The sequence below is a fragment of the Accipiter gentilis genome, chromosome 22 (assembly GCF_929443795.1).
Source record: "Accipiter gentilis chromosome 22, bAccGen1.1, whole genome shotgun sequence".
NCBI classification, from domain to species: domain Eukaryota; kingdom Metazoa; phylum Chordata; class Aves; order Accipitriformes; family Accipitridae; genus Astur; species Astur gentilis.
In genome coordinates this window covers 26055372-26199550 of record NC_064901.1, presented here as the reverse complement: position 1 = coordinate 26199550, position 144179 = coordinate 26055372, and the positions used below count along the sequence as shown (strand labels likewise).

The following is a 144179-nucleotide window of genomic DNA, read 5'->3' as shown; positions in this document are numbered from 1 at the left end:
TATGAAGCTCTTACCACAGTCAAGTTCCTCTGACAACTGCTAAGCTTGTGGCTGCTACCAGTATTTCCTATTGACAGCCCAATCCTGTCTACAGCGTGTGTCATGCAGCAATGGCAACTGGAAAAACAACGTGTAGGATGAAGAGTGAGATGTCCTGATCCGATCTAACGGTCTGCCGCTACCAAAAGCGGGTATTCCCACATTCTTTTCTGCCACCTTGCACCAGCTCCGTGCTCTGCAGAACCCTTTCTCTTGCTGACTTAGCTCAGCTTACTAATGTCGCATGAAAGTAGCCCGGCAAAAACATGGCAGTTTTGTGCCAGGATAGTGGACTGTGGTCCATGAAGCGTGCAAATGCCATAACTGGCCCACCAAAGGGAATGCCTGTTAAGCGAAAGGTACCTCCTGTTAGCAATGGCAAGCCTTTAGACCTGCTAAACCATCTCATATGCAGTCACTTGATGACTTCCTCCATGCTGGTGAGAGAAGTATGAGTTAGAAGATCCTCCAAGAGCATCTTACAAGCATTAACAGGGCTTAAAGTTGGGTCTGACTGCCATGATGCTGGCTGCAGAACATCTTGCAGCACAGCCAGGTCCTGCTAGCGCCCCTGCAGAATGCAATGTGATATGTTTGGCAGATATTGCCAAAAATCTATGTCTACTCATAGCAACTAGCCTGCAGCACACAGCAGAGATCCCCTGAACAATTGTGTTAAAGATGTATCTGGTGTGAATGTGTTCTTTGTGAACAGTGTCCCTGTCACAACTTTCCCTCGCTTACTCTAGGCACAACTTGAAGTTGGTTCTGCTCTGTCTCCCATGGGAGATGTAGGTAAATAAGTGATGATTTCCAGGGGAGAAAAAATGGAAGAATTTAAGTGCGATTAACCTCTCCACCCCATTATAACCACTCAGCTTTTGGGGGCTAGCTCACATTGCGCTCTGTGTTAAATCATACTGGTGGCTTTTATTTATGGATGTTGTACTGTCTCGTTTCTTTTTTTGGCAGTGTTCAAACAGCAGTGATAAATGTGTTCAAAGGGGGAGGCTTGCAGAACAATGAACTTTACACCCTCAATGAAAATATCAGGTAGGTTGCTGAAATGCATCAAAAGGGATTTTTGTTGCTGCTTGTTTGGTGTTTGCTTGCTTTTGTTCCCCTACAGAACTGCAGTTAGAGGATATTGGTGGGAGGAGCAGGGATTGAAGCAAACTTAAGCACAGCTTTGGGGTTTTGGACTAACTTACTTCTTTTTTGCTGTTGGGTGGAGTGAATGGCAGGTAGCACTTGGGTAGTATTTCTCTGACTTTTGTGGATGTGTAGCTTTGGCAAGGACAGGATGTGTATTGACTTGGATTATAAGGATTTTGTCCTCTCCTAGGGAGTTTGCCTCTTCTGGCTGTTTTTTACATATTTTTATCAGGGCATTTGTGATGGTAATAATATAATATTAATTATAATATATATATAATATATATAATAATATAATATTAATAATAATATCTCTTTTCTAAACCCAAGCTTCTCAGAACCGTGGAGTGTTTAAAATGAAAGCAAAACGTAGCATTTCATTTAAAACCTTAATCTTCACATATATTTGCAGAGCAAGACCTGAAAATACGAACCCTGGAGATAAAAAAAATAAAAGCCTAACAAACATTTTCTAACACTGATGCTAGTGATGATTAAAAGTGTCATTTTTTTTAAGCAGGTTTCATGATTATCTGTGGTTTCATTCTGATTATTTGGAAAGTTTGGTTAGCGATAGGACTGTAGAGTAGATAAAGAACAATTTATTCTTGCCTTGGTTCCAAATGTTGCTAAGAGGAGTATTGTCAGATCTCATGGATGTAGTTCCTCCTCCCTCTCTCTTTCCCACTACATCCATATTCATCATAAATGCTGTCATATAGGTCTCCGCTTCTCCTTTTATACGCCCCCTCCGCCCCCATCCCTATTGCATTTTTCCTAAGCGCCAAGATTCAGATGGCAATTTGGGCTAAGCATGTATTACGCAGCATCTAAACTACCCCTTTCTCTACTTTCAAAATAAATGCTGCTTGCAGGGCACAAGACTCTGTCCTGCTTGGTCTGGTCCCAAAGGTGAAAGTTGAATATAATTCCTTTTGAGAGCTGAGTGAGGGCAGTGTCTCACGCTTTAATGGTATTTTAGTGTGCGCAGGTCAGAAGTCCTCAAGTTAAGTTTAAGTCCTTGGAGCAGTCTTAATTCTCCATGGGATGAGTATTCCAGTGCAAGCCGGTGCTCCTTCCCACCCTTGCAAAAAGGCAGTACTGGGCAGAATAGCTGTTTTGCCTGGGCTTGGTAGTGACTGGACCGTGCTCTCTTCATGGTGGTTCCTGAAGTGGATCTAGGGTGTTGACAGCCAGGTGAAGAGCAGGAAAGTTTGTGAATTGTGTGTGCCTTGTAAGCAGTGCTGGTGGTGGGAGGGGAGACGTCCTCTTCCACGGACAGGCGCTCCCAGGCAGCACTTGGAAGCGCTCACCTTGAAATACATGATTAATGTTCCTGCAGGTGCCCTGAGCATTGGTTACATCTCCAAATGTCATTCTCTAAATAGGCCGCTAACATTCAAGTAGCTCATTAATGCCCATCTAAGGGGCAAAGCGCGTGCATCTGCGTGTATGTCCGTATGCACGCCTGCAGCCTCGCACCTCTGGCTCTCGCTGTAGCTCCCGACGCAACGTTAGCCCTGTGTGCGCGAGGTGAATCTCTAGCTTGACTCTGGGCAAAAAGCCAGGCCTGTCAGATGGCCAGCTATTGTGTGCCATTAGGTTGAGCTGGTGCGTTTTCCTTGTTTGTAGTTCTCCATTCAGCTCCGCGGTGGAAGTTAGCAAATGCACTGATTTAAGAGACTCGCAGATTCTGCACAGCGCATGGTTATTTCACAGTGCGAAACGCAGGAGAATTTTAAAGGAGGGATAGTAATGACAGGACCAGGAGATGAGCAGGTGGTAACATTTTGCTCTGGATTGCTGCCACCAAGTTTTTATCTTGCTGTGATTTGATATCCTCTCACTGGATACTTTTTTTTTTTTTTTACTGCTGTGCAAGTCAGTTGTTGCAGCAAGAGGAAATGTGAGAAATGCCGTTGGGAGATGGGATTTCAGAAGCAGGAGGTGACCTGGCTGTGATTAGGAGGAGACCCTGTCCCTTGGGTTGTCTCTAGGGTGCAAGCCTCTGGTTGCTGGTCTACCTGTGCGAAGTGAAGTCCTGCTGTGGGCTTGTCAATCAGCTGGTGGAGAGCCCCTTGGATTCTGCTGAAGCCAGTGGGAGAGCTTCTGGAAACAGGCCCCCAAGGACTTATCTGGTTTATCCATCTCGTAGAAATAGAAATGTGCTTTGAGATGAGCAGGGTGAATATAACCGCTCTGAGAGAGAAAGAGTAAAAGCATTTGGGCATGTGAATAAATGTAGAAGTGTTACAAAATGGTTAGGAAGGAAGGTTGCTGTCAAAATCGACTTTCAGCAAAAATTAGGAAAAAAGTGGTGTAGTTTGTTAGTAAGAACCCAGCCTGAGAACTGGATGGTCCCTGATTCAAATGCCGTTTTCGAGCACTCTTGATTATACTTCACATTGGTGAAGAGCAAAATTCTTAGAAAAAAAAATGCTATGTTTTGCAGTGGAAAGTGTTGGGTGCCTTTTAAATTTTAGGCAGAATTTACTGCTACAGAATTTATGCTCACAGTCACTGAAAGCTGAAAGTGCAAATGCTCTGAACTTTGAGTTGTTTTTTTTTAATGCTTCTGATGTAAAACAATCCTGATTTTTATATTGGAGTTTTGAAATAGAAATATGTATTAGAATTTAAAACTTTCATCACAGAGTGGCTTCTGCTGGCATGTATTTAAAACACCTCTTGTTAAATTTCTAGAATTTCTTTCTTGAAAAATAAGTTTGTTTGTTTGTTTTTAAATGCAGTAGTCGTGGGGAAGCTGCAGCTTCTGCTTGTGTGTTTACGTCATTGCTCCTCACCTTATCCTCCCCCCTTCTACTTCCAAGAGGAAAAGAAGTACTGCATTAGGGAGATATGCTATTTTCAGTGAAAAGAAAGGCATCTTGGTTTAAACAGAAAGCAGAAAAAATGATGAATTTCAAACTAAGTAACTTTAAATTGTCTCCCCAACTTTCTGTGCATCCAGGGGGACAAATTTTTTTTTTTTGCTTGTTCTAAGTGTATGGCTTATAAATAGAAGACTTCAGGGAAACAGTTTCATTCCTTCATAATTTGAGAATAGCCTTTGTGGGCATTTGTAGAATATACATCTAAATGTAAAAGAAATCTAACTGTGGCCAAAATGACAGAGTCACATATAGTCACGTATCTTTGGTATGACTGGTAGTAAAGTGCGGCTATACCTGTAAAAAATGACCAGCAATGGCTGTTACTTCATGGCTGCATTCCTTCTGTCTACAGACGGCTGCTGAAGAGTGAACTTGGATCCTTCATCACAGATTACTTCCAGGTATTACATGATTTGCTTGCTTTCTTTTGAGGTTTGCTCTCTTCAGCTTTTTAGCCTATGAAAAAATTAGGACCCCTTTTTACATGCACGTAGCCTACTAGTTTCGTTTTTGTTTTGCTACAGAAGATGATGGAGGTCTGGACGTTTTTAATGTGGGCCATATAGCCTTGGGAGTAATCATATTTATGGGTGTATGTGCTAAATTAAGGATAATCTTCCTTTGCGCTTAGGAAAAGCTGCTAGTAGCCTGCCAAGGCCGAGAAGGAATTCATCACTTGAACTTTTTAAAGAAGATGGGTTACCTCTTTGTAGTTTTCTCACCCTTTTTCTCTAGTACAGAGAATTCAGGAGTAGGTTTTCTGCAACAGGGGCCAGCAAAGGGGAAGAGAAAAGATAATGGCTGTCTGTTTTGGGGGGGTGGAGGGGGCAGGGAAGGAAGTCCCTATCAGCAGGAAATCAACCTGGGTACTGTTTGCCTTTTAGTCCCACAAATACAAATGCAACCTGTGAAGAAGCAAAAGATGAAGGATGAGGGAAGACCTGATCAATCATAAACGTGAATAACTGTTATTGCCTTTTACTGATACTGTCCAGATAGACGGAGGTTCCAATGTAACCACATGAAAGTGTGTTGGATGATTTTGAGAGAGCGCTGATGGTTTTCAGTGTTGTAAGTTGTTCCAGTGTAGTGTTGACTAAAAAAAGGAGGAGGCTGCTGAAAACAAGAGGGTTTTCTTCCCTTTGAGTAAGAGAGAGAGAGAGAGAGGGAAAAAAACCAAAACCATTTCAGTACTTTCTGAAGCAGCTGATGCTGCTGTGTACTGTGCTTAACAGCTTAGAAAGGGGAAGAAAAAGACCAGTGTTGTTTCCTATCAGTATTAGATTACATGACTTAAAAAAAAATTCCCCATGCTGTGCTACCAAGTGAGAGGCAAACTCCTGCCCCAGGGGTAGTTCTGTTTCACTTCTTTAGACTCTCTCTGCACAAGTCGTTTACTGGAAAGAGGCGGCTGCTGGCGCTGAATGGCAGGATGGTTCCTAGACCCCAAGTGGGCTTAAGTGGAAATCTGCTACTGCTCCTGCCAATTTAAAACCAGGTAAATGAGAGTGGCGAATTGAAATTTGAAAGGTCTTGATCAGGTACCCATGTCCTACTGTGTTAGGCACGGTGTGCGAGGCTGCGATAAGTAGGAAATGTCCAGAGGCAACTTCATGCACCCGTAAGCCCGAACGGAGCGTGGAGCTGAGCGTGGACCGAGGGACGCGAGGTGCTGACGTACGACCGTTATCTGGTTCTGAAAAGTCAGAGTGTGCTGAAAGAGGCCTGGGTGGGTTCCAGCGCTGAGCAAGACACAGCTGCATCGTGTCGCTGCGCAAGAGGAGCTGACGACTGCTGGGGACCGGATGGTTCCCAGCGCTGGGGTTTGGATGGGTTGCTCTCTTCCTCCAGGTTGTAAACCTCAAGCCTGTCACAGTCGTGCTGGGGCTAGCGGCATTAGCTGAGACTCCTTAGATCTCTTAGTAGTGTTGCTGATGACTGAAGAGACTGCTTAGGCTACAGCCTGCTCGCTGCTGGAGGCTGGAGTTCTGTGTTGCATCCCTCTTAGCAAGCTCAGGGCATCTGGTCTTGTCCTCGGAGAAGGATCTGATCGCCAGCACTGTTTTCTGCAAAAGCAGGAGCAAGAACTGTGCTCTTTCACCCCAATGGCAGGGCTGTACTGTGTCAGCCACAGGCTGCAATGGCAACGTAGGTACTCAGTGCTACACTACTGCCCAGAGAGTGGTGGCCTTTGCCTTGAGAGCGTGCAGTGCTTACTTCTGAGTTTGTTTTTCTGTCAGTCTGTCTGTTCACACTTGTGCAAATACCTCAGCCTATACGTATGAGTTCACCTGCAGCTGTTCTCCCACTAAAGCCACAGGGACTCAAATTTAATTTCTGGGATTTTTTTTTTTTTTTGCTCAATATTAAAAGGAGTAACTTGGCATCTGTCAGACTTAGCCTGAAGTAAAACTCTTGGTGCTGGCAAGCCATGAGACAAACTGTGAGACAAAGGCTATTGTAGGAAGTGAGCTTTTTTCCCTGCTGTGAGGTAAGATGCAGACTTATTTCTGATTCTAGACTTACAGCGTGTGGCAGGGATAAAAGTTACTACTCCCTCCTGAATGTCTTTACTCAAAAATCCTTCGGTGTTGGAGTGGGGCAAGACTATTTATGTGCCAAAGAAGGACTGATGACATTATTTCATTTGTTTGTGGGTTCAGTTTCACTGCTGATGCCAGCTGATTGACGGCAATACTGCTGCCACCAAAATGAGCAGAGTTGAATCAGGCTGCTGATTTGGCTGAAAAATAACCTTGGGGGGAAAAAAATATGTTTTCAAATACTTCCTTTGACTTGTTGTGCTCATCACCTCTGACGTGGGGGAGGTGATGGGAGTGGGTCACCAGGATGGGGAGCGGAGTGGAAGTGCATCTTTTGGCAGCAACTTCCTCCTCCATCTGTTAAAGCCCACTGAAAAGCTATCCCGAGAACCAAGTTTACTGTTCTCTTAGGTTGAAATGGCCCTTGGAAGTATCTGCTTTCATGTGTACCCAGGCAGTTTCAAATAACCTAGCAGCAATTAGAGCAACTAACTGGATCATGTAATATTTAGATGTCATAAATTGACTTAAACGTTTTCCATTTCTTATGCCACAGCACTTGTAACAGGAGCCACTAAGATAATTTTTAAAATCACATTTTCCATGGTTTTAAGAGTTCTGGCTCTTAGACGATGTGTATTTTATACATGCACACAGGCACAATTTTTCTAACCACTGAATATTTAAGACTAAAATGGTGCAGAGCTTTTATAGTGAGACAAATCTACTTTTGTGATATTGACTTGATTAACTCACTATTACTACTGTTTAGGTCCTGAAGTTGCTAAAGGAATGTATAGGAAATGGATGGGGTCTAGGCAGTCTTTCTCTGCTACCGAACCATCATCATACCAGATGAGTTACTGAGTCTGTTTTGTATTTGAAAGAGAAATGTTAATTCCTGTAAGGGTTTCAGTGGGAACTCAGATGTTTCATTCTGAAGTGATTTGTGTTTATAAATCTTCTGGTTTAGCAAGCCTTTTATATATACAAGCCATCTCCTTGGATCAGAGTCTGAGTGTAAATGCCAGAAAGTTGAGACTCGTAATATTTACTGCAGATCTGCCTGAAAGCAATGCTTCCTGCTCCAGGTTTTCCAGTACTGACTTTGCCCACGAACTGATCTGATGGTTTCCTGCTGCTGAAAAGGGACACTTTGTGCCCACCCCTCTGCTCGGTAACCCAGCAGGGCACCATGGTTCTCTGGTGGTCAGCTGAACTGTAACAGGGAGGAATCCTATGATCGTGGAAAGTAAGAGGCTGGGATTTGGAGGAATGGTGTGTATTGGTGATTGGGACTTCACTGGGGCAGCTGTAAGATTTTTCAGATAAGCTCCCTTAATTTTCATGCTGTCTGACCCTCGTGGTTGTGGAGAAAATTTTTGAAATATAAAATCAGTGACTGTTGATAAATTGAAGCATTATCTTCCTGATTCTGCAAACAGCCTGAAACAAAACCTTTGGAAAGGATGAACTGTTTCTTTTCACTCTCTGGAGGCTTGTTAATCTCGAAACTCACAGGGGAAAAATGGAAATGCTAGCTATTTCACAGCTAACCACTTTAGCAGAACTGCCCTGTTTTCGCATATTAACTCCAAACTGTCTCCTCCGGAGGTGGAGAGACCCGATCCCTTCCCAAGCACTGTAACATCTCCCAGTGCCCACGGGTGGCACATGCAGAAATTCAGATGCCCGGCATTGACGTCTCTCCAGCCTGACGTCCTCTGCCCGCGCCGGCAGAGCTGGTACCTGAGGGACGGCGAGTGGACTGCGTTTCCTCACTTAACCCCACGAGAACTTTGATGTTTTAAAACCAGAAGCAAAGCTGGTACATAATTTCCAGCCTGCTGCAGCAAAGAGCCCTGGAGGCAAGGAGTCCTGACTCAGAATCAGGCCCGGCTTGCTGTTCGTATGCAAAACCATAGAAACTGCAACGTGCGAGCGCCCGTGTCGCTGGGGTGCTGAGCAAAATCGAAATAGCAAGATGATAACGGGGAGCTGTGAAAGTAAGCAGCAGCAGCGACCAGGCAAGCTGGGATCCAAGCCGAAACTGCTTTTGTCCTCGCTCTTTGGAGCGGTCAGGAGTAGGACTAGTGAACCTTGCTGTGGTCAGAATCCCTCTCGCTGTAGGTTAGCTGGCTGTGGTAGGGAGAAACATGTGCTCCTCCCTCTGCTGTGGGCACCGTAAAGCTTTTGCTGCATTTCTTTTTGGGACTCCAGCTCATCCAGCATCCCTCGTGACGCCTCCTCTCCTCGGAAAGGCTGCTTTATAAAGCCTCGCTAACAGCTGAAAATGCTGCGTGTCCCTCTCTCCTGCTTAGCCAAAGAGAAAAAAAACCTGGCGCGCATGCCATTTCTTTCCTTGGCACTGGGTTTCTACTTCTACCTGTTTCGTGGCAAGGCAAGAGTTGTGCAGGTTTTTGGAGTGACAATTATCGCTGGATAAAGGCAGCGCTAGCTCTTTGGCCAAGTGCTGTCTCCTGCCTGCAGCAGATCGGCCGCTGCACAAGGGGAGAGAATTCACACTTGTGTGATTTGCAGAGCTCAGCCATATGTCTGCAATACTCTTATTGGGTCAAGCTGGTCTTTATAATTGTATTTCTCTCCTTGCTGGCTGGTAACCCCCGTTCACGCAGGTCTGCTAATTATTTCTGCTTCATCTGGCGCTTTCTAGGACTGAGCTTTCATGGACCAGCTCCAGAGATTCCATAGCAACCGCCCAGCTTCGTTATCACGGACGAGGTCACCCGGCCAAGCGGAGGACCTGGTCCTGGCTGGCAGTGGCACCAGGGACGCCTGTTTTCGGGTCCTCGGCTCCGCAGACATGCGTGATTCACCTGAAACGGTGCCCGGCCGCTAACGCTCAAAGCGTGGCGTGGGACGGTGACCGTGCCCTGGCTGAGCGGGGCTCCCGCCTGGACTGGTGACTTGCCAGTGCGGAACTGGGGGAGCCGGCTGCGGGATTTTCCCATCGCTGCTGTCTCACTGGCGCGTCGTGGTCTAGATCAGTGCTGCCTACTCGGTCTGCCTGGTCTGCTCGCCTTCTTACTCTCCCTGCCTCACTTTCTCTCTTTTAAGTGGGCTTTCTTTTTTACCCGTTTTGAACAAAGCTGCCTCTAGAAGAGTCATTTTAGGATGCTACTTCATATTTATCTTGCAATTTGTTCTCTGTGTAGGAACGAAATGATCTCTATGCTTCTGTCACTATTTCCCTTCTTTCTAGAGAAGGAAAAAAGGATGGGGGTTGCTCCGGGTATGAGATGCTGCAGCTCACACAGATTTGCATTTTGTAAAACACTGCCAAGAAGTAGGTAGGTGTTTGTGTGCAACTGGCAATAGCTTTGTAGAAAATACTTGTTGAGTAGGTTTGGGTGATGCTTTCTTTTCTCAAATTAACGTCAGATTATCCAAGAAACGGTGTCTATGTGCCTGCAGAGCCTGTCAAAGTGTGGTTTAACACTAGAACACAAAGCCTCAGTTGGCTAGAAGAGGGGGCTGCATTTAAGAAATTCTGTAAAGTGTCAAAGAAAACCTGATTTTTTTCACCCAGCAAAATGGGGTCAATTATTTTGATTTTGCTCTGAATCAGCTTATTCCCATTCCAAGCTTATGTTTTTGTTTGAACTAGTATTAATTTCTTAATTTTAATGCGGCTTTTTAAAGGCATACTGGCCATATTTGGCTTGGAGGCATGAAAGGAAAACAGAATTTGGCTGTCATTAAGTGGGTGCTCATGTAAACTTCCCGCCTGCAAGAGCAGTGGCTTATTGGGAAACAGTAATATTTTTGATTAGCAGGAGAATTGCTTTGTGTCTTGCTACACTGCGGAGACACGGCTTTCGGATGAGAAGTGAAGTCTCCTGTGATGGCTTGAGCCTCCTTGATGTCTTCTGTGGAGCTGCTGCCAAAACTACTTAGCTGCTTTTTGCCACCCTTTGGCTTGAATGTACCACCCACAGCCCAGCAAGCCGTGCTAGTGGCAGGGCTATCACCCCAAAATCCTTCCTGTTGGTTCTGCCTGGCAAAATCAGATGGGTACCATTTTGCCCGGATCATCGCGGGTGCCCTTCCAGCAAGGGCCTTCGTGGTCCCCGTTGGGGATGACCAGCTCCTGACAAGGTGGAGGGAGGGAGAAGGTACCCATCACTGCTGGCACTACTGGTTTGGGAGAGGAACCCAACTGCTGTGCCTGGGACAGCGTCCACCTTCAGTCATTGTGCTGGGGGAACCGGAATTGTTCCTCTGGGTACGGATGGAGACACTCGCCTCAATTTCTCTAACAGGGGAGGGGAAAATATCCGTGCTGGGAAAAAGAAGGAATTAACTGGAAAGTGTCTACATTTACAGCATAGTGTGTGACTACCTTCAGCTTTTTTTTTTATTCCCAGTGATTTCAGTGCAGCTTACTTTGCAGGAGTAGCAAGCACATGCATGTTCTGGGAGAGTCTTTGCTGAGGAAAAAATGAAAAGTGATTTTTCTGGAGCTATGAATCCTGTCTTCTAAAATTCAGGGCATTTGAAAACTTACTTAAAGGCTTTTCTGTTAGCCGCACTTCTTGGTGGTATACCTGAAGCAGCTATTGTGGTTTTCTGAGAAAAGTACGGGGGGTTTCAACCTGTGAGACTTCACAAGCTCACTTCTATCTGCTGCAAAACATCTCTCCAAATTTCTTGACAGCATGTTTACATGGGGGGTTAAGCTGGGGCTTTACGTCTCTGCGGTACATGCTTCACCCTAGCCAGAGCCGGGGCAGGTTTGCAGCACCCGCAGGAAGCGCAGAGCAGCCGGCGGTGTCCCAACAGCAGGGTGAGGGCTTCACCCTGGGCAGCCAGGGAAAGCTGGTTTGGGAAGGGAATAACTGCCTCCCCAAGCGCCCAGTTCAGCTGTAATTGCAAAAGACGGAAGGTGGCAGCTAAACTTTTTCAAATAAATGTGCCCTTCAAGCTTACTTGGTGTGAGTCTTTATCTGGTCTTGCTTGCAAAGAAAAGATTTATTTTTCCTCTTAGCTCTGTGCCTCTGTGTTGCCTCTGGCAACCAGGGATAAAGCAGTAAAATGAGACTTGTAATCTAGACAAGGTCTGATACAGACCTCCGCTGCGGCTGCATTTATTAGATTTGTCAGCAAACCCTGTAGGGTTTTTTAATGAAAATTCACCTGTCTAGCTTGATCTGAAGGGGTAATGTTCAGACTGAATCCATTTCTGAGCCTGTGACTTTAGCAGAAAAGACAGATAAATAAAATTTCCAGATATTTTTAAGATGGGGAGAAGGGAAATGAAGTGTGGTGGTGGTTGTTATTTTTTTTTTAAAAAAGTCTCTCTCTTCCACAGGAAAAGGAAAAATTTGAGAGGATAATTGAAACATCTGCAGTAACTACAGGGAGCTAGGCTTTTTTTTTTTTTTTTTTTTTTGGAAACATTAGGAATGAGATGATGCAATCTATTTAGCACGTGGAATTACTGATAATACATTCATAAGAGCATTATAAATTCTTTACTACAGAGTAATGATTAATATATGTATTTTTAATAGATAGAACTGTGCTGCCCATAAAGGTGTACAAATGTGTATTTTGTTTGCTGACATAGCTGTAAAATAAAAAAAAAAAATCTCTGAAAGTAGAAAGCATCAATAGTACTAACTTACAAGCAAAGTAGCTGGAAAATTGTATTCACAGTGCTCAGAAAGCGTATGTTAAGTTGAAACCTAATGTTCTAGTGCAGCTAGAGAAGGAATTAATATTTCTTGAGAGAAACACAAGAAAATAGGCATGACACCCTCATATATATACATATGCGTATATACTTTTTATTATATAGTAGTTTAAAATGACACAGCATTAAAAACCAGCTGTATATTTTCCCTGCAATATATGAGAGGTAATTACCTGTATAGGTATAGAGCTATAGGTTGAAAAATAAAGAATTTAAGTACTTAACTAATAAACTGAAAGCATTTGGAGGGATTAAAGTGCAATATCACTCCAAACGTTATCTTATTGTTCAGGCAGAAAAATATTTACAGTGTAAGTGGGTTTCACTTATTTTTCCCCTCATAATTTTTTCCATTCCAGATTTCTTCCTCCCTCCTTTTTCACTTTTTTTTTTTTCCTGGAAAGTCTTTTTTTGTTGTTGTTGTTGGCCAGACGCTAGTGTGTGTAGTCATTTACTTCTGAACAAATGTAAAACTTGAATGGAGATCCCAACACCTTCGCATTTCCCTCCAAAGCCTGTATTTCTGCTAGAGAAACTTTGCAAAATAGTCACCTTCCATCAGTTGATAACTACGTTTGGAAATGTTGGAGGTTTTTTTCATCGTGTGAACGTATTTATCCAACTTGCTAATTGCTGGTGTCGTTGCCCAGGTGTCTCCCAGGCACGTTCTCTTTGCAGCTCGCCCATCCTTTGGCAGCCCTGTTCCTCCCGCGCTCTGCTGCGAGCTCCGTCTCTCTCTTTCTCTCAACCCTAGCTCTCGCCCGAACTGAGGAGCGAGCCCTAGACAAAGCCCCCCGGCCATTAAAAATTTCTCATTGACAAGTTGCCTCTACTCCCTGCGGCTTCCTTTCACAGCCCTTTGACACGTCGGTGATGATGAATAAATCAGAAAAATAGGTTTCTGCAGGAAGGTGAGGGGAACGCCAGAATCCAAAAAACCCACAGAAAGTGGACTTTTTTCAGAATAAACATATGGGGTTTTGGCTAAAAAAGTAACCTGTTGTAAGCAGGGTGGGATCCCACCGGTCACGGAGGTGGTGTGAGCCACCGGTCCCTCAGGGGTGCGTGTGCTGCTGGAGGTTCTTCCACTCCTGCTGACCTGGGTGGGCACTGGTGTCGTGGAAGGGGTCAGCGAAGACAGAGTTGTACCCTCCTGAACAGACAACCGCCCGCTACACGAGGCCTAGAAGTGTCTGCGGTATTGCCAGAGAGCTCTGCTTTCTACCTGCTGGCTTCCACGGCTTTTCAGCCACGCTTAATGAGTCATTTTGTACGCTACGAGTGGATTCAGAAGGTCACGTGCAAAAGTGCTTTGGGTTCTCCACGTGGTCACCTGTGTGCAGCATGGCAATTTTAGCGTGTTCCTCTGACAAACAGGGCTGTTCAAGTCGGCTCTGATTCCTGGGCTGAAATTCCTAGGATTGGTTAATAGTGTAGTATTGAAATTTTTTTATAGCTTGACTGTACTGCGTGGGTAGGATTGCTTTTGTACTCTGCTAGAGCTAGTAGAGGTCAAAGTCTTCTGACTTGGATGGGCGGTTCAAATAATACAGTTTCATCCCATGTGTTGCTCCTAAAATGCTCTGGTTTTCTTGTGTAACTAATTTGAAAGGAAACTAAATTCTGCATTATTTTGGGAATAAGAGCGTACTGAATATTTTTGGGTTTGAATTCTGAAAAAAAGCCACCTGCTAGCAGGGCCAAATTACCTTAATTACAAGCATGACCATTAATTATTTTTCCCTTGTATGCACTATACAAGATTTAACCATTATTGCTACTAATAGAGCTTATGGTGAACTGGTTGGGCATTCCTCCTTATGTCATGACTGAACTCTGGATACACATTAGGGGTTGCAGGCTTTTTTTTTTTAAAGCAGTGCCTCAAAAGTACTTACATCTGACTCATTTAAGACAAGTAAGCCATTGTAGCAAAATATGAGTTAATGTTTTAATGTGGATGAAGTAGCCATGAGATGGGACAAACAGCCAAGGAAAGGTACCTATTTCCTCTCTGCTGTGTAATACCATGTTTTTTTCACACCACCAAGAAGACAACGTCCATACAGTCTTGTCTTGAGATGAAACTTTTCATCATTTTTTTCATGAAACCTACCTGACAGCTTTCTGAATATAAGTTCTCCACGGGGAACATGCATCCAGAGATCTTTCCTTACTGAGAGGATGTGTGATGGTCTCTTCAGTCCCTCAGCCTCAACCTACTTGGAGAAGACTTCTGGAGCCTGTTTGATTAGATACTGTTTAACAAAGAGTGACGTCTTTTCAGTGATGTCTGATACTAGCAAGTAGGACTCTCGAGCGTACCAGTACAAGCGGAGAATGTCACAGAGCAACTTTTCCTTCTTTTTACTCCCTTCAACAGCACCCCAGCTGAGTATCGCTTCTTGTTGTAGGGAGGATGCAGAGGTGTGCTGCTCTCTTTGGGGTGGCTTTTACAACCTGCTTGTGGGTGCCACGAAGGAGCCAGCCCGGTTTATGGTTGCAGGAGGCAGGTCTACCATCCAGAGCAGCAGCACAAGGGCAGGTGGCTGGTATGGCAGCTCTTCAGGAGGCCCTGGTGGTGTCCGGGCAGTGGTGTGACAGCAGCGTCCACTGGGACTGAAAAAAGCTGTGCCTTGCTCCTCAGCTGATGGAAGGTTGAAAGGTGCGGCTTTGACCTGGTTAGCCATTAAAAAAACAAGCTGGAGGATGAACGTGAGAGAGAGAGGGGTCTCTGAATATTGTGTGCTACCCTGATATCGAATCCTTTCAGGGGGACAGAAGGCTTTATTCTCTGTCAATATGATCTCTGTGGTAAGACTGAACCTCTTAGGATGCAGCAGTAGTGTGTTACATGGTGATAGCAGCTTCTTTCTCTGGGATTCTCAAAGCTTTTCAGAATAACTGATTCTCTAGTGCTGTTGGGAGAACAAAAACGTAGGTGGGTTTTTTTGCACCACTTTTATGTTTGGGGAAATGGGAACAGAAAGCTTGCCAGATATTTAGATGTCCCAAACTGCAGAAAGGCACATTGATATCTTGATCTGTCTGGTCTGTGACAGTTAAGTTTATCTAGAAAGACCAGCTCCTGCTGCTTCTTCTGCAGCTTGAGACTGCATACTGAGATGATCCAACTACTCAATATAGCAAAAAAAATAGCCTTATAGAAAGATAATAAGTTGGAATAGGGAAGTAAGGGTTAGGGAGCTGAACTGGCTTACTGTGCAGTCAGGCAAGCACTGAGCTAGTACAAAGGGAGAAGAGACTGGGACATTTTGGTAGCGTTTGGCCCTTTGATCGCCTCCATCATATGGCTGAAGTATAGCTTATGTGGCTGCACTTTTATGCTAAGAACCATTTTATTTTCTTGACTCCCTCCCTGTGACCCAAGACAGGTCCTTCCTCCCCACTTCTGGCAGGTGTTTTAACTATCTGCGCTGTCTGTTGTGTTCTCATGTATGGCTGAACAAGACAGGGTTGATGAACGTGCAGCACTCACAGTGAGACCAGGTCTGGTGGCAGTGCTGGGAGAAAGTGCTACGATTTGACTAATCTTTAGATGACTGCATGAAAAGTGGATAATGTCTGAAAAAAATTATTCTTCCATGTTCATTTAAAATGTCAGAAAAGGCAAAAATGCATGTCTCTCTCTCTTCTTTCTTGGCAGAACCAGCTCCTTGCGAAAGGCTTGCTGTTTATAGAGGAGAAGGTTAAGCTGTGTGAAGGCAAGTATAGTAAGAAACCCTTTCTGGAAGGGAGTTGTGCTTTGACGTTTGGTCAGACAAGATGATTTGCATATCTGGAAAGCATACAGCCCTTTCTGGTACTGCCACAACCTCTCAGGAGCCAGGTTGCGCTGCAGCCCTTGTGAGGCTTGAGGGATGGTGGGCTGTTTGAATAGCCACGTGGCTGCTACACTCCCACCAGCCATGGCTGCTTCATGAGAGCAGGAACATGAGTCTTGTGGCAGTTGAACCTGAGCTCAAAGCAGTTCTGGGCTTGACATGGATCCTGTTGCAAAACTGCTGAGAGCTGCCTTCTGCCTTTTATTTCTCAATGTGATTTGCAGCTCAATGTGAGCACGATTTTGGTTACTGTGTCATGCTTTTGAGAGCTGAACTAACAGGCTTTGTGTAAATTTAAAGAAAAAACAGTCACTTGGGTGGGAATGAAATCCGTCAGGAAACAATTTGATCACACATGAAGTTCTGTTCAAACCGCTGGGGTACAGATGCTTGCTACCGCAGAGCCCGTGGACGAAGGCCAGCGTGGAGCAGTGACTCTCAGTGTTGGGTGTGGGGGGAGTTACTCACATTTATTAACTGTTTGCTCAAGCAGGCTGAGCTGTCTAGAGCACGTGTCTTTTATTCAAAACTAGGCTGCTGTTTGATTTGACCCAGTTTTGTAGCCTGTAGGGAAGATCCCTTGCTAATCACCAGCCTGCTGTATCTGGGTCATTAAATGCCAATAGACACTTCCAATCTCGCGTTATTGTTGGTGCTGGATTCCTCCACACTGTTCTTCACCAAGTGACTTCACCTGGCCAGCAGGCTGTAGGACTCGGACCCCGAAGGAGCTGTGCAGTTGCCGGCCTCCTACTTGGTGTGTGCTTCTTTGGCACTGGCCTGGTAAAGGAGATAAAAAGGCAGACTCATGCATTTTTCCCCAACATGGGTACCTGCCCTGCCTCTGCCAGCTCTTCAGAACAAATTCTGCGCAGCTTATCATAGGTTTTGTTTTCTGTATTCATATAAAACTATGCCAATATCTGGTTTAGCATTATGAAAATTGAGTTCCAGCTCAATAAGCTGAGAGCTGCCTGGAGTAGTTTGCAGCTGTTGAAGTATTTTGAGTAGGATGAAGTTTCCCAGGCAGACAGCAAAGCCCTCTTCCTATGCCTTGTTTTTTTTGTCCCTAGTTGGAAGTGACACTGGAGCCACGTTGACCGTGCAGGCTGGCGTCTCTGCAGGAGATGACTCACGGACACCTTTCTTTCATAATGTGTCGGGTTGTTGCAGGTCTTGTGGTCACAGCAACAAGAACTTCTTGTACATGCTTCTCGGTTAGCTCTGTCTTCCTGGAAAATTTCTACTATCCCAGTACTCAGAGACAGAATAATGTTCTTGCTGGAGGGCATGGCAATGTTCTGCTGTGTCTGTTTTTCAAATCACAGCCTCTTATTTTAATGTGATTTTTCTTTATACAGTCCGTCAATCTTTTTCAATGCCTATAGGTTTTATGATTTCTTGAAGAAACAAACTATTCCCCCTTCCCCTTCAGAAGGGGAAGTGATCTATGACATTTCATTCTGGCTCCACACACCAAAGCACTGCAGTCCCGGGAAAGGAAGCAGAGGAGGGAAAAATTTAAACATTCAATTAGTCTGTTTCCTGTTGTCTTTTTCACTAACAGTTGGCAGTTTCTGGTAATGGGTAGCTGTTATGGGGGTGTCGGGTAGGTGCTTGTCTGCCTGCAGTTCCAGTTTTGAAGCCGGCGTTGTACCCGACACGGTGAAGCCTCCCTCTGAACCCTCTGGCGGTCGTTGGTGGGCTCTCTGCTCAAAAAGAAATGTCTGCAGGATCTGGTTCTGCTGGCTCTCTGCTTTCTGGCTGTGTCCTAAGCAGCACAAGCCATGGCCAAGCACAGTGAAAGCCCGTGGGGAAGTCTCCAGATGGGGAAAGCACTTCAGTAGACAGTGATAAGGCTCCTTTGAGTTGCAATTTTACATGTGTTCCAGTTCCTCATGTAGAGCCTCTAGTCCCCTGGAGGCTGAGCCTTCAAAGCTGTCTTGAGCAGGCATCTTCCATTACTGCTTCTTGAGCCTTGACTGCTTGCGAGCTCCAGCTGAGGCTCTGTGGAAGGTATTCTGAAAAATCCTTTTGTCAGAAACTTCTGTTATTAAACCTGGGTCTGTATCTGCACCTGAAATTTCCGGGGAATGGATCTAAAACTTGAAAAAACATTGTGAACCTTTGGCCTTTGGGATGGGGAAAAATCTAACAAGCTTAGAGGTTTTGGGCCCAACTGCTGAGGAACACACAGCTCTAAGTCAAGCCTGTGAGCATAATCTAAAATGTCTATTCGAACGATTATGTTCAGTAAAGCATTTTTTGTTAATAATAGCCTTTTGACCACAGTTGTGTTCCTGTTATGGGAATCACGAGTTGCGTAACTTAGTCCGCCTTCATTTTAAATACCCGCTTACATTTGGGGGGATGTTTGTTGGAGTCGGAGCCATGTGAAGGGTGGCCACAAGCGGATTTAATTGGGAAACCTTTGCAAGCACCACGCTTGAGAGGAGCGCAGCAGCTTTGTGGCTTGTCAGGGTCCTGATTGCTGTGTCCGTGCTTGGGAGTGGGGGGGTGCCAGAGGGGGCTTAGCTCTTGTAAATGGTCTCCCTGCCTCAGTTGCTGCAGAACAGTTGATGTTGGCCATGACCTGCTGGTTTTCCAATTCCGCTGCTAACGTGTGGCCGTGCTCCCGCGCCGGTTGAGCACCTTAACTGTGAGCTGTGACACTACACAATCCTTTGCCGTGGAGTTAAAAGCCTCTGGTTGAAGAGGGGCTTCTTGTTGGAATTGGTCCCGTGTTTTGCACAGAGCTGTCTTCTTTGCAGTATGCGACAGAGCAATTCATGGTCACAGCCTTGTGTCTCTGTCAGTTAAGGTGAAGCTTAGAATGATAGAATCATTTAGGTTGGAAAAGACCTTCAAGATCATAGAGTCCAACCATTAACCATGCCCACTAAACCATGTCGTGAAGTACCATGTCGACTAGCTTTCTTAGCTGAATGATGTCCTGTTTGGGGTGGAAACTTGTGAATATGAAGGGTGGGTTTGTATCTCTTTTCTGGGGACTTAGAGAGCAGCGGGAAAATTCAACTTGATTTTAGCATCCCTGTCACTAAAGCTCTTGCTCCCGATGTCTGTTTTCATAGGTGAGGATCGCATTGATGTCCTGTCTGAAATCTGGGATCACTATTTTACGGAGACTCTTCCTACACTCCAGGCAATATTCTACCCAGTCCAGGTAATCTTAATTATAATTCAGTCTTCAGCCAGGTGAGGCAATGTCACTGCAATGTCTGCTAAAAGCACATGGAAACTTCTCTTCTGTTCCAGCAGCACTGTTTGGCCAGTGGCTAAACAGGTCTCAAAATCTTTAAACTAAATCTGGGAGGAGGTAGAGTTTGCCCAAGTCAGCATTAACTGTGTAAGAAGGACTGCTAAAGTCTACTGGGCAGGCACAGTGTTTTGGGCTGAGTTTATTCCCATTTGTCTACCTTCTGTGCTTAGCTAAGCTTGAACACTGAAACTATTGGACTATACCTTGTCTAGACAAGCTCTGGGCCATTTTTATTTACAGTTCTCCCGTTTTTAAACTGTTGGGACTGTTGGTGCAGATGACAACACCAGCAACTTGTCTTTAGAGGGACAAATCTGAGGACTAGATCAGGAGAAAGTCTGTTTAACTAGTCCTAACTACTTTTGGAGGGCTTATGTCCCAGTTGTGCCTTTGGAAAATCCTCTGTTGGGTTTTTTGAAGCTTTAATAAGGGGACAAGTAAATCTATGGGTAGAGGATGAATGAACAACTTTATGTAAGACCTGTTGATATTGGGTGTTTTGGAAGCTGAGTATCCCATCAGAAGTGTCGAGCTGTATCATTTTTTAAGGTAGTTTTAGTCAGGCTTTCCATATGAGCAGTCTAATTACCTCCCCAGCCTATTTTGATCTTCTCTTCCATCAGAGAAAAAAAATAAATGTACCTCATGAGGAGACTGACATTCTTGGAAATGCAAGCCTCCTCCTCTTGACTTTTGCCTCTTCCACAGGACTTGCTTTCTAGAGCCTTTTAAATTTTTTTTCCTTTGTATTGTTTCAAAGGCAGCAGGTAAAGCTCAAAGGTTGCACTCTTCCTCTAATCCTGTTAAAGTTGGCCTTTCCTAAAAGAGAAAGGACTTCTGTAAAGACAGACACTAACCTTTCTACTGTGTTTATTTTTATTCTTTCCTTGCTGCAGATGCTTTAAGGTAGGTGTTTGGCAGGTAAAACTGCGCAATTAATTATAATATCCTCCCTTTCTCTCCTTTTGCAACTAATAGTCAGGAAGTGACCTAGTCTATTTAAGCAGGGGTTTGTCTGCACTGCAGCTGTCTGTGCACTGTGGAAACAGCTGAGCTAACTGTGTGTCATACCCACTGGTCCTAATAATTCTGCCACTTACCAGAAAAATCTGCTCCCCTGCTTTTAAATGTCTCTAATGAGAAACTGAACAAAAGTTACAGCACAGTGGGTGCAGCTTTTGGAAGTAACCTGGTGCTAGTGGTAAAAGTGTGACTATGGGATGTCGAGATTCTTTGAAAGCATAACTTTCTTACTGTATTTGTCTTGTCACAATATCTGAGTCACTCAAAAATATTTCATAGAAGCTGTGACATTAGGGAAGTATTGCCATTTTACAGATGAGGAACTGAAAGGTAACAGACTTGTATTTAAAGCCTTGCAGTCCCCTAAGTCCTACACAAATGTATGGATTTAAACCGCCTAAATGCATCCAAGAATTTGACTCTGAGTAAGCTGCTCTAGGCTACAACAGAGAGAGTTGCTGGTTCAGCAAGAAATAAGAAATTGCTCTTATCCCAGGCCAGTGCCCTAATAACAAGATTGGGCTCTTCCTACAAATAGGAACTGTATATACCTATTTATACAGTGTGTCACCACATGTGAAGACAGCTTACATAGCAAGTCTCTTTCACCAAGCCGCAGTTCCTCATGTGCTACCCTGGTAGATGGGAAAGTCAATTTGTTGGTGGTTCCCCATCCTTTGCTGCAAATGTCAACGTGATTATTTAGTTGGGCTCTTCTGTGATCCCAGCAACTGCCCATTCAGAATGAAAGTAAGTCAGCCAAATGTGTGAGCGTATGTTACCAAAGGTAGTAAGTAGAAATAACTTCCTATCTCGGCTAAGTTTAAACCCGAGGCTTGTAGCTGTTGCAGAAATATGACCTTTAAGCAGCCAAGTTGGTTAAATTGCTGTACAGAGGGAAACCATGTAAACAGGTCACTGGCTTTTGCATAGTTGCAGCTGTTGATGTAACTACTTGGTGTGGAAAAAGAATAGCAAATCTTGTTTTGTTTGGCACAGCAACATGTTTGCATTTTGAAATGGGGTATGAAGTTAATGGGACTAAACTTCATGATATAAATAAAAAGTGTGCAGCTGCTGAAATATAGTTCAGAGATATGTACCAGTCTTTTCTACACCTCCATGTTTCTAAAAACACAGTGATGATTTAAAACAGCAAAGTGCTTTTATTATGGCCAAGCTAACCTCCAGATTATTGGCTTTAATTCATAGTTACATATTGATGATGCTGTTAATTATGACATTAAACCCATTATGAATTAATGATTAACTGCTGGTAATTCCTTCCAACTAAATATTTGCCATGTTGAGTGTGTTATGGAGACCATAAAATAGTTCCCAAACAGACTGTGAGGCAGAGATTAACTTTCTGGGAAGAACAAGGGAAACTTCAGGCTGGAAAGTGCTGGGCAGGGCTGGGAGGAAAATTTCTGCTGTTAAGCTGCAGTGGGGCAAGAGAAAGTCGCGCAGACGTTAAGCATAGCAGAGGGAAAGGCAGTAACACCAGAATGCCAAATGGAGTCCAACTGTGTTTAGATATGCTGAGAAATATTACAACATATTCATCTGTTAAGCCTGCTCACTTGTGTTGTTGATGTAAAAAAGTAACTGGGAGGACACAGAGCGCCTTGTGGTGGAAATCAAAGCTGTTGCTTTTTAAATGGTATTTGGTACAAGCAGTCTCACTAGCTTCGCTCTAGCCTAAATTCTAAAATCCCTAATAAACTGAATTGTGGATTTTTGTCGTATCGGCAAGGTCTAAAGTACAAACATAGAGCAAAAAGAGGATCTAACACAGACCAGAGGTAGGCTTAGTTAAGGAATACTCTGTGCCAACCTCCTTCCCTACCAAACCTTCTCGGGTTTCTCAGCTCCAAGTGACAAAAGCATGAGCTGCGTCCATCCTGGGCTTTGGATGCTTGTAACCAAATTGGATGGCAGTTGGGTTTCATGAATACATAGCCTTTTGGTGAAATACAGGCTCATCTTTGGCTTCACTCCAAACCTAGTGGTGCTTCGGATGAGGTGTTACTCATTTCAGAATTTGTGTTGGACAGAGACTGAGAGGGAAGCAACCAAAGAGTATCATGAATCCTCAACCTGAGCAGCTGGGGGGTGCTTTGCCACAGCAGCAGTGGGCAGGATAGACCCTTTCTGTCCGTGTGCATACATGTGTTGGTGTGACGCTCACATGTCCCTTTACCAACTCTTGGATTTTGCCTTCTGTGTTTTTTAAGGGTCAGGAGTTGACTATCCGTCAGATTGCTCTTCTTGGCTTCAGAGACTTGGTCTTGCTAAAAGTAAAGTTGGAAGAAGTTCTTCCTCTGGTCCAGACAAAGCTCCCAGCTTCCATCGTCCAGATGTTGTTAATTCTTCAGGTGGGGACCCTCTGCTCTTCTTTGTCTGACTCTACTTGGGTATCTCGACCTCACGGAGCAAATATGATCCCTGGAAAGGAGAGTGGGGAGGGTAGAGGGTGTGTTGAAGGGGAGGTAATATCTGCTTATTTGGAAGTGGTAAATGTAGAAATGAGAGCTGAATTTTGAATGCCCTGAGCTTTCCTGGGAACGGGTAAGGATGTTGCTGTGAAAGGGCCGGGTTCTGCTCTTTGGTGTTCGTATTTTTCTTGGTACCTCTCTTCCCCAGCTAAGAACAGCCTCAGGACTCTTTTTTTCACATAAAGTTTCATCTCCCACCTTCTCTGAATGCCTCTTTGTGCCCTAGTTCTCCTGGTTTGTCAGCTTTGCAAGACAGGGCGAGTCTCCATCACAGCTGACTGTGGAATTTGAACGAGCTGTGGTTGCTGACTGCCCGACACGGCCCCTTGGCTGGCTGGGGTGCTGAGCAGTGCCCGTAAGAGAAGGAATACATTTTGGCAGCAGGCAACATGCTATACACCTTCCAAAGGCCTCTCCCAAGAGACCCAGACCTTTTGTGAGGGCTAACCTCTTTAGCAAGACCTCAAGAGAGCATTTTCCAAGTATGCCAAATACAGCCAAGTATACCAGCTGTTTTACCTTTTTATATCACCCAGCCTGACAGTCCTGCAAAATACCATATTACAGGTGGCTGTTGGCGTTCCTCTCACTTTTATTTCTTCTCCAATATACCTTATAATGAGTGCTGGGGTGTGAAACTTTCTGAAGTACAATCAAAATTGTGAAGTGGCTAAGCTGGTATTTCTGTATGAGTTCTCGCTGTTCTGATGTTCACGGTGACCCAGACTCTAATACCAGGAGATACGAAGGTGCTAGCTCAATTTCCCTGAAATATTTTAATAAAAGAATCTTGAGGGCAAAGAGGGTCTCAAAGCGACGTATTTGAGAAAGAAAAGCTTATCGAGGCTTTGCAGGAAGCCAAGTCTGAAAGGTTTCTGAAATTACTGTTAAATTGGTTAGTGTTATCTACCATCTTCACAGCTGTAAGCTGAACTACAGAGAGTACTTTTCTTGCAGTCCTGCCTAGGAAAAGAGCAGTGCTTTGCCCGAGGTGTGTTAAGGTTTTTCTACAAAGAGGCATTTCCTGGTAGAACTGCCCTGCTGTAATTATATTGCTGTAGTTACACTTGCCAATCCTCAGTGGGAGCATACTTTGTACCTTCCTATCCCTTGGTCAGATAAAAGACAGCTAGCTGCTCAATGTCCATAGGGTTATGGCTATGGCTTAAACAAGGAGGTTGAACTGAATGGGACCCAAACCTCCATTCGGGCTTATCAGCTGTGCTCCTCCAAATGGTCTGCCGATATGGTTGGGATATTCCAGTGCGGAGATATTTGACAGACCCCAGGCTTTACTCAAAAACCTTGCTCAGAACTATGTAAGGTTAATGCTGACTTTTTATGTTTGAATTTCAGAGTGTTCATGAGCCTACTGGCCCCAGTGAGGGGTACCTACAGCTGGAAGAACTGGTCAAGCAGGTGGTATCACCGTACTTGGGTTTGTGCGAGGATCACAGCTTCTCTGGTAGCACCTGCTTGCATGGTAAGACATGTGCATTGTACAGAAGCTCTTTTGGGGTACACAGGTCGTTAATGTGAGGCAGTGCAGTTCTGTGCTAGACAAGGAGGCAGTGCATGACTCCATGAGAGACAGAAAACAAGGGCTAAAACACTCTCAAGAAGGTCCTGATTAATATGTTTCTGAATGTCGATTTTTGTGTTGGGCTTTTTATTTTCCATCACCAAGTGAACTATGACTGCCCACCAGCACTGCACATGCACACATGTGCAAAGTCTCCCCTCTCGCTGGAGATTTTAAAACTCTGTGGTCCATGCCTGACGTACTGCACTCACCCTGGTGAGAGACTGTGCCTGGTCCTTTGCTGCCTACTCTCTGTCCCTGCTTCCTCGCTGGCTTTGGCTGGCTACATTCCCATGCTCGCTGCTGCATCAGCCAGCCTTTGCAAACAGCAAAACTGTTAGTGGCTCATTCTGAGGGATTACAGGGGTTTTTGCATGGAGTCTTCCTTCCATCCAAGGACTCTGTTTAAAAAAAAAAATAAAATTAAAAAAAAAAAAATCTGTGTTTAAATGTGGGTAGATGTGTCTAGGTGAGAGAACTGGCACTTCACTTCAGGAAGGGGATGCTTGTAGTGGAAAATTTCTCCACACATGATTCAGGAGCTCTGCTTACACATGTAACCAGCCAGAAGAGATTGGCTAACTAAGAAATGGGCGTAACGATACTGGTTTGATAGTCAAGAAGATTTAACTAGAACAAGTGAAGAAAGCTCCAGTTTCCCTCTGTTTTTATAAGCTTTACCCTTTGCTCTGATGCAAATTGTAGCAAGCTGGAGACACACAACCTGTCTTGTCCTACACCTTAGCAGCACAGGCCAAAAGACAATCTGTGCCTGTAACAAACTCACGGCATCACTTCAGGCAAATTATGGCTCAGGGTTTTTGTTCTTGTGGTTGTTGGGCAATTAAATATCTTTTATGCAAGTGAACATGGTGACATAGTTCAGCATTGATTTGCAGACCTGATCCTGAGGCTAAATCTAGACCATATTCCCTGTAAAAGTTGAGCTTTGGCAAATTTGATTGGTTTTATGTTTATGGACATCTTCATGCTGCTGGGATAGTTTGAAAGGTAGCTGCCTGACCTGTACTGAAGTTCCTAGCCATCCTGGATTGCTGCCAACTGAGCAAGGCATTAGTGTCATTAAAAAAAAAAAAATAATTAACACAAACTGGCCTTGTAAAGTTTATGTGCCTTAAAATCGTTGTATTTACTTTGATTTTAGCTGTCATTTGTTTGTGTGTATTTCCAAGGTGGCCTTTTGCCCCTGCTCCACCCTGTGCTGAGTGGAAAGAAAGAAAGAACTTGTGTTTGCATTGCATGACATTGACAGCCGAGCAGCACTTTTCTGCAAATAACCTTGGTATTTTCAAAGCGCTGCTGTCGTGGTGGTTTTTTTTTCTTTTTTTTTCTGTAACTGCCACTTCTAATCATCCTTCTTTCTCTTCCTCTCTTTCTCTTCCTCTCTCCCTCTTTGTCACCTTTTTTGCCTTCTCAGAACCAGTTTCTTCTCTCACTGGGCAGTCTGTAATGATGATGAAGCCCAGTAGGTTCTCTGTAGTAGGTTTTTGGAAACGCACTGTTGGGCTTTGAGTATGTTTGCATTCTCAATGGATGCTGTGGAGGCCAAACTGCCCTCTGGACTGGAGCCTTCAAGATAAATGAGTGTTGAGAAATGTGACTGAAGGTGTCCGATCACAGCTGTGAATACACATAATGCTTCAGCCTGCAAGGCTGCTGTATGTTAAACTTTAAAGTGAGATTTAAAGTGAGAGGAATGCAGCAGGGATAGGTGTGAGGGGACAGGACAGCTCACAGGGGGGATTTGTAGTGGGCAGCGTCCCTACCTGCTCTTCTCTTACCACCCTTCTTGCTTTGCCCATGTAAATTAGCCGTAACCTGCATTGTAAGGATGGACTATGCTGAAGGGATCCAGTCGTATAAGAAAGAGTTTTTAAATGTGGAATAGGGAAGAAGATAAAACATTCAACCTATTCCGCCCATGTATTAAACCTCACATCACTGCTGATTTGAGTTTGCTTGCAAAAAATCCCTTAAAAACTCCTCCCAGTTTATGTTCCTGGCCATAATGCACCAAAATAGAAATAATGTTTCTAGTTAAACTATGTATGACAAATCCCTTAAGAGACCATCTTTTGTGGCCAAGAAGGTAAAGGGGGAAAAGTAAAGTGATAAATGAATGTTCAGTGTTTAACCTAATTTTTACCTGATTCTCATTATAAAGGATTTTAATTCTGTTGCACAACAATAATCTGTGGATATTTTTCCTCAAAAGAGTGAGGTCCCAATGCCCTCCAACACTACAGCTTGCTGTGGCTTGAGCTGCAGATGACACCTAAAGAGTGTATTTACTCTAACTGGCCTCAAAAATTATTTGCACATACTCTTAAGCACAAAATGAATCATTTTGAATGAATATATTACTGACAGCAGTGAGGTGAAGTGTTGTCATAGCTTGGCTGCTGCCAGTGGTGGAGTTTTGGCTGCTCACCTGTTCCTCCCTGCAAGAATATAGAGTTTGTTTTCTGCTTTTCTTTCTGATGCAAGCTTCCAAAACTCTATTATAACCTTCAGTGACAAGTGCTTTGCTTTGCATTTTGTCACTCTCTCTCTTATGCTCTGCAGTGTTGGTGGAAGCATTTTATAAGGTATAAAGGCTTCTGACTTTATGAAATGAGACCCTGCGCTTCAAGGAAGCTGGTGAGAAACGGGGAGATGGGTAGGGAATAGCTTTATCAGCTGCTTCGGGGACAGATAGCCCACATGAGGTGTTTAATACCACATGGCAATGCTGCATGGCGGTGGAAGACAGCAGGTGAAAATAATACTGTCTGCTTCAACCTCCTGGGGGAGTGAATTACAGCGAGCCAAGGCACAAACTCAGCCCCCTGCTTTTCTTAAAGCTTTCAGTGTCAGAATTGAAATGGTGCTTCATGATACGGGGCTGGGGACTGCGCCTTGGGTTTGAGTTTTAAACCAGGTGTTTTTCCCCCTTAATGTTTTTGCCGGGCAGATGGCAGACCCTTCACCCGTGCTCCCCAAGTACTGTCTTCCTCTTCTGCGCCTTTCCCCCTGGGCTGTTGCGGGCTGTTGCTGTGCTCCGCGAGGTGTTCTCAGTGTCTAGCCCCCAAACCAGATGTGTTTTAAAGTGGATGGAATGTTCTTTTTTCCTTCATAATCTTTAAAAAAATACAGTGGCTTAATTAATGCTGGCAGAACCGCCTTTCCCTAGGCAGCTGGAGAGGTAGCGCAATGTAAGCATCAGGAATTTCATATTGACACCAGCTAAGAGCATCTCCTGAGAGACATTTTCCAGAGGAAGGGATGGCAACTCAGGTCCTCACTGAATGTTTCTTTGGGGACTCGTACCACTTCAGCGTCTCTGACTTCAGTGAACCTGGATGCGAGAGCTCCTACTCAGTCCTCACCTCCCTGGGTAAGAGAGGAGACCACCAAGATGCTGAAGAAAGTCCCTTTGCTGCGCTCCTTACTTTTTGGCTCACTTATCTCGCAGGCAGCAGCACTGTTGCCTTACAGCAGGATGGGAGGCATCTCCTAACTGTTCCTCCATAGGATGAACTAATGAGCACCTGACTGGTCCCCAGTGCTAAAGAGGTGGGATGCTCTGCAGCTGCACACTGAGGCCAGCCTAACAGTTTGGGCGATGCTTTGCCTGTGCCCTACTGACCGTTCCTGCTTCCTTTTTCTCTTCCAGAGAGACGGTACTCCAGATCCCGTCCCAAGACCGGTGGACTGAATTATTCATCTCATGCGGTGACGAGCCGGCAGCCCAGCGAGATGGCCCTGACCCCACTGACAGAGCAGGAGGGTGAGGCTTACCTGGAGAAATGTGGTAGCATCCGTCGGCACACCGTTGCCAACGCTCACTCGGATATCCAGCTCCTGGCGATGGCCTCCATGATGCACACAGGGATGGTGATTGAGGAGTCGGACAGTACTGACAAATGCCTCCTCCTGCAGCCCAGTTTTAGCCACAGGCAGTGCTCCAGTGAGCCCAGTATTGCCGATGGGCCAGAGGGAGTCATGGTGGCAGGTAGGCAGGACCCTGCAGAGCTGAACTGCACATCAGTCAGCTAGAAGTCTCGCCGAGAGGAGAACTGCATGCGCTAAGCTGAACAAAGCGTTGTGTCTTCCACGCCGGGGAAAAAAAGAGAAAAATTCGAGTTTTGCTTGTGTCATTGAAATGGCCTTGAGGGATCTTATGTCACTTTGGGAATGCTCTCTAGATTTGTTTTTCTTGCCTGTCTGCGATCACTGTTGATGGAGGTACCAGGCTGCTCCCAAATGAGCACTGAGGGCTGCAAAGGTTTTGCTGTTGAACAGCGCAGTCTGCCTTCTGTGAGCTTTCTGCCGCTACCAGTCCAAACCCTTTGGCCTCAGGTTTCCTTCTGTTTCTTTGGCGTGATACAAATTAGCCTCTTTCTGCTTTTCTCCCTCTTTCCCAGCTTTGTGCTGCTTGTTTGCTCTTTGTTCCTGCAGCAGAGAGCTTTGAACTAAATGTTCGCTTTGCTTCTGGTGCTAGGGTAGTGATGGCCGAGGACTGCAGTTTTCTCTTTTAAAGTTGAGCTCAGGGATGAAACCATTTGCATCGTGCGGAACGATCTGCTTAGGTGGCTTGTGAGAGAAGGAGATCCTTCACTTTGCCTCCCATGGGCATGGATGAAAAGTCCAAATCTGAACAAATCAGCCCCCTTTTTTCCCCAGACCTGAAGAGAACTGAGCATACGTGGGGAGTCCCAGTTGAGTACTTCATATGTACTTCATTTGGTTCCAGTCATATCATTGGAGGTAGTGGTGTAAACTGGGTACAAAGGAGGGGTGGGTGTGTAAATTGGGGGTAAAATATAATCCTGAGCATCCCGGCCTTTGGCATCAACTTGCTCTCAAAATTTCGGTGGTCGTAGGGCTACAATGAAAGGAGACATCTAAATGGATTCCTTTTGGAAGGAGACACTGGGCAGAGTCTGCACTTGTGCGGGACACATAAAAGTGCTTCTGAGCGCTGGGCCATCATGATTCCAGATCAGAAGGTGACAAACAGGATTTCACCCTTGGGCTGCTCTGGTACTTTTAGCACTTGCAGATTTCATGAGGCCAAAGGTAACCAGCAGGGTGTAGAAAGGAGTCCTGTCTCGGTCGTGTATTCGTGAAGTGCTCCTGACCTCCAGTGGTATCTGACTTAGTGCAGTGTTGCTTTTAAGATAAAGCGAGGGCTCTTTGCAGTCTTTGTTTTTGGTTTTATTTTGAAGATTAGGAGCGGGTCCAGTTTGCAAGCGCCTGTGTCAGGCACTGCAGTCCGCAGTGTCTGCTTTGTAGCATCACTTGGTACTCAAATGCTGCTTCTATGGGAACAGAACCAATCTGTTCGAACAGTCCCCTGGGATACTCTGCTGATGTCTTGCTAAGCAGATTTGCAAGTGTAATTACAGGCTTAGAGGTGAACTGAAATGCTGCCTTAAATGTCAAATCCCATTAAAAATAAGGATGTAACACCACTGCCACTCGAGTCTAGTCCCTATGGTTACTGACTGTAAATAAATGTGTCTTGACAAGGAAACAGAAGGTTAGGATGGCCCTTCAGGATGTTTTTTGCATGCTATGACATTAACTGCAGAATTTGCCCTGCTTCTGTTGGGCATTAAGCATCTTCTGCTCCACTGGCTGCACTGAAAGTACAGCTCTGGCCTGTCAGGATTTGGCCTTAGCCTGTGCAGCAAAAAGAAAGCAGATTATTATTTGGTAACAAAGCGTCAGCAATACCAGTAATGAGCACAAGTCACACTGCCTTTGCAAACGAGGGTGTTGCTTTGTCTCCTGGTGTTTGCAAATGTTGAAAGAGATACTTGAAAGGCCCTGCTTTTTCTTGCAGTCACCTAAGGCACCCTAGCTGTTGGCCTTTGTGGAAATGCCAAGTGCTTTGATCACCAGCTGTGCTTACGTGTTGAAGAACAGAGACTTAGTTGTGCTGGCTGCCTCCTCCTCGGAGCACGCACGGTCCAGTGGAGGCCGGGAAGATGTGGCTTTAAGCAGTCTTCCCTTCAGTTGGATTCTAGGACAAATTGCCCTCCTAGTCATAAATTGGACTGACCAGGCCAACTTATTTGTTGTCGTCTGCCCCAGGGTGGCCATGGGTAGAGCTTCGGGACCTCTGTGGTGGCAGCTAAACCTAGTAGACTGTGCTGGTGTCACCTTGGAATGGTCCCTCCAGCATGGGGCAGGTGATGGCATCCTGCTCAAGAAGAAGTTTTTTGGCCCCTTGCAGTGATTTAAAGGCTTCTCTTAGTCACAGTGGTGTATGTGGGGAAGCCATCACCCTGCAGCATTTCAGTTCGCTCTTATGAATGCTTTTCTTCCTTCTATTTCTTCTCCAACACATTTGTCTTCTGTAAATATCCAAACCATTTGAATTAGTGAGCAGCGCCCTCTTTTATGGTGAAAATTAGAATGATTTATTTATTTCCTGATACATTCTTGGATCATCTCTAGGGCTAATAGGAATCCGGTCCTGGTTTTAACTTGAATTTCTTTTGTTTTACATGTATGTATAATTTGAATTATTTTGATTTTGTGTCTGTTACTTTGCAAAAATTTGCACCAAGCCACTCTGAATCATGCACTTCCCCAGTTGTTTTGGTTCTTAGGGAGAATTAAAGCTGGTGGCTTTACTTTTTAACCTGAAGTAAACAAAACTCGTTCTGTAAACCACACTGAGCCTCTGGGTTGTGAGCGCCACTTTTACAGGCATGTGAGATGCACAAGCCCCTGCAAGCCCATACCTTATACGGGCAGACTGGGGGGAAACTGGAAGTGGTCGGAAAGCCGTGCCTTGCCCTCCGAAGGGCTGTGGAGGCAGACGTGGCGGGCAGCACCAAGGGGCTGCTCTCCACTGAGGGTGAGCTCAGCCTCCACCGGCTCAGTCCCCTGGACGTGAAGAGCAAAGACCCTGTCCATGGGCCAGAGCCACGGCGTGAGAAACGCTTGCATTTTGGATCTGGGGTTCTGGTCTGGGGTCACGCTTCTTCGCCGCTCACTGTGTCACACAGCCACGACAGGGCACGGGGCAGGTCTTTTCTACCCTCACGGTCACCCGCTTGAGAAAACCTCCTGGAAGAGCTGTCAGAATGTGAAGAAGGGATTTATCTCGCCACCTCCCAAAGTCTGTCTGTTACCTTCTAACTGGATAATGGCCTAGATTGAGTCCCTTCTCATCACACCAAATCTGTCTTTTTACTCTGCTCCTCTTCTTAAGGTAAGTGATTTATTCTCCGTGTTCGTACAGTTCCGTCACAAACTTACTGAGGGGACCTTAGCAGAAACCTATTCATAGTACAACTGGCCTTTTTCCTGATATCCCCCGCAGGCAAGCAGCATGTTTTTATTGCCAGCGAGCAGAGCTTCTTCAGTCCCCAGCTGGGTAAGCAGCAACCTGGTTTATTTTTTGGGTTTTTTTCTATCTGAAGAAATGCAGTAGATCTTGGTGCTGGTGGTGGTGGCAGCAAGGGGAGCGCTGCAGGGTTTGGATTGTCACTAAGGTAGACTATTGCCCTTTCTTTTTAGGTCCAAATGGCAATGGGTTCCCCTGGAAGGAACGGTCTTTTGATGCTTACAACCCTGAGTCAACAGACTGAAAAAGCTTGGCTTTTACAGGCAGCCTGGGTGTCCCAGAGAGCAGAAACTGAGTGTCTAATGAGGGACAAATTGTGGTGTTTATGGTGTACGTGCTTCTGTGAACTGCTTCATTCTGCTGTAGACCCAGAGTAGCTGGTTTCCCTAACTGGATTCCCTGTGCCTTCCCAACCTAGCTCCTTCCCCATAACCACAGCAGGGCTCCTGGGCCAGGCACATACCTCGTAATTGCGTGTGGGAGGTTTCCAGCGAAAGAAAGGGGAGTTGAGCCGTGCAGAAACTCGGCCCAAGTCGACGATACTGACTTGCGCTGAGTTGCCGGAGCCAGAATTGCAAGTTCTGTGTTAAGAGCAAAAGATGCTGCCTGGGCAGAGGGCTGCAGGCAGGGCCCTGCCGTGACACTCCCGCTCATACTCGCACCCTCTGTGGGTCTTTCTCACACTTAGGAAAGGCTGAAGAAGGGTGATTTTTAAGTATTGGTGCTGTACAAGTTAAAGTGAGCTCCTTTCCACAGCTCCGCGAAATCTCTCGTGGCGTTTGGTGGGTGGCACATCTTCGGTGGGCTGCGGAGGCAGCTGGGAGAGCATCTTCTCCCGCTAACCTGCCCTTTGCGGTAAACCACCACCTCCTGAAAGAAATGTGTGCCTTCTGTTGAGCCACGAATCGGGTGTGGAAACTCCAGAAAGAGGTGGGGAGCCAGGCTGTCTCCCCAGCTGTCCTCTTCCCTGCGTGGGATGGGTCTTCCCACACAGGGCAGCCTGCTGGCAAAGCTCAGGAAAGCGGGCGAGAAAACAAGGCTGAGCCTGGCATGGATGCCCCACGGTGCCCAGGGAGTTTCCCAGGGGGATGCGAGTCAGAAATTCAGCCCACAGTCGGCTTGTTTCTTGCTCGCAAACACTCCAGCTCTGTGGGAAAGTTGCCACAAATTTTCCTTGTAATTCAACATGGGAAGAGCGTGGCTATTATTTGGTATCAACGTGGGAAGAGTGTGGCTAGTACTTGGTATCAGCCTGAGCAAAGAGGAGATAATTAGTCATCCCCATTCATTCACAACATATTCCAACGTGGAAGGCAGATCTGGCAGCACGACAACAGCTTAAATGGGATTTTGTTACTTAGGTGCCCATTTGGGGAGTGCTTACTGTCCCCCTTGCTATCCCAACAGCTCCCGGTGAGGGCACCAAGCACTTAACTAAATAAACAAAAGCTTCAAAACAGAATGCCAGCTTTTAAAGCAGCTCAGCAGCAATGGAACAGCATGTTCTCGTTAATATGGTGCTCAAAATTTCATGTGGTAAAACAGCTGCCACTTTCACCTGTGAATTGGTTGCCCTTCATCCATTACTTGCACCTGAAGATACCTTGAGTACCCCTGTTAGTTATATCCAACCAGTATTCCCACCTGGGAGAGCAAGTGCTGTATAGTTGTGCCAGTTCACGTCTCCCCCATGTGTGAGTTATCCCTTCCAGGGAACGAATCCTGCCCCAAGCACTTCTACAGGTCGAGTGAGAGCTGCCCTAAGAGAATGTTTAGGAGAGGGCAATGAAGAAGAAATACATGCAGGTAAAGGAAATGGCTGACTGTCTTTTCCCAGATAATTGGTGTAACAGAAGGTGGCGTAGAGGCTTAATTATAGTTTGGTCACCAGATTTTTCAATGAGCAAAAGGAAAGCAAACTCCTTAAAACCCCACCCCAAAATACAATGGCTTGAAGGGTTTCACCTACCCTAAATTCTTACCATAGTACAGAGCAGCTTTGCAGTAACTATAAATTGCAGTGATAGTGAGGGAGTCGCTGTTTGAAGTGTCTGTCATTAGGCTTCAGAGCTAACTCCCACTTATGCCAAGTGCTCATTTGTAATTCGTGTGTCAAAATTATTATCAACTGTGCAGTAACAACCTCTGTTACATTGGAAAGTAGATTGGAGTCACAGAATCGTTTTTTCTGATCTTGAAATTTATGAACACAGCTACATTGACTCATACCCAGGAGTTCTCTGCAGTTGCTATCATCACTGAAAATTATTATTTCTCTTTTTTTTTTTTTATAACCTGAAATCATGAGTTCTGTGAGAATTGCTTGGGCTCCTCAAAGAGCAGACACGCCAGTTAAGAGATGCTCAGGGTTCAAGTCAGTACTGCACCAGGACTACCTGGAAAGTATCAGCATTTATATATATTAAATGTCAGCAAGAAACCACAGAATCTGTGCCATATATCACCTACCCTGTAGGCCTCTTAGCCTGATTTACACCCATAATTGGTAAGCAAGCCCTCTTTTCCACTGGGTTTTTTTACTCCCTGCTAAACGCTTGTCGATTAACATATATCAGTGGTTCTTGGAGCAGAAACAAGAAGTCGTCCCTTGTCTCCTGCGTATCTATCTCTAACGGACAGCTTCACTATTACAAGTACTAAACCTGCTGTCTTTCTTTGGGCTCATCTCAGGCCAATGAATTATCATTTATTTGCTGTGTGGTTGGATGTAAGAGATGAGAGGGTGGGAGGGGACTGACGGTACGTTTGAAAAGTCCCCCTTAAGTGGTATATGCACTATATTTACAAGAAACACCCTGCCCTAATCTTTTTTTTTTTCCTTTGGTGGGGATGGGAGGGGAGCTCCGATTTGGGACTTTGAATCTCAGGGATTCAGAATGACTCTTGTTCTCAAGTTTGAGTGAGTGCTGGAGAAGGGAGAGAGGAGGGGATTTCTTGTGATTTTTCCCCATCCTCAGTGTTGTTTTTTTCTCAGAAGAAAGTGGGCAGCCATTACATGCTGAGCATCACTGCATTTGGTAGTGCAGATGGAGCTCCTCTGAGCTCCTCTGTTCAGCCTGGTGCTGGATATCATCAGTCTTTCTTCTGGCTCTTCAACGTTAGACGCCTTTCTTCCCCGAAAGCCCAGCAGCAGACTGGCGGCATGCTGCCCACCGCAACCACAGTCCTGCTTAAAAGCGGTGGCTCATCCTTAACGGCACTGCGGCAAAAAGCAGCCGCCACCGTCTTGTCATTCCCCTGTCAAAGAGTGTGTCCCCTTGTCCAAAGAGTTCGTCGTCCCTCCGACAAATTCTCATGATGAGCTGATGGACCTGCAGAGGCAGGGATGCCTTCAGAGGGCAGCACCAGGCCCCTGCCCACATCTCCTCTCACTTGGCACTGGTTATGAAGGCTCGGCTCTTTTTATAAAATAAGCGAGGGTGCATTCAGCAGCAGGTCCTCTTATCCGTAGGGGCTGTGGAGAGGCAAGCGGAGCAGGATTAGGCCTTTGAGGGAGTGGATATTCACTTTGCAGATGTGTTCTTCCTGCATTGCTTATTTAGGGTCGCCCTTAGCGGGGGAGTCTCAAATGGGCTTTGGGAAGTCTTGGAGGAAAGCAAACTTGTTCTTTGTCGCTTGCCCTGTCTTTTACCTGTCTGCAAACCAGCCCACCCTTCCTCTCGGGACAGCCAGCATCCCTCACCGGGGGGTGCATTGGCACACTGCGGTGCATCTAGCTCGGGAGCTGCGCCCAGAGATACAGAGTGGCTCTGAAAGTGGGTAAGTTAATTTTGTTAATAATGCTGGAGAGGGTGTACAGGGTATTGCTGCAGAAAACGTGTTTTTGGGAGGAGGAGGGCAGAACCCCTGGGCCAAGCTGGAAAGGGGTCCAGGTGCTCAGCACCCCAAAACCAGCCTCGGGCACTGCTCGTGGTGAAAGCAGGGTGTGCACGCAGGAGATGAAGCTTTTGGGTTCGTGGTAGCCGTGCCCATACTCCGATATCCCTGCAACCCGTCTTCTATCCGCCACCTTCCTGAGACTACTACTAGGTATATAGTACAGGTAATAGTATAGGTAACTTGCTGAAGTTGATAAAGCCACATTTACTTCAATATTGCAGATCTGCTCTATCCAGCAAAGCGTCTGTTAATGTAACCGGTGGAAACCAAAGAACAGAAGTGCATGGCTGCCCCGCAGGGCTCGCTGCCAGCGTGCAAAGTTTCTCCAGCTGCAGGGGTGTGTGAAGTCCAAAGTGGAAAACCTAAGCCGGTCCAGTTCTTTTGGGTGTGCCTTTAAATTGTGAGAAATCATGGGTCTCAAATGCTACCGGCGGGCCCTGCAATCGCCCCTTTGTAAAACATACAATTGCGTCAAAATGCTGGCTGAAATGTGGCTTCTGTAGCATCAAAGCGGGCTTGCATCTAACAAACAGGCAGGGCAGCCTTTAGTGAAGGGGTAAGTCACCTGTGGAAGTGGGACTGATGTCATCCTGCCATTAATGCTGGAATTTTCTTTTGCTTCAGACACAGATAATAGCAAAAACTGCCAGCCGTGTTAGCAAGCCGCCTGTGAGAGAAACACTATTAAAGCCTTGGGTGGTGGACGTCAATCATTTAGGTCACGGGACAACAGGGGACTCTGTTATGTGGAAAAACTATCCGTTGGCCTTTCAGGGGTTCAGCATGCAGCTGGATGCAAGTTTATCTCATCTCGTGACCTCGAAGGGAAGCAAGTAAATAGGACGGTTAAATGAACTGTAACGGATCAGCTTGCATATCTGAAGGACAATCAATAGACTGTAACAACAGGCATAGATAGCTCTAAGGGTTGAAGGTCACACTGCAAAGGGAAAAAAACCTGTTCCTATCTTGCTTTGTACCAGAATTGCTTGTCCAGAGACATTCCTTTCTGTGCTCCTTACCATCACGCAGTAGTGGTGTTGGGGTCCTGGTCTGAGAAACGGTGTCTGGGAAACTGGACAAGCAAATGAATTGGCAAAAAGCCATCAACTGAAAGTCTGGGTGAATAAACATCCCCCCCTGCCTGAGACGCAGATTTGGTGGGTACAGGGAGATCAAAGGATAGGGGGAAGGCTGGATTTTGTACATGTTTATGTTGCCGCGTGCTCTGAGATTAACAACGTAGGTGTGAAGGTGCATCCACGTTGCCCTTCTGATGGATCAAAAGTGATGAGAACAAAGCCTGAGTTCGTGGCTTTTCTTTTCCAGACCAAAACAACACTACTTGTTGAAAGAGGTGGGGAGGAAACGTGTGGCTTTGTCTGTGGAAAGCCTTGACTCAGTAAAGAAATTCTGCCAAGACAAAAAAAAGTCTCTCTGCTGGGTGCCAGCTCAGGGAAGAGGTAGGAAAAGCAGCGCGAGAAGAAAGCCTGGCCCACGGCGTTGAAAATAGAGAGTTGTTATGATGGGACCCAAACAGCAAAAGGCTGAGACCAAATTAAAAAACTCCATGCATCAGACCTTACGTGGAGTTTGAGGCCTAAATGGAAAGGAAAATCATCTTTTTGGGCTATTAAGAGAGGCTATTAAGTGAACTTTCAACAAATTAAGCAAGGATCAAACCCTCTCAATTTTGGAAATGACTTGCAAGAAAAGGATCTCTTAAGACGGCGAAGTTTTAGGTGTTCTTATATTAGGCTTGCGTAAATAGTCCTCCAAAGAGAGAGATGTTCAGTATGAATTACAGTGGTCAAGAAGCACTGAGGGCAGGACATCTTAATGGTAATGTGCTTTGGAAGACTACAGCCATACATTTGTTTGAAAATAATGCTCCCCCCTGCAAAAAAAAAAAAAAAAAAAAAAGAATAGAAGCACTGATGATTCTCTCAGAAGCAGCCATGCTTTCTGCGTGAACAACTGGACGAATGTTTAGTTTGTGCTTATAGTCTTGTGGGTTATGTCCTGTCTAATCCTGGAGAAAACCGTTCGTGAGCTGGGTGTCCTTGCCCTGTTACCAATAACTGTAGGTTGCAAGTGAACCCGAGGAGCTTGCTACACCGATGTGCAGGCCAGTATGCCTTCTTGCTGAAAAGACCTCAATGCTCTGACTTTTTGTTCACATTCATTGACTTTCAGGTGTTTAACTGAATTTTGTGATAGGAATCCTAGACCGCAATGGATGTAAAGGTACTAAGTACCCTGACAAAAGCTTTTCGTTGACTGAGCAAGAGGGTGAGGTCTGGCGTCCCGTGCCTGTGGGTCTCTCGTCCTTCTTCCATCCCCTGTGGTGGCCTCTTCAAAGGGCATCAGCCCCGCTTCGTGGGGTCTGCTGGTGCCCCGTTCAGCTGTATTTTCAAGGAGCAATAGGCCTTGACCACCAATCATGATTAAATTAAGAGAGAGAGTTGAGGTGCAGTACCTTTAACTGCATTTTGATGCTCACCCAGCTCTGTTATTGCAACAAGGTATGTTACCGCAGCTGTTAGAAATGAGTCAAAAGGGCTTACCCTTGCTTTTACCCTTGCTGATTTTGATAAGGACATGTGAAGGTGTTGGATGCACAGCTCTGGCTCAAAAGCAGTTGGACTGGACTGAGACTTTCCTCATTAGAGTTTATGATTTTTATTATTTTTTAGCTTTATATTTTGTATATTTATATATGATTTATTTATATTATACATTATATTTGTATATACTCAATACACTATAGCAATATTATTATATTACATACTTTTACTGTTTTAAATATGTATTTAATTTTTTTTGTTTATATTACGTACTTTTTATTTTTTTATTTAGTCTACTATCTTTATTATTACTTTATTATCCTTATCTGAGACTATTGCAGCTGGACTGAGAATATGTAAGAGTCAGAAATAGGCAGAGGTTAAAATATGGCTCCTTTGCATTCACACGCTGGCTTCCACTGCTGTCTGAAAGCAGTGTGCGAGGAACCAAGGAATCTGCCGTGGGCGTTCATCTCTGTCACGGTGTTCGGTGGTCTGACTTTCCCTTTCCCAACAGTACTGACTCACCTTTCAAGATCATTGTGCTATCTACCCTTATAAAGCCTAAACCCTTTCCATTTCCAGGGGATCCAAACCCACACTCTGTACCTGCCTTTTTTTTTTTTTTAAAGGTCCAGGTGCCATAGCTGAAGCAAAACAAAAAAAGCAGATCACTGGGTTAAATTTTAAATATTCATTCACTTTCTGATTTTTAACTAGAAGGATGAGGACAGGCACCTGCCTATAGAAAAGACTTTGTCATGAAGAAACCCAAGTGTTAGCCCAAGGAGCAAGTAACCAACACTGGTCTGCAGCAGAGGAGTCAGGGCTCTGCAGAAAACAATCTTCTTTGCAGATCAGGTGAGATAAGGTAAGGTTTGTCTTGTTGCTTCCCCCCTGCCACCCCCAGCTTGTTACTCATCAGCTGAATTTCATGGAAATCAGGGTCTGTCTGGGAGGGGTAAGAAACTGAAAACTCACATTTTTGGACAGTTCATTACAGGGTTTTTAGCAAGCTATTGCTTCTGCTTTTAATAAGCTGAGAGAATGTGGGAGGGTTTGTTTGTTTGTTTGTTTGTTTTAACAGAACTGTCACTACCCAGCTCCTAAAACACTGCTCTGTTACATGTTGGCCCCTTCATTGTTGAGTGGGGTAAGTCTCCTGGACAAAAGCCACCAGAAAACAGACATATAGAATCTATCGGCTAGGATCTTCAGGATGGGGAGTAGGCTGCAGCTAATAGGGAAATCATATTTCACAGTCTCCTCACACTATTTCAGAAATTTTCCTATTCTATCTGAGGAAAAAAACCCTCAACCAAACCCAGCCTTTCAGAGCTGTGAAACCCGAATGCTTGTTTCAGTGGAATGAAGGGCTTCAAAGAACGTGATCGCCAAAAGCCTAGACAGTGAAGCAGGGCTCCAGGCTTTGAGCAGAAAGAGTATCTTTATGATGCTATATCTGTCTTTATGTGCTCCTCCTCCATCATAAAATAGCAAGGTAAATTCATTTTTACAATGTCACGTATATTTTTTTGAAATCAGAAAACTGCAGTCTTTTAGGGGGGATGAGAAGTGGCAATAGTAACAGTTCTGCTTGGAAAAAAATACAAGTGAGGGTGAACGCAAGCTGTGACTACTGCTACAGAATCTCTTTCTGCTTCCTTGCAGGCAAGAGGAAATGAAAAAAGAATAGGAGAAACAAGGACAGTTCTGTCTGTGGGTTGTTTGGTTTTTTCAATTGTTTGCAAACTGGAAAAGACTGCCAAAGTAGCACGAACTCTTCACAGGTTCTGAGCCCTAACAAGTTAAAGTAACTGTTAAATGTCTGCCTCTAGGCTCAGACACATGTATTTTTATCAAGAAGGTTAGGTTTAATTGGAAAAAAAATTAAACCAGTAAAGACAGGAAGGCCCTAGATCATGAAATTTTGTATTCCAGGTCACTAAGCCTCTCAGATCCTGTAAGCGTGGTAGTGCCACCAGGGTCCGCTCAGTCCAGCGTGGTTAAGGCAGCCCTTCCAGATGGAGTGGGCAAAGGCTGTGGTGGAAAAATGATGAGGGTGAGACAGTGGTGACAGTGAAGTGTGTTTCCTTTGGTCATTTTTCCTGCTAGCATAACAATTTCCTCTTTGAGTGACATGAGGTTTGGGGTTGTGGTGGTGTGTGTTTTTTTTTTTTTTTTTTTTTTTTTTTTTAGCCAAAATGCACACCAGGCAGAATTCATCAGCCATCTTACTCGCTTAGTCCAGACAGGCCTGGTTTCCCTACTCACCATTTTTGGTCCATTAACCTCCCACTCTATTGCCTTGTAGCTATTGCTCAAGTTAATAGCATACTCAACCCTCATCAAGGGCTAATTTAGGCAGTTTTGTGGATTTCTCCAACCCCTGTCTTGGAAGAGGCTATAGTCACAGCATCTAAATGCAGCACAGAGGAGGTGTGTGTACTCACCCAGGATAGCGTAGTAAGGAATTGCACAAGGAGTTTTCTTTCCAGATGGAACAGCCTTAGTGCTGGGCTAGTGCTTTTTTTGGGATAAGGCAGCAGAGCAACTGCTTTGGCACTAAATAAGGATTTTGGCTAAAACAAACACATTCTTCCTGTGAAGTCGCTGCAATGAACTGGTATTTGTCCAATAAAATATTTAGTCAGACTATCCTGGTCCACATCTAGTTTAGCAGTACAAAGCCAAGTTTCTTCAGAAACGTACAGGTATACGAGACATTTGTATTTACATAGGTGTGAACATACTTTTATATTGCTGGCATCTTCCATTTCAGCATGTTGCCTTTCCATTCATAGGTGCAGCTGCATGGGCCTAATGTTCCTGTTTAGAAAAAGGCCATTATTACTTCATTTCATCGAAAGAAGACTGAATGCACTTAAAAATACAGAGCATTAAAAATGGATTAACACAGTAGATGCTGGTATCTGAGCATGCTTTCCTATCCATTACTCATGGAAGCTATTACGACCAACTTGGATGAAAGTTAAAGTCATAATGAACTTGACATTAACTGCAGTGCATTAGGTATTATGTCTAGTAAATTCCACCACGTTTCCTTAGAAGAATGTGAAGGTCTTGAACATTACACACTCTATAGGGCACGGAGTCAGAGATCAAGATTTCCCTTCCTGCAGATGCTGTTAAAAAAACAGATCCAGAATGCTTCTGTGGTTGAGATAAATTAGCAGATTGCCATGAAGCAAATGCTTACTTCTCTTATTGACAGAGGAACTCCCTTTGGTTTCTGAGTATCTTGCAACTAAGCTTCAACCCTGTTGTTTTTGTGACAAATACGAGCAAGCAGGATGTGGCCAGAGAAGTGATAGTGTGCAGTATTTTTCAGAGCTGCATCTTAAATTACAGGATGATCATGAGAACGTTTAGTTTATCATCAATTACACTAGCTATGTCTTCTAGTAATGAAAAAAGCTATCGCTACCCTTTACAAATGACAGAAGATTTTTTTTTGCCTTCTTGGTGCTATATGACACATAGTGTCCCTCATTAAAAACCAGCCAACTCTGAGACCCACAAGACAGAGAGACTACCCAAAGGTCCTGGACTAGTTAATCTTTCTGAATAGCCCCCCACAGGAATAAAGATGCAACATACAGTGCACAGTTTAATTAGTTTATTTTTTTAAATCCTGTCAGAAATATAGCTGTGCATTAATTACAAAATATATTAAACAATCTATCGATACTTCCAAGGGAACAGGAGTACTTGCATTCTGTTCAAATGCAAACCAATACAAACCTTTCACTGACCCCAGAATAATCTTTTGGATCCATCATCAATATATTTGATGCAAAAGCATCTCTAAATAAGAACAGAAAGGCCACCCTGATTTTATTTCATTAGCAAGTTTAATCCCTTGATAGCAAACATGACCAGGCATATCATGAGACCACTTAAAAAACAAGTCTATACATCTCACATTGTCTGAGCTCCCACATACACATTACATACCAATAATTTTAGTAAAATAATTTTTCCCTGCCCTGCAGGGGAAAACATTCAGAGGCAAAAAGAAAACACATTTGCAATATATTATAATAGGAAAATTTGTGCCATAGCAGCTTTGCAAAATACACACAATAAGAGTGGCTGACTTACTTAAAATGCAGTCAAGACAACAGAAATTTGGAAGATAAAAGCAGCTAAAGCCACTTTCTAAACCACCTTGAGATCCAGTAATGCTGCAAAGCATCAAGAATTACAGAACTAAAGAACCCCATTCCTGAAGAAATTACACAGGAAACTGGTTAAATCCCCGTATTTCTTCATATTTGTTTTTGAGACAACTTTCACCACTGCATAGCATTCTGCTTCCATTTAAGTAGTTCTAGCAATTATACCTCAATCCACCATGGTAAAACAATTTCTCAAAAGAAAAGATCAGATTTGGAGGAAGAGGAAAAGAGAAGAGAGGCTGTTTTAGTGAAAATATATTCTCACATAGAAACTGAATCTCTTCATGCTAACCTTAGAAAAGTTTGAATAAAAGATAAAGGTAATACTCATGAAGGCTATACATCGAGATGGTAACAATGCAGACTCTTAAGTTCTTCCATTAGCTGAAGATGATCTTATTTGTAAGAGAAAGCTCTGGAACTGCAGTTAAGAAGAAGAGTAGCTTGGAAGGTGGGGGAAGAAAGAGGAAAATGGAACAAGTAGATGAATAAACATTTCATTAACATTTATAATTTTTCATGACAGTAAGATTTAACTGATACTTAGCAAATTAGCTCTGAAAGTCTCTCATGTAAAACTCTGGCATTACAGTAATTTGGCATCACTCAGAGTTCTACCTGGTAATATTAAAATACAAAACCAGTAGAATAGCAGCAGTGAATAAAGCATTCATATTACTGTGGCCAATACAGTATTACACATGCAGTAGCATTCTATTCCCTATAGGTTTGTGCTATTGTACAATATTACCCTGAATCATTTAAACTCCTGAACCTGCCACCAAATTGAATTGCCTCCCAAGGCAGAAGTATATCAGATCTAGCAGATAAGGCTCAAAGCAAAAATTCAGTCCATAATGCAAAGCTTCAAAAGGAAAGAAAGTATTAATGCACTTAGTGGGTTTTGGGTATAAACTATTAGAACACAGACTAAGGACATTTTTCTTAGTATCACTAAGGTTGAGGAAGGAACTGTGGCAGGAAGAAGCTGTCAAACTACAATTGTTTTTTCTGCCCCCCCCCCCCCCCCAAGAGAATGGTAGTCTTTGAGCATCCTGGAAAAAAATGGATAATTAACATAGCTTGAAAATTACTGGAGAACTAGTGTACAGTGCCTTCTGTATACAGTGGGTCTGGGCACTGTCACATACATTAAAAGCTCTTGGTTAAGAATGGTTTATCTACTAGGAATGCTCTAACTGAAGACAATCTGAAACAATTCAGCTAACAGAATGAGGCTATTCAGTATAAAGACTACTTAACAGGTTTAAAAAGACAGTTGTAAAGTATGGATCTTTTCCTATTTTGAGTAATATGTGCTCACCTGTCCTCTAAACACACAGAATACACTAAATAAGTCAATGACTTATTTACCATTAGCTGGGAAGTTCATGTTTCAGTAGTGACAATACTCCATTGAACACAACCCCTCTTCAACTAATAGGCTCTATCTGCAAAGTAAATTTTACTTATCTGGATATGAGGAACAAAGTGGTAGGCTGGGTCCTGGAACTTTTAATCTCATGCAGGCAGGCAGAGTAGCCTCCCAAATCAATATACCATAGTAGGCTTTCATTAGTCTTTTATATATCAAGCATATGCACTTTCCCCACTGATGATCCCCATGGGATTGCTTTGATGAGGCCAAATAGTTGGAATCTTCAGCATCTTTTAAGTTGCAGCGTCTCAAGTCTTTGGGTTGTTTCAGTAGCTTGGAGAAATAATATACATATGCTGATGTATGGCTTAGTTCTTTTTTTTGATATCAGACTCTGTACTTAAGTTATGAGCCGAACAAAACTTTTTTCTTCCCTCCTTTTAAAGACAAGATTCAGAACTTTATCAGCACCGTGGTTAAGTTAAAATTTTTAGCACCAGTGAACTCGAACTACTCAGCTTTGACTGGTCAAAATTAACATTTATATGGCATACAAACAATCAGTACAGAAAACAATAATACATGCAACATTAGGAAGCTCACAAATTCTTGACATAGTGAATCTAGTGTTTGGTAAATGAGTAACTATGTAAGCCAGATTTTTTTCCTAAGAGCAAACAGGATTGCAATTTTTTTCCTCACACTAATTTACAGGCTCTTCTTCCCCTCCAAAATGTTGAGGGCAGCCCAGCTCCTATCGTCTTAACAGGACAGCTGGATGTCGATATAGGTAGCTGTCCATTCATAGGAGATGACATAGGTCACTTAGAACACCAAGAGATCACTAGAACAGTTGCAGGTCACAAGTTCAGCTTTGGTACAAATTCAGGTTTCAACAACAATAAAACAAACTCTGCCATCACCCTATCTAGTTAGTACATGCCTTTGCTCATGTATCCACTCACAACCTGAAAAATGCCCAGCACTAGGAGGAGATCCCACAGCACAAAGGTATCTCATTCAAATGCTGCACTTTCAACTCTCTGGTGATGGTGATTGACATTCTGGGCCCAGAGCACAAAAAGATTTATCAAAATAAAGAGAATTAGGGGAGGCCCTTTCAGACCACATCACAAATATTTCTTCAGTGAATTCAGCTCAAGAGTCCTTTAGCCTTCTCCACAACACTACCACGTCTTTCAGAAATACCCCTATCAACTCTACATCGACATGCAACTTCCTGAAGCTAACTCCACAGGAGGGAAGGGCCAAAGCATACCTCAACCCTTGGTGATGCGAGCAAAGTCTTAACCTGACTTGATTTCAAGAGAAGCACAGCCAATTCAAAATTCTAGATAAGTCAATATAGAAACTGTCTCAACATTCCCAAGCTCTGTGAAAAACAAACAAACAAACCAACCTCATCTTTATTAACTTAGCTATTTCCCTGCTACAGTATCTATTCCAAGGCACTGAGGCAAAAAGATTTACAGGTCTTTTCTGATATGACTAAGTTTAACCAAACTGATATGTACAGGTACTTCATTAGGACTTTCCTGTAGGCAGTTAAGTTTTGATTAACGACACTTCATTTAGTTAGCTTGCTACGGAAGTAGCTTATTACTTTAATAGAGAACAATACCAAATATTTGAACACATGACCTCATACAGAAAAAAAGTATACCAGCAACAACAAAAGTTCTATTCGGGTGAAGATCAACTACAGTGGCAACTATGATCTTTTACAAATGCAGCCTATATTGATGATGAAGCACGCTTGTAATCTGTGGTGGAAGAACATGAATAGTGGCTCCATTCCTTGGGTTAAGACTTACAGGCTACATAGCTCCATCAGTACTCCGAGCCTGAAATCCTTCTCTGCGGAGACTGTTTAAATCTAGACGCGTTAGAACTTCACAGCGCACCAGAAGGGTATCATCCTTTACGAAGGTTCTTTGTTTCAAGGTTTGCAGGTGCATGAAAGTCACATAACCAAAACCTTTTGGGTTGCGGTGAATTGTTGGTCTCTGGAAGGCTAGTAACTCTGGCTTGGCTTCCATTACTTCTTCATGATTCTGCCTTTCAGGGCCTTCTGATTGATCCAAAATAGAAAGTCGTATAGTGCCTTGGAAAGGCCAAGGCAGATGGCTGTCATACTCTCCTTGCATAGTGTGGACAAACAGAGATATAAAATTAGCACAACGCTGAGCATTTGGTAATTGGATATGCAGGCGCAAACACAGCTTGTAGCCAGGCTTTCCAGTATAGAAGCCAGGACTGTGCATCACAACAGGTCTCTCTTCCTCCTGGGCTTTCTGAAGTCCACTGAAGTTCTCAATCTTCCAGATATAAATACCATTACATTGTTGTGCCTCCATTTCAGTAATCTTTCCCTCCAAATTTCGGATAGTACGTTTGAGTTCTGCCATGTGAGTGTTCTGAGTCTCCATTTTAGCAATGAGTTCTCTGATTTGGTGATCTTGTCTTACCAGACGACCTTCCAACTGCTGAATAGTTTCTTTGAAGTTTTCAACTTCTGGATTACAATCATATGCGGCATGTGACACGTGTGAGAAGAGCGCAGGCTCAAAGGGTAGGCCATTGATGAAGGGTACAGGATTTGTAGCAGTAACACTGATATTTTGAAAACTCTTAGCCATCATTCTCATGTGAACCTGAGTGAACTCCTGCATATGTCGTGCCAGTTCATTCCTTTGCATCTAGAATTTAAGAGATGTGGCATTAGGAACATATCAAACATCATCTTCAATCACATCTTAAATGTGACTCTGAAGAAAATGAAACAACTAGTTGCTTCTGTTATGTGAGAAAAACTGGAATGTGAATCAAGGCCAGGTGATGTGACAAAGTAGCACTTTACCAATGGAAGGCTCCAAATTTAAGATCACTGTTATGACAAATGAAAAAAGAAGTTCAAAAGCCAGTGGGCAAATACTGTTCAACTCAAAATAGTGACATGTTGAAAAAGCTTTAATGATAAACATATATTTAGTATTTCTTCTCTGTTCTAAATCAGCATTGTATTCCCTTCATTGATTTGCTAAAATGCTCCATAGTACCAAATACAAAGGTGTATGAAAACTGATGCAGAAATGATGAAGGGAGAAGATCCATTTTTACAAAGAGGTATTAAACAACTAAAATAAGAGTAACCAGATTAAATAATTCTAGAATTTAATCAAATTTAAAGCACCGTCAAGTTTTCTTCACTGAACTCGTAAGAGCCATAACTGTGTTTGGTCACAACTTTGGAAGAAATGCTAGAAGCTACTTTACTGACATGAAAGCTGAGAAAACAATCATGGATTAATAAAAGCAAGTTCATCAAGTAAATAATTCACAGAGTTTTTTAAATTTGTAAAGACCTTTGAAAGACAATGTGTGAACATGTAGTGTTTTAGAATTAAGATACCTCAAAACAAAAAAAAAAACCCACAAATCACTGAGGATTTGGGCTGGTGAATGAGACAAGAATAGAACACATTGGAAAAAACAAAATAAAACAACAAAAACATGCAGAAGGTCTGTGATTCATGATTCTGATAAAGGGCTTACCTTTTCAGGGCACCCAAAGGCACTGTAAAAACATGGCACTGGGGCAGTAGGACAATCATTGTCATAATGGTTAGGCATCTAAAACAAACCAGATTTGAAATTAATTTTTCCATCAAGAGTATTCTTTTGTAACATCATAAAGGAGTACAGCTGGATGGACTCTGAATAGGTACCTGAAGTCAGATCAGTTTATACCTATATAATTTCTCAAAGAAATATGGAAGTTTTAAATAAAAATGTTACCTGATGATAAAAATTCTACATCCTCCTTATATGTACTTTAACAATTCATTGCCTTTGTTCTTACATTAGGCATCAGAAAGCAGTCGGGTTTTCTTGCTAGAACAAATGCCTTTTGTTTCTAGCCTATCCTTAAGCTAGATCACAGTCCATTTCCTTGCCTTCTGAAGCACTACTTGCATATACTTGTTGTGTCTCTCTTCATTATCCTCTTCTTCAAAAAGCTCAAGTTACTTCCATTTTTCTTATGGTCTGCATTTTCCAGACCCGATTATCTCGCTGTCCTGGATCCTCCCTATCCATCCCCACCTTGAAAGATGGACAGCTTCAGCTGTGGCCTTATGAGCCCTAAACACAGAGCAAAGAATAATTCTGGTTTTCACAGGCAAAATACCTGTTTATACAATCCAGTATCTTTGCCTTGTTTAAGTATCATAATGAAGTAGAACACAAGCTTAATATAGGTCAGCCATTAATTTTAAACCATTACCTAGTTTAGCATTCTCCGTTCCCTATTTTTGCAGTTCATTATTCTACCCAACAACAGATTTTTGCCTTTGTTGTTACTGAACTCAATCCTGTTTTTCAGAGTATTTCTCCAATTTGACAAGATCATTCTCTATTTTAACCCAGGTCATTAACATAGTTGCCATCCCATTCTAACAGGGATAGGCTGCAAATTAAATAACATTTATCATTTTCCTCTCAATTAACTAAGTTATTATTAAATAGAAGAAATAATAACAGCTATTACAATAGTAATGGACAAGCAGAATTTCAGCCGACATCTACAGTTTGATAGTAAACTATTTATAGCTACTTTCCAACAGTGGCTTTTCAATTACAAATACTCTCCCCCTCTGCCCAAATCAAAGCCTTGTCTTCTAATGTCAGCCATAATCCCTGGCAGCTGCTTGGTATTTTTTAACCTCCATTCAAGATCAAAAACATGCAGCATGGCCTCTGTCAAGAAGCAGTATAGCTAAACAATGTGATCCTACAGAGGTTTACCAGACTGCGATTGCAAGCTGGAGCAGCATTTAAGAGTATTATACCTGCATTGGATGCAACATGTTCAGAGAGACAGACAGGTAGAGATTTATTAGCTAGCAGACAAACCGTTTCTTCAAGTTTAATTTCAGATTACAGAAGCAATGTAAATACAAAACATCTGACCCAGATCAAACACAGAGTAAGGTAGTGTCTTACCTGCTCTCTGATGAGCACTGTGTTGCAATATTCACAAAATACATTGGCAAGTGGGCAGGTTTGGTCATGGAGCTTAGTTATCAAATAGAGAAAGAGAGGAAAGAAAGAATCAGTAAAGTTACACAATTTAAAAGAGTGCTAATCACCTCTAGTAAGGTGTTAGATTTTTATTTACATTTCAAATTTTGCATTTAGCTGTGAGACAAAGACAATCCCCTTACTCTGAATAGTATGTTTTCTACAGTTACTGTTTTTTCCTTGACTGATACAAGAGATTCATAAAGTTGCAGCTATTTTACTTCCTAAAGCTCTTCTGCTCCAAAGGAGTCTGAGTTTATCCAGCTGTTTCTGAAATTCATGTTCAATTGTAGTGGAACTACATTAAAGGTTTCTTTTGTATTGTTGGACTATATGAGGTATTTTTGTTTGACAATTCATAATATGATATCATAAAATTAATAGCCCTTGAGATAAAACACATCCATATACAGATAAAGAAATGGAAGCTCAAAAAGAGAAGGACTATCCTCAGTATCACCCAAGTGAAAAATGCAGAGTCAGGAGAAGAATTCAGAAATGATCTTAGTCTTGTGTATTGGCAGATATCCCCAAAAGATGCATCTCCTGACACATCCTTTCTGCCAGGCTTAAAAACGGTAAATATAAATACTGCTTTGGGTGTTACTTTGGCAGTAGATACCAGCCTCTCTGTTGGTAAGACCAAAAATCAATGGTTCTTACACAGGTCTTTTCACACCACAGGGTTCCCAAGAAGTTTGTATTTAAGCACAATCCTCTCCCCAGCTTTCACCTGTTCTAGACTCATGTCCTGAGTTTGTAGTTTGTCACCTGTGCAGTACAAAGAGCTCTTCTAGACCAAAACTTTTTTTTCTTTTTTTTTTTTTTTTTTTTTTTTTTAAACTGATGTTCCATTTACAAGCAAACCCATATGAATGAAGGTTGAAAAAACAGAGATGCCTGCTAAGTACCTCTTTATCTTCATAGGCCATAGATGTGGCACAGTTTGGACAACAGACTTGACGCCTTGGACACTCCTGTGTCATATGCTCTTTCAGATGGTTCTTCTGGAAGGCTCCTTGGCACTGTGGGCATTCCACAGCGGAAAAATCACACTGCAACTGATGGTCCTGAACAAGGACAAAAGACGTATTTGATACAACAAACAGGTAATATCGTCTCCTCTGTTTTCAAGATAAAGCACAGTACAAGAGGTACAAACTGCAACCTTTCCTTCATGCAAGCAAATCCTTACACACTTAGGCTGACTTCACCAATTGCCTGTTATTGTCCCATTACTAAGTTCAGGACTTCATGTATTCAGAGCTTTAAGAATGCTCTCAGGTAAAAATTCAGCTTTGTGTTTATCCTTTTAACTTCGTGTATTATTTTCCAAAACAATTATTTCAAATAATATATCTAGCTGCTTTGAGGGAATATTTAACTGACTTCAGGGAACTTGTGTGAAGTACAGATACAGCTGATCATAAGACAAACATGAATGATCCTAAAGAGAAGCTGCATTAGTACAATTTTCATGCACTACAATGTTCACTTGAGAATCACCTAATTACAGTTAGAGACTCATCAAAAACCAAATACGTGTAGCTACAGTCTTGAATGAACAATGCATTGAATCAGCATAAACACGTATCGGATATGACCATCTTTGTTAAGTCATTTTGAACTTTTACTGGTCTATGAAAACAAGGTTCCACATTTTAAAAACTAATTCTCACCTCTAAATGCCTCAGCTCCATCTTCATACCGCAGCCCTTGTTGGGACACTTAACCATTAATGAAAGGATCTCCCGTTTAGCGAAGTTGTCAGGAAAAAGTTGATTTTCGAGCAGAATTTCATTGTCTACTGGACATTTGTGACCTGCATCTCTACAACACAGAAAAGCAAGGAAAAAGAGACTCCAAGTTTCCTTTACCCTTCATTTAAAATATTTTTACACTAGCAAGACATTAGTGGCCAATTTATAACATATTAAGAAACTCTTTGAAAAAAATGGCATATACATGGCAATTACCAGAAAGAATGCAATGTACATCAGAGAAACTGACAATACACAAGTTTCACTAGAGGTGGCAGGATTGGGATCGGAGAACTTTCCTAACTGAATAGTTTTTTATTTGGACAAATGCCATGATAGATACTCTGGAAATAAACTTGAGGAGGATGTAAAGAAACTAAGAACTTACGGTCCTTTTTCTGTAAGTACTTCACATAGCTCAAACATCAAAGAATATTTCACATACTATTTCAAAACAAACCTTCAAAGATTCTTGGACCTTCTCTCCTTTCTTTCTCACTTTATAAACAGCCAAGGGGATCACAGCTGAGAGAAAAAGCAAAAAACGTCTTTTTTTTTTTTTTTTTTTCTTCCAGATTCACTTCATCTATTTGGCATTACTTTTCATAGAACTCATTTCGCTGTTTTTGTTGTATGACCATTTGATCAGCTGGTCATCCTTCAATTTGTCCATTTATACAGCTAAGAAGAGTTAAAAAACCTCCAGATGCAAAAATTACTAATAACTATGAAAATTACACTGGATTTGGAATTGGGTGTTTTATCTGAAGCCATTATAACAGCAGACAGACGAAGTCAGTGCTAACTGGCAAAGTCTGGAGTCTGATGGTGGAACACGAGTGCATGCAACTTGCACAAGGTGGGAACTAACAGCCTGTTCCACTTTGTCTCATTCTGTCCACCTACATTTAAACACAAGAATCATTAAAAATGGAGTTAAAAAGGGATCACCTCCACTAAATTTTCCTTTAAAGAAATATCCAGTATCAGCTCATTTCTGAAAGCAGTAGGTCAACATATCTATTCATAATTAAATAATACAGTTAAAGAGGCATGAGGGATCAAAGCTTCTGAGCTGAAGTGCTAATGGAAACAGCAATAAAATGGAAAAATACATGGGGCGGAAAAATGTCAGAGAGCACTTGTGGTGCAAAGATCAAAGGCCAGATCATTGTCACTGCTTGCAAGCATGAGGGGAAGTAGAACCTAGTGGGCTGTAGAGACCAGGAGGGAATTTGTGTTCTTTGCTGGAAAAGGAAATAATTGCTCAGCAAGTCCTTCATCAGCAATGCTGCTAGAGGAAGCAGGGGTAAAGCTGAGACTTCAAGAAGAGACAATGAACTTCCTTTCCTAGGTTTTGCTTGCAAGAGCTAACTCACCACAAGCCTGAGTGTCATAATCCTAAACAAATGGAAAAAATACCTAGCGTGCCATTTTGTTTCAGAGCTCCCTAAGCTATGATCAGCGTGTTGATCTTGTATCACAACCCAGGAACTTTCCCTCGCTTTGCAGGCAACGTACAGGAAATCAGTTTTCACAGGTATAACTTGGTTGCAAATACCCTGTTTAATGAAGTATAATGATAGTTCAGTAGGCCTGCTGGTAACACAGCAACCTTATTTCTACACAGAAAAGCTAATCATATATAATAACAGACAACAACAGATTAATTTTAAATAATGATTACCAGATCCCCAGTTTAAATAACTAGCAGACAAAGACTAAAATAAGAATGAATGGCAATTTTCCAATAATTATAGTAAGGAAAGAGCAATAACTTATTGTAGTATATTAAACAGATGTCAAACACCATTTACAAGTATTGGGATTGCGTTTTAAAGACTGCTTACATCCATCTACAGACCAAGATGCTGGTATACATTTCCTATGACAGAACTGAGTTTATGCATCTCAGTTCTAATTTACATTACAGAAGAGGCTTTCCTATGCTGGAATTATTTATCACATCGGGCTGTGCCACGCACAATAGTACCTGTGAAACAATAACAAAGTACAATGTATATTCCTATAATTTCCATCGAAATTAAAATATAGGTATGAAAAGTAAATCCGGAAGAATTTTGTTTAAAGAAAAAGCCTGCTCCATGATTTGAGCAACAGAGCAGTTTAGCCTGGAAGCTGAAACAGTTACATACACTGTGGCATACACTTTAACTGCAGCCATGCCGGCTGTTTGATGAACTGCTAGCACCCAGATCTTTCCTTGCTGCCCCTTGTCAGCTCATAATTCTGCTTTTCCAATAAACAGAGGGTATGATATTTGGTGAGTTCTACTACAAGCCTTAAGTCACCTTTGATCTAAGATACAGGAGAAGAAAAACTAGAGTGAAATTTAATTAGCTACTGCATCTGAACTTAGTTCTTCTCAAATTTCTAATCAAGCATGTTGTAGACAGTAACATTTGTAAACTATTATTTGTAGTTCTACTTCAGTAGATAAGCTTCTTCACTACCATGACTCATAGCACTTCAAAGCACTTCAGACAGCTATATTTAAAAAGATGCCAAGACTTTCTGGGAGGCAAACATTTACCATGATCAAATCCATCTGGTCTAATCATGTCCCTCACATTGTAAGATCTAAGACTCCAGTCTTTAAAAGCTTTTTAAAAAATCCTTCTAGTGGCAGCCACAACTTCTGCAACATGGACAACTACAATTGTTTTTGTAGACTGACAAGAAGCAATTACTCAAAACCTGCTTGTCCGTCCTTTATCATTTACAATTCTTAATCTCTGTGTTCACTTGAGCTAGACAGTGAGGAAATGAGGAATAAAGAGAAGCATTTTTTTCCTGATCAAATAAAGGCTGTGATAGTGACTTACTGAAAAAAACATTACTCAGAGAATGTAAAAAAAAAAAAATCACTTTCCATTTTCATTTTAGTTCTGTAGAAGCTTCTCAGTGACATCAATCAACACTGTACTGTAGACATTACATACTCCAAATCAATATTGTACTGCAGAGACTACATACTCCAAATCAATAGCTTCATCCATGGATCCCAATTAAGCATGCAATTCAGCCCTTCAGGGATTCAGAGGTCTGGCACTTCCAGTTGTCTGCTCTGCTTTCACAAGCATTCACTCAAACTGTACTCCAAAGACAGAGTTCAGTGGGGAATGAGGGAAAACATTTACTACCAACGAAACACCTGAAATACCAGGGTGATCATCAATAGTCTCCAAGATGAAAAATGCTTTCCACCTGTGTTTAGTATTCACTGGGAACAATCAACATTATCTACAGAACTGAAGTAAAATAGAGAAAAGGTGTAAAAGAAGCAAAAGCTTCTGGTCATTGAAACTGTTTGCAGACTCTAAAACTTTGAGCAGAGCAAGTAAGTGCTCTGTTAATTTAAAAAGGAAGAGAAACCATTTCCCATGCCTGGGGTTTAAGAAGGAAGTTTCTCTACCTGCTAAGAGATGTTGCATTCTGAGCATGGGTTCCCTGCAGTTCCTCACTCAGTCCTGTGGTAAATTCTAACCAGTGACTGTTAACTGTGCAGCTCATCTAACCAGTGACCGTAACTGTGCAGCTCATCAGCAGAAGGATTAGAAAACAAGATCACCTTAGCTGTTAAGGATCTGCAAGACTGGAAATGAGACACCCATTTTTGGTCATTTTAAGTTTAGTCACTTTCCCCTCAGTTTTCAACCTAGGAATTCTGTTTTCTTTGAAATGATTGGTGAGCAGACATTTCTAAAGCTCAGTATACTTAAGTACTGACTAATTTACCTTCAGGATTTATAGACATCATACTCCTGTGAAAAGGTTTAAAGATTTCTTTTCTTCCTTCCAGAAACACCAAAGGTAAAGAAGAGTATAAAAACTTCTACTGCCAAGAAATACAGCAAGCTCAGAGAGAGCAAGTAAGGAATTCGAAAATTTAATGGCCTTTATTAGTACAAACATCTATTTCAAGGCTTACAAGCATGCATGAAATTATGTACATTAACCTCTTGAAAGAATTTAGGTTGAATGTGCAAAGCAAAGGCCAGAAAGTGAAGCCAACTGCTTGTGCCTAGGCAACTGGATTACGGTTAAAGCTGACAGGTTCGGGTTTGGGGTTTTTTTGCCTTCCTCCTTGCACCTGGCTGACATGAGTACCATTGAGTGATGCAGCTGGGTAAGGCCTGATGAACTTTTCTTGCAGAAGTAGGAACATAGTGAACAAGGCAAGGGACTAAGGGAAGAGGGTGATCTCATGGTATGGTTAGTGGACAACTGAATATCTGTCAGCTTCCTCTGCAGAATCCACAGGTGAGTCACTTTTCATGGGTGAAAACTGGTGGTATTCTGCATTTTCTGGATAATGAATTTGCATCCTTTTCTCAGAAATATTGATGAAACTAATGTTAACAAGAACTGTGCTGCAAACACACACAAATTTCTACGCTTGCTAGAAAGGAAAACAGCCTCCTCTTCTGCTATCATAAGTAGGGAACCTATTCATTTAGTGAGCTACAAATGATGGACCATGGAGAAAAAGAAATGGAATAGAAATATGGATAAATGGTATAGAAAAACCAATCAAGAAAGCACTATCCATTTTGCATGCTAAAAATAAATGCTTGGGAAAACCAACATTGTATGGTAACATTGAAGACAGTTTGATGACCTTTACCCAAAGGTGTGCAAAATAAGGTTGGAAATCAACCAGTTCTATATGTGGGTCACACAGATTTAAATATTCAGATCCCTACCGAAGTACTGTGACATTTGAGCTAAGTGAGTAATTGATAAGAAAAAATCTGGCTTATGCTGAGAAGGAAAAACCCTACAGCATAGTAGCTAGCCTTCTATCAGTGTGTTCCAATACTCACTGACACGTGTGGGACACTGTTGACTGTATGCCAGGTTTGAAGGAAGTATGCTCTACCAGTGTACTTTCTGCCCTTCACTTGCTCTTTCAATCATTCATTTTTATGAGCCCAGCCTGTTCTTGCCTTCATATCTCATTCCCATTCCCCTTATGCCACCTAGTTTCCTCTCTCAATGCTTTGTTCGAGACTATTCCCTCATTACATTCTCTCTTCCAAGCTCAACAAGGAAGCAGCTGATTTCAAGTGAAGAACTGAAAGCATTGCTGTATGTGCACCAAGGAACCGTGCTGTCTGTAGTTGCCTGTAGTTATCAAGAGAAACAATCATAGGGAAAAGACAGGTTTTATAATCCTGGGCTGAAAAAGGAATTTATTTGGAGGATTTGGCTACGACTAAAATTATTACTTCATGTTTGTTCAATCAGATTTTTTATATTCATAACCTTGGTAAATTTGTATAAATGTCAAATTATCTAAAGCTTATGGAACTTCCAAACTCATGACATATTGGCCATATGTGGTATTTATTAGAAAGCATCTTTAATGAATTATAAATTCCCAGAGTTCTATTAGCACTCACTGGTAACGCACCTTAAGCATTTCTATTCAGTTTACATTGCTCTTAAACTGCTCTGCCAACTTCCATAAATGTTCCTTTACCTTATTGATTTGACAATGCAGCCTTTGCAGAAACGGTGTCCACACGGTGTCTGCACTGCTTCCCGAAGAGCCATCAAACAGATTGGACATTCATATTTACTTTCCAAGGGCGGATCAAACTCTACATCATATCCTTGTGTTTCCTCTGTGAAAGAGCTTGGAGGGTTTCCAGTCCCACTGCTGACACTTACGCTGTCTTCTTTCGCTCCAACGCTGCAGGCACTGGCCATGGCTGCACAGCAGCCGCTTTCCACGTCTCGAGCTCCACAACTGTTATCACTATATAGCAAGCTCATAGTAGCTAATCAAGTGCTACGCAGAAATGCTCTGCAAGATGACAAAAAGATGCGTTACTTTAAAATAGTCCAAGACCTTCCTTTCCAATCAAGAACAAATTTTATTTCTGACCAGAAACATTGGAACAGTGGCACAGATTTGGTTCTACTCAAAATCACTAGTTTTGTTTTTTCCTGGTTTTTGTTATCTATCTTTTTTACTTATCTTGTAGTATACAGAAAAGAGCACTGCATCCTGTCAGCCTAGTTCAAACACAAATACTCACACCTTTCTGTAATCTCTTTCATCTGACTATCTGATTTCTGTAAAAAGAGGAATACTCTTTCTTCTTGCTATGTTTACTGAAAATGCCTCTCTACCCCGTCAGCATTATTTACTTCTAAAGCATTCAGATATAATGTGCATGAAAAATGCTGTACAAAACCAGGTTTTATTGGATGACAATAGCTCAATTCCGTATTTTCCTTGCAGTTAATAAATGTTATTTAACATTTTCTGTATACAGCAATTTACAGTATAAGTTTCAAATCAGTTTAGGTGCACGTCCACAAATAAAATGCAAGTCCAAGTACCCACAAGCAGACGCTGTGCTGCAAATGAAATTCAAATATACAGCACTGCTGATTAACATTTTAAAACTGCCAATAGGACTTCAAATTGAGTAAGCAGCTAGACATGAGATAAGGCTAATACTTCCACAGCTCAAAAGCTATCTACAAACTACTAGCACTCATTCTTGCTCTCCTTTCCCTCTTCCAGTCTAGCCAGCGGGGAGGCGATGGGACACGACTATAAGAACAGAAGATAAAAGTCACATTTCCCTGAATAGCGGTGAATGGCATGGTAAAGTCTGCTTTTAAAATGCTCACAAAGCAGACTGAACTCATGGATATGAAATTAAAAAAAAATGCTGGTATCCCCAAACAGATTGCCAATATTTCTACATTGAATGAGGGAACTTTAAAGAAAGGTCTAAACAACAAATATAAATTTTTAAAGTCCAAGCAATTTTCCTCTCCTGCAATTTTTTAATGGTTACAGCCATTTTCTTAGAATCCCACTGTGGTTAGTTTTCTATAAATGACATTTCTTTGAAACACAGAGGTTATCACCAGGTGCAAGGCAGTATGAGTAGGCTGAGGGTTAAAGAGCCAGGCATGCACAATGAGCCCACTAAGCCCAGATTTGATCTTCTTTTGCACAGCTGTATAGGCAGAGGTCTCTTCCAATGTTCACATACTGCATTCACTATAATACCATTACACCATTCAAAACATATTAGGGATGGAAATCTAAGGATTAAACAAGAGCTGAACTGTAACGATTGTTGATATGCATCACTACTGCAGACTCTGAGGGCAGCAAGGGGTGCAGAATGAATAGGGTTACCTTGACCACAAGCTCATAAACCTGAACTTTTTCCTGCCCCTCTCAGAATTTAACATCACAAGTCATTTTAACAAAATGTTCATGGGTAGGAGGAGGACATACAGGTAGTTTTATTCGGGTACTTATTTTATGACACCTGAAGATTACATCAACGGAAATACTAATCACACAAAGCCCCAACTAGCTTTTACTGGAAACATATCTTGAACACATGCAACAGTACAGAAATGTGGTTTAGGCCATCTACATGGTAATTAGCAATACTGCCTAAGCTAACAGTGTACAAGCTATTTTTTTTCCAGTTATGCAGACAATAAAAAAGAGGCAGATCTACCAAACAAAACCAAACAGGCAAACTTACCATATTGAGGTCAGTTACAGCTAGAATCAAAACAGAACTTTTACTCTGTTGTATAAATATGTGACTTTCCGTTTTGTTGAGGTACGCAGAGGTATGAGAAGTATCTGAGGAGTAGACTTCCTGACATTTCCAAAATACCATTACGGTAGAGTCTCAAAGCACAGTTTGACAGCTAAGAATTGTACTGAACTGGTCAGCAATGCTCACTTTATGCAGAAATAACTCTATAGCAGAGCTGTCTGGAACCATAACCAAGGAGTGGTGTTTACTTCTGTTACTGTTCTCTGCCCCCATGTATTATCCCTATACATTATCTACCACAACAGGCTTTATAATAAAGGCTCCTAAACGCAACAGCAGTAGACACTAAACATCAAGTAAATTCTCAGTGGTTGCTTCAGGCATAGTCCAGCAACGATCAATTTAACCCCATGGAACTGAGCAGTTCCCCCAATGACTTGGAATGGAAGCAGAAGAATCAATGACTAGAAAGATGGTCTGTGACATAAAGATTTTTTTAGATTGCCATTGGTAGGTCTCTTTCTCTGGAGCAAAAAAACTTGTTTCCATTATTAAACTAACATAACTTCTATTTAACAGCTGCTGCAGAGGATGATTAGTCCACAGGCCACCTTTCACAAAAAATCACAGGAACTAAGTTGGGCCAATGGAGTGGGAATGTTGGTATACAGGATATTAGAATCTACAGACCAGCCTAGGACTGAAAAATTCACATTATTCTAAGCCACAAGGGTATATTTAGTGAGTCTAAGAAAGGGAAGAGGAACATATATCCCTTTAGCAACGTCACAAAGGAATTCAGGAAGTCGCAAAGGAGGAAAATATAATAGCTTTACCCAAATTCAGCTGTCAAGTTAATTGCAAAGAAGCGCGCGACTCTTCCCTTGGGGTGTTGCTAGGAAAAAACATACTATTTGAAATATTGTTCTTATAAGGAAGAAGACAGGATCTGACAGTATAATCTCGATAGTTGAACACTTTGTAGATTTAATTTCTGTGCAAGTGGTGTTCTCTTTGCCCGTTTAAATTGTTTCTACAGACACAGCAGGTATGTACATTCAGTTTACAGAAAGAAAAATCCTGTACCAGTGTCATTTTAATGAGTGAGTCACTGCAACCAGTCAACATCCCAGCCTCACACAAACACCGCCTTATTCAGTGATACACTCCACTCCCACACAGAGCTTTTTGTCTGCATATGACCAAGGGGTTCATTAAAAAAGAAGTGCAAGTATCATTGGCTCCTCTTTTTAAATAGGGAAATTCAGACACAAAGATGCAACTTAAATGAGGTGATTAAGAGCCAGATTTTTAATTTTGTTCATGTTTTATACAAGATAGGATTTCTCCTACAACTCTTATCCATTTCATCTTATCTGTGAGGAAAATCTTGTGTCCTCCACACGTATTTAGAGGTGTGGGACAAGGCACAACTTTCCAAATCAAAAGCCACACTGCTGTTACTCAGACCACTAATTGAGGCGTGATTACTCCACCACAGTTTAAAACAATTCCTCTACAAGTTGTAACTACTATAGTAGGAATTAGTTCTGTTTCTTGTGGCACTTATTTTATCCTCCAGAATAGGAACATAGATTCAATCTTCTTGATCGGAGCAGTGCTAGAGGAAAACCCATAACAGAAGAGCATATTGTGAATGCTGATGACAGGTCTTTCCCTTGATGAAGGTGGAGCAGACAATTTGTGGGCCTACTGTAGTAGGTTTTTTTGCATGTTCCTCCCCTGGGGAATTTAAAAGATTTTGAGGCTAGAAGAGGATGTATTTTAAAACCCAAACCAGTATATATCCCCAAATTCACATCAAATTGCAAACCTTTCTTTTTGACTACAAAATAGATTACCAGTGAAGTAAAACCTAACAAACATCCCCCCAAAACCATATCAGTTTTTCTTTACCCTATTGATAATAGTTGTTATTCTTCCTCTGTGCTGAACAAAACTGAGTCAAATACAACTACAACAATATGCAAATATTAATTTATAATAACTTGTCTACACCACAGCCTTTAGATTTTATCAATTTTTTTTGATGTCGGTAGTTTAATACATTAAACACTTCGGTAGCCTGCTCGATGACCTTTTTTGTTTGGACAACATCCAGCTTTCAGATCGAGGAAAAACAGAAATTAAACTGGATCATTACATGGTAATTCTTGGTTTTGCTAGTGTGAAGTTTCTCAGGCAGAGAAAGTCTTAAAACTCTGTTTGGTAAAGCACCTGAAACGCCCTTTTCTAGAGCTAGGAAGTCCTATCAGACTTGCACAGTAGATAGGTAACGGGTTTTAGCTTGCACACACAAGGTAACCAAAGTCCTTGGGCCAGAAAAGGTTGATTTCTCTCTCCAAGGCAACAGTTATATTGTTTGACAACAGAAAGGAAGGTGCTTTCCAGGCCAAATGGTAATGGACGGAATTTGTTTGATCTTTATTTGTGCTGCAGAAACCTGGAATGCCCTAAGGATCAAACCTTCACGCCCCAGAAGAGACACAGTTAAGACCACAGGGAGTCCCCATAATACCCTTCCCACTTTAAACCCTAACAAAACCTTTCTCCACTAAGTAACCTGTGCTAGGTTGCTATTTACGCTGTTGCATTACAAAGGGATTAGGTTGATCCGAGATAGCACAGTCAGACCAAACGAGCAAATCCTGCAAGAATCATGTACCTTATGATTGACAAAAACAATTTCAAAACAGTTAAAACCCACCCACATTTTAAATTAATGCACACAGCAAAAGTCAGTACTCTGATTCATAGAGTCCCATAATATAATGGGGTTTAGGTAGGACTTCCACAGATTTTCATGCTCCAAAGAGCTGTGGGATTAATCCAGAAACTTCTCTAAATCAAAAAATATTACTGATACCAGAAGATATCTTCAGATTGCCTGGAAAATTACGCCATAATTAGAGTAATAGGGAGGAAATAAAAGTCAGCATTGTATCCTGTATACACTGAAATATGAAATGATACCTTTGAGCATTTGGCAAAGGTGAAGGAACACTGAACAGAGAGGCTTATCAGTTACCATGAAATAGAAAGTTTTGAGTATTAATCAGTAAGTACTGAATATAATTAATTTCCACATGCCCTGTCATAGAAAATTCACACTAAGTAGCTATATAAGAAAGGAAATCAATACAGAATACTATTCCAAATCCCTTTTCTTACTTGAAGTTCACAAACATAATTAATCTGCTTGCAGCCTGGCCAGCACACAGCCAGCAGTGGAAATGCCTTCAACGCCACATGGACAGAAAAACTGGCCAAACTTTTTGCTTTTCTTTTTCTGCCTCATTGAGAACAGTTTTGTACATACAGATTTCTGGGGCATGAGACTGACAGACCAGTGGAGTGACTTTGAATAATTTGTTTGTGAAGCAATACTTGCAACACTTATTCCCAGGCATTTTAATCAATGGTCTACCGACAAGTGATAAGCACTGTGTGTTTACATTATGAGGTTTGTAACTATTATCACTCTGGTCTCATCCAGGCAGAACACATAAAATGATGCAAGTTCCTTTTAATTAATACCTACGAAACACTTTCAGTTCAAAGCTATCAAATGGCTAGACAAGCCAAAGCAATAGGAGATTCGGGCAGAACTCGTAACTGCAAAAAACAGATTCTGGTTTCTTGAAAAAGCCTGCAAGCATGTTGCAAACATTTGTCGAGATATCAACTGTTTTTTTTCTAATAGCAGTAACTGTTAAGACTTCCAAGTCTTTTGGTTAACCACTATACTTATCATTTTAACTTGTGAACCAAAAGACTTAAAATAAGAATTTTTGTTTGAGGCAAATACAATCGAACAACAACATTAAAAGCTCACTAGACACTATCGAGAGCTCCTGCCGCTGGAGCGGAGCAGCCTTTGGGGGTTTCTGAAGCTTTCCAGGTGATTTCTCTTTGCTTGGAGAGAACGTTGTCAGGCTTTAATCACGTATGTATTTTTATGCTTAAGTGTTACTTAAGAGACTAGATGGTGGCATACTCCCAGTTATGTTCATATTTTATCCTACTTAAGTATGGCAAAACGAATTTAATTTTAGTGAGCAGTGGAAGTGCACTATACTGTATTTAACACCAAAATATTCCATGGGTTTTTCCATAATCAAAAAAACCAACCCAAACCAAAATCCCCCAAACCTTTCTTCAGTTTACTAACTTCTAGAGACATTTCACTGGGAATTGTTCAGATTAACAAATACAAGGAAAGCGTCGTTAGTGAAAAGAACAATACTATTTAATTCTTTACTCTGGCAAAGACTCTGCTCTCTTTGGCCTCTGCTCTCCCTTTGCACACTGAGAACACTTTGAGATATGCATTGTGCCTTTCTATATCCCTCAGGAGATCTGCAGAGAATTTAAGATGTTGCCATAATGGAGTCAAAGTAAACATCAGGTCAGAAAGTACTTCGAAAAAAGGCAGCAAGAAGTACGGCTATGAACAAACGTCATTTCCGCAAGGCACAGTCTCCATGCTAGATTTAATTACCATCTACCTCAACAAGCATTAGGCTTGAATCTGGCATTAGTAAAACGATTTGAGACCCTGGGAAAAGAAAGACTGAATTAAGCACACATTCTGAAACAACTAAAACACTTCTCCTCGTCACTCTACCTTACTTTTAATTTTCTTTTTGACATGCTTTATACCCAGAATCTTTTACTGTTAGTTTTCACAGTCTGGATCTAAAACTTTTTAATTTTTGTTTAGCTAATTTGTGCTGCTGAGATACAAAAGTTACTCCTCCTGACATATTAAACTCATGAAAGTTCAACAAGTGAAGAAAAAGCATGTTCACCTCAGACGTTTTTTCATTCTGAAGGTCTATCAGCATATCTATTGCGTGCATCGTCCTTTTAAATACAGTAGGACATTTTTTGAATATAAAGCAGTATTGCAGTGAGGCAATACTACAAAACTTAAAAAGCCATTTATGTCTTGACAACTTCTCATTCAATGGAGCCTGACTGAGCTCCACAAATCTTTAGTTGCTGGGGAAAACTGAAGGTAATGTGGAACACGGTGAAGAATTATGCTCAAAGCGATACCTGCCATGGGAATGATCCAAGTGCTTTTATCAGCATGCTTCTGTGACCTTTTTTGCTTCTGACACTAGCTGGACTAGTTTTATGGCCCTTTCATACTATGGAAAGACAAAGCAGTTGGCTTGCAAGTGTTAATGCAGTTGGTGAACACAGGGTAGAATGCACTGGAGATGTTAAAGAAGCTGTTAGTGCAGCCAGTAACTTTGTTGTGTTCCCACCCCCACCACCCCCCCCCGCCCTGTTCCTTTTCCGACCTCTCCCTCACCAAAAGCTTCAAATCAATACTTTCTTAATCATTCTGTCAGTGGTATATAAACTACAACAAAACCCACACAGCTCACGGGTAGCTCTGCAACACGCAGAACTTTTCAGAGGCAAACATGGAGAAATATTTTTGCCTAGCGTTAACTACTGGGTATGAAGGATATAATTAGAACACTTTCCTCCCACCTACAGCCGAGATTTCCGTTTAAGTATTAAAAGACTTGGTGTGAGCTATCTAAACCAGATGAAATTGATGGAAAGCACTATTGAAGTCGCAGCTTATTACTCGAGTTAGTAAATTTGCCATAAATATTAAGTACCGCCAGTTTCTGCCAGAAAATAGAGCTACCGGGTTTAGAAACAGTAACCTCTCTTGCAAGTGATCCTTACAGGCCTTTAACATGCTCCCGAGAAACTTATCGAGTACCTCCATCTCACAGCTGGAAAACCAGAGCCGAGCCCGCTGTTACAGCGGCGCACTCAAGGCTGCGCCGCAGCGAACGCCCGGGAGCTGCCCTCGGCAGCTGCCCGTCGCCGACGCTCCTTCGGCCGGCCGAGGGCACACCCCGGGCGGCGAAGAGGCAAGAGAAAGCCCTTCCAGCCCGCTTCCCGGCCCACCGGGCCAGCCCGCCCGGCTCCGAGCCCCTCGCCGCCGACAGGCAGGGCACGGCGGGGCTCCCCGCCGCCAGCAGGCCGCCGCACGCTTTCAATTTCGGAACAGGGACCGCCTCGCCCCGCCTCCGCCCGAGCCCGCCGGCCCTCCATCACCGGCACCCCCCCCCCCCCTCCCCGGGGGCCCACACAGCCGGGACGCCCGAGCCCCGCTCCCGGCGAGGAGGCCGTAGGGGCTCGGCGCCGCGCTCCGCCCGGCAGCCGGGGCCGCGCTCCGCTCCCGAAGCGCCAGCCCCGGCAACGCCACACGCCTACGGCCACTCGCGCCGGCGGAGCCCCGGCCGGCCCCTCCGCCTTTGACCAGAGAGCGGAGAACCGGGCCCGCGGCCCGCCCCTACTCACCCGCCGCCGGCCCGCCGACCCCGCCGGGCGCCACTTCCGCCTTCTCCTCGGTGAGGCGGCGGGGCGGCGGTCGCCTCCACCAAGCTGGGCCGCACCGAGGCGCCGCGTCGGCTGCGGCGCCCCCTGCCGCCGCGGAGGAGAAGGGGGGGGAACGGCGGCGGGGCGGGCGGCTTAGGGAGCGCTGCCGGCCCTCTGGGGAAAAACAAACCGACCCGCCGCCGGTTTTTGGTGTCGGCCGTGGGTTTTAGCTGCCCAGGCGGTTTTCGCTCAGCCCTGCCCGTGCTCGTGTGGAATAACCGTCAGGATTCACCCCCGCGGGGAGGGGGGCGGGGGGGGGGGCTGCTAAAACTGAGGTGGCGGCGAGAGCTTTGGGGGCCTTGGGGTGCGGAAGGCTCGGGACTCACCAAAAAAAGTGGTTTCTCAGTGTAAAGCAAATCCCCGATAGAAATAACTTTCTGTTTCCAGCTCAGCTGGTGCCACCGCTGAAGTGGGCGAGCTCCCAGGAGCGCCGCTCCGAACACCGCTTCCCTGCGAAATGTTCTTGGTTTTTTTCATTAGGACCCGCCAGGAAGCTGAGAGTTAGAGGAGAGGGCAAGCTGGGTCACGAGAGAGGGCTCCAAAGTACCACAGTAAAGAAATAGTGATGTTGAGAATAAATAAAAATAATTTAAAACTTTGGGGAGACTTTCCTGGACAACTGGCTGAATTTCAGAGCTATCCCTTTTTCTCCTGCAGAGTGAACAATCCATATGTTACTTTCATTAGCTGTAAGAGAGGAGATTTTATCATTCCCTAGCTTTGTAAAACAGCTATCCTTAGATGGAGAGTGTTCTATGGCTGAAAAATACTATTTTTAGTAATCTGTAAGGTACCCAGAGCACTACTGTTCAGCCTATTTTAATCGAGAATTCAAGGAATTTATCTGGAGCTTTTATTCCAATCGTAAATGAAATGCCTTTACTCACAGCAGTTTCCAAATCTGTGTGGTTTATGGGCAGCTTAGGCCTGTAGTCCTGCATTAATGCCCATGCTGTAACAGAAACCAATGCAAAAATGCTTTTCTCCACTCGGTGGTGCCAGCTGCACAGGGAAAACATTTTCCAGCACTGGACCTGTACAGCTCAAGCTGTTGCGCAATTACGCTTATACGGACATAAACCCCAAAGCTGTAGCAATTCGAAATCGATTAAAACGTTTAGTTGCCTGCAGTATCCCTACAAGACAATATTTTTTCAATGTGATTTCCTGGGTGCTTTGGAATTAAAGCACTTGACTAGGCTTACGTATACTCATGTATCTCCTTTGATAACCAAGCTGCCACCTGTACAGCACCGTTTGCACAGGAACTTGGGGTCCTGGGGGAACGGGGCAGGTAGCCAGCTACCTGGGTGAAGTTTTGAATAAGCACCCCAGAGGGAGAGGTTTGCTAACCTACTTCTCAAAGAGCCCCAAATCCCTCAATACTAACAATGCATATTGTCAGGGAGCTGTGTCTGCCATTTCAAGATAAGGGAGGAAACTAGCGTGTGACTGCAGAGAGTGATTTTGATTGTTATCTGGTATTGCAGCCCGATCCAATATGTTTTTCAAAAGGTCTCTCCAAATGCTAGGGAGCGAACAGTAGAAGGAGGCGGGTTGTTAGAAAGTCCAGGCAAAACCGGGACAGCAGAAGAGCTGGGCTTGGGACCTAGCCATCTAATGTTCTCAGACATCTATAAATGCCTCAGCCGTGGCATCCTTGTCCTACACTGCCTCGGCCTGCAGTAACCTCTGTGGTTTCTGTCCCACCTTATCCTGACACTCCCATTCAGTTGTTTCAGATTGGGATTTATTTCACACCAGGGTTTTGCATGAGTCAGAATCTGAGCAAGGATGTCAGGGTTTGGTCCTGAACTTTGTTTACTTTCTCCATGCATTACATACTCCATACATACTTTGTTTACTTTCTCCATACATTACTTACTTTGGCATGAATCATTACACTTGGTTACTGAGGAACTGTTGGCCTCTCACGTGGTACACAGACTCAGGACTAACCACTTCTCCAAGACATCATCTTACAAGAATGGCATGGGGAAGAGTGGCTGGAAAGCTGCCTGGTGGAAAAGGACCTGGGGGTGCTGGCTGACATCCAGCTGAATATGAGCCAGCAGCGTGCCCAGGTGGCCAAGAAGGACAACGGCATCCTGGCCTGCACCAGAAATGGTGTGGCCAGCAGGAGCAGAGAGGTGGTTGTCTCCCTGTACTGGGCACTGGTGAGGTGACACCTCGAGTACCGTGTTCAGTTTTGGGCCCCTCACTACAGGAAAGACATGGAGGTGCTGGAGCATGTCCAGAGAAGGGCAACCAAGGTGGTGAGGGACCTGGAGCACAAGTCTTGTGAGGAGCGGCTGAGGGAACTGGGGCTGTTTAGTCTGGAGGAGGCTGAGGGGAGACCTGATCGCTCTCTACAACCACCTGAAAGGAGGGTGTAGTGAGGTGGGTGCTGGTCTCTTCTGTCAGGTGGCTGGAGATAGGACGAGAGGAAATGGCCTCAAGTTGCATCAGGGGAGGTTTAGATTAGATAGTAGGAAATATTTCTTTACTGAAAGGGTTCTCAGTCATTGGAACAGGTTGCCCAGGGAAGTGGTTGAGTCACCATCCCTGGAGGTATTTAAAAGACGTGTAGATGTGACGCTTAGGGACATGGCTTAGTGGTGGAGTTGGCAGTGTTAGGTTAATGGTTGGACTTGATGATCTTAAGGGTCTTTTCCAACCTAAATGATTCTATGATTCTAAGAATTGGAAGCAGTGTAAGATCAGAGTCGATAATAGAGAGGAAATCCTCTCACCTCTTTTAGCTATAGCAAATGCCAAATACTACAACTTTTGCTGATTTTCCCTCACTGCCATCAGTGTTGTGTAAGATGCTGTCAGGTAGGAGGCGCATTAACTAGGAGATCCTGAGCCACTGTGGAAGCACAGTGGCCTCCCTCATAGCTGCCTTCTCTGGGAAGACTGTGCAAGTCAGAAATGATTTGAGTCCTGCAGGATGACAAAGTCTCCTGAGAAAGGGAAATGCTTGGGTAGGTGTTTATGTAGTTATGCTGCTATTGCAAATTCCTATTTCTGGAGTGTGAACTTATGTTCACATTTGGAAGGACTTGATGGATCACCAGAATTTTTGCACAATGTTATGTGTGGAGACTGAAAACTTTCAGGGTGCTGTTGTGTGATGGAATTTGGTTTCTTTCCACCCTGAGACAGTTTTTGAGACACTTGCTCTGTAGAAACTGAGCATGGGTGTTTGACTGGGCTTCTCCAGAAAAGAGACTCTGCTGACTGAGTTTCTTTCTATTTTCTCCTCCTCATCCCACTGGGGCCGAGGGGGAGGAGTGAGCGAGCGGCTGTGTGGTGCTTTGTTGCCGGCTGGGCTGAGACCACGACAGCCAGCTGCGGGCTATAGCTGGTGTAGTATCTACTCAATATGTATATAGCTAGATTTTATATTGTTGATTTGTCTTCCCTTGCCAGCGCCTTCAAGAACCTGGACATACATCACCAAAGAAGTAATATCCTTGAAAATTAAATACTGGTATCAGAAGAAAGGACATTTTGTGATCCCCATTGTCAATTCACCCAAATCCCAGAAGCTTGGCTGCTGTTGACCTGAGGAAGCAGGCCACTGGCCTTCAATGAAATAGCTTTGATGTGGGACAGTGGTGTTACCAGACACCAGGTTCTCTTCTCTGAGAGTTAACACTGAAGAAACCAACTCTGAAACTATAAAGAAGAAAGCCAAATGAGAAACTTTGTGTTGAAAAACAGTGCAGGTGCTCCTTCAAGAGAGTCTGCTTACTTAGAGCCCAGGAGTCCCACACAAGAAGACCTTGTTTATATGAATTTTGTGGTTAAGCCTCATAAATTGCCAGGTGCCACCTGGATTTGAGAGTTCTGTATTGTGTTTAGTTGAAGTAACCTGTGGTTAGCACCAGGGTAGTATTGGGAGCTCGGAGGGACAGGGATAAGTGAGATAAACAGCACTGCAGTGTCTTTAAAAAGCAGAGTGAACACAGAAAGAGCAAGAGCACGCAGGAGAGAGAGCAAGCAAGCTTGATATTTGGAGCAAACTGGGCAGACATAGCAGCAGCTCTACAAACTGACAGTGAGCTAAAGGTAGGCTGACAATACTAATGACAGCATCCCAGATGCTTGTAGGACATCCAAATGTTGGTTTCTTTTCCTGGTTTAATGTACAGGTCAATGATTTTATTTTATACGTGCTTCCTCACTTCAGAGGTTGTTCTGTTCATTTTGGTAGACTATCTATAAAGGAAGGTCTCCCCTGATGTATTAAAAAAGGGGGAAAAAAAAATTTAAAGTTTTGCAATCTTGCTTATCTTCAGAAATGTATGAAATATTGTGATCTGGGAAGAAAAGGGATTTCTTTTCCCTTTTCAAGATAAAAAGAGGCGATACTGAACACAGCTGTCAGAGTCGATTAAATAACCACAGCTGGGGGGTCATGCCTGGGGTTCATTCCATAAGAATCTGAGTGGGGTAGACAGGGAGAGGAAAGATTGTTCAGTGTGACCCCCATCTAGAATAACAGAAAAGAGGCATATTTAGCATGAGTAGCAGGAAATATTCTGAGCACTGGGAATATTTCTAGCTCTCCCAAGAGAGCTGCTGAAATCTCCACTGCCTGGGAGCTAGGCAATTCAAAGCATTTGATGTGCTGGCAACAATTATCTACTGCAGAAGGTGAAGGTCAGGTGACCTGAGAGGGCTTCTTTGTTGTTCATTTCTTCCAGGGTATATTCAATGAAAGAGAAAAAAAGAAAAGAATGTTTGAACTTTTCTTTAGAAGGGGTAAACCCTGTCTGATTCATTGGAGTTGGTGATTAATAGCAGGAGTTAGGTCACGGGTTTGGAGATGAGTACGGCACTACGGTGGCACTTAGTCAAAGGGTTAGAAGAGTAGAGAAAGCATTAAATATTTTGCTCTAAAGGTACTTGGTGCTGGCTGTTTCTTTACAACGACGTAGATACCGCCCCGAGGAAGCATTGCTCATGGTTTAAGAGATTCCAAAGGTGCTGCTGGAGATGGTGAAATTACACAAAATTGCATAGGGTGTTATGTACAAGCAAAAGATCTGGACACAGGACTATTCAGGGGCAAACGGGTTATTTCTCAGTGGATAGATTTTACCAAGTCTGCCACAGGATGCAGCCAAGAAAGCAAGACAGTAGTAATGCTCTGAATACATCTGGGCACAGCTGCACATCACAGATCTATGAACAGCAGAATGCAAGCAAGTGTGTTGCCAGGCTGGATCAGTGATAGACAGCAGGGAAACGCAGTGCAGAGAGAGATATTTAGTAGTATAGGCAGCTGGACGGAGCAATGTAGGCAGATGGGGACAGTGGTATGGGCAGCTTGTTCTCAGTGGGATGAAACGAAGAGAAGCTGGGAAGAAAACAAACCTAAATTTTAGTTGCCAAGGCCTAATGAACAATTTTGAAGTTAAACACAGCTCTTAAGGAAAACGTCGAGCAGACTGGTATGTCATTCTGGATATGGAACTTAATCGAAGCATGCAGTCCTTTCCCAACAGACTCTGAAAGCCTGTACTGAAATGATGCTTTATCGAAAGGTTATAAATGAAATCATCTCAGAAACACTCTGGGCATCATCACTTTAGGCCATGACTTGGATGTCTTCTTATGAAGGACACCTTCTGAATAGACACTGAACTGAGATTTCTAGCAAGTTATGTGAATGGCTAAATGGCAATATAATCAGTTAAAGAACCACAGCCATACCCCACATTATTTCTAGTTCTAGTATAGAGCCTTAATATATAGTTTTCCTCATTTTTGATACTCACACCAACCAGATCAGTAAAAACAAAGTAACTCAGAAAATGTAATTGCATCTTCTCTATACTGTTTGTTTACTTTGCGCACTTCTCATAGCCAGGTAATGAAAAATAGGTTAGTCACTTTTGTTGTTGTTTCTACACAATTTTCTTTTCTAAGTCTGATGCAGTAGCAAAAAGTTTCATTGTTTGAGGTGAAAGTCTTGTATTTATTTTTAAACAATACCATATTTCCATGGCAACCACTTTGATATTACTTTTGGCTGCATCTCTATGAAAGCTAAAATTGGGGTCAGATTTGAACAGATATTTTCAGCTTTCCAGTACCAGTAATCCTTACAGAGAGAGTTCTCAGCAGGGTACTTAAACAGATGACTAACTTACGATGTATAAATATTCTCTCTAGAGCAAATCTGCAGCCAGTATAAATTGCCATATCTCCTTTAGATTCCAGGGAACTATAGCACTTTGCATCAGAAGAGGATACACTCCTTCTGCTTTAATGGAGCTACTCACATTAATTAAGCACGTGCTAAAGTACCTTACAAAATTGGGGCCTGAATAAAGTCTACACTGGGATTGAGTAGTATGCCCTGCTCTGCTCATGTAGAATGGCACATATTAGATACTTCAGATCAGACCAAGGACTAACAAGTGGTGTGAGAGCAGTGGTCTTGCTGTTTTAGATAACATAGCATGAGGCAGACAAAATTGTATCTTTCAGACACCATTCGAGTTTAGTTTCATATAAAAAAGTCACCAAACTTTGAAAATGTAATTCTGCTGTCTAATGTAGCTTTACTTATGGTAAGCTTAGTCAGGTGTAAGAAGAAAGGGGCAGATGTGGATATTCATACTGGATGACTAATGGCTTTATGCAAGGTGCATCAGTGATCTAATAGACACGTGGATGCCTCAGGATCAAAGTCAAAACACATTTGGGTACTCCTCCGAGATACTGAGTGGACAGCCACGTCTGGGCCTCTCAGTTCAGTAGGTGTCTCGGACGGGTAACTCACTTTCAAAGCATTTCTCAGTTAAAGTAATTAGAACTGTTCTATTAAAACCCATGGCATTATTATTAATTTTGGAAGATAAGCTAACTTACAGCTTCTTTCTCTTTCTCAGGTGGTCTGGTTTCTGCCAGACTGCAGATGTCAGTAACATCACAAATGGACCTTCCTGAAGAAATTCAGCATCCGTATACAAAATTTTCTGAATGGAAATTCAAGCTGTTTAAAGTGAGATCATTTGAAAAAAGACTTTCTGATGACAGTCAGCACATAAACAAAGACCAGGCGGAAGAGGTTACCTCTTCAAGCAAAGAAATCATACTGCATAAAGATGAAGCAGTGCCAAGAGGAGAAAAGATGGTCTTAATGGGCAATAGGCAAGCACTTGAGAAAGATGCCAATGACATGCAGACAGAAGACAATAAAGCTCATCAGAACAATCTGAAGCAACTTTGCCGCATCTGTGGAGTTTCATTTAAAACTGATTGTTACAAGAGAACTCATCCAGTGCATGGGCCTGTGGATGATGAAACTCTGTGGCTTCTGAGAAAGAAAGAGAAGAAAGCAACCTCTTGGCCAGATCTTATTGCTAAGGTTTTTAAGATTGATGTGCGAGGGGATGTTGATACGATCCATCCCACTCAATTTTGTCACAACTGTTGGACTATTATCCATAGAAAATTCAGTAATACTCCATGTGAAGTATATTTTCCTAGAAACAGCACGATGGAGTGGCAACCCCACTCCCCAAACTGTGCCGTGTGCCACACTACCAGGCGGGGAGTCAAGAGAAAAAGCCAGCCACCCAGTGTACAACATGGCAAACGTGTGAAGACCATTGCAGAACGTGCTCGAATAAACAGAGGTGTAAAGAACCAAGCACAGATAAACAACAAAAATTTAATGAAAGAGATTGTCAATTGCAAGAATATACATCTCAGCACCAAGCTGCTTGCAGTTGATTACCCAGTAGATTTCATTAAATCCATCTCTTGCCAGATCTGTGAGCATATTTTGGCTGATCCAGTGGAAACAACATGCAGACACTTGTTTTGCAGAACTTGCATCCTTAAATGTATCAAGGTTATGGGCAGCTATTGCCCCTCCTGCTGGTATCCTTGCTTCCCTACTGATCTGGTAACCCCAGTGAAATCCTTCCTGAACATCCTTGATAGCCTGGGTATAAGATGCCCTGTAAAGGAATGTGATGAAGAGATCTTGCATGGGAAATATGGCCAACACCTCTCCAGCCACAAGGAAATGAAAGAGAGAGAGCCCTACAGCCACGTAAATAAAGGTGGCCGACCGAGGCAGCATCTCCTGTCTTTGACCAGGAGAGCTCAGAAACATCGTCTGAGAGAACTGAAACGTCAAGTGAAGGCTTTTGCTGAGAAAGAAGAGGGTGGCGACATAAAGGCTGTATGCATGACTTTGTTCCTGCTAGCGTTAAGAGCAAAAAATGAACACAGACAAGCAGATGAACTGGAGGCTATAATGCAAGGGAGAGGATCTGGACTTCACCCTGCTGTCTGCCTGGCCATCCGAGTCAACACATTTCTCAGCTGTAGCCAATATCATAAAATGTATAGAACAGTAAAAGCTGTCACTGGAAGGCAGATCTTCCAGCCTTTGCATGCTCTTCGCACTGCTGAGAAAGCCCTTCTACCAGGTTATCATCCATTTGAGTGGAAACCTCCCTTGAAAAATGTCTCCACTAACACAGAAGTGGGAATTATAGATGGACTATCAGGATTCCCACTCTCAATTGATGACTATCCAGTAGACACAATTGCAAAGAGATTTCGATATGATGCAGCCTTGGTTTGTGCCTTAAAGGACATGGAGGAAGAGATCTTGGAAGGCATGAAAGCAAAAAACCTGGATGACTATTTGAACGGTCCCTTCACTGTGGTAGTAAAAGAGTCCTGTGATGGAATGGGAGATGTCAGTGAGAAGCATGGAAATGGACCTGCTGTCCCAGAGAAGGCTGTTCGCTTTTCTTTCACAGTCATGAACATTGCTATAGCACATGGAAATGAAAGCAAGAGGATCTTTGAAGAAGTAAAGCCCAATTCAGAGTTGTGTTGCAAGCCCTTGTGTCTTATGCTGGCTGATGAATCTGATCATGAAACTCTGACAGCAATCCTGAGCCCCCTCATAGCGGAAAGAGAGGCTATGAAAAACAGTGAACTGCTACTTGAAATGGGAGGCATCCTGAGAACATTCAAATTCATCTTTAGGGGTACAGGATACGATGAGAAACTTGTGCGGGAAGTGGAAGGGCTGGAGGCCTCAGGTTCCACTTACATTTGTACCCTGTGTGACGCAACCCGCCTGGAGGCATCCCAGAATTTGGTCTTCCACTCCATAACCAGGAGCCATGCTGAAAATCTGGAGCGGTATGAAATATGGAGGTCCAACCCATATCACGAATCTGTTGATGAGCTCCGTGACAGAGTGAAGGGTGTTTCGGCCAAACCTTTTATTGAGACCGTTCCGTCCATAGATGCATTGCACTGCGACATTGGCAACGCAACAGAATTCTACAGGATCTTCCAGATGGAGATCGGTGAAGTTTACAAGAATCCTGATGTTTCTAAAGAGGAGAGGAAGAGGTGGCAGTTGATTCTGGACAAACATCTCAGGAAGAAGATGAACTTGAAGCCTATGATGAGGATGAGCGGAAATTTTGCTAGAAAGCTCATGTCCAAAGAGACAGTAGAGGCAGTATGTGAGTTAATAAAATGTGAGGAAAGGCATGAAGCCCTGAAAGAACTAATGGACCTTTATCTGAAGATGAAGCCAGTGTGGCGATCCTCGTGCCCTGCCAAGGAGTGTCCAGAATTGCTGTGCCAGTATAGCTACAATTCACAGCGTTTTGCTGAGCTGCTATCGACAAAGTTCAAGTACAGATACGAAGGCAAGATTACAAACTATTTCCACAAAACCCTTGCTCATGTTCCCGAAATCATTGAAAGAGATGGTTCCATTGGGGCCTGGGCAAGTGAAGGAAATGAGTCTGGAAACAAACTGTTTAGGAGGTTCCGAAAAATGAATGCCAGGCAGTCCAAATGCTATGAGATGGAGGATGTCTTGAAGCATCACTGGCTATATACCTCTAAGTACCTCCAGAAGTTCATGAATGCTCATAAAACATTAAAAAGCCAGGGCTTCACTATTGATCCAGATAGTTTAGGTGACTCCTTGCCACTGGAGGTCTTGGAAAGCAATGATTCATCGGAGCTCTAAATGTAAAGCACATTTGGTGTTGGATTTGTGATGGAGTCTTCCTGCAAGAAGGCAGCTTCTTTTTCAGGCCTGTAGAGGTACAGGCAAGTCTGAAACAATCATTTTTACACTCGCTGTTAAAGGTGCTGAGTGGAGTTTAATAAACACCATGTCTGTTGGGAGTTTCCAAGAGGCAATGCAGTGGTGCATTTACCAGTTGTTATGTGAGATGAAAGCAGAAACAAATTGCCAAGAAGGGTCTTCGGTTTGTTTTGGTCTTAGAGTGTTGTTTACAGGTGAAAAAGCCAAAGTAAACAAGGTTTTATATAAAGTAGCATTTCGGAATGAATATGATTCTGGAGAGTGATGACAGTTGCTGAAAAAGGGAGTGTGGCTATTTGTTCTGCTTGTATTTTTAAAACTATTTTTTATTTACTTCTTAAGGGGATTTGATTGTTTTATTGATGATCCTTTGGCTTTTATAAGCAAGGATTTGTCAGTGTGACACTTGGGCAATTGTTTTGGGATAAAGTTCAGTTATTTTTGTATAAAATACTGACTAAAGATGCAAACTTTGATCTCAGAAACTTTAAAAAATATTATTATCTAACATTTATATTATAGTACTTCTTAGGAGCAGGTGGTGGTATCACAATGCTAATTTACTATATGAAGATACAGGAAAGGTAGCTGGAATTTTTTAAAGATATTTTTATCGTAGTCTGTTTACCCTAAAATGCAATCTTGTACTTGTTCTCCTAAATCAGGATTTACAGTGCCTTGTGGTTATCTCACTATACAATGTACATTCCAGCTCTGCTGTGTAGCTTGTTGCTTCATGGGCATTTTAGATTTCTGTGGTAACTTCGGTATATAGTATAATTTTTATTAGTAGATTTTTATTGGATGAATTTCTGGCCTCACTGAAGCCACCAGTAAATCATCATTAATACCAGCAGGCCCACAGTTTCACCAAGTGACTTTAGTCGCAGCAGACCCATTTCTCAGGCGATGGATATTACCTTGATCAGACACATGCCAGTGTTCTGATCTTCTCTATTAGGATATTTCACTGACTGCTGCTGATGTGCTCCCACTGTATCTGACACCGAGCGTTTTCACACCTGCAATACACCACACTCAGTCTCATTTTCCTAATCTGTAAAAGAGGAAGGAATGATGTTTATTAACCTCAAAGATAGCTGGCATACAAGATTAGTTAAAAAGCAATGAACTGTCTTGAAATTACTGCATACTATCTTTTACATTATTACAGCAATGTTTAGTTGGCATTCCTGTGTACTATATTAGATGAACCACTTTGTTGGTGGTATTTGCCTTTCTGAAGTGGTATTTAGTATATTCATATACTAAAATTATATTAATTTTGTTCAATGACATATTCATGAAATATACTCGAAAATACCTGAGATGCCCTAAAATCATCTAGCCTTTCAGATTTGCACCTGTAGCTAGGGCATTACTGTGTTCAGAGTAGTATTTCTGAAACAAGATTAAATGCAGAAACAATCAAAGCATGGATCTAAAAGAATCCGCTTTTTGTTTTTGTTTTGATGTGGCAGAAGTTGGTTTGTGAGTGTAAGTGAATCACAGACTTACAGAATTAATGGTCTGAGGTTTGTTTAGTAGTATCTTGTTCATGTTATTTACTATATCTTTGAGGGTCTGGTATTTACCATTTATGGACAATGAAAAAATAGAGTTAAGTGTTAGTAATTAGCACAAATATTTGTGTTATTCTGATTATGTCTTTCTTTTGATTTTATTAACTAAAATACTATTTTTTAAAGTATTCTGTAATTTAGGATTTTGTTTTAATATGGTTTCTTTAAACATAGTTTAACATTATGTCAAAATTTACACTTGGAAATAATGCCTTTTACTTAAAACATTTACTTTTCTAAGCAGTCATAAGGACTACAGCATCTTTTTTATGGTGTACCATGTACGGCTGCACCTACTGAGTGTTTCTAGATTTTTTTTTTTTTTTCAATTCTTTGAATAAAACAAGTATTTCCCATAGAGCATAAATACCAGGTTTAGATTAAGGATCATTCTTTACCAATAAATGCAGACAACAAGTAGAGCTCTTTCCCAGGGAGTATAAAAATCAGGAATAAAGAGCATCCTTTAGCAGTAAATGCAGATATAGTCTGCATTTTTGGTTGGCATATATTTCATCATGCAAATAGTTGCACGCTTTTCTTTTTTTCTTTGTATGTATATTTGGGACAACTGTATTACCTTATGTTTTATCCTTGACTCTGCTTGAATAACCTAGGGCCTAGTTTAACAATCTTGACTCAGCTCATGGTGATTTTCCCTCCATTTAAGTGGTATATACAGTTTTTGTTGCCTTTTGCACAGGAGTGAATTTCACTCCCAAGTAATCTGGACCCATTCATTGCAATGCCTATGTGCCACTGGAATGACAGACCAGACTGTGTTCATTTTGCACATCTAATTTCAGTGACTCTGCTAACATTTTCAAATTCCTTAATAAGCTTCTGATGTAACAGCCAGTGATTTGTCTCACTGCCTTCAAAAGGGTTGAGTAAGTTTTATCCATATATGTAAGATTTCTTAAGACAAGGCTTATATCCTGGGGTAACTTGTCAGACTGAACAGAACCTGGACGGGAACAGAGACTACAGTGGCATGTGAAAGTATTCTTTTGTGAAATATTATTATGCCATCAAGACACATTTCACATTCTACCAGCTCTGGGCATGACAGCTGACACAGAGAACTACTACTATTTTTTTTTTTTCCTTTTTCTTTTCTTTTCTTTTCTTTTCTTTTCTTTTCTTTTCTTTTCTTTTCTTTTCTTTTCTTTTCTTTTCTTTTCTTTTCTTTTCTTTTCTTTTCTTTTCTTTTCTTTTCTTTTCTTTTCTTTTCTTTTCTTTTCTTTTCTTTTCTTTTCTTTTCTTTCAACTTGGATCTAGTTTGTTCTTATTCTTCCCCATTGTTGACAACTTCTGTAAATCAAGAGACTCTCTTTGAGAGTTTTGAACTCATTAAAACAAACAGCACTGAAAGGGTAGGTACCTGCAAGCGAAGCTTTTGTAAACAGGGATAAAATAACAATGCTGCATGCACACAGCCATGCATCGGAAGGCAAACAAATTCTGATTGCAGGCAGGTGCATCATTTGGTTACGCAGTCTATTGTTAAGCTTTTTGATTTTGAAAAGGCTTTAGAAAAATGGAGACACTTTTATTCATGGTACTCTTTCAAACCTTCACATTTTCTTTTTTACGTTAATACTTGGTACAAATTCTTCAGCAATTCATGGTAAATAATTTCCTTCTGAACTTGTATTGACTGTAGTTTTTATACAATCACATTATGTATCTTGTTTTGTTTGGATTTATTCAAGGGCTTCGTATGGTGAATTGGCATGTTATGAAATGATGTGAACTATGTCAGAAGCCATGATTCCGGTCTCATGTATTTTTTTTTCCTCACAGGAATAATTCTATTGACTTTAAGCAAATCAGCTTAGACTTTTAGTCAGGTAGTTCAGAAACAAATTCTAGATGTTTACAGCACCCTAATTTCTGACTACACTGAGTTCTGTGCTTCATCTCACCGCACGGCTTCATAATGTTACCTTTTCTTACTGTATTACAGTTTCTTAATTAATGAAACCTGTTTAAAATAAAGGTCTTATCAATATTTAAGTTTCCAGCTTTGTATTTCTTACCAGTTTTTCAGTCATGCACGTAATTTCATGGTAACAGTCTTACTTCTCATTCAAATAGTGGATGCTTTTCACATTTAGGCTGTTCTAATACCCAGAGACAGCTGTGATTCCAGCCTTGTTCTGGAAGTCACTAAATTAACACAAATGCATATTACTCTGTGCAGTAATTTCAGTAGCAGTCCTTTCAGCACCTTTCCTCACAGGCAACTGTTTGACAGAAAACTAAACTAATTTAAAAACAGTTTTATTTAGTCTGTAAATGGCTTTTGCTTCATTTACAAATACCATCCCAGTGTTTGTTTAAAACCAGCCTCACACTGTTATGTCCATGCTAATATGTTAAGCCTCTTTACTGGTTTCCGTGCACACTTTGCATCAAATTTTGGCTCCTCGTCATAGACTGAACTGCAAAGATTAGTTCCAATCTACCTTTCAGTTCATGAATTGTAGCTTCCCTTTATTCCACTTCAGAAAATCTTTCTTTCTTCCCTGCAGTGATATCTCAGGGTCAAACGACTTATGTAAACCAACTGGTTTGGGTGGAATTAATGATGAGCAAATTGAGCTACCTGATTTCCTTGTGCAATCAGGTAATTAGACATCTAATTTCTGGACTTTATATCACCAACTTAGTTCTTTCATCTGACATTGAATAAAAAATGTTGGATGGAAAAAACAGAACCCATATAAAACAAAAAACCAAGCCTTAGAGAGTTTCCAGGTAAATTAGGGTGATTTAACCCCTTTATTCCTAAACCTGTAATAACTGACTGAATTTTACTTTTCATGTATTCCTATTAGATTCGGGATCAGATGAAGAATAATGAGGCCTGTCACCACTCTTCTTCAGAGTTCTGTTTTAGGGGACTGAATATGGCACAATTTTCAAACAGCTGACCAGCTGCAACTCCTAAGTGTGGGAGCTTTTCTACCTTCTGCATCCAGCTTAATATTGTCCATAATACAAAAGGACACATTAGAAGGGATTTAATTAGCACCTTTTCTAGCAGCATTGAGAGAGAGGTCAAGAGGTGTATTTTCAATGCCCAGCTCTTTCTCTGAGGGTGGGTATTCTGATCCAGTGGGTGAGGAAATTCACAGTAACTAGCACCCGAAGGAGGTCCTGCACACCTGTGGTAGTGGCCAGTGCCCTGTTCGTGAGAAATCAGAAGGTTTATAAGGTTACTGTCTTGCTTTTTTTAAAGAAAAAATGGGCTTCGGTGTCACGATTTTCAAAGGTCAAGTAGAGGCACCAAATTAGAGTTTGATTTTCAGGGGCTGTTGCTAAAGCCCTTCCCAGAAGTTAGTCTTGTTTGAAATGGGATAGGGTAGGAAATCAAATACGGAGGGAGCTATGGCCACCAATCATGAAAAAAAAAAGAAGTCAGACAGCCCTTCTGTCTTTAGTACATTGAGTCTAGCAGTAAATAACTTTACAGATTCCTTTTCAATCTGAATTCAATCTTTTCCTTTTGCTTTGGGCTCCCAGTTACATTATTTCCACTCCTTTCAATGGTCTGCTGGTGCAATGAGTCACTCTGAACTATGACGCATGTTTTAGTGCTACCACTAAAGTTTGTGCTGTGCCTTTCCTGTAGATTAATCAGGTACTTCAGGGTCCAAGCACCTTTCAATAGCAGTAAAATCCATATATTATTATTGTAAAAGCTGATAATAACAACGTAGTGTTACTAAAAAGTGTCTGGGAACCATGATGCTGCTTGTTGTGGTTACAAAACACACAGGTCAGTTGGATGCAGATACAATAGAGGTTTATTTCGGCACTCAAATCTACTTCATTTTATCTTCTAATTCTAACCTGCCTGAGGAAGAAACGTCTTGTATTGATTAGCTGGTTTTGAAGACAATCAATGCTCTAACAAGTACATGACTCAAAAGTGTCATCAGAATTATCAAGGAATTAAGTACTTTCTGCAGTCTTGAATGCTATGCCAAGTGTCTTCTTTACAGGCTGACTGATGTTCATATATCTCTTTACGTTCGAGTCCTCTGGAATATTATATTACTTGAGTTATGACTTCCTCTTCCCGCGGTGACCACAGTCACTGAGCTGTGATTTAATGCTGCTTGTACTGCCCTTCACTGTGAGGCTGGGACATGGTTTGACCAAGCAATTTCTCCCTCCTACTCAAATAAACCATAGATTTAAAAAAAGCACAGCTCCAACATACAATACACTAATGTTATGGGCCTGATGAGGAATATCGTAAAGTCTGACTGTGAATTGCTTTTTTCATAGCCACAGTCTTAAAGTAAAGAACAACAGCTCAGGGAAGAATTGGAAGGGGCCTCAGTGTGTGCTTGTGCTCGCCACACGCTGAGCGAACCTGCACTCACCTCCCGGGGGCTCAGGGAGTCACTGCAGGTGCAGGAGTCAGTTCTGGAAATCCAGAGATGCTCCCAACATACTGCAGTCACACCACCAGGCTTTATCTCGGGCTGAACGTCACTTCTGCTACCCCAATGTCGAGATTTCCCTTTGGAAAATGTTTCCATCCTTTTATTTGTCTGCACTAGCGTCATGGTTTAACCCCAGCCAGCAAACTAAGCACCACGCAGCCGCTCACTTGCTTCCCCCCCAATACCCAGTGGGATGGGGGAGAAAATCAGTAAAAGAAGTAAAACTTGTGGGTTGAGATAAGAACGGTTTAACAGAACAGAAAAGAAGAAACTAATAATGATAATGATAACACTAATAAAATGACAACAGTAATAATAAAAGGATTAGAATATACAAATGATGCGCAGTGCAATTGCTCACCACCCGCCAATCGACGCCCAGTTAGTCCCCAAGCGGTGATCTCCCCAACCCCCCTCCCCCCAGTTTATATACTGGGCATGACGTCCCATGGTCTGGAATACCCCTTTGGCCAGTTTGGGTCAGCTGCCCTGGCTGTGTCCCCTCCCAACTTCTTGTGCCCCTCCAGCTTTCTCGCTGGCTGGGCATCAGAAGCTGAAAAATCCTTGACTTTAGACTAAACATTACTCAGCAACAACTGAAAACATCAGTGTTATCAAGATTCTTCTCATACCTAGCTCAAAAACACAGCACTGCACCAGCTACTAGGAAGACAGTTAACCCTATCCCAGCTGAAACCAGGACAGCTAGCAGACAAATTTGTCACACAGTGTGGGGTCTGAGGAACTGGAGATAATGACAGTAACTGGGAGAGGTAACAGCCAAAAACTCGGACTGGACATTGCCAGGGAGTTCAATAATTATGGGGAGTTCAATAATTATGGGGAGTTTTTGTTGTTGTAAAATGGCTAAGGGACGAGAGGTGGGGTTTTGCTGTGTAAGTATATTGTCCCCTTTGCTGGTGTTGTCATGATGTGTCTTTAATTTTGGTGTGGATTTTTTTTTTGTCTGATGTAAATGAAGTCTATGAAGAGTGCATGATGAATGTATATTTGAATGACAATTAGCTGAGTAAGACTTATGACTAACCTACAAAAGGGGATGTTGACTATTGAATGTCACCAGTTTGAAGGGACTTTACATGGGCATGATATTATTTCTTGGAAAAACATATAGCACTATACACTCTGAGCTTACGTAAAGTAGCATGACAAAGGAAACAGGAAGCTGGCATTGAAATCTATGAATTTATACCAATATCAGAGTGGTGAGAGGAGAGTCAGGGTGATAATACTTTCCATTTACAAGCTCTATCCCAGCTATAACCTCCCTCAGCACATGAAAGGGTTGGAAATGGAAACTTTGTATGGTTGCCCTTTACTTTGCTCTGCTCTTGACTTGAGTGGTGAAGGTTTTAAGGGACTACTGAGCATACACATCTGTGTTGATAGGAATACTGTACTACAGATGCTGCTTTGTAAAGGAGTGGCTGTTCAGGGTCTGCACATAGTGATCAAATGGCTGACAGCTGCTCCCGTTTTTCTTTTTTATTCAGGGGTCCAGCATGAGAGCTGGACTGTGAATACTGAGCTATTATTGTTGGCTCACAAATGTTGAGCTGACGGTATTGATTTTTTGAAAAGATGTTTGGAGCAGTAATAAAAATAAAAAATAAAGTCAAGAATGATGAGGCTTTACAAATAGCCAATAAAAGAATCCACAAAAAACTTAGTAAACTCTTGGGCTATTCAACCTTGACAGTGTCCTTTTCAATCTGAATCCAATCTTCTCCCTGTGCTTTGAGCAGCCAGCTGCATTTGTTTCCACCCTCACAATGCTCCACTGGCTCAATTGAGTCACTCTGAGCGACAGCTTGCACTTCTAAGCTTTCACAGTCTACACAGTAACCCTGGGAGAGCAGAGAAAGAAACGCATAGTGGAGGACTTGGAGTAAATGATAAAAGTCCTGTTCATCAGAAGGAACTTCTTCTGAAGGCAATGGGAGCTCACAGCATGGAGTGGCTGTGAAGCTAGACCCCTTATCCGACTTCAGATGGACCTCCCATGCACACATGCCATCCTTTTGTAGACTTTGGGATTTACAGTGTTTGATTTAGCCCATGAGTAGGTGAGAAAAATGCACTCATTTTTATTATAAACTTTATTAGCTCACTGGAGTTTAAAAATACAAATACAAAGCAGTTATTGAGCATGGTGGTTTAAAAAAGCAGTTTGATTTTTACTATGAGATGATATTCCACAACTGCAGCAAAAACTGACATATAATCATGCAATACCTTTCAAAATAAAAAAAAATAATTCTCCAGAATTAAATGCTCTGTATGTAAGCTTTCCATAATGGAAGTCCCTGAAGAAAACTGACCCTCAGTGTCTGAATATTTCATTATTTCTAACACAAGGGACTTAAGCCACCACTTTAGTTTAAAACCAGAGTAATTAGTCTAATTTTATTTCATTACACCAACATAAAATGAGAGTAATGCAGCTATAAATTAGGCCAAATATTTCTAGAACTACTCACTAAGATAAAAAATTAAAATGGGTAATATAAAGTTCTTTATGGACAGATGCTAACAGCACTGAGTACATAGGATAATGTCTTATCCTACCAGCAGTTCCATTAAGCTCACTGGGGATAACTGGGGAGTAAGTTATAGCATAAAATACAGCACACGGTTACCACTATCTGGCTGTGCATTTGCACGGTGCCCTCTATGATGGGGTTCCTATCCAGGCATTACAAAAATACACGTAAGAGACAAAATAAATTCATGAGCTTTGAAAAGTAGCTGAAAGATCGAGATAACTGAAATCAATTAAGTAAAAAGATCTCTTTGAGTTCCAATAACCCATTCTGCTTCAACCATTACTAGCTATCTTTGACCGTGATTTCATTTCCTCCCAGGTGAATACAAATCAGCAGCGTAAATCTATTCAAACAACCTCCGAAGAAAGGACTTTTTCGCTGGCGTTGCTAACTTCATGGTTGTCTTTTTACGCAATGGTTTCATGGGTTGCTTTTTCAGGCGTACCACCTTTTTGGGAGTTTGTAGCCCTTTATTAAGGTCAACGTGCTCGTTGCAGAAGTACTTGACATTTGCTTCTGAGAGGCGTAGGAGCATGCTCTCTGAGAGATCCATACATTGTGCGTGGACCCAGTGGCCAGCCCCACTGGAGCACAGGATCATTGCAGGCTTGTTGAGCTCTGTTGAATAGAAAGGGACCCAGGTGTTAATGTCAAGATTGCAACTGGCAGAGCAGGTGATCCAGTAGCCTGTTTCTGATTCATCTTCTTCATCATCTTCATTGTAAGTGTCCCTATCATCAACATCAAAACTATTGGCTTCAGCACTAAAACAAAACTCTTCCGAATCTTCAAATGGAGTGGAGTCTCCAGGGTCTTCGGTCGAGGTCTGACTGGAAATTTGTGCTGTCAGTTCTTCCTCCTGGTCCTCTTCTGCTCCTTTGCATCTCAAAATGTAGAAGTAGTTTGCATCTGAGATTAACTGTTTGTTGGCTCCTGGAATGCCCAGCAATATAGACCCTTTACCCATATCACAGCCAAACCACATCCTGCAGTGTTTAATATCTGGTGTCCAGTCCGGGCTCGCCCTCTCGACAATCTCTATCTTACTATCTTCCAGAACTATGGTGTTACACGCCAACCGTTTCTGGTTGTCAGACTGGTAGCCCCCGACAAGGACAAATTCGGAATCACCGGTTTGAGTCACTATAGCACTTGACACAGATATCCCCCCTGGCAAAATGGTGCAGGTCACGGCGGGTCTGCCCAGCGGGAGATCAACTTTTAGCTTGTACAAGCTGGGGGACCTCGTGTTATTTTGAAGCGAATGGCCTCCCAAAATGTAGATTGTATCGTTTCTGGCCACTGAAACGTGGAAAGCGAGTCCGTCTTGAAGCTCTGGAAGTACGTATGATGTACAGCATCCAAACTCAAAATCAACGAGAAACACAGATGGCAAACAGTCAGCTACGCTGTTCCATTTTTCAGTGGTTCTTTGTGCAAGAGGAGTATATGCTCTCCCTCCAAATATAACGCTCATGCTTTTTCCCCGGCTATGAACTACGTTAATTGTGTGCCCATATCTAGCTTCAGGGACATCTCCACCCAGGTCTTTCTCAACGCATTGCAACGTGGTTTTCTTGCTATTTTTGCTGACCAGACTCATGACATAAATCTTATCAGAAAGGTCATTGTTAGGTGTTTTCCCACCATGGATGATATACTGGTACTCGTCAGACTCCGCATTGCTTCTGAGCATGCAAAGAGCAGGGTAGCGGAGCGGGGGGAGGTAACAGGAGTCTTTAGAGAAGAAGGCAGGTTTCATTTTGAGCTCGTTCTGCTTTATATCGAGGAGGAAAACACCAGTGGGACAGGATCTCTTCGGCCATCCTTTCTGCCCCAAAAAGAAAACATGCCCGTCAAAATTCAGGAGGGAGAAGCCTGGCTGAAGCAAGGACGGATTACTGACGGCCGATGCCACCTGCAGCGACATTTTGTTTGGTGACCGGGCCATACCGCGGGCAGTATCTGAGGGGAAAAAAACCCACAAAAACACAAAAGGAACACATGAAACACGCTCTAGACCCTGCGAGAGTCGTTCAACAGCACTGGAAGAAATCGTATTAAAGCTGCACTTCGCGCTTGGAGAGCCAAGCAGAGACCCTTCCCCGCACCTCAGGACACGAATCCAGCGAGCGCTGCGCACCCCTTCGGCGGGATGCGGCACGGCCCGCGGCCTGTCGAGCCCCTCACACCCCAGCCTTCGGGCGTGCGGCAACGCTGCCATGGAGACGGCGGCCCCGCGGCCTGCTGGGGCCGGTAGTTCTCGCTCGGAGCCTGGGCCCGGCGCGGCCCGGCCGCCGCTCGCCGAAGTCCCCGGCCGTGAGGGAGCGCGACCGGAGGGGTTTAGCGGGCAGGCGGCGGGTGAGTGGGGCCGCGGGGCCGGCAGCGGGCCCCTCTCCTGCCGGTGGGATTCGGCCGCGGGACGCCCGGGAGCGGAGGGGTGACAGAAATTTGGCCGTTTCCCGCCCGTTTCTCGCCTCGGCGGCGCCGGGCCGCCCTCAGCGGGCGGCAGGGCCTCAGCGGAGCGGGGCCGCGGGGCCCCCGGCCACGGCGAGGGCCTGCCGGCGGGCGGGCCGCCTGCCTGCGCCTCGCTCCGTCCCTGCCGGCCGTGTGCCCGGGGCGGGGGTGAGGGGGCTCGCCGGCTGCCCGAGAGCGGCACCCCGCCGGTGGGACGGCGGGGAGCTCCTGTGGCCGGGCCCGTGCTCCGGTGAGGTGAAGTAAAGTGCGTGCGGGGCCGGCCGCAGGCTTCAGGGGAGGGTTTTGCAGGTTTACAAGGAAAAGATCCAGCTTCGCTGAAGGCGTGCGGGAGCTGTATTTCTGACCAGGCAGGTATCGCTGCAGGGGCAGAAGCCGTTTGGGCCGCGGCGAATCCCCCGCCCTTGTGCTGAACAGCCCGCTCGGGGCGAGGGTCTGTGCGGCTTGGGAGTCTGGGGGCTTTCGTGGTGGGATCAGGTTGTTGATCTTCGCTGTTGGCGCATGCCTTCATGCGTAGGTTTCAAGGGATGCCTTTTACTTTTTTGGCCTGTTCGTTCAAAAATCTAACAGTTTATGTAGTCAGCCTGTATAATAACACCGAACGAGCTTTGGGGAGCGCTGACACCAGAGAGGCAAACAGCTGGCCGGTTCATTGGCACTGCCCTTCGGTGACAGCAGGGTTGTGCCTTGTAGTAAATGCCCGAGGTCTCTGCCCCAGCCTTTGCAAAATCCGCAGAATCTAAAGATGCGAACTAGCTTTCAAATACAGTATTGGAACACCCCCCCCACCAACCCTCTGCGCTTTAAAATAGAATTCCTTGTTCTGAAATCTTTAAGATTCATATTTTCCTTGCCCCTGCTTTTCATTTTGCTGGAACAACAAATCCAAGGCACATAGGGTTTCTTTTTTAAGGAAGGATTGGTATCTTCTAGTTGAGTGACAGCAAAACCTGGAGACTCCAGAACAGCATAGTGTACAGTGACAGTCACTGTAAAATCGTAGGAACTGATGACACTGACTACGTTAAATTGCCATCAGTACATGTTCTCAGGCACAGTAGGAACTGTTGTACCACATTCCTGTACTGCCTGCCCACCAACTGGTACGCAAACTGCTGTGCTAAAATGTGGATCTGCCATTAAATGCTTTCAGAGGGAGGTGAGCCTGGTCAGATGTGCTTAGGCCAGAGTACACAGACAAAGTAGGCATAGCCACTACTGAGTCCATTTAAAAAATAATCCACGGAATAGCTGGCTTATCTTTTTGCATGTTGTGGAATCATCCAAAGATCATGGTCAAGTTCTGGTCACTGCGTAGCCAGTCCTAATGCCTCTGCCCTGAAGGTGGTAGTTTTTTCTACATTTAGATTCCCTTTCAGAAGTACTGCACTGTAGGTGAAGTTCAGTTACGAGTTAATTAAATTAGTGAACTCTGTTCTGAGCATGTCAGTATAGACAGGAGGTTTTCTTCTTACTACTTGCATGAAGAAGGTTATTTACCTTTGGGTGATACGCTAAACAGGAATCTCTGCTGCCTGTTTCTTATAGCCATTCGAAAATGGTGTTGTTAGAAGACCTTGCACTAAGTTGGATTTACTGGGTTAGATTTCCTTTGTCTCTCATATTGTGTGGTTACTTAGCTACTTTGTTTATACAAGATCTTTAGAAAAGTATGTCTTTCATACTGAAGATGCCGTGAGCACATCTGTAAGTTAGTGTTCTATATTTTGTAACACTAGTGTTCTACATTTGACTGCTTGTTTATATTTGAAATCTACAAGAGTATTAAAAATGGCAAAGAATTTAATTGAAATATTGGCATTCATCTTATTCTTACATATACTTCAAGAATCTCCAAATATGACAATTGCTAGTGTCCACAATGTCACAAACTATTTCCCAAATATTGAGCAGTACTCTGTTCTGAAAAGCATACTATCTGAAGAGGCTGTTGCAGATACAGATTGGAGAAAAGACTGATGAAAATGATTAAAAGTGAGATTGATAGACACACAGAACTTCCTGGTCAAATAAGTACACTTAAACACACTTCCTCCTTGTCATCCCTTAATATTTCTTGAACTTTACATAAGCAAGCAGTTCAGTAAGTAATGGAGAGAATATTTATCCTAGATTCTCTGACAGAAGTAGCTCCTTAGGCACTTGCTGGAATTGCTTTGGCTTTCCAGATTGTTTCATGCTAATTATGGTGTGTTAATACAGTGTGGTTGATCTTTGCTGACCTCCACCTCTAACCTCCAACACCACTGATTCCTTTGGGCCAATGCTCATCTGACCCTGAGCAGATTCAGGGAGCCCAAAAGGTAGAAATCTAACCTTATAACTAAAAAAATTAAAGTTTTTTTTATGGCTTTATGCTCAAAACCATGTCACTGTGTAGTCAGATTAGCATTAGTGCCAGTGCGGAGGGAAACAGACAAATGCCTTTGTTGTGGTACAGCACAAGATAGAGGGGAACAGACACTGCAAGAAGTAAAGATGGATAAATAGAGAATGGTGGAGTTACATAAACAATTACCAGTTATGGTGACTTCAGTCATGCTTCATCATATTTGGTATTTTTATAAAAGATGAAGCTCCAAGCATTATACAAATAGGTGAGAATCTCAGCATTACCTTTATAACCCTGTATTTGAGAAGCGAACTGTAGAGCTCTGAGCTAGAAGCTAAGCTAACAGAAAGAAGAAAACAAGTATTCTCCCCTATTTTGTTTTAAAACCAAACATGATTTTGAGCTGGGTTTTTTTCAGTTAATAGTTGTTTGCGTGGCAAGAATAGATTACAAGGAATTCAGATTTAGATAGATTCATTGGGAGATTTATTTACAGAAGGATCAAATGAGGAGAGAAGGTGCTTTTTAAAAGCACTAGCTAATGTAATTTAAAATGTGCTTAGTCTGGAAATAGATGAATGTAGTTACAATTTCATATATGGGGTATTATTTCAGAAACTATATTAAGCATTCACTGAGAAGTATAGGATGAATGTGTTTTAGAAACAAGGGGTAGGATTCAAGTGCCTACACATCAAGTGATGTTTCATAATGCCTTTGGATATTGTTCTTGTCTTCCAGCTTCTGCTATGGAAGGCAACAAGTCTGCCACAGGTCATGCGTCCTAGGTCCTAGTAAATCTAGGGTTTATAAAATATCACTACGTTACTATGTTTAGGCACTGAGTCACTCCTAAGCTGTGTTTACTACTTTTTGTTCTCCTTGACCCTATGTAGTAATTGTTTGTTCACATATGTGCTGTGTCTGTTACCTGATTAGGCAACGAAAACATTTTAAGCAGGAGAACAATGAATAATCAGTACTGTTGTTTAGTGCAACGTTTTGTATTAATCTTTGTCAACATGAAAAAACACCAAATTCATAATAATTTCACAGTAATTTGAATGCTACCAAATAATGAATGATTTGATCTTATGAACTGTAGCAAACCCAAAGCACTGTTCATTTACACAAAGATAAGGTATTTGAACAGCACCGATTGGACACAGAGAATGGATTGCAGGCTAGCATGGAGTCTGTTGGTAAATGCTCATTGCTGATCATTAAATTCTGTCATTAGTTTGCAATTATTTTTAACTTGGCACGAACACAGATATCTACAGCAGAATTAAATTTATTTTGCAATATTGTATTTTTTTTTTTTCCCTCTGACTGATCTGCAGGGTCTTCCTTTGCAAAATGAAAAAGCATACTCCTGAAAAGCAAGTGCTGTTGCCAAATTCTTCACAATCAAAATCATATCCAGACACTCATAGAGCTTTGAAGTCCTCCATAAACAGGCTTAAGGAAGGAAAACTTTATATAGTATTTCTCAAAACATTTGCTAAGTATATCAACCAAGTTTGCTTTGGGCAAAACAATAAGTTAAACGTACCTGGCTGATAGGGGTTTTTTGCGTCCTCCGAAATCTTTCTATGTAACTGGGATTCAAATGTGAACACTTTGAGGAATCTTCTCTGACAGCACAGGGGGCTTGTGGCATGGAGAGACAGCCTGATGGAGGGGAATCTATCTGCTTAATTTGCAGATGTGCTCCTGAGAACTCGGTCTACTGTGGCTAACTGGCTGTGACTGTTTTTTTTCTTTTTTCTTTCCTCTCTTGTCTTCAGATGGCACAACGAGAAACCCACCAGCCTCCAGAAGATTTAACTCTTTGCAGTAGTAGAACCAGACCAGCATGACAGTAGATGTCTGTTAGTTAGATTCTAAATGTGTGCAGCACAAACTCCTTTATAGTTTAATTTTTTACACTGCCATATGTGTCAACCTCATGATCTCTTTTGGAATTTTTCAGTGCTATTATAATATAAAAATGTAATCTAAAGTAGTTTTTGAGTTCAAAGAAAAAATAATTTCAATAGCTAGTAAAAGAAAGCAGCTCCTGCTGATTGGTGTACTGCTGCTTTCCCCAGGAATGCTCTGCTGCAAGCAGGTAGTGACATGGAAACAGCAAAGGAAATGACAAATTCGTGCAACCCAGTGAGTGAGGGCTGACAAAAAGTCCAATTCAAAGTCCACTGAAGTCATCAGGAGTGTCTTTTTTCTACTTCAGTGGCCTTCTGATCAGACCTTAAAAGACTAATAAAACTTTGCACCCTTCTGTGGCATTTTTCATCAGTTTCACAGTGCTTTTCTCCAAGAAAAAATAATTAGACTCTGGGAAGTCCTCTGGGAGCATATCCTTTCAACAGCTAGCAGTGCTGGGCCACAGAGGATAAGCCACTTGCATAGCACAGAAAATAAACAGAGAAACCTGGAAAACAATTCACTCTTCATAGCTCCCTGCTTTTGTTTTCTTAGCCCTGCTTCACCCACTCCTGAGTTACAATATCTGCTGCACAGTGTTTTAGAAATATCTCATCTCCCATTTGAAACTGCTGTGAGAATAGAAATAGAAAGAACTTGAAATGGAATTTGATTAGTACAGCAAAGCAAACATACCGAATGTTTGTGAAAATTGTCCTGAGACGTTGAGTAACTGTAATGCAGATAGGTTGTGGTGACGTTTCTCATACGAAATACAGCAACTCTAAGGCACTGTGCCCTGTAGCATCCGTATGGCCCTATTACTTCTCTACTGAAACAAAGATAAAGGTAGTCTGTACTGCAGAGTTGAATGCTGAAGAACTTAACTTCCCCTAAATTTAGAGGGCATTCAGATCACATTTATTTCTATTTTCAGTAGTGCCTAGATGATATTTCACAGCTTCTTATCCAAGTGCTTGACATAGTCTGACCCTTGTTTGTGTCTGTGATCAAAGATCTACTGGCAAAAGAGATACAAATGTTTAAGTGAAAAATCCAACCCCCTAGTTGTGTCTCATTTAATATTTTACATTCATTTTATTCTCCTTCTGCCAGTTGACATGCCTTATCTTTAGAAATTCTTTTTCCAATTACTGTAGCTGAGAAGATGGAGAAATTACAGTTTGTTGGCAACAGCGTGTCAGTTTTGGATGAGGACATGGTCTGTCCAAGCTGGTCTTCTGTAACTGTCAGTGACAAACTACTTTGCAGGAGCTGCAGCAAGTAGCTTCAGAAGAATGTATCTACAAGGCAGGAAAATCATGTTCAGAACTGTCCAGGTCATAGCAAGAACATCCAGGATTTGCATCCTGAATTTATTTGGCAGAGAACCCATGCGAAAATGAATAAATAGACTTTTCCTTCACAATTTCTATTTTAATAACATTGACATAGGTAGTATGTTTTCAGCAGATTGCTCACTGTTATGGAAATGCTTTGTTTTGCTTGATTTTCTTCTTCTACAATTAATTACTTAAAATAATATGTGGTTTACATCTTCTTCATCCCAAATCATTCCAAATTGCATTGAGATATTTCCAGGCTTTTCAGCATATTTTCTGCCAGTAAAACACAGTCATCTCTGAGCTGGAACGTAGCTGGCTCCCTGTGGGTTGCAGGAATGCACACCAGCTCAGCAGAGAGAGGGAAGGCTGCCTTACTCGTTTCTGTAGGGTTAGCCAGCCAGAATGCAAATATCCTGAATACTTAGCCAGGACCCACAGGCTGAAACTTGTGAAAAAATGGCACAGGGTGTCCAGCATCCTACAGTCTTCAATCTTCTGTCTCATCTAAAACCATCAGTAAACAGTATTTAATATGTGAGGGACAGGGCTTTATTCGGAGGCCTCATCTAAAATAGCTGATTGAATCCAGCTGTGCTTTGACTATCAAATCCAGGACGATCGCATTCCAGGGGACAGTGGCTACTGCATTTTGGAGGAGTGCTTGATGCACAGGAAACATTACCCTTGTCATAGGCCTCCAGGTGGTCTTTAAAGGGAGCAGCATTCTTGAAGACATTGGAAATTCATTAAAAAACCCTTCTGATCATGTATAGGACTGACATAATAGCACTGAAATCAAACAGGATCAATGTGCTTCCTTGCAGTTAAAGCCCTTAGATGTCCCCCTTAAAAGCTCGTACGAGCTGGGCCTGAGAGACACATGTTTTTGACCATCGCAAAGGTCGGCTCTGAGGCTCAGTAATGCACTTACACAAGCAGATGCAGCTCCCATCCACGCAAATTGCTGATACATTAAGTGTGTGCACTTAAGGCCTCCTGCTGAGGGCAGTGGCAAACATTGTTGAATTAAACAGGATTAGCTGTTGCAGATCCCATTGAATTGAGAGATGCTGCAAGCAACCTCATCCAAAAGTTTTTGTCCTTTGCAATTGAAACTTTTTCTTTTAGTTTGTTCCTGTAGTTCAGTTGACCCGCACCTGGTTGTGGCCAGAGCTTGCTGCCGTGGGGTTTGCTGCAGGAGCTCTGCCTCCCCTCAGGTGGTGGGGAGCGGGGAGGAGGAGGGAGAAAAGTAGGGCGAGACGGTAGAGCAGGGAGGGCAATCTTTTGCGGCTATACCTTTGCAGATGTCTAGGCAAGAAGGGGAGAACTGACAGTCTTATGGAAAGTGGGTAGCCTTCCTGTGCCGCCCCACTGAAAACATTTTATGTCTTTCTCGGGGCAGGAATTCCCAGAATCACTCCTTTCACTTGGCCCACTTTCAAAGTGCCATCCTTGGATGTTTGTGAAGGTAGTGATGACAGTCCAAAGCTAACAACAAACATTTATTAAGGACAGGCTCGAGTTCCAGCTTTGCATGCCTCTCTGCACTGTGGGGGCTGGTGATCTGTACTCCAGGCTCCAGCCCTAGCGGTAGTGCGGGTGCGAGTACCCTGGTAACACCTGCTTTTGCTAGTGTGGAGGAAACACAGCTTTCTGGGCTGTTTGTGAGCGGTGTTTCTGAGGAGGCTGTGCTTTCACGATTGCATAAACGGTGATGACAGGCTGCCAAAAGGGGCAATCCTGCATCCTTCCCTTGCTCCTGCTGCATGTTGCCACTGTCCCCTTGTGCAGGCACTCATGATGGTATGGCTGTAAGGCAGATCAGAAAACTTATATTTAAAACAGAACATACATATTTGCTTAGGCTAGTTTCAGGTTTTATATTGGTAGTTTGTCTGGCCAAGAGATGGGCTGGAATGAAAAGCCAAGGGGTGAAGAAGGAGAGAGGGTGGTGGTGGCCTTTTTGAGAGCAGCCAGCACTTAGATAGGCTTAAGTTGATTCTGACTGCAGTTGTCTGACACAGGCTTATTCCTTTTGCAAAGGTGTTACCTCATTCTTTATTGCTGTAATAATATTGTAGCAAATCCATACTCCTCTTGAGTATCCTTGACTCACTGATGTGGTAAACCGGTTGTAAGACAGCAAGGAGTGATAATTAGATACTTTTCCTCCAGAGGTACTAATCCCTGTTCTTCAGATTGAGTTTACTTTAGTTGCTAACAATAAAGCACCTAAGTCACTCATTTTGTGTGTAATTTAACCAGCTACTTTGAGCAAGCTTTACACCAACATATTGGGTACATACACTGTTACATGGGGTGACTTCTACAATAGTGCTGTCTAGAGGGCAGATTGGGATGGAGATAGCATGCTGTTACGTGCCTCCTGGAACAGGTTGGAGAGGAGGCTCTAATGTCCTGAATCACAGTGTCCTTTCTCATTGTCCTTAGGAGGGAGTAACCAGCTCTGGTTCTGTACTTGGTCTGTAGACAACTTATTGCACACTTAAGACTTGGCTATATGCTTGCAGTATTGCCTAACTATGTGAGGGGTCAACCCGCAGACATAATTTCTGCATTGCCTTTACCAGCCCACCCCATCACTAGTGACAGCTTTTGTGTTGCTGAACCAGCCAGGCCAAGAGAGTCTCCAGAATCAAGGTCTATAGTGCAGACTGACATGTAAAACCTTTATGGATGAGAGGTGTTACAGAAATGCTTGCTGCTTAGTTCTGTATTGTGGGTTGTAAGAGAGTAGGATTGCTTTTATGACAGATTAGTTAGATCTGAAGTATTAAATACCTCTTTGAAAAAAGTTAGTTGTGACAGGTGTAGTTACTGTGTTAGCTCTATCAGCTAAAAAGAAAAAAGATCAGGTATTGTCCCGTGGAAACAGAGTTTAAGATGTAAAAATAGTGTATTCGTGTTCAATCTGATTTTTGCAAACATAGGTTATAAAATCTCAAGAACAGGTGTATCTAGCGATGTTTTCCATGAACCTATGAGTGATCTGTAAATAAACAATTCTGAATATTCTTTTTTTACTGAGAATTACTTTTGGGAGAGCAAATTCATGGTGTGGAAACCTGACTTTAACCTATGCTAGAAATACTAGTGATATATTTTTTTTTCAGAAAAATAAAATTATGTAAGGTTTTAGTTTGTAGAGAGGATTAGCTTATTACTCTTTCCATTTAAAAATTCAGAAGCTTGGTTTTTCTTTCATTGCCTATATTATATTTAAAAGAAACATAATAAAGCACTCAAAAATGCAACATAAAACAGGAAGCCTATATTTCACCACATTTTTAATTGTTTAGTAGAACTAATAACTGTGTAATTGAAATCATGCTAATACTCACTTGACCTGCCTCTGTGATTCAATGCAGAGATTTCTGTTTTGGCTTAAACTGCTGGGAAGAAGACTGCATTTGAGAAATAAAATTGATTTTGTACAATCTTCTGATGATCAGCAAGGCTAAATGACTGATCACCTCAAGAAATCTCATTACAGTAATTTGGATGGATGAGCAGGAGTGAAAAGCAAAAAGGAGAAAGTATAGTTGCTGCTTGAATGCATCACTTACTGATATTTGACTCTAAAACTACCCAGAGCCAGCACAGGAAAAGAATCAGATATCCTTGCCTTACTTTTCTTGAAACGTCCAAGTTACTTTGATGTCTTTTGGGAAGAAGATAAGCTCTTGATTTCATTAGTAGTTACTCTCTAGCACAACAATGCAGCCATGTAATTTGTAGAGGTGTGATTGTACCCGGTTCATAAATTGTAGGTGATTCCAATCCATTATTGTACATTTTTTTTCTTTTTTCATGGCAGTTCAAAGAAGTCCTTGCCTTGAGGCTGTGAACTGGATGATTGCTGAAGCCTTTTACCTTTGTAGAACCTACTGGTTAGCTCCTTAGCAAAGGTGAGAGTCTTCTCGTCAGCCTGGTTTCAGCTGTGCACATCACAAAACATTTAGCATCACAAAACTTCTGTGCAGCTGACACAGTATGGTGTTCATTTAAGAGAGACTCATGAATAAAGTAGGTGGGAAGCGGCAGAAAACAGAGAGGAATGAAAATGGAAAATACAAAAACCTTGATAGGTTGAGATTAAGTTTCTGAACATCGCTATTGTACCATCCATCCTAACCATATGTTCACTTTCAGGGATAGTAGGTGTTCTCCAAATACCATCCTCTGTGCTTACTTTCATTTAGGGTGATGCAATAGCACCCTGCAATTCTTCAAAATAATTGAAAACAGGGGGGGAGAGGTAGTTCTAGCTGCCAGTCTGTCCCCTCTATTGTTTGAGTGAATGGCTGTTCTTCCGACAGAACCTAGGTTTTCATTAGGACCTAGCTGGTTTTTCCTCTCCATGAGGAGATGATTCTGTAGGCATAAATAACAGCTGTGCAAGGGAAGATTAGGTCTGTGTTGGACTATCACCTCTGTAGTCCATTTTGCATTTCATTTCTTGCTTTAGATTTTTGAAGCAAAACTGTGAAGTTCATATAAAAAGCAATGGAGGATGTATGCCAAAATAACAAATAGGGTTTTCTCCCCTCTTTTCCAATTTAACATTTATTAAAATATGAATAATTTACTAAACTCACATTCCAAAATATATTCTTAGGTTTTTTTCCTTTTTTCAGAAGAAAACATAAGGAAATGTGGCCTATGAATTACGAGTTATTTATTTTCTTAACCCAAGATGAATACCTTTCACATAGCTGATAGCAGATCTCATATACTAATGCCTGTAATAACTATATTGGCTGTAGGAGAGCTGCTCTGGATATACTGTTTTGACTTGGTTAAAAATTTGGTCCATATTCTGGTAAAAAAAGCTGTTAGTCTTGAGAAAGTAATCTTTTCCCATGCTTGGAATATCCAGGGAATTTTCTCTGCTATTTTTTTTTAAGTAATACTGTTTTGATGATGCTTCTCCCAATGCATGCATATTGAAGTGCATGCTAGATAAAAATATATAGGCTTAGTGAGATATATGTTTAAAACCTTTAGGGATAATTTCCTAATCTCCATACGTCAGGAGATTTCAGGTATTAAATGTTAGATTATATTCTAACAGCATCCAGTGCTTGCTTTTTCATGAGGCTGATGTTCAGGATTTTGCAATCATAGTTCAGCTAAAACTTTCATTCAAGTTGAATTCAGCACTGTGTTTCCTAGCTAAATGTAGTGAGTCAAAACCTGGTGTTTATCCAAAGTCTTGTTGCACTGTTGTTGCTCTTCTACAGCTTAACCAGCAGAGGATATTAAAATCTGAAGTGAACTTTCCCAAGTTCTGTAGGAAGTAGCGGCTGCGCAGCAGAATAAGAATTGAGCTATAGCATTTTGGAAACTCCTGGTCTGTATGCTTAATCTCAGGCTGATGACCAGGTGGCTGTAGAACATGGCATTCACTGAGAAAGCTGCCATTCAGCTTGGTTATGGATACAACTATTCCCCCAAATAGGTTATCAATTTTCTAGGTTCCTAGAGCATTTTAGAGTAAAGTAACCTAAGCTTTACTGCCAGCCCTCCTCTGATTTGTTTATAAGTCATTTAAACTCTTGGTGACTCATTTTTTTCATCTGTTATTGGGAATAATATTTGTTTGCTCTTCCTCATGGGACTGTCGTGAAGTTTATTTCATTAGTGTTTATAAAGGACTTGGAGATCCTAGACGCCAGATGCCAAAGAAAAACAAAAGGTTGTTGTTACCATTTTCATGATTAAATATATGCATATATTTTTTTTTCTTTGACACTAGCCTTACAAATCACTGCAGTCTTTCATATAATGAAATTTACCTCAAATAATGACTGTAATAACAGAACAATGATGAGGAATAGAAGGCATTGCTTCCCTCTGAAGCCACTGTAATTTGCATAAACCATTCCGAGAGTCTGGTAAATTATATTCTGCTTGGTCAGTCCACAGAGAAGTTAATACTGGTTTGTATTTTGTAAAACATTAGAAAACTTAAACTTTAGGTCATGTGGGTGTGCATGTGTTTTTATATCTTCAGAACATTAGTCTTCTTTACAAGCTGGCAATCCAACAAAATTAGAGTTTTACATTAGAAATCATGCTTTATTTTCCTGCTGGGCTCTGAACAATTCTTGTTCAATCTTATTTAACTTTAAAATCAGGTTGGCAGCCTTTCCTTAGTGTAGTTGATTTAAGAAAAATTAAGCTTTCATTCCCAAAGCCACTTCTTAATGCTGTGGTAAATCACAAGAAGAAACACAGGAACACATGAAAATCAAGCATGCACTTTGTGTATAATACATTCTTGCATCTTTATCACATTTATGTATGCAAACTGATCATTTACATTTTTTAGTTAAGTTGCCACCATGTGAAACAATGTGCCAGTTATGCGTGTCCACACCCTCATCTGTGTTTTTCTGCTTCTAGTAGTCTGGTCCTATGTGTATAAAAAATCAGCAATGTTATTAACTATTTAGCATCACACAGCTGTTAAAATGCATTTACACAGCTTTTGTAAGTGAGGGGCAAGATTAACTTCAGCATACTTCACCGAGAGCTGTTTCAGGGCCATTACTTCCCTTAAGAGTCTGGTAAAATGATGAAGATGGGCTGGAAAGCTGTTGCTGTGTGACCGAAGAGTGGAGCTTTAAAGTCCAGAAAAGACTCTGTGGGGTTCCTTCAGCTCTCAGCATTTGTTCCCTTCTCAAGAGTGGTCCTTGCCTTCGTATGTGGCTGCCCAGTTCCATCATACCCTCCCCGTCCTGTGTGCTGTCTGAGCATACACACACGTCATCATGATTAACATGCCCTCCGAAATCTGGGTTTAGTGGCTTTGATGGTACAGTAAACAGTGCACCTGCAGAATGATGGATTCAGTCCAAGTTTTGAATGTACAGGTGTGCCAGTTGTTAACATGCTAGTGGGTGGTGTCACTGGTTCTGCAAAGAAGGCAGGGGTTGTAACACTGAACAACTTAAAATGAGGGGGAATGAACACCACTGAGAGAGGTTGTCACTTCTGTGGCCCATATTACCTGCAGACATAAATTTCCGGCATAGCTGATCACAGTCTCTCCCTTTGTACTTAAAATTACTATGTCCACTTGAATTTTGGGGGAAATGTTGTGTAAGGTCCCACTGACAAGATCAGAACTTCAGAAGGAGAGAAGAAAAATTGGACATTCTAATGCTCGTCTATGTGAATTAGGGACTTTTCAGTTAATTTGTTTTCTGCCTACAGATACATACGGCTCTTTTCTTTCTATTGCAGAAGCAGCCTACTAAAGCAGATATGCCTGTTTGACTGTCAAGGTGTGGATCATGGGACAACAACTGTTAAATGACAGCATCCTTGATCAATTTATTAATAGCCATGAGCAGTCATATGAAGAGTTTCTAAATACATTCACTTATCTTTTGAAAGGTATGTAGCTTCCCAAATGTCCCATTAGAAACTGCAGCCAGAAGGGGAGGTAAAAAGAGAAGCAGTAGTATTGAGTGTTGTTCTGCTACTCACTTGCTTTGTGACTTTAGGCAAATCCTTGTGATGCTTTTGTTTCTCCTCTCAGCAATGGGATCCCTAAGGACAACTTCCCTTAGCTTGGTTCACAGACTGCTAAGGTAGGTCTCTACAGGTGCTTAGCCATGTTTTGCTCGCTTTAGGAAGGTGGGGGAACATGCACTATTTGGAAGGATAGGCTTTTCCTAGGCAGGTCCTGCATTGCTTTGCTAGAGGAGTTTCCATAAAAGAAGAACAGCCTAAGGAAAGTACTTAATAATACGAGATGGCCTAAGATTTGGGGTGTGCAATTTGGATACTTTCACAGATTTACTAACACTAGCTTGGTGCGCTATGCAGCGTGTGTGTTGAGCTAACAGATAACTTGGATGAAGGCACTTCAGGACATCAGGTTAGGATAATTCGTCTGAAGAAGTCTCATGCTCTGCAGATGAAGTAAAAAGTAGGGCTTAACCTTGATCTGAGCTTTGCTGAATTACAGGCAGTTCAGATCTGGATCCAAATTCTGTAGCTCAGGTTCATTTCTTTTGGCCATGTTAAGTCAGGTGCCATAAAAATAAATGCGAGCTACATATTACTCACAATTCTCTTTACCACAGTTTTGCACTAAAAATGATGTCCTCATATTACTGCAGAAGCCGTGTATTTTTCAATTACAGCATGTGGCATGCTCCATTGATTGGCATTCAGAAGTCTGTCCTGTCCTTGTCCTTCAGGCAGAACTAAGTATCAGTCACAGGCACTGAGCAGAAAACCAGTGGGAGAGTTGAAGCTGCCATAGAAATAATCTTGTGGCAACCTTCTGTCTCTTCTCCCAGTAAAAAATAGAAGAGGAAGGAGACACTAGGGGATGAGATAAGAGGATTGAAAATTAGGTTCTGGTCTTCTTTATGTATGATTGATACACTGGGGATAGCTCCTATCTTAGAAGCATGCTGCATATCATGATGCTACTTGCAAAGAGCCTCAGCATGTATTTCAGTCACTTTCATTGTCACTATAGCATCTGCCACTAAAACTGTATAAAAGGTAGAGCTTTAGCTGAATCAAATGCTTAGAAATGCAGTTTCCTATGCTGCTATAAACAAACCAGCTCAGCTTGTTTTCCTCCCACCTTCATTTTCCTTTAAAAATACCCAAAGGTGCTGGTTTGCATTATAAACTAATGACCTGCAAAAATTCCACTTAAAGCACAAGGCATTTTAGTATCAAAACAGTGCAAAATACTTTATAAAATATCACATTCTTAGTTTCTTAATTTTGCATTTGAAAAATAGTCATTTGGCTTTAATTGTTTTTAAAAAATGCAATTGTGATAGGTTAATAAGACTATCTGCTAAAGGCTTCAGAAATTTTCACTTTTATGTATGAGTTCAGATATTTACTGTGGGGATATATTTGTGATTACTGTCAAGCAAAATCTAACCATTTTCAGATTACCTTTCTGAATTTGGCCTGATAATGGTGTTGCTCTACACGTTAATGCTCATTAATGTCAGAATTTGCAATCCTGCTTAATTAGATATGGAGATAGCTAGTTATAAACACAAATAACCAAGCCTATTCAGTTGTGTGTGTAAATATATTGGAGCTCTTTAAAAAAATTCCTTGAAAAACATCACCATCTGATAGATTTTTGACTGTTGTAACATTGGAAACAGAAGACACAGATATAGCTAATTGGATCCCACTGATTTCACAGGGTACCATATTTATATAAGGTGGTTTTCACTTGTTCATGAATTTGTACTAGCTCTATAGTTGGGATTGCAAAGATATTTTCACCAGGAGTTTCCACATTATTCTTGAAAGCATCTCATATGAATCTGATTTCATAACTAATGTTTGGTTTTTCTTCATTAGTTAAATTTACACACAGTGAAACTGAAAAGAATATACCTTGAGTACAAAGACCCAAGCATCCTTGATTGTTCTGGCCTATCTAAAAAGAGCCCTTTGAGGCTATAAATATCAGCATGGAGTAACCCCCTGTGAGCACATTAGGGTCTTCTGCTGACAGCATAGTTCCATTCTTGTAAATATGGGAAACAGTATTAATGATTTTTTGCATTCCTGACTTTCATTGTCTTTTTAAGGGTTGCTAATATCCTAATCAAGAAAATTGCATTTTTAGAATATTGTCTTTTTTGTGTCTGAATGTGTGATACTACCTTTGGCTACTCCTGTTCTTCCTTGTGTTATTTGAAAAAAGATATTCTCTTAGCTGAAGTAGAACAACAGTTGGAGTCAAAATAAGGTCCTTGTAAATTCTGTGTAATTCATTTAGTGATATTTATGGTTTAAATAGCATGCAGATACATTATAACTTAGTTGGACCATACAAGTATATCTTTGATACAGGAATTTAATCTTACTGATTTTAGTATTCCTAAAACCCCAGTAGTTCTGTTTTTCAAAGTGTGCTTGGTGCCGTGACAGAATGAGAATTCATAGACTAATTGACAAGTAAATCCTATAGTAAGGCTTTTACCTCACTTCTACCAGATCTGATGGGACATGGATGAACATACTTAAATGACATTTTAAAACTCTAAGCTCAGCATTTAAAGCATATATACTCCAACAGAACATGACCTATATATCTTAAATGCATAATATTTAAAAAGTATGCGAGCACTCCCTCCATAATTGGAAAATTTTTTAACGGTTTTTATTGATTCTGTAATGGATGGACACTTGAGGGCTGGGTTAAGATTCAAGTAAGTCTCTTAGTTTTTCTACTTACAGCATCCCAAGTGTGTTTTTTGTCAAAAGGATAACGTTAACAAGATGAATAGATAGGTGAAAGGGCTGGTGAACCCATGTGAATATTATTTAGTAATTAGAGCACGGGTCCAGAAGGATGAAATTTTTCATGCTTGCTGTAAAGCTTTGCACAAGTTTTCAGCATCTGGAAAAAAATGACCACCTCTTGTGCAAATCTGGAGTGAAGATACTGGTAAGAGTATTAGCCATTTATTTTAATACTTTTGTTTGTGCTGCTCTTAGAATCACTGAAGCCCCTTATGCTTATGCTAAGTTATGTATTTAGTTTTGTTAGTTTGTTCTTTTAGCTTTGGGTGTAAAACCAATCTGATAATAAAACAGCTAACTGGCATTTACTTTGAGGTTGTACAAATCCACTATGTTTTTTAAGTCCAGAGAAAAATCTTAAGAGTGATTTCTTGACAGTGCAGTTGAAGAAGCCTCAGAAGAGTTGGATTTACAAAGGAATTGATGACACAGATTTCTGTAGTTGTGGTCAATGTGTGGTCTCTTCAGAACTAAACACTTCCTAGAGCAACTTTGGTTAAAATCTCATGGAGATAGACCCAATCCCCACTTTTTACAAAATTGCCACACACGGCAAGAGGCTCTTTCATATCTTAGGAAGAGTGTTTGAAATCTGTTGTAAAGAACTATGATGTCCAGAGTTAGAAGGCAGCATCTGCTCATTTTTCTAAACTGAGAGGAAGATTGGGAAATTCACTGGAGCATAAAATATCTCCTTTGACCTTCTACAAAAAAATACAGAAAAAAAACCCCAAATTGTCCAAGCTTCAAATTTTTCATCTAGATTTTAAATTACTTCTTTCCTCCTTCTAAAAATATGAGATCCTGGATCAGTCAGCTGCACAGAAAAATGCTGCCATGAATAAAATTCATATCCAAACCCAAGTTTAGATTCATATTTTTAACATGGTCCTGGGCATTTGACCACTGGGACTAAATTCAATCCATTCCTACTGTTAATTTTGCCCCATTACATATACCTCACACTGCCTGGCAGTGCATTGAAGTCTGAGGACTTTGATGAGTTCTATCTCTAAGCAAACTGAACCTTAGCTATATACTTCATAGCCTCAGTGTTGTTGTTTTGATGCTTCTGTGCCGAGCAAGCTGTCAAGCGGAGGAAGTTGGAAAGTGGCTGACCACTTCTCTGCTTCCAGGTGGCATGCAAGAGCCATATTCTGTGTTGCGATCAGATTAATTTAATTCCCTAGTGAAAGCTGAGCGATGTATTTAGTTCACAGTCCATTTGACGGTAGCTGTCTGCTTCCTTTTTTCGTTAACCACATTTAGGAAAAACAACAACTTTAAACTTCCTATATAGGTGTCAGTGGAGGCACTTCACAAATGTGAGTCTCAACAGCAGAAAGCATAGCAGAAAACTATATAAGAAATGACAGTAAATTCACTTTAATTTTAAAAATGGACCAGTAGGACAATGCTAACCGGAAGAGAAATTTGCAGCCTTCTTCCTATGAGTGGATTTGCCAATAAAGGCAACTAGATGGTTCAATAAAACTAATTAAATTAATCTGTCATCCCCAGGGAACTTAAACAGGGCATGAAATAGGGAAACAGTGTCAATTCAGAGCTTTTTATTGATGTGTTGTGCTGGGTCATTGGAAAGAATTGGTTGGGAGAAAAAATTTGCAATTTTCTATTGATCATAAATTCAGTAGCTCTCTCTGTGTAACCTTCATTCAATATAGTATAAAATCAAATATCATACAGAGCCCCTGAATGTAGAAAAAAAAGACATAGGGATGCAAACACAACAGATTATTTTTGAAGTAATAATAGCTGATCTGTTTTATGGATATTTGTTGTCCTTAGAACTCAGTGGTATTTGCTATGCAAAGTACTTCATCTCCATTGTATAGACAGAAAAAATTAGGCATAAAGAAGGGAAATGACTCGTGTTTGTTTGCACAGTAGCTCACTGTCAGCACCAGATAAGGACAGAGGCACTCGGACTCCTGGAAACCTTGACAGCTCTTGAACAATAGTGCTTCCCTGATAGCAATTCTTTGTTCTTTGCTGTGATGCCTTTATTACTAAACAATTTCTAGAGATTGTTTCAGATGGAAAAAATATATCTGCATTCTGTTGGATAACTTAGATTTTCTAGAATGTAAAAAAGGGAAATATTTAGTAATTTTGCTGTTGATACTTTGATACTTGCTCTAGCTCATCACCTTGCCTTGAAAGGCATCGAAGTGTGCTAAATGCAGCTGTTAGCTAAGTTTGACGTCGTTGCAGTGAGGTGGGGAAGCCTTCTTTTCCAGATGTGGAGATGACACAAAGCAAATAATGTCAGAGATCAGAGCCATATGGTGGCTCAACAGGACAATCAGAAATCAAGTGACCTCACTTCCAATTTAGTGCTGAACTCTATAGAATTGTGTGCTTTTCTGTGTCCAGTATAAAATCACATAGAAATGCCTAATTTCAAGAAAGTAGGTATTTGCCTTAAAAAAAAAAATCAGGCCTTTTGAAGATACCTTAATGTCTTAACTATAATACCCAAAATTGAACATTTTTGAAACTCTTGGGCTTTCTGACATTTTATTAATTTGTTCTCACCTGCTGTAATCTTTTTATGATATTATTTGTTAAAAAAGGAATACTTTGTATGGAGATGTCAGATGCTTTTAATTATATATAATTCATTTGTTTCTTACAGTCCTTATCTACTTACCTGCTAGTGCCGAATTCTTCTAGAATGCAAGTACACAGAAGATTTTCAAAATCAGTTCTGTCCTGATTTATTAGTATATCACCTGCTCTTTTAAAGTGCTCCCAACATATGTATTTAATGTAGTTTCCCTGTGCTGAGAATGAATTTAAGCACATTTGTGGTTGCTTTGACTTTAAAAATAAAAAAAAAAAACCCAGCTGTGACAAACAAAGTGCTTATTTAAGTAATAAACTCAAATACATTCTGTTTCTTTTAGCTAAGGTTCAACGTATGACTTAGTGTAGCCAAGACTCAGAAAGAAGTGTGGAGTTCCTGAACTAGTATTCTCCTATTACTTACTGTCTAATTTAAAGCTCTTCCTAAACTATCCCTCAAACACAATTTCTGAAATATAACACTATTTGCATTCTGCAAAGGACAGTGTAGATTTTCTGAAGCCTTCAGAAGCAGGCCCACCTTTATCAACTTCTGGAAAACATCTTCCAGCTTTTATATCCTGATACACTTACAAATTATAATTGCAAAATACTATCAATTGTACAGCCTGTGCCTTTATGATGTGCTTTTTTTTCCCCTCACCACATAAACACTTTTTATTTTTAGAACTAGAAATCTTATCTAGTATGTTGGCATTGCTTGGTAGTGGTAGATACCACTTCATCCCTGGTAGATATTAAGAGGTATAGCTCCCTTTGTAGGACTGTGCTGGCTAATATCAGCTGGGGATCTGCTCTAAGATTTCTGTCATGGTTTTCTGATTTTTTTAAAGATTATTTTTCATCATCATCTGTTAGAAGAAGCAGGATTTTTCCCATGTGGGCTGCTGAAATGGTCAAGTGCACATTTGCCTTGTTATTTAACTGACTGCATTATAGTATTCAAATGGAGAAGGTATCCAGCAGCAGCACTGTTGAACCGTGGAAGAATAATACATATTTTTAAATGACCAGCTGGGGTGAATGTGGTATAAACAGGAAATACTGCCCCTTTTCTAACACTGACACTGTCTAAAGCACAACAGAGACATAGGTATTCATACAGATAAACACTACATAAACCCAGAACCTATAGGTTCCATTAAAGAAAAAGGGAGAGATACTGATACAGTAGAAGAACAGTTAAACTTTTGAAAATTAAGAGCTGAGTTAGTTTTGGAGAGGTATTGCTGTACATTAAGCTAACGCAGGTGTGTGAGAGTGGCTGAAATGTACTTGAGAGTAACAGTCATTCGTCTTTCCCCTGAAGGAGCACATACAAAAAAAAGTCCTTTCCTGTCTGGTTTTTAAACCTACTGCAATAAGGGAAGTATCCAAAAATGGCAGTCAAAAGTAATAACTGGGACTTAAGTTTACCCTTTTAAGTCAGAAATAGTCCTGCTGAAGCTACTTGTCTCAGTCCATGGCATATGTAGTTATCCTAGCTGAGGACATTGGGTAGTGAAATTTCCTTAGAAAATTGGCATTACTGAGAAAAGAATCAAGCTGGTATTACTGATTATAGTAAAAATTGACCTTTTCTGAAGGAAAAAAAAAGGTATACAATAGTTTTTGCTGATTATTTGTCATTTAATCAGGGTAATACAGAAGACATTAGGGGAAAAGGCTGCACCAGCTGAATCTCTGTTCTGGTGTAAAGAGCAAAGAATTCCGTAGGCATGAGTGAATTATATTGGTGAAACACCGCAGTGAAGGAAAGGGGATTCAGCAGCAGCAATGCCCTTGTTAATCAGAGGTGAAGTGCAAAAACAGAAGACCACGATGTTTGACATATTGGACTTTCAAGATGTGTTACAAATATTAATTTCCACACTTAGGCAAGTAAGTTGTTATTTTCTCTGCTGTTAATCTGATCGAGTTACTTTGACAGAAGAGTTCTATTTGCTCAGTGCTACTGCGAGATCACTGTCATTGAAATTAGTGAGGGTTTTGGTTGAGTAAGATTGGAATGAGATTTCAGGAATTCACATAGCTAGGGGAGAGACAATTCAGATGCTGAGGGTTGGCAGATATGATATAGTATCTATGGAACATCCACTGCCTTTTTGTGTGGCAGCAGAAGGCTAGGCAGGATGCTCTAAGACTCTTAAAACAGCACTACATAATGAAGTTTAGGTGAGGATGCTCTAAGACTCTTAAAACAGCACTACATAATGAAGTTTAGGTGCCTGAAGTGCAGCTGGTTTGCTTTTACTTATGGACAGGCATATAGGACCTTAATACTGAAATCCTCCAAGTACTTACTGTATGGGGTACTTGGGCTTTTTGTCATGAAAAGTTGGACAACTGCGTTGATTTACAGAGATTTATGCATTTAAATACATGGAAACAGGAAGATAGCTCGAGAATGTAAATCAGAGCAGGTTTTCTAGGCTAAGTAATTTTAAAACACTACATTTTATTCTCATCTGGGCAATATACAAGCAGAAGGAGGCTGCAAGTTTTGACTGGGTTACTGCAGAAAATCTGGGAGCTGGTTTGATTGAATTATCAAAAAGAAATAGGCAGCTTTGAAAATTATCTTCCCAGCAAATTGGATTTTCAGCCTTGAATTTTTTTTTTTTTTCCTCTTACAGCTTGTCATTTAGGGCAAATGAACTCAGCACCATCCAATGGTTTACATAGTTGCAAATAGGTAAATACAGGTACTTCTTCTACAGTATGGTACTGTCTTGTGAACATCTCAAAGTGCTATTTTATGGAAACGTTTCAGTGGCAGTGTTTGTTCTTATTTTAAAATGTGGCTGTTTCCTGATGATGTGTTTGAAGAATGGAGGTGGTGAATGAACATGAAAGTTGTACTCATGACCTCTGTGCAAGACAGTTATCATACTACTATAAGTAAAATTATTTTTTTGTTCAGAAGTCCTGCACAAAGTTACTATAGTATTTGAATCCCAGGTTTTCCATCAAAGTATAACTTGGAAGGGATTTAAGGGATTGACAGGCCTTCTGCTGGCCCTCAGTCCAGCATTTTGGGGATAAAGAAGTAAATTGGAACTTAAAATAGTAGCTTTGCTGTATTTTTTTCTTTCTTACAGTTAAAGGGGCCTGTTTCCCATTCTCACCCAATTTTTGTTTTTGGAATGAATTCACTGATTTGAAAAAAGGCAGGAAGTACCCAGTAGTTTGTATTGTTTTGTCCAGTATATTATCCCAAGCCAGGTTTTCTACGGTATGTTATTGATTGCTGTGTCTGGTCTGGCTTTGAAATGTTTCAGACCACGAGACTTATCATTCTTCGGGGCTACTATTTCATCTAACAGATTTCACTGACAGGAAGTTTTTCCTGATAATCCTGGTAGCTATCTTCTCTGGCTTTGTGATAAGTGACTCCATTATTCTTTGAAATATGTGGGTGTTCAGTGGACATTTTCAAAAGATTCCCTTCCAAATTGGAAGACAAAGAGAATTTTAAGCAATATAGAGGATAGATAGCAGGAGAGAAAAAAATTTATCAAGCTGGATATACTTTCTGATAGAAATATGTTTCTGAAGTCTGCAACATACTTTTCAGTGACACACAATTATGATGGATACTACTCTTGTGAGACTCAGATTTACTTTTCTAGAACCTAAGCTGGCTTGTTATTTCATTGTTAAGGTACTGACAGTGGACTTTTTAGAAAGTAAGACTGAGAAACTGTCTGCAGAGTGAATATGTGAATCTTTCCATCATTTCAACCTCCTTCTTCTGCTACTTTTTGTTGTGTTTGTATCCCTTATTTTTGACTTTTGTCACATGTTGTAAAGGCCAGTGTTGTACATCTGGGATTTTGGCAGGTTGATAACTGTGACTGTGAATAATGAATCAATTATCACTTAGTCAGGGGGAAGGCAGAGTGATCCTCTTGCTGGCTTGAATGTGATCCTTCCTCCTTCCTCTTTTCTTTAAAAAGTAAGGACAGAAATGGTTGAAATTCAGAACACTGTCAAAGGAGTACAGCTGTGATATTTCTCTGCAGACTGTAGTTTCTTTAATTTCTTATTTTTTAGGATCATCAGTGTTACTGCTTCAAGAGAGCCAGTTATGTGATGCATGCATTGAGAAACTATAGGTGTCAGTAGTTACTTTGGACATCTGAAGGTGGATCCTACTGGCCCTGGGGGGCAGTGCTTGGGACTAGCAACGTAATGTTTGATTCACCCCCCCACAACTTATGTGGCATAGCCTCGTTATGTACATGGTTGCATAACTGGTATTCTGTCCACAGCATGCATTTCACAACTGCTTTGGGTCGCTTAGACTTTTGTCTTTTTCTTCTGAACTTTTCTTCACTTGCAGTCATGACTCTAGTATCACACTGCAGTTGTGAATGTTTCATCAAAAGTAATGCTTAATATTCTATAACCCAATAACTGCAATGGTCATAACCAGAAAAAAAGTTTCTAACGGCAGTTTATGACTGATCTCTTAGGAAAAGGGACAGTGCTTCTAGCTGTAGTCTGGGATTGGTAAATGGCACATAAATATTATGAATGCACTTGATTTCTTATTTGCTCATTTAATCTCTGGCTTTTTAACTGTGACAATTGCTCAGCTGTCCAGAAAATATATAACCTAATAAGTTTGTCAGCTCATATGTACGGTCTAATTACAACTGCCCAACTATGTGTCATAGGTCTTTTGATGGTAAAAGTGGTATTATTTTATTTGGAGAATTCAGAACCTATGTTTTGGAGAAGGATTATCTGGTTTATATCCCAGAAGAATGACCACAGTGGTATCCAAGATAGGCATGGGCTAGTGCAGGAGTATCATGTTTATTCAGAACCTGTCAGCTGTATGAATTATGTTGCTGATCATTCCAGCTGATGATGCCTTTTGTCTCTCTGTTGATCTGGCCGAGAACAGTGTATGGCTTCCAGAAGCTTTTTTCTCACTTCTCATACATAAAGCTTCCTGATGTGCACGGGGAGGACACTGGGTCCTTAGTCCCTATTGTTATTCTATAGGTCTGCACATGTTTGGCTGCATAATTTGCTAATACACAGATACCCTAAAACACATTAATATCCTTTTGTGGCTTGTCAGTTCTTAGTATAAAACAAGAAGTCCATCCTGTTTTACCACTACTATAACAAAATATTGAAACTTTTTGAGCTAGTCATCTAGGTCATCCTATAAAGTGGGGTGACAGTAAAACTGTCTTCAAATAGTGAGTGACCATTTTACCTGTCAAGAATTTAAAAGAGGGTTTCTTGTGTAATACTGCTTCATTTCCATGGTTTGAACAAGAGAGTGTGTAGGAAGAAGAGATTGCCCATATGTACTGCTGTTTCCAAATATTGTTTTAGGAAAGTACTTGCTAAAAAATCAGGGAGAAGCCAGATGTCATATCAAGAGACGTGGGATTTAGGAATTATTCAGAGGATCCATCTGTGGTCTGAGTGTTAAAATCTGTTTGCTAGATTGCTCTGATCTGGTGCAGTTTGCATCACAGAGACGTGGTGGGATGGCTTCTATGACTGGAGCTTTGGAATGGAAGGATACAGGCTCTTTAGGAAGGACAGCCAGAGAAGATGAGGAGGGGTTGTTGCCCTCATATGTCAGTGACCAGCTGGAGTGCATGGACCTCCACCTGGGGATGGAGGAGGAGCCAACTGAGAGCCTATGGGTCAGTATTAAAGGGAGGGCAGGGACAGGTGACGTTCTAGTGGGGGTCTGTTACAGGCCATCTGACGAGGAAGACTGAGCAAATGAAGCTCTCTATAGACAGATAGGAGCAGCCTCACATTCAGAAGCCCTGATCCTCACGAGGGACTTCAACCACCCTGGTATCTGTTGGAAGGACAACACAGCAGGGTATAGGCAATCCAGGAGTTTCCTGGAATGCGTTGATGACAGCTTCCTTCTCCAAGTGATGGAGGAGCTGAAGAGGAGAGGGGCTATGCTGGATCTTGTTCTCACCAGCAAGGAGGGGCTGATGGGGAATGTGAAGCTTAAGGGCAGCCTTGGCTGCAGTGACCATGAAATGGTAGAATTCTAGATCTTCAGGGCAGCAAGGAGGGCACACAGCAAGCTTGCTACACTGGACTTCAGGATAGCAGACTTTGGCCTCTTCAGGGATCTGCTTGGTAGAGAACCATGGGATAAATTCCTGGAGGGAAGAGGGGGCCCAAGAAAGCTGGTTAATATTGAAGGATCACCTCCTCCAAGCTCAGGAGCAATGAATCCCAACAAAGAGGAAGTGAGGCAAAAACACCAAGAGGCCTGCATGGATGAACAAGGAGCTCCTGGACAAACTCAAACGCAAGAAGGAGGCCTACAGAAGGTAGAAGCAGGGACAGGTAGCCTGGGAGGACTACAGAGAAATTGTCCGAGCAGCCAGGAATGATGTTGGGAAAGCTAAAGCCCTGATAGAATTAAATCTGGCCAGGGACATCAAGGGCAACAAGAAAAGCTTCTGTAAGTATGTCAGTGATAAAAGGAAGACTAGGGAAAATGTGGGCCCTCTCTGGAAGGAAACGGGAGACCGGGTTATCTGGGACATGGAGAAGGCTGAGGTACTCATTGGCTTTTTTGCCTCAGTCTTCACTGGCAAGTGCTCCAGCCACACCGCCCAAGATGCAGAAGGCAAAGGCAGGGACTGGGAGAGTGAAGAACCGCCCACCATAGGAGAAGATCAGGTTCGAGACCATCTAAGGAACCTGAAGATGCACAAGTCCATGGGACCTGATGAGATGCATCCACAAGTCCTGAGGGAACTGGTGGATGAAGTGGCTAAGCCACTATCCATCATATTTGAGTAGTCGTGGCAGTCCAGGGGAGTTCCTATTGACCAGAAAAGGGGAAACATAACTCCCATTTTTAAAAAGGGAAAAAGGGAAGACCCAGGGAACCACAGGCCAGTCAGTGTCACCTCTGTGCCTGGCAAGATCATGGAGCGGATCCTCCTGGAAATTGTGCTAGGGCACATGGAAAATTAGGAGCTGATTGGTGACAGCCAACATGGCTTCACTAAGGGTGAATTGTGCCTGATAAATTTGGCAGCCTTTTATGATGGGGTTACAGTGTGGACAAGGGAGGAGCAACTGATGTCATCTGCCTGGACTTGTGCAAAGCATTTGACACTGTCCTGCATGACATCCTTGTCTCTAAATTGGAGAGACATGGATTTGATGGATGGACCACTCGGTGGGTAAGGAATTGGCTGGATGGTTGCACTCAAAGAGTTGTGGTCAACAGCTCGATGTCCAAGCGGAGACCAGTGGTGAGTGGCGTTCCTCAGGGGTCAGTACCGGGGCTGGTGCTGTTTAACATCTGTCGGCGACATGGACAGTGGCATTGAGTGCACCCTCAGCAAGTTTGCTGACGACACCAAGTTGTGTGGTGTGGTTAACATGCTGGAGCGAAGGGATGCCATCCAGAGGGGCCTTGACAGGCTTGAGAGGTGGGCCCGTGTGAACCTCATGAAGTTCAACAAGGCCAAGTGCAAGGTCCTGCACATGGGTTGGAGCAATCCCAAGTGCAAGTACAGGCTGGGCAATGAGTGGATTGAGAGCAGTTCTGCGGAGAAGGACTTGGGGGTGTTGGTTGTACGAGAAGCTCAACATGACCTAGCAGTGTGCATCTGGAGCCCAGAAAGCCAACTGTATCCTGGGCTGCATCAGAAGAAGTGTGGCCAGCAGGTCATAGGAGGTGATTCTCCCCCTCTACACCGCTGTCATGAGACTCAATCTGGAGTACTGCATCTAGCTTTGGAGCCCTCAGCACAGGAAAGACAACAACCTGTTGGAGCAAGTCCAGAGGAGGGCCACAAAAGTGATCAGTGGACTGGAACACCTCTCCTATGAAGACAGGGTGAGAGAGTTGGGGTCGTTCAGCCTAGACAAGAGAAGGCTCCAGGGAGACCTTATAGCAGCCTGCCAGTCCCTAAAGGGGGCCTACAAGAAAGCCAGAGAGGGACTTTTCACAAGGACATGTAGTGAGAGGACACGGGGTAATGTTTTTAAACTGAAAGAGGGTACATTTAGATTAGATGTGAGGAAGAAGTTTTTTTACTGTGAAGGTGGTGAGGCACTGGAACAGGTTGCCCAGAGAAGTTGTGGCTGCCCCATCCCTGGCAGTGTTCAAGGCCAGGTCGGATGGGGCTTGGAGCAACCTGGTCTAGTGGAAGGTGTCCCTGCCCAGGGCAGGGGGGTTGGAACTAGATGGTCTTTAAGGTCCATTCCAACCCAAACCATTCTATGCTTCTATGAATTTACTTTCTATGAACCTTGACTCTTATGAGTGTGGACTTCAGGTTATGCCCAGACTGCCAGCCCTTTCTATGTGTCATAGTAACTGCAGCACTGAGCTGTCCCTGGGGATTAATAACTCTTTGGTGGATGGCTCAAAGTAGTACCCCCAAGGGCATCATTAAAACTCTCCACAAGAATTACTTCAATGCCTGTAACATTTAATTACACTTTAGAAGTGCACTGCAGTGTTTCTTATTGTTACAAAGTAGATTTTTCAAACTAAACCCAAGAAACTCTGTTAAATGAGCATTTATTTTTCATTAACATGTCGTGTGAGGTTCATTCGAATTGATTGCCCTATGGCTGCTCCATATTCGATAATGGGACTTTTAAAATAAAAAGTTGTGTATTTTTATTTTGGCTCCGATTAGTATATTTTTTTTGCCATGTTGTAGGAAAAAAACCTATTCAGCATGGGTTTGGAAGTCCATGCTTCATGCACATACTTGTCCTGATCTGTAATCAGCTCCTAGATCCAGTCTGTACTGTTGAGTTTTCATCTGATGATCACCTAGCTGTATCCCAATTCTGCTGGCTGCTCCATGCCCCGTGGACCTGGCTGGTAGGACAGTCAGACGCACTAACAGTTGTCTTGAACTTTGCTCTTGTTGTCCAAGGAGTTGTTAAAAGTCTGAAAGATGTCATAAGCTATCATTGAAAGACTCAGTTCTGTTCCTGAATACTTCCCTATTTTCGAGTGAGGGCCCAGTTAGCCATTATTGATGTGTAAAATAAACACGAGAGAAGCTATTCCAATCTTCCGTCAATGCACTAGCAAAACATTTTTCCAGTCTGTCTTTCAAGTCCAAAGGAATCCCCTAAGGGAACAGACTCTGCTTGAACACCTGTATTTAATCTTTAATCTCAGGACCTAGACTTCTGGCAATTAAATAGCACTGGCATACTGCTGTTAGTCTGATTCCAATAAAAAAATATTTACTTGCAAAATTTTCCCACCCAGTCAGATTGCTGATATAGGGAGGAAATCAAATTGGTAATAAGCTAGGTCAAGAGCATACTATAGTTGTTAAACACTGAAAGCAGCAGTGCCTAAAGAAATCAGCTCAGATGAGGTGTTTTACTAACTAAAGATACAGGGTCTAGGTTATAGGACCTGTCAGTGCATCTCATCACATGGTCCTGGATTGGTGGAGATTCTGGCAGTGGTGCCCGTGGACACCCGAGAGCTCTGTGGGTGCTGGCTCTGGGTGGACTCACAGCCAGTATCAGTATCAGCTCTGACAAGAACTGCCACAGCTCACTTCTATACTGGACAATGTGAGCATTTTCTCTGATGGTTGCAAGGTTCACACATGGGGCACACGTTTGGGCTGATAGTATAAACAGGGTGATACCAAGATAGTGAGGTAGAAAATACAAGAACGACTCCATTTTTGGACCAGATCATTGCTGTACTATGATCAAAATCAGAGTCGTTTCTTGTGCTTGATGAGAAGGTACACCGTCAGTTAGGTATGTTAAGGAATATGTGCACTTGAAGTGCTTAGGATCTCAAGTGATATTGTGAGCACACATCCCACATAAGCACAGCTGCTGGACTTTTAAAACTAGACATGTGAGTGTTGGGAGTGTGTGTTGGTGTTGGGGAATGAGTTTTTTTTTCTGATTTTGTTTCTAAAAATGTATACCTAAAATAGCTCTACTGAGTGCATGCAGTTGCTATGGGGTTTATAGTGTCACAAAGAAGAGACTCTCTTCATATGTGCTGGTGTTAGCAGTGCGGCATGGAGGCACGGGCACAAATGTTACGTGCCATTTTGTGCCAAATTCAGAGAGCATTTAAACAGAGTTTTTAAATAAAAACTAAGGTGTAACCTTACTGTCTTGCTTTTTTTGGGGTATTTTCAGCTCTTGAGTTATTTTATGAAGTTTTCTGTATATTGCATAAGCTTTTGAGACAATGAATTCTTCAGTATTGAGGAATAGGTGGTGCACTTGAGGTTCAAACTGCATGTTCGATTTTATGATAAAGATTGTGAAATACATGTACATGATGCACATGGAAGCTCTAAGCATGAGAGGAGAAGTGAATGTCTAAAATAAGTCAATATTAGATCTAATGAAATTCGTGTTTTTCTTCTCTTGGATGGTGCATTATATTATCTGATCTGATGTGATTCTCCTTGCAGAGGAAGAGGGGAAGACAATTCAAGGAAGAGAAGTGGACTCCTTAAGAAAAAAATATTCTACTTCTGAATTACCAAACAGAAATAAACAGGATGGCTTACCTGGAAGAAGCAAAGAAATGTGGGTGTCTCTTCCACCACAGATGCCAAATGAGAATGAGGTAATGAGTTAACATTTGTCCATGTGGATAAGCACCATATTCAAACAGATGAAAATATGGGGAGATACACTGTCCAAATGTTAGAGGCTAGTGGTATTTATCCCATCCAAGGCAAATATTTAAAATACTACCTAAGTGTGTAATGCTTACAGAGGCACCTGCATGGGTCATGTTTGGCAGTGGCATTTGCTCTACTGAATCTGACTAATAAATAAGGCGCCCTGCAAGGCCCTTTTTAGTGCTTTCACTGAAGACTGCAGTTATTGGTAGAGGTTGGCAAAAAGGAAAAAATCTTGAGAGCATGGATGCCAACATCCACAGATTTATTTTGTTTCTTGAGGATTTTAGTAAGTCCTGAGTTCTGTGTTACTGAAGTAGATTGCTTCAGCTACCTAAAGTAAACAGTAGGCAGGCCAGAGGCATTTTCGATTTTCTGAAACATATGAGATTAGGGATTTAATGTGTAGGGACAGGAAAACAATAGACATCATCTGGAGAGAGCAAGATGGACATCTGAGTCCACTTGTTAAGAACTTCTGCCCTCCTGCCTGAATAACAAATAACTAAGCTGTGATCTAGCCTGTACTCAAAAATTGCCTTCATTAAACTTTTTATTAAAAAAGTAGCAGGTCATTTTGTGCAATACACAGAGCAACACACTTAAGTGCCTTCAAATGATGGGCCTGCCAGGCCTCAGTCAAAGAGCACAAGCTGTCATTTTCCTCCCTACTAGCACATGCCTTTGAAGTGGAATTGAGCAAGGCTTTTAAAACAATCACATTCTGTCAGTTGATTGTGTAATAATAATAATGACAAGAATCTTTCTGCCATTTTTCTCATGAAGAATATGGTTGTCTCACTGGGATGGACTGACTTTCGGTCTCTTACTTTAGCCACTTTAAATTGGCTTTCTGCCCCATAAAGCAATGTGCAACTTCCATTATCCTTTATTTAATGGAACATCTTAATACTTGTCTTTGTTGCTACAGAAAAAAAGTTTCAGGCATGGCTGCACATTTTTGTCACATTAGCAGTTTAAGAAACAAATACAGTAATAGCAGAATGCATCAGAAAAATTGCTAGCGTAGTAGCAGGAGGAGGCTGTAATGCAGTAAGTTGGCCACTGTAACCTTTAAGCCTGCCCTGAGGAAAGAAGGGAAAAACTGCTATTGAAAACAATGCTTCTGCTCTAAATGCTGCTTTTTAGGCATGTTATGATTACTTGCACTATTGTTCCAATTGATTCAGTCTGGTCCTGTGTAGGATTTCAGAGGATTACCTGCATACGTTCTGTTTTCAGGAGCATTGCATTCACTTTTTAAAATTTTTTAAATGCACCTTAAAGGATCTATATGTGTAAATCAGTAGGAGCTCTAACTGTGATTTTGGTTCTGTTTCATGCATATAAGTATTTCCGTCTATTTATCTACAGACAGTGATGAATGAGAGCTGGAAAACTGGTGACTCTGATGGAAATGATCTCAGTCTTTCTGAAAGAGTGAAGGTAAGTTTTTCTTTGATTTTATGCAAAGTGGGGATTATGAGCAGAACATGACTGATTCTTGCTTTATTCATTTACAAAGTACTTGCAATTTGTTGATGTATTTCTTTCCCATCTGTGGGAAAGAAGGATGAGAGCATCACCGTCCAAAATTTTTTTCAAAGGTTAATGAGTATGTACTTTTAAAGTGTAAAGGTTATATAAGTGTTGAGAATGGTGTCAAATCAGGTTGGAAAAAATTATCTAAGAACATCTCTAATTACTTCATGAAAACACAGAGAATTACCCAATGCATACAGTAAATCCTCAATGGTAACAGTATTTGGACATAGGCTGGGAAAGGCCTTTCACTGTCACCCTATGCATCTATTCAGAATGCTACCTGAAATAAGAAATGTCTTTTCTTGTGATATGTTTTAGATAGTTTAGACCATTTTCAAGGGACATCAGCCTGAAAAAACAGTAGTGCAGTGTCCCAGATGAAATATTAAAACTTTAATAATTTTTAGCTTTTTTATTTCCCAGTCAGTTCACCATTAGTATCAAAATGGATCAAGCTCTACTTTGCATGTATTGTCTCTCTACCATATGCAGTGATCTTGCAAAACTTATCATGTATCTTTTTCCTATGAAAATATTTTACTTCTCCATCTTCCCACTAAGTTACTGAAAAAGTTGCTGTACAGCTTGAGCTTCTTTTCCATCACTGTGGTTGATATGCAGCACTTTTGGCAACAATTCTTTGCTTATATATAAAAGTACTTCCTTTGGGTTACACATTTCAAAGCAAATTCATATGCTTTCTTGGAAAAATGCAGGGGAGAATGGAGAAGATGAAGCAGACAGTTTAATGCTTTTTTGCTTTGCTTTAGATTGTGCTATAAGGAATGGAATTAATACATTTTAAGGTATTTTTCAATTTGGGTGTTTTATGACAGGTGGGCAAGTACCTGGATTTGGAAGATATAGACACAGATGAAGAAGCATGCAGTGGTAGGTTTCCCCCCCTTCATAATCAGTATCATTGTCTGTCTTTGGATACAAGTGTATGGACATTGTTTAAAAAACTGTTTCTCCTCTAAAAAAGGTGTTCTTCCTCAGTTCTTCTATTGCTAGAAAATTCCCCAAATTCCCCAAATTCAAGTACTCAGTTCCTTACTCTAAGAGGTAAGGAGGTAATAAATTATAAGGAATATTTATTATACTGTGTCCTGGTGAGCAGGGTTTTTTTTCAAGATTTTTCAGAATTGTAGAACATTTCTTGTTAGCAATGTTTCTACATTCTTCTGCAGTTCTATTTTGTATTGAAATTATTTTGATTACCAACGTTTCTCCACAAAGTAACGTGGGTGCTATAAAGTGGAAATATTTAATGAAAATTTTGTCCCTACCTATTAAAATGATTTCATCCTGGGCTTCAAATAGATGAGACTAATTTTGAATTCACAGTGAACTTCTTTAAGAATTCCAATTATGAGCATTTTTACTTGTGTTGAACTGTTCCATATATCTATAATAATTTTAACTCTCCCACCTCTAAAAAGTAAATAGAAACCTAGTTTCTGTAGATATTTGCCTATCATAGGTGCTTGGGTGGTCTTTACTACCACCAGAATTGATGACCTTTTAAATTCATTTTCCTCATCTATACCTGTGACTACACAAAGAAACCAAGCCACACAGATTAAAGGATTTGCCTAAGGTCACTGAAAGAAGCTGTTGGAGAGTAAGACTTTGGCCCTTGGATCCTTGGTTATTGCCATTTGATTAGTCTGTCTAACCCATTAAAGATTTGATTAGGCTTTCCTTTCTGCATGTGCAGAATTCCTATGAAGTCAGAGGGCTTAGAGACTTCCAGTTGATTAATATTTGGAGCTTGGATGTAACTCACAAGAAAATAATAAACCAACGTAAGTCAGGTTTACAGCAAATATTCTTTCTCCAACCTGGACATTTCAGGAAGGAGGGAGTAAGATAGCAGTCCAGTATCAGGTACAGACATCAAAGATTTCTTTTGAGTGCAGTGTTCGTATGTGCCTATTTTTCCCTTTGTAGGACATTGTTCTGTGTTTATGTCGTAAATTCTGGTAATATCTATTAAAAAAACCTGGGGCTTACTGGTGGAAGCCTAAATCCACATTTCACTTGCATCATAATGAAATGAGAATTGTCTATATCTAGTTCATGAAAGTATTGTTAGATATCTCTAGTTCAAAACAGGCCACAAATTGGATGATGAGAAATAAGCCCAACACTAAAATACCAAGCAGGGCAGTGAGGAAAGAAGAGCTCTGCCAGAGCTTTGGGATAGCTGTCCACTTTCTGGACCATGCCAGACCTTGCCTTTCTCCAGGCTTTTCAGTAATTTCTGTGTATTTCTGTGTGGGCAAGAGTAAATGTTAATCACATATGTTTAGAAACCCCTGGTAAAACAGGCTGCATTTGAACAAGATGAGAATTACAAAAATCATCATCTGTTTGTACTGTCTGTATAGCACTTTATGCAAACCACATTGGGAAAACCTTTCAGTTAGTGCTTTTATTGGTGATTATAAAAATAATAAACATAACATTATACCACCACTACTGTAGATTATCAGTGTGCTAACTACTCGCTTTTTACGTGACATTGGATTTCGCTTTCAATCTCTGCTCTCCTCAGCTCTTCCCATGAGACAGCACTCTCTGCACAAATTCCCTGCACAGACTGCCTCGGTGCAGAAAGAAGCTGTATCCACTCCTAAGCAATCAACGGTGCTCACTAACAGCATTAAGCATTTAGATTGTATTTTATAACATTGAAACACTACATAGCCAGAAGCTAATCATTCCTTCTAAAGTCTGTAAGGAGGGTGAATAGCATCCAAATTTTTATCTGGGAAACCCACAGCCTGGGTCTTGCCTAGGGCTTCTTCAGTGGAGACAGTTCTTGAGTCAAGATGAAAAATCTCCCCATGACTCCTAAGTGCTGAAAATAGGACTTACAGTTTGATAGTTGTCTTACCTGTCAAAATCCACTTGACAGGCTTCATAATAAGAGAGGTAAAATCTTACTCCTGTAGAAACTATAGCTACAAAATGCAAATTAAAATACAAAATGGTGTCGCTTCCCTTGTTTGTAATAATGAAGTAATATAAAATAATATCCCTATTGACCACCTTAATAAAGGATTAATTCTGAAGAATTCCAGTTAGTTTATAAGTGAGGCAAAGTGTGACACAAATTTGAAAGACGTTCTGTTGCTGGCCTTTTTAAATGCTGCCACCTGTATGTCAGAACAAATGATAGATTTAAGACTTCATATTGGCAAAATACTTCATTGGCGAAACAAGCTAGGACACCTAGTAAAAAATATCATATCCTGCTAGTATGATTACAGTAAGCTTTTATCTCTACATATTATTGGCAACAGTTCAGTATCTCGGTATGTAATTTAGCTTTAAAGGGCAAATCAGTTAGCTGACTTAGCAACTGTACATTGATACAATAAATATTCACACTTAAGGGGAAGTGACTCAAAGTTGACAGTGTGAAAAGCATGATAGAAAATAGGTGTTAAAACATCCCATCTAAACCAATGCTTTTTGGGAGATGTCCTGGAAGAATCATTCTAGTGGGTTGTTTTCTCTCTTTTTTTTTTTTCCTCAACTTACTTTCTTAAGTCCAATGTCTTTTAAGGTGTGAATGAATACAGCTGCTTCTTACAAAAAAAAAAGCAGCCCATAGATTTGGCCAGTATGCAAATTCATTGTAGCTGTTTTCATTAGACAGCACTGGGCTGAAAGCCTGAAACCAGAGCAATGCTTTGCATTGTAGGACTTTGGCATGGTAAACCATAATTGGCAAAGTAAAATTGCTGCCCTAAACCATTGCTTTAGTGCATCGTGTAGAGACAGCATGTGTATGGTGGACTGTTTAATCACTCTTTCTTACTGAATTTAATCTGTAACTGTAAGTAGCTTAGGGCAACAATAGAGATGATCAGGCTTTCTGCAGGGATGGATGGAGAGTGGCTAGTACCTATGTTTTGACAACAGAATTCCCTTCCAGGACTGGTGACAAATCACTTGCTGCAGGGCTCGAAGGGTAGTTAGGTAATAATAGGTAATATATGCATGAAGTACAAAATATGTAAAAAGCATGTCTAGAGACCTTGAGTGTGCAATTTTTTAAATACAAGAGAAGATTAAAGTAGGACTAATTAAATGTATGGATGAGGCCTCATAGGCAAGGATATCAGAGTCCCATCGTAATACAGCTTGGAGCCCTGAGGTACTGTAAACTTGTCTTTTCAAGCTCCCAGTTCTCTGTAACCCCACAGAGGTTGAGGATTAACCCAAGTGACTCAGTTACTTTGAAGCTGAGGCCAAGCACCACTATTATTTAAATAGTTCTTTAGGCAAATTATATCAATATCTGTTACTTTTTATAATCTCTGCCTTTCCATTTATATTTTCAGCTTATATTTATGTCCACAAAAATCAGTTTGAGGAGGAGGATTCTGAATTAAATTATGTGGATTTTTTCAAGTGCGGGGCTCCCCCGAACTGTTGGATCTCTTTCTTTTTTTCTCCTCCGGTCTCTGTAATCCATTTAACACTGCCTCAAGATGATTTCACACTAGGCAGCTCTTTGGGGCTAACACCCTAAAGCCTGAGACTCGGAGGAGACAGCAAAATTCAGCTTTTAAGCTTTTTTTGCTATCACTACCTACCTCCTCAGCTCCCCATCAACAGCATTTTTTGTGAAATGTAGTGTCTGAAAGTGGTAAAACCTGTGTTAGTGTATCTATAGCTGAGCATCATTTGGCTACAGTGAAACTAAAGATATAGACAAGACTTTGAACTTCTTCACTCTTGAAAATTCAAATCAGGTTTGTGCCAATAGGTTCTTTTTTTCTATACTTATAATTAATGTCAGTGGTGCACAATTAGCAAAAACCTGCAACTCAGCAGTGTTCACAGATTTGGTAATCACTTTCTGTGACTCTATGGGGGGGGTGGGGGTGGAGAGGAGGAGGGAGGGACTAAAGAAAAGAAAATTGCTTAGTTTCCAGATAGGCCCTCATTAAAGTATGCTGGACTTGAGTAAAATCATCAGAGCTCACTGCCATATCACCCAGGAAGTTGATTCTTCATGGTATGAGAAGTACATTTCAAAATCTCTTCTCAGATTTTTGGTATCACTGCCTGCTCAGTTATCTCTATATATGGTGCCGCTGGCAGTGTCCAAGGCTAATTAATCACCTCCACAGAGAACATAATTAGCAGCCTAATTAGGATCATCATCCACTAGTGCTGTAGCATCAGCCTAAACGAGCTGTGAGGTACTGGCTAGAACTTACAATAGCCTACAGTTCCTTTGGGAGCTCCCACTGAGAAGGAGGACTGTCAAAACTCCCTAATTTTTCTCTCTGAAGGAGTTTCTTGATTAAACATTATCAGGGAAAGCAGCATTTACCGATTAGACTTTCATATGCTGTCACGCAGCCAGGATAGAGAGACAAAGCTCATTTCTGGCATGTCTACTGGCAAACAAAGGTTGATTACCACATTCTTATGGGGTGATTGAAGGGAATTTGAAACATTGTTTGCGTTACTAACGAGCCTTAAAATAGTGGAATTGACATTCTGAGTATGACAAGCACTTCTTGCTAAAAGCAAAAATAAATTTCCTTCTGTTGTCCTAAATTTTAAAGAGTTGTCTTTCAGAGCCGTTGCCAAACTGTTGTATAACAGTGCTTCCTCCTCGTCTTCTCTCTGCAGATTGGTCTGTTAATGCAGGGGGAAGCTCTTGGTACAGAAATAATCAGTGTTTATATCAGGAGGTGATACAAACCACCTGATGTCCAGGCTTTCCTTCCTTCAGTGAGGGTATGTATTTAGGGTGCAAGTTTGAAACAATAGCAGAAAATGCCATTGCCTTTAAATGAGCATTCACATCTTCCTTCTGTCCTACAAATAGTTTTGACCCAAGTTATGAAAGATCGAAAAAAGCAGTTGCAGAACATGTGAAGACATAGCGTATATGCCTGTGGACTGCACTGTTCTTTTCAGAAAGCTTTCTCATATAACTGATGCAGAATAAGATCAGATGCTACACTGAGAACAAGTACTGAAAGCACGTAGATGACTAGAGATAGATATAATCAACCAAGAGAATAGGGATGAAAACTGGAAGCCACTTGTATGTGAATCATGAACCAAAAGACAAAAATCCAGGAATGAGATACCCAAGGGAATGAACTCAGCTCTTTTTTAAAGAACATTCTACTTTACAAGTCCAAAGCCCTGCTGGCTTTGAAGTAGTACACAATTCCTAGAAGAAAACTAAATGAAGAATTCTATCATGGATTTTTTATGAAGGCCTAGCTAGGAAATCATTATTTTCAAATGCAGATTTACAGGAGAATGAGAGGTCTGTAACTCCACTACTGTGGTGAAAGTGTGCAGGTAGAGATAAATAGCCACTTCTTCCTTTTCACTCTGCATCTATGTAGCCTCTTATTGGTTCCATTAACTAACATTTAAGCAATGCTTTGAAAATTTATTCTGAGATTTCAAGAGGAAATCAAGCTACTAAAATGTAGTATAAAGCTGTAAAGAAACTTGTGTATCAGCCAGAAAAAATAGTAGGTAGATTTACATAATCCTTCGACTAAATTGCAAGACATATGGTCCCCTTAAGTTCCTTCATAAAAACATTTCCGAGACAAGACGGACACACCTGTGCTGTAGCAGAGCTGAGATTGATTCATGTTAAAAGATATTTCTAAACCTAAGGCATATCAGTCTGAGTTGTCACAGAAAGCAAGCCCGCTGTTCCCAGAAGGAACATTTTGCTTAAGTATGTAAAGGAAAAGTGATTCAGAATGCCTGTGCATTTATGAACTGTGGACCAAATCCTACCCGTGTGGAAAGGTTACATGTTGCTGTGTCCCAGATATAGGGAAGTCCTCTCAAGTATCTCCTTTTGGAAGGCTCAGGGAGGAACAAATATCCATGAAATATCCTTGGACAACAGAGTCATCTGGCACTGTAGTGGCAAATATTAGTACTTCTACCAGGTATTTTTGCTTAATGTTTAAGGAAAGTTATGTTAAGATTCTTTGCAAAGATTCTTTATGTCCAATGTATGGGTGGTGAAACTCTAGCAAAAGAGAATTGAACAAGACTGCCCGGCTAATCAATGGCAAGACCAGTATTCAGTCTGGTATTTTATAACTCTACTGCAGACATCTCTGCTCAGGACCTTCTTTCTTTGTTATGAAAGAGATGAATCTAATCCCAGGTGTTCTCTGAGTTCAGGAGCATCTACATCCAGATTTTTAATTCAGTGTCCTCAAGAAAGAAGAGCTACCTGTCTAATTTCAACCAAGTTTGATTTTTCCTTAGTATAGTATATTTTATTATCTAGGTTTTAGCTCAGGACTGCATGGATCCATTTTAAAGATAGCTGCCTATATTATATATTATGCACCAATAAGTACAGCACACTTTGATTAACAAGCTTCTGCCTGTGTCTGAACACTACGGGATTTTACACAGGATTTTGCTAGCTTATACATTGAGTGGAAGGTTAAAGTTGACTATTTTTTATTCAGCAGGGTCATTAGTTCTCCCAGGAGAGGTGGAAGAGACAGTTGCTTATTGTACACCCTTTTTTGATAAGCCTATTCAACCGAAGTTCAGAACCTTGTCAGTTCCACAGCCATCGGACAGCAAAGCCCAAGAGGTATGAGGTCAGATTTATTTATTTAAACACTGGGGGTTTGGCGTGGTTTTTTTTAACCTATTGGCTTCTAATGCTATTTCCACAAGAACAGAGTGATATAGATGGAGTGTGTGGAACTGCTATGAGTTAACAAATCACATTATTCATTTTTAAATTAATAATGAATTCTTAAATACATTAAGAACTGAGATAAACGCTCTAATAGGTACTATTTTATCTTGCACACTGCTACTATATAATCCTACATTTTCAAAATGTGTACTACAATACTTCAAAATGTTTGTGGGCTTTTTAATATTTAACTGGTGTAACTCACAGAATATTCAAGTAAACTCTTGCACTTCCTGACCTTTGAACACATCATTACTTATGTCGAATGATGGGCCACTTAATTTTCCAGTGATCTCATGATCTTATAACATCCTGCAGTTCTCATTGGGCTGAATATAGGAACCAAGTTCTGCAACAAGGAAGTAGTGAATGATTTCCCTTCAATGTGACATTTAAAAGAAAAAGAGGTTTTAGAATATATTGTGATCAGAATTGGGATTTGTCCTCTTGGAAATGAGTAGCAAGATGCTGCTAAGGATCTGCATTAAGTCTGGTGTGGAGAGGTTTGCATTGTGGAGTCTGAGTCTTTTAAAGAGTCACAATCAATACAAGCTTTTAATTTAGAATTGCCATTTTGCCTCAGAATTTCAGTTCTTTTCAAACTGGAACAGAAGGTATGGATTGCTCACAGCCTTATTTTAAGTCATTAAGCTTCCTATCCAAATAGTCAGTGTGAGCATTAACTTTTGGGGATGTTTCTATTGCAGAGAATTCTTCACCACTCTTTTCCCCTACCTGATGATTGTAATAGAAGCTGAAGTTAGCTTCTGGCTAAAATGGGCCAGTTTTGATAGTTTCATATGCTTATTGATGTCCCATGAGGCTTAAATCAAGTTTATAAATGACGTGTGACCAATGAAGGTTTGATGTTATAGCAGTGCATATGGTGCCTCCTTTCTTGAGCAAAATTGTGTTTAGTTCTTTGCAATAAACCCTTTACTATAAGGAACAAGTCTGCTCTGGGAAAAAGTAAATGTTCTAAATTGACCTTTCAAGCTTTAATACCCACCATCCTGTGAATAAAAATACTCACTCTTTTCCCTAAGGATTGACATAATTCAAGGTTTTTGCCTTGAGAAATATCCACTGGCACACAAAAAAACCCACCTAGGATGAGGTTTTATAGTTTTCTCATTTGATAACTTCTGTATAAAACCAAAGAAGAAGGAGGACTGTAGCAGCCTGCAGTGTTCATAAAGGATTGCATATGACTCTTTAAACTATAATTCATGAAAAATAGATGAAGATCCCACTGCATGCAAAATTCATTTCCATTTGAGGAAAAGTTGGGTTATGAAAAAGAAACTGAGTATTATTACATTGGTTAGGGGTTGCTGCATTTTTCAAGAAGACAGATTTTCACAACTGTTTGGCTGGTGCCAGGCTGCTCAAGATGAAGGCAGTCTTTCCCTTAAATTATACACATATTTGTGCCTTCATTTAGATAATACAGCTGTGGCCTGATTTTCAGAACTGTCAAGACTGAACAGGTCCATTTTAAAATCCCTCAGTGCTTCAAATTGTCATTGCCTTGAAAGTGAAGTCTTGCATTGCTTATGGCAGGACTAGTTTAGAAAGAGAAAAAGATTTTCCCTGGAAACATCCATGCTCTCAAATGAGAGTGTTCTCTGTCCATCAAAACAAATCTGTTAGGGAAGGGCAGCAGAATGTGCCTGCCTAGTCAGTTTTCATAGAGAATGGAAAACCATTCCCTATGAAAAATAAACAAGTTTAGTAGTGCAATGTAGGAAGTCACATGTCTATGCTATGGACATATTTGTGAAGGACTTCAGGGGAGAGTGTGTATCTCTGAACGTATTGCTAGGGAAAGTTTAAAAAAAGAAGCTCTGCTAAGACCCAGTGTATAGCTTGGCTAATTGTTAAAGAACATCTTGTCTCCCTGAAAATGTTTTTCTGTCAAAAGTTGTTGGGAAGAGGCTTAGTGAATGACACAGCAAATTATTTGTGTTGTCCACCAGTGTTGCTTCATCTTTCTTCCCTTGTTGTAGACATTATTATATTCCTGGATCTCAATATTGACAGTACAGAATACATGATCTCCCACAGGCCACTGCAAATCGAAACAGCATTCACTCCAGAGTTGAAGTACATTATCATAGAACATTTACCTTCCCTACCCAGATATTTAGTCTCTCCTTTATTTCTATTTAACACTTTTTTTCATAAAAGACATTGTAGTTTTTTTAATTAACAGTTTGTCTTATTATCTGCTTCTTAGGGTCTTTATTTGTTCTTATTTCCCCCCTGCATACATATGAGAGCAGTTGAATGGGTATTTTCCATCCACTCACTATAAACATGCATTTGTCCTGGTTTCAGCTGGGATAGAGTTAACTGTCTTCCTAGTAGCTGGTGCAGTGCTGTGTTTTGAGTTCAGTATGCGAAGAATGTTGATAACACACTGATGTTTTCAGTTGTTGCTCAGTATTGTTTAGACTATAGTCAAGGGTTTTTCAGCTTCTTATGCCCAGCCAGGGCACAAGAAGTTGGCACAGGACACAACCAGGACACCTGACCCAAACTGGCCAACGGTGTATTCCATACCATGGGACGTCCCATCTAGTTTAGGAACTGGGAAATGGGGGCAGGGAATCGCCGCTCGGGGACTGGCGGGGTGTCGGTCGGCGGGTGGTGAGCAGTTGCCCTGCGCATCATTTGTACATTCCAATCCTTTTATTATTGCTGTTGTCATTTTATTAGTGTTATCATTATCATTATTAGTTTCTTCTTTTCTGTTCTATTAAACCTTTCTTATCTCAGCCCAGGAGTTTTACTTCTTTTTTTCCCGATTTTCTCCCCCATCCCACTGGATGGGGGGGGAGTGAGTGAGCAGCTGCGTGGTGCTTAGTTGCTGGCTGGGGTTAAACCATGACAGCATTCAAAGTGGGATTCATCTCACCTAACTTCAGCTTTAAATTTAGTCCAATGTAGTCCTTCTGTCATCAAGAGGGGGAGAGAAGCACCTCCAGAACTTGATTCATCCCACTTGCTGTAGGCATTTGTCCTAAGATCTAATACATCTCCATCCACAGGCTGACTCTCAGGCTGGGTCTTTTTTGAATAATTGACTACTGTAATCTAGAAGCCTAATTTTTATATGGCTGGGATTAGGAAAGATGAGTTCTATGCTTCTATTCTCCTTTGTTTATCTTTAGTTTGAGCATTCAAAAAAGTATTTACCATGCCTATTATTTTACCTTTATCTGTGGAATGGCAGCATTTATCACCTAAAATACAGCTTCCACTGAGTTCCTTTTGTTAAGGTTTTGCTGATAGGCCTCAACTGAGCTTTGTTTCTGCTGAGTGCTATGCATAAATGGAACAAGAACAAGGAAGAATTTAAAGACAGGATTGACTAAGTGAAGGAAGATGGAAGACTTACATCTTCTCAGAGGCCAGTAAAGACACAGAGATTGAATGACTTGTCCAGAATGCTGAAACAGAAGTGGAAAATTGGTCAAGATTTATTGACTCCCTATCCAGTGCCCAAAGCTCAAGACAAACATTTTTTTTCTCCCAAGTACCCAGTATATATTAAGCTTATATGAGATAATAGCATCCATGCCTTTCTCCGCCTTTTTTTACCTATTGTTATTGAACTAGTAAGTTTTCCCTTGAGTATTCAATAAAATCATTGGTGAGTGTTTGTACATCCTTTAGATAATTTGAACAAGTGAATCATAGAGTGCCATGATTACACACAAATAAAGGTTTTAGAAGGACAGAGACAAGCTGTTCAGTTAACTGTAACTCCACACAGATTAATAAAAAGAACCGAGTTGCCAATTATTAATAGACTTTTGAAAGTCTCAACTTTAAGGTATTTTATTTACAACATTACTTTGTAAAACAGCCTCTAGCAAAATACTTCAGTTACTAATATGAATATTACATTCTTTTCCCCTTTAATTTGGACATGCAGGAACTGTAAATGAAAACGATTTTTCCTTCAGAAAGTAAATCACAGGAGCAATCTTAAGCAAACTGGCAGTTTTCTAATAGAGCAAAATTCTATTCCCAGAGAGCTCTCAAAAAGATTTCAATTAGATGTTAAATTAGACACCTGAAATTCACATATTTCTCTCAGCTCCTTAGGCAAAAATAACAAGATAATAACTTGAGCAGCTCAGAGGATTCAGTGTTCTATTGCAAAATGTCTTCCTTTTGAAATAGACCAAAATTGCAGTTTGCAGTATAAAAATTTTAGATCTCTTGTCTGCGTAGAAGGTTGAAGTGAATGGCTTCTTGGGAGAAGAAGCAAAAAAAGAATCCCTAGTGCTTTGAGTACTCGTTTGAGAGATGAAGCATGCTGATAAATATGCAATGTGAATAAACTTTTCAAATGTGCAAGGAGTGGGTACCAGAAGAATTGTTATACAGTGAAGTCAGGTATGTTCTACTTTGGCATCTAATTTCAGTTAGCATTTTGGGGTCGAGTTTTTTAAACAAAAGTTTTTCCGGTATTTCTCTGCATCTGCTTAAAATGTTCATGCATAAAATGACATGAAGGTCAACATAAGGGCATAGTGAATGTGTGTCTACTTTCCATAACTATGTTGGCAGAGGAAGAATAGATTTTTTTTTTTTGTAGAATTCCTATGAAACCCCATTGTAATTTAAATTCTTCTTAGCTTAGTTACCTATAGATATGGTAACAAATACTGTTACAACCAAACTAACTGAAAAAGATTTGCGCCTTGCATCACATGTTAGAAGAGTGTTTTGGGTTTCTGCAAAGGACAGACAGATAGTAATGAACCCCGGTTGCTGGTACCAGTTGTTACTCAGTTGGTGGTACCCTTACTGGCATGGAATGTCAGAAGGCTTTGCCTGTGGAAAAGATGAGAGGAGCCTTAATGACCTTGGCCTTAATGGGAAAGAGAGCTTGTGTGCAGGCTTTGTCTCATGTAAACATTTCTTGAATGTGCTAAAAGTTAATGGTGGTTTACCTGGGATAGTCTATGGACATAGACAAGATAATCTTTGCATGCAGAATGAATGCTGTTTTCTAGACCAACTCTATCCGTGGCATTTGTTTTTCTCATTTATAAATGCCCATGGTCTACAGGTCTGCATCTAGGATGATTTATATGCTCCAGCATCTATTGAAGCCAATGTAAGCCAAGTCCCTAGAACATTAAGCAATACAGATGATTAATAAAATTATACAAAACCAGAAAAAATATTTCCTGATCAATCAGGCAATATTGCAGTTTATTAATAAAGAATGTAGATACTTGCAAGATACTCGCTGCCATGTCTGTCAGGTGCCCAGCCACTGGAAAGGAATCCAGCTACCTCTTCTCTGACTTGTTGGATGGCATTAACTGTGTCAATATAGCTTCTTACAAAATGTTACCAGAAATCGTGTGGGATACTGTGCCTTCTAAACTGAGCAGTGACCATAAGATGCTGAGTGTTCTTCCTCCCTTTCAGCAGAACAAATAAGTGTATTCTTAACTTCAAATGCGTCAGTAGTCATTGGCTTCATTGAGGATTTATCAGAAGTTTGAAAAAATAAGCATGTGTTTAACGTTTTGCTGATTTGGTACTGAAGTACTTAAATCTTTGAAACAGAGAGCCCTTGAGGAGATGTGCTATTTTTCACGGTTGAAATTTCTAGACATTTTATATTAACTTCTCAAAGGACAGGGAGCATTCCTGTACAGTTTGGGCAGTGAGGATGTGTCGCCTGTGTAGCTCTGGAATTAATTTTATGTAACTGGTTACCATAAATCTTTTGTGTCATGGCCCCCTGCAGTTTCTTACCAGTGTGCAGCATGCCATAGTTATTTGTTTTCATTATTTTATTTTATAGGCAGAGCGTTTATTCTAAGATATTTCAATGAGAAGCAATACAGCAATGCTATACACTATGTCAACAAAGCAAATATTGGCAAATGCAGTAAGGCTCTTTATTCACCGCGCAAGAAATCCAAACCAGCCAATTGCATATCTCTGAGATGGTGAAAAGAAATTATTAGAGTCTGAAAATTGATTATGTGTCATTTTGCTCATTCCAGGCATTTCCTTTGCTGAAACTGTGTTCTGGGAAGCAGGTTACATTAGTATCAGATGCGTGTACACTGAAGCTTTATGTGATACTAGCCCAAATTTTAAGGATATGGAATCTGTCTTTGAAATTTAACATAGCTGTACATAACTTGTCCATATCCCCACAGCCTGGCCGCTACAAGTGGCAGGAATGTAATAGATGTGTGCAAGGGAGGTTTTCAGATTCCTTGCCTTGAGCAAAATTAGCTAATGATATTCATTCAGATACAGTACAGTACAAATGGGGCACATTAAATGGCTTAAATTAGGTCAAATTGAATAATTGAATTTATTCTTTTACTTAAAAAGACCTTAATCAGCTGAGAGTGCTAGAGTCAGAAAAAATAGTTTAATTAAATATTAATTAGAAGTTTATATTTTGAGCTCCCTTATCATCACTTGCAGCAATATTATTTATGTATGTGTTTTTCCTCATTACAGCTACTAGGGGATGATGTTCAACCATTCTTACTTGATGAAGAATTTGATTATGACAATGTGGCACTGACCCCTAAGTTCTCTGAAGCTGAGCTGAAGGCCATTACAGAGTTGTCTGAAGAGAAGAAAACGGGGACAGATGTCAAGTCAGCATGAGCTGAAGACTGAGTCAAAGGCATTCTGTGCAGTGCTGTTGAAATAACATTTTTAGGGGGTAAATCTAGCTCTTCATTGTACCCTTATTTAGTGTTTTTATCTATGTGGCCAGTAAATTAATTCCTCAAGATTTTTTTGTTTGTTCTACGAAGGTGCCTTCGAGCCTGAGGTTGCCTTTCCCTGTACCTCCTCCTAGTCCTAATGATGACAGAATAGGAAGATGGTGCTTGCCCAGAGCTGCTTGTATAGTAGCACTTCAGCCAGAGAGGAAGTATTTCCATCCTTTTTATGTCTGTACACTGATTTGCTTAGGCATTCAGGTTGGCTAAGGAGGTCTGTATTTGTCCCCAAACCCAATGGGATTTTTGGGTAGATCAGTGACCTTTAGTATTGTTAGGCCCCAGTGCTCCACTACTTTGTTGTTTTCCAGGTGGTACAAGGCAGTTGGGAGGATGTCTCAAATGACAGCCATAAATTCCCTTTTGTAGAAAAATCCTCGAGCAGGGTGAATCCTGTATTGGGTCAGGCTAGGTATGCTAGAGGAATTGCTTCACAGGACCAAAACAAGCTGGTGGAATTCAAAATAGCTCTATGCCTACTCTTGCTTATATTTGGTACTGACCCAGTTCCTGACTAGCGCAAAGCTAGTCCTAAAGCTGCCTTTTACCTGGTGCTTTCAGTAATGCAAATGAGAGCTTTTTGCAGCTGACAAATCAGTCTATAAACTCTTTCCCTATTGTTGTAAGACTTAAATATACAGAGTTAAATGAATGAATAAATCTTGAAATACTGGGTTATTTCTCTGTCTTTTATGTTACTTCAGTTCTGCAGAGAAATAAATATTTCTCTTTGCAATAAGTTTTTGAGTTGATCAAAATTGATGTGGTGCAACTCCTAACAATTAAACGTGAACTGCTACAAAAAGCCTTCCACACAGAGGGAAGAACAGTGATTTCATCCATTAAAGGGAATGGCATTGGAAGGCTGTCAGATTTTGCATTTTTTTACAGGAGATGATTCCAAATACCAGCTTATGGCTTACACTCAGCATCACTGAAATACAGCAAACTCTGGAGTTGAGTAAAGGTCGGGTAGTATGGGTAGGAGAGAAGAGTGTGCATCTCTGACACAAGGTAGTATCTTGTCTTGCTATGGGGTGCTTAGAATTGATTTTTTTCAGCTTACTGTAGAACCTTTGCTGTTGAGGCTTGGTTTAACATCACAACACTGAATCATATTATTGGTCATTTTCTGGTATAACTACAGTAGCTAAAGTTTATTAACTAACATTTTGTCCTTGGCCTTTCTCCATTATTTCTGAAGTGGGTGATTAACATGATGAATATGGGAAGAGTGCGTGAGCAGACAGACTAGAGACCAAACCACAAGTTGTTTAAAGGCTCTGGATGAAATCCCTGTGGCTGGTTGGCTGCTCCATTGTCAGCAATTTCTAAAAGCAAAGATAGGTGCTCTGATGCTCCAAAGGAAATTTTCTGGATCAGTAATTTTGTAGAACATAATCACGCACCACTGAAATCTGAATAGCATTTGTTTTGAGGAATGGTATTTACCTTGATTAGGGGGATATAATTTAAGAGTGAGATTAACAAAAAACAGAAAAGAAAGTGGTCTCAGACAAGATGTTTAAGGAGAGTGATATAAAACTAGAAGTATGTTGTATAGAAAAACTGGCCTATATAGGACGTTGCTAGTAGAAGGTTATGAGAAGTTTATTTTTAACATCTACACTCAAAAGAGTGTCTGTGCAGTAGTTAAAACAGTTTTTGATTCAATTGGCTGTATAGCAGATGCTACTGCTGTTTAGGAAACATTTTTTTTTTTTTTTTTTTTTTTTTAATGTGAATTCATTTGAATTCAGTAAAGTGTCTTGTTGAACCCAAGATATTTTGAATTAAGTGTTTCAGATCCAACTGGAATTTTCCAGTGAAACATTCAGCTAAAAATTCTTAGGCAGATCTAATTATTAATCCATCTTCTTCTGGAAGACACAGATAATGTGTATAAATGGGAGGGATAAGAAGTAAGTTCTGGAAGAGCTCCACAAGCAAATCTGGGAGGAAGAAATTGAGAACTACTGTAGAAAGAGAGCAAGGTCAGCCTTTAAAAGCCTTAACAGAAAAATAAGGGAGACAACCTCATTAATGTATGTATGTATATATAGCAAAGATAAAGGAACCTTCAATCTAGGCGACCTCTGTGTACAGAGCTTGCTCTCCGGCAGACAAAGAATCAACCATAAATAAAGGTGAACTTTTGTGGGTTTGTAGAATGATGAATGCGGCACTTTTTTGTGTGTTTTTTTTTTAGAAAGGTACAAGACACAAACTATAGATCAGTCCTGTTGGAATCCTATTGCCAGTAGAGTCAATGAGAAAATTTGTCCAGGGGCTCATAATAATCTTCAGGCCAAATCAGCTCTGTAATCTCTTAAGTGCATTTTCTATTCATTTCATTATCAATTTTTCCCTGTATATTAGAGATACATCCAGCCATTCAGTTCCTTCTCTCTTAGGCAGGTGATTCTCTTACCAAATGTTCAGAGTACCTATTATGCTCCATAAGTGTCATTCAGTATAGTCATTATATGGTTCCATTTGATACTGAGAAACACTTAGTTGCAGAATACCCAACAATATTGGAGCTCTTTAGTGACATCCATCTTACGCAGAGAAATGGGGATAATTCACTTACTTACGTTTACACCACACATGAGTAAGATTTTTTCTCTTTGTTAACAGAGATGAATATCACAGTGGAGATGAGGCAACGTAGCCTACATTTTCTCTGCACATGACATTTTATTGGCCTGCCCTTGTGGTTGATTTTGGCTTGTACCTTTCATCTGATTATCCTTCACAGAGGAGGCATATTTTCCTCTTCCCCATTACCAGCTTGTCATTTTTAAGAACGTACTTTATGTGCATATTAAATTTCATACATGTACATGGAGTTAGTTACCTGGAATTGTTTTAATGTTTGCAAGGTGGTTTGGAGTCTAAATAATATATATATTTTCCTCTTGTAGCTTGTTTTCTCTTTAATATTTAATATTTTCAGCAGGGGTTGGTGAGGGACATTCTCCTTTTCTATTTATGGTCTTTTCTAAACATTTTTCCTGTTTTCCAAAAGAATTAAAGGCAAAACTCAAGCATGGAACAGGAAACTTTGCATGCTACTTGGAATCGACTTAGGGGCCGCTGCAGTAGGAGTACGATTTTCTCCCTACCACACTGACAAGGATTTTGAACTGCAAGATCTCTGATGTTGGGTGAACGCATTGGAAGTGAAGGCTGTGTGATGCATCTCTCTAATCCCTTTGTATTCATGACTTCATTGATGTCTAAAGTGCAGTAGAGATATGCATCCGTATCAGTCAGTGAGCTTACCTGTATTAAACTTGTTGCTCACTTGGGTGTTGCCAGAAGGATACTGACTTTTCTTTCCACAGCCTTGAAGAATCCTGAGTTATGGGGAGGAACTCCTTGCGTTTTACAGGAAGTGTAGTAGTCCTTCTATTGGGGCAGGAACTTGAAGGGTTGTTTCCTTGGCTGGCTGTGGTGCAAGCTTGGATATTATTAATGGTCAGAGTTACTCCTTGTAGGTGTAAAAGGAAGAGTAATTATTTGCTGAGATAATGGGTGTGAAAGAATAAGATAATATTGAAGAAATGAAAAGAGATGCAGACAAATCTGTCTGACTCAGATATTGTTATGGTTCTAAATATACTTCTATTAATGCAAAAAGGTATCATTATATACACTTGTATATACACAGTGCCACTGAAAGAAAATAATTTTAGTATGGAGGGTACTCACCGGATAATTCGGAACCTTTTGAAGAAGATGGCATGGAAACAAATCCCTGCTGTTATGGAAAAGACCCTTTGATCCTCTGGCCTTGATTTTCTGCTGCTATAAACTGGCAGATCTCCACTTAGGCCATCTGTATTCATACAGAGCAGACAGGACCCTGCTATTTAGAGTCTTAGCTGAAAGAATACAGAGCCAAATCAATTCCTGATTCAACTTTACTGAACATATAGCTATATATGACCCATTATCATGATGGGAAAATATTTAAATGCAAAGCCGATGCAAATGAAATGTAGAAACTGTGTCTTTAACTGTTCAGTTACTAATTTTACAGAGGTCATTTTGGAGTTTCTGTATGTGTGCTTAGAACATTGCTTTTTGCTTTAACAAAAACCTCACATACATTTTCAAGTCCTGTTCAAATCATGAAACTTGATTACATACATAACTACTAAAGATTCCCACCTCCTTTAGAGGTGTCGTCCCCCCCCCCCCCCGTCCCCCCCTGCATGTTGGCAAGGATAGAGAGTGTACTTTGCTTTGTCTTGGAATTGTTTTAAAAAGATCTGACATCCTTTGTAAAACCACGTACTTTCTTATAAAGGTGGACTCTCTCGGGTAATGATGCAACACCAAATGCAGAAATTAAAATAAGTCCAAGTGCCTAGTTATTCAGCAACTTCATGTACGTCCTGATGTGGCTAAACAGCCACTTGGTATCAACGTGTCTGCTTGGATAGCAGGCTGATTTGTATCCTGTTGTCCTCTACCTTCAGTTTTACTTGGGAGTCTAAGCGCTAGCTTGGTCCTGCGTGGGTATGAATTCTTACAGCCCTGCAAAGAAAGAGTCTGCAAAAGTTGACCAAAGAAGCTGAACCGGCAGTCTTGTCCCGGGGCTCCGTGCACAGTCCAGCCTGCTGAATAATTTAGCTGAGTGTGGCTATCCACCTCCGTTCAGCGGAGATTTGTGTTACAACCATCGTGAATGTGATACTCCTGAAGACATGCGATGGAAAAGTGATGGCTGACAAGGGTCGGGGCAGAGATTCATCAGACCCCGCTCACCTTCTGGGGCTGTGCTGGACTGGTGGCTTACTACCCTCCTTCAGGGCTGCAGTTCAGCCTCGGCATGTTCAAGCCGCCCAGTAAAGCGAGGAAACGGGCGATACGGGTTTGCGCTGGCCTGGGGAGGTGAGCACCCTGCACCGCGGAGCCGAGCGCTTGCGATAGTGACAGGCATTCCCACCGCAGCGTGCTTTCTTGTGGCGAGGTGTCTGTTGGCACAGGTGGACGTGAGGGGCCACGTGTGTCCCGGGCTCTTCTTGCAGGGATGCTCCCTCCCGCGGAAAGGCGCCTGCCTTTGCTGGTCTCGGGCACACGCGGGTCTCCCAGGTGCTAAATGTCTGCCCACCCCTTGGGAAAACATGACAGTTTTCTCTGAAATAGTTTTAAGTTGTAGAACATCTCGAAAGATGACGAGTTTGGTGAATTTGTGATTGCTGGCTGTTGGAGGTGACACCTGGTGTTTTGCTGGCAAGGTCCTGTAAGCCAACGTTGCAGGTGTATGAGCTGTGAAATGCCACGGAGTTAGACTGGAGGTAGTTTTAGTGCTTGTTTATGACAAGTTTGCAAGAAGAAAAGCAAGTGTTAAAAGGTACTGTCATTTTTATAGACAGGCTACTTTATTTGCAGTTGCAGTGCCCCACAGTTAAAATGGAAATCAATTTTAATGCCTTATGAAAATGCAGAAATATTTGTCTCATTTACCGCACTTCCAAAAAGGACAGATTATAAAATTCCCCTGATTAATGATCTATAATTTTATGTGTTCTGTGGTGTCTTGTTCAGTACATCTATCCACATAAACATTTCAAAATAATAAGCAAAGATAGATCCGAACAAAATCCCTAAATCTTACTTCACACTGAGTTTCAGGTTGTGGAAACTCTCTCTCCTGTATTCAAAGCCCTTTCTGATCTGAATATTCTCAAACTTTGGGAAAGTAAGTACTCTAAAAATCTCTAACCAAACATTTCTCAAGCAACTGCATAGTACTCATCTGGATTACAAAAACCAAAGCAGTCAGGGACCTGCCTATATAAAAAGAACCTATGGAACGTAACAATGGGAATAACTGCACTCTACAGGAAGATAATGGATAAAAGGACTCTAAAGGTAGTACAATTACATGGAAAATTATATTTTTCTAGAGAGTGAACCACACTAAAATATTCTGTTGACTTCATACAATTCTTGAGAACCTTTGAATGCCCAACTGAAAAATTAGTGTAATCATTTTGTAATTCATGTGGATTTACAACACAGTTATTATCTCTTGAGCCATTAGAATGAGATTAAAAAATGTGCGGGATTCTTCAGTGTATTTTGTGGCAGTGCTAACACCATAAATTAAGGCTTTAGCCTCATTCTATAGTATGTTACAACAGAGTTTGTTCTTTTGTGGCTGTTGTGGTTGAGGACTCTGGTGGCACTGTTTCTGGAGTGCAGGTGTGTACTTGTAGCGAGTAAGCATTAAGTTTAATAAGTTTTCTTGAATCCATGTGCTTTTTTTTGTCCATATGTGTAAAACCTTGTAATATGCAATATGATATGCATAATTCTTAGAAAGAGGCAAGTGTCATTTATTATGTTGCTTATGCTCCTCAAAATAACTTAGCTAGAGGACAAATTCTGCTGATTACTTGGAAGTGGTGATTCTGCCATTTACATTTGCAGCAGATTGCCCATTTGTTCTTTGAGAGAGAAATGTTGAAATGCATTTTTTCATCCTCTTTTCCTTATTTTTGTTTTTGTCTTTCCTACGTCAGATTTGCAACTAGCTTTCCTAAACTTGACAAGACACTACATTAATCCAATGAGCTACTTCCCTGCTGGATAAAATTTAAAAAAGATGGAAGGCTGGTGTCTGGGCCAGGAAACATCAAAGCACCGTTAGCATTTCATGCACAAGCTTAGCATTTGCAAAGCTTTCAAAACCAAACAATCAGGAAAATGCAAGTAATGGTCAGCCTGCTTACTGAATGAAAATTTAATTCCAGATTGCCTTTGTTTAAGTCAGCCGCTTACACTTCAGCTCCTCTGCCCACCAAGGCTTCTGTTAACTAACATATTTCAAAATCCAGACTGTCAAAAATACTGACAGCTTGCACTAGCTGAATAGCATTTCCCACAGTAAAATTGTGATCCATTTAAGGCTCTTTGTTTCGGGTTGTGAAACACTTCCTGCATTCCACAGATTTATTTGCCATGCATGAACATTAATAAAATAAACTGTACAAAAAATAATGGCCTAGTGGGTATCTTTCTGCTGAGAGCAGGAAGAAAGGAGCTAGTGGGAAGAGAGGTTGACCGAGCAGCCAAATACTGCCCGTGCTCCGAATGTGATGCTCGATGTCTTGCTTTTGATTCTTTTGCAATACTTGTACAAGAATCTTGGTTGTCAAAAGAGCTGGCTGAGTAACACCCCTCCCCACATGTATGAGTGTGCTGGCAAACAAGCTACCCAAATTCAACTGGCTACTGTTCCGAGGGTAATACTATTCATTACGGGGTGTGTTTTACAAGGTGCTTGCAACTGAGAGCATTTACTAATTGGCAGGATTAGGCTCTGATCACAAATGTTCAAATGAATGTTTATCTGGTACTGCCTGTAAACCTATACTTCCCCAAATTTCATTTTTGAAATGTATATTCTTTTGATACTTTTCACTCGCTGCCCCAGAATCAACAGATCAAAGTCATCCTTCAGAGATGATACTGAAAAAACATAACTTGGTGTGCTCTGAACCAGAGTGATGAAATGAAGAATGAAATAAAATTAAGTAATGTTAAATTTAGGAAAAACAACTTGCTGAAATTCAGGTATACTAGACTCTGTAAGTACCACAAAGAGAAGTTGTTGGTGCTGATTTGCTAAGGTCAATTAAAAGACATCTGAAAAAAATATTGGAGAATATGCTATAGGAACCAAATGCTATAGGAACCAAATACTGCATCAGCCAGGAGTAAGATTTGATTAATATTTTCCCTCTGAGACTAAGGTACATGCAAATGAATGGTTGAAGTCTGAAGAATTTTACTTGTTAAGTTTGTTACCGTCTTGGGATTCCAATTCTGATAATGGAAAGAAGGGTGGTTTAGTTTAGTGATGCAGGTTCAGTCTGACTGTTTTAGTTCTAGCACATCTCTACAAACCCTTGATTTGTACACAGGCTGGCAACCCATTTATGAAGTGTCACTGCCAGCATTTGCAAAAATGAGAAATGATGTATTATTTAAATATCCTGCTTTTCTGAACAGTCTAGTTGCATTACAATTGCACAGTAAGATAGGAGAGGTGGCTTCCCCCCCCCCGCCCCTGCTTTTAGAAAAGCAGCTTAATTTAGAATTTTGAAGTGGAATGTTGGATCGGAACCACATTAGGGCTTTGAGAAAACCTCTGTCTGCATGTAGATCTGTGGCTCATGACTTCATGGTGCAGCCTTGATCTCTTTGCCTAAGTAAATGATACGACATTTGGTCTTACTTTGGAATATGTGAAGTTAATTTTTTTCCAGAATCCAAAACCACTGTCAAATTTGTATCTGCAGGGCATGCTTCTTTTACTGTTTTTAATTCTTGCTTTTATTGGTCTTAACTGCCACGCTATACAGCAATCAATATAGCATAATATAATGTATAGAGAACAGGGTATGGCATTGCTACTTTTTTCAACAGGAGAAGGGAACTTTCTCCTTACTGAGAGCTGAAGAGGCTGTTGAAACCCTTTGGTTGGCCACTTGTCAATTTGAATAGATGTGTACTGAGTTAAGCCTGTATTTTTATGAAGCATTTGTATTACCCAAATCAGGGAGGTGCTGCTGGTTGAAATAATTTGGAACAAAACTCGGTTCCATCAACTTCAAAATAGTCTGTCTTTTGGTCACTCTAAATTCCTCTTGATGCTCCCATCCCGCTGTAGGGGGGGCACACACGCACATGTATCCCACATGGGAAACATCCCATGCCTCGATAAGAATCAACAGAGCAAACACACAAACTCTTCACTGCTGTCTCTTGTAGTTGGGCTCTTGTATAATAGTGCCAGTTCTCTGGGACGCTTCCAGGGAGCTGCAGCTTACCAAGAGGCTCCCCGGAGGAGAGTGTAATTTTTATTTATTTTCTGTTCCAAAACATGCCTACACGTAACCCTGCCTCACCCTGTCCTCCCCAAAGGAATGGCTAGGGGAGAATACCACCGCCTAGACTGATTACCACTTGTTGGTTTAACTGAGTGTTCAATTTTGCTTTTCAGTTCACCTTCCCTAACCTTTCTTATCCAGGTGGAATTTTACTTCTGGTGCCAAGCACTGAGGAAACAAAAATGCGTGTTTCTTCAAACCGCCCCCATCTTATTAACACTCGGAAAGATGTTTGCTGATATATTCAATAGGAGAGGAAGCTGATTGCTACCTCACAGTAAAGTGTCTCTGCTTTAAATGTTAATTGTTTTAAGCACTCTGGAGTTTTCTGTGACCTGCAGGTCATTTTTTTTAATGATGGTTGATACAATCTCTCAGAAGAAGGAGAGAAAAAAAGTACTTTGCTGGCGTAGTTTCAGGTAACCTCTAAAAGTTCAAGTGGACCAATTACACATAAAAGAACAACAACTTTTGTAAAGCTTCATTTGAATCCCAGAGGGGAAAAATGATAGAAAATCAATTAACTTTCCACATGAAAAAATAGCTCATATTGCTAAGCTTTCCTTGCATAGTTTCTTGATTATGTTTGGAAGCAAATTGCCTTGATTATACCTTTGACGGGAAGGAAAGCCTTTTAATTAATTTAATACATGCTATAGCAGTACTAAATTGTATCATGGAACAATTAAGTGGGCCTACACCGATATTTTTGCCCTGTTGAAAATGGATATTGCTCACTTAGTGAGTCATGCTCTTGCTGGGTTGACGCAATTATCTGTTCATTGCAGAGCATGTGACATAAAAGCTATTAGGGCCTTTTATATAGAAGAGAGGCTAAATGGAGTAAACAAACAGCCAGTTTCAGTGAAGAGTCTGAAATGTCTCCTGTGGTCAAAAATTTGGAGAAATCTGAGCTCAACTTCAGAGCGTGTACCGACACTGGGGACTAAATTAGACCCCCAAACCCTAAGACAGCCCCTGCTTTGGAATAGTCAGGCTTCAGGTCTGTTTTCTATTCACCCTGGACTGAAATGAGGAGTGTAAGCCATTCTCTGTTGTCGTGTACTGACAGATGATCCTCCACCTCTTGTGCAGCTAGGAACTATTGATAGCTAATTCATAGTAGCATCTACAGTAGCTGCTGCTTAAACCCAATATTTGCCTCAAGCTCTTAGGCAAAAGCAATTACATTTGTTGTGTTTGCTGAGAATAGGATTTTTAAATGACACTTTTAATTCAAACGTTCTAAATATTACAAGAAACAGCACATTCTTTATTTTCAAGTAATGTGTCTTCTTGTATCATTAATGACGTTACATTATATTGTTGAAAGAAAATAAGAATATTCTTGATCTGTCTCTGTTGATAATATACACTTTCTTGTCTTGCTAAACTAGTGCAACTGGGTAACTTCACTTTCCTTGATGGATCTTGCCTTTTGGGAATGTATTCACCTGCACTGTGCTTCTCATGCTGAGATCTGCTGGGTCTTTTCTGACGAGTTGTAGAACCAAACATCCAAGAGATGAATAATAAAGGGAAGAGTCCACCACCAGAGAATCTCTCTTATGAATTCACTCATAGCTGTCCAAACTCAGATAAAATATTATCACACATTTTTCTAATATCCCAAGGCCATAAACAATGAAAAATAAAAATCTGTACAAGTGAGGTACAATACTCTCACTGCATGGTCGCTGTTCTTTCTGATTTCTTAGAGAAGGGGCAACTGGTGAGGGATTTGTGTATAAAAGGAAGCTAGTAACTATGGTTAGGGAAAGGAGAGCAAGCTTTCTTGCAGCAGCATGAAGGGAAATCTGTGCTAGAAATGAACTGCAGAGGTGCGGCATCGTGGCTGTGAGTGCAGGACCACAGGACTGGCATGTTCTGAGCTACTGTGTTCTGCATTATTTAGAGATTTAATTTAATTAGAAATCTTAGATTTAATAGCTAGCATTTTGAATTGTGACAGAATTGGGCTGGAAAACAGCAGTGTGCAAGGAGCACTGTCAGATGTGCTCTCTAGGCTGGTGTACCAGTAAAAACATTTAGTATCGACGAGAATGGCAAAGCCAGTAACCAGAATGGCTGCATGACATTGCCCGGCATTAGGTAGAGAGGTGCAGTTTGCACCACTTAATTCAGTAAAGACTGACTTGCTCGAGGACGGGTTTCAAATCTGCTTGTGGCTCACTGAGGGAGCCGATACAGTGAAAGAGCTAACTTGGGACCTGTCCCTCCCTGGTCCCAGCTGGTTGCTGCCAGTCTTTTGGACCAACTGGAGACTGTAGCTTCAGCGACCTTGACTGTGATGATTAGGCTTAATTGACTGAGTGCGGTCAGTAAATGTATCTGAGAAAACAAATGTATTTATTTTCCACACTGCTGGTACAAACACATATTTGCTTTTTGCATAGGTGGCATGAATGGTCCAATGTAGGCCTCTACCTTCCCATCAATAGGGATTATGCAAAAAAACCCTCTTTCCTTTTTTGTTATTTAAATTGTCTTTCCTATCACTGCAGATGCCATACATTTATGTACTTTTTTAGTTCTCCCAAGTGAAAAAAATAGCAAAAATATAATATGCATTCACCCTGCTGTATTTTGATTGCATTAAGGTTCTATTTTTAATGTTTAGTCTTCTTCATCAAGAGGGTAAAAAAATACATTCTCCATCTTGTTGAAAGGCAAAGATAGATGGTTTGGGAACTCTGCTGGTGCTGGGATGTGCATCACAGTTAGCCAAGACCTAACCCCTCTGAAAGATGGAAGAGTGTCTCAAAGATGATGGAAATGTCACTGATGCATAAAGGCAGTCATGTATGGCTAATTATTCCCACTGTAACTGGAATGTGATTTCCATTGCATTACTTGAGGAAAGATGCTGTTGACAGTTTCAGCAAAAATATTAAAGAAAGTATTTTTAGGAAAATCCCCCCACAAACTAAACTGATCTATTTCAGTTCTTGAATTTTCCACTTAGGCCTGGGGTCATTAATTGCTAACTCAAGTTGTGCCCCACGAGAACAGAGCAGTAAGAGACTCCCACGTGTGCTGGCTGACTCTCTTAAGAGACTAATGGATGATGGGCAGGGTTTAAGGGAAAGCTGACAAAGGGAGAGAAGAAAGGTCACTAACTAAAAAGTTGTTTTTCTCTTGGACAAGGAGGGTTAAAGGGGTGAGAGCAAATACGTGATTCAGTTTGAGAAATGGGATTAGAAGATCAATGTGGGGCTTGCTGAGCATCTCGTAAGACTTCCAAAATGCTCTGGGCACTGTTTCACACTACCCAAGTTCACAGTAAAAAAAATATTTTGTTGGGGAGAAAGTACTTAGTTGCTCTTAATTTTTTTCTCATTTCTCTAAAAGAACACGAAAAGGAGGGTAACTATTGAGACCGTAAAACCAATTCTCAGTGCCGAACACACGGTGGCAATGTTGCACCACTCCTGAACGACTGTGGTGCGGCACTTACCCAGCCAATATTCATTTACTGAGCAATAAATAGGTAGATGCAGTAGAGTGCTGCTTTTTACCCAGGGAATATTATACTTGTACATGGTGGAACTGATTGTGTTTTCTATTAAAATAGAGAGTAAGGTATAGGAAAAATACTTTTTTTCCTTTCTTTTTACCACTCCTGTATTACTTGCATGCATCCTAAGCACTGATACAGTTTAAGTTTGCAGAAATAATGTAGCTGGTATTGGAAAAAGGTGCGACTAATTAGTTTCATTCCATAAAACCAAATACACCTGCATTAGAGGAGCACTTAGGATAGTAAAAACCTCTACCCAGCACGCACCCAGAGAAATCAGGGACTGTGAAGGCTTCTCCCTTTCAAAAGAAAGCTTTACTGTGCAAACAAGC

The 144179-nt window shown here is 41.4% G+C and overlaps 4 protein-coding genes across 8 annotated transcripts in view; 2 read left to right on the top strand and 2 right to left on the bottom strand.

Moving 5' to 3' along the window:
- Positions 1-31279, top strand: part of PRR5L (proline rich 5 like) — a 43728-nt gene extending 12449 nt beyond the window's left edge. For both annotated transcript variants that reach the window (XM_049825975.1, XM_049825976.1), the window contains 7 exons: positions 1012-1092; positions 4441-4489; positions 16015-16072; positions 19285-19376; positions 22733-22873; positions 24350-24476; positions 28252-31279. In XM_049825975.1, the coding sequence (XP_049681932.1) occupies positions 1012-1092; positions 4441-4489; positions 16015-16072; positions 19285-19376; positions 22733-22873; positions 24350-24476; positions 28252-28634 (931 nt within the window). In that variant the 3' untranslated portion in view covers positions 28635-31279. The remainder of the gene's footprint in view (positions 1-1011; positions 1093-4440; positions 4490-16014; positions 16073-19284; positions 19377-22732; positions 22874-24349; positions 24477-28251) is intronic.
- A 10629-nt stretch (positions 31280-41908) lies between these two features.
- On the bottom strand, positions 41909-64845 carry TRAF6 (TNF receptor associated factor 6). Of its 2 annotated transcripts, none has more exons than XM_049825972.1 (7): positions 64783-64845; positions 56358-56684; positions 50771-50921; positions 50003-50161; positions 49014-49085; positions 47565-47642; positions 41909-46708 (listed from the first exon to the last, which is right to left on the bottom strand). In XM_049825972.1, the coding sequence occupies exons 2-7, from the start codon at positions 56651-56653 to the stop codon at positions 45827-45829; spliced, it is 1638 nt and encodes a 545-aa protein (XP_049681929.1). In that variant the 5' UTR covers positions 56654-56684; positions 64783-64845; the 3' UTR covers positions 41909-45826. The 2 variants fall into 2 exon arrangements, with proteins under 2 accessions (XP_049681929.1, XP_049681928.1); XM_049825971.1 differs by lacking the exon at positions 64783-64845 and adding an exon at positions 58405-63707.
- Positions 64846-83942: 19097 nt separating this feature from the next.
- On the bottom strand, positions 83943-85550 carry RAG2 (recombination activating 2). Its single transcript, XM_049825973.1, has one exon. It carries the CDS (start codon positions 85548-85550, stop codon positions 83943-83945), a length of 1608 nt encoding a protein of 535 aa, XP_049681930.1.
- Positions 85551-85841: 291 nt separating this feature from the next.
- On the top strand, positions 85842-134242 carry IFTAP (intraflagellar transport associated protein). Of its 3 annotated transcripts, XM_049825982.1 has the most exons (8): positions 85866-85960; positions 95538-95628; positions 98972-99124; positions 115099-115256; positions 116689-116760; positions 117696-117750; positions 124362-124492; positions 131120-134242. In XM_049825982.1, the coding sequence occupies exons 3-8, from the start codon at positions 99022-99024 to the stop codon at positions 131270-131272; spliced, it is 672 nt and encodes a 223-aa protein (XP_049681939.1). In that variant the 5' UTR covers positions 85866-85960; positions 95538-95628; positions 98972-99021; the 3' UTR covers positions 131273-134242. The 3 variants fall into 3 exon arrangements, with proteins under 3 accessions (XP_049681940.1, XP_049681938.1, XP_049681939.1); XM_049825983.1 differs by lacking the exon at positions 95538-95628 and having other exon boundaries at positions 85842-85960; positions 124365-124492; XM_049825981.1 differs by lacking the exon at positions 95538-95628 and having other exon boundaries at positions 85842-85960.
- Positions 134243-144179: the final 9937 nt, after the last annotated feature.

Excerpts from the sequence above, each read along its gene's own strand:
- IFTAP (XM_049825981.1), top strand. The coding sequence starts at position 99,022 with ATGGGACAACAACTGTTAAATGACAGCATCCTTGATCAATTTATTAAT. Across the intron at positions 116,761-117,695 it reads GTCTTTCTGAAAGAGTGAAG|GTGGGCAAGTACCTGGATTT; the intron begins GTAAGTTTTTCT and ends GTTTTATGACAG. Across the intron at positions 117,751-124,361 it reads AGATGAAGAAGCATGCAGTG|CAGGGTCATTAGTTCTCCCA; the intron begins GTAGGTTTCCCC and ends TTTTTTATTCAG.
- RAG2 (XM_049825973.1), bottom strand. The coding sequence starts at position 85,550 with ATGGCCCGGTCACCAAACAAAATGTCGCTGCAGGTGGCATCGGCCGTC.
- TRAF6 (XM_049825972.1), bottom strand. The coding sequence starts at position 56,653 with ATGAGCTTGCTATATAGTGATAACAGTTGTGGAGCTCGAGACGTGGAA. Across the intron at positions 49,086-50,002 it reads TGGCCTATGAAGATAAAGAG|CTCCATGACCAAACCTGCCC; the intron begins GTACTTAGCAGG and ends TTGATAACTAAG. Across the intron at positions 47,643-49,013 it reads CAGTGCTCATCAGAGAGCAG|ATGCCTAACCATTATGACAA; the intron begins GTAAGACACTAC and ends GGTTTGTTTTAG.